Raw genomic sequence first — 110,042 nt, forward strand, 5'->3', positions numbered from 1 at the left:
TGAATATTGCCTTCTTCCAGAAACAGCTGCTGTCTTATTGCCTGCAGAGTGACGGGCAGAACTTGCAAATGTGCCAGCAAGGACAGATGATACAAAGGGCACTGGCTTTTTCCCTCAGAGGAAGTCAGGGAGCACAGAGGGCTGACTGCTGCGGGTGCTGGTAAACACAAGCGGTACAAGAGAGAAAACGTTAATGTACCACAGCAATGACAATGCAGGGGAGGGGGAGCTGGTCTGTTCCAAACCTCTGATACTCCCACGGTGAAAAAGGAGGGCTGGAACGGTTCCTGTTGCTGGGGAACATCGCTAAGGTCTCTCCATTCCTGCCAGCCACTGCTGGGACATGTAAAATTTGCACCACTAGCAAGGTAAAAATTGTTTTCTACAAAGACAGTGACTTCCTGGCAGCAATCTCCTGCCTGCCTTTTCTGGCACCTGCATCAGATAGCACAGGTAGGCTAGCAGGAGAGCTTCACACGTGCCCACATCTCAAGCATTTCTTACCACAATTGAAGTAAAAAAGAGATACTGAACTCTGTAGTGACCTGTACCTGTGACTCAAGGTCACGGTACACTGCTCTGAGCCATCCTGTAATGCCTGCCATGGCAGAACGGATGTGGGGTCCAAACAAATAGGAGAGGCTACTCAGATCCTCATCAGCTGACGTTTCTACTGCAGTTGCAGTATGGATACTTATTCGGGTTGCAGGAGTTAGACATGCATTCCTAAGAACCACATATGGAAACAGCAGCCATGTCATTCCCAGCATCACAAAGGGCCAAGAACATTGTGCCCTTTAACCAAGGTTTAATTTGCAATTTTGCCTGAGCGTGACAATGCGCCATATTATATACAATACACTGGGTAAAATAAAGGTGCCCATTATGACTTTTTTAGCAGTTTCTAAGACTGATGTCTGCTAAATCAGAATTCCATTCAAAATTAATTTGCACTTTTGAGGAATTCACCTCCGGTTCACTTTGACATAGGGGGATTACTAGAAAGAGGCTGAAACATTATATTGGGGCTGCCTAATCCATCTGCTTCAGCTTCTGGAAAGACAAAAGTAGTCTTTCTCTTTCCTCATGTATCTTTTCCCCAATATCTTTGTCTTCCTTTTACTTATTTGTTTATTTTTTACTTATTTATTTTCTTATTTGTTCCCTTCTTCTTACTCCCCTGGCCATGGGATGAAAGAAAATAATTAGGTGGGTGGTGTCTTCCTTTCTTTGTTATATCTTAATAGACACCATGAAATAGTGCCAAAAAATAAAATGGGGGAAAAAAAAGTCTAATTCATTCATCCGTCGTTCCCTCCGGTGCAGAGGGAAGGACACGGGCAGGTTCCCGGTGCTGCCCAGCAGGGCGGAATCAGGCTGGGGTTAGCGGGAACAGCTGGGTGCTGCGGTGAGGGTGGCGATGGAAGCGGCAGCACTGCGAGCACAAGCCCGGGGGCAAGGCCGGAGCGGAGGAGCGGAAAGGCAGGTGCGGGTCCCGCGGGGCTCGCCGGGCTCCGCCGCCCCCGGCCGGGCCGGTTCCCGGGACACGGCCCCAGGGGACACGGCCCGGCTATCCCGGGACACGGCACGGTTATCCCGGGACACGGCACGGCCCCACGGGACACGGCACGGCTAGCCCGGGACACGGCACGGCCCCACGGGACACGGCACGGCTAGCCCGGGACACGGCACGGCTATCCCGGGACACGGCACGGCTATCCCGGGACACGGCCCGGCTATCCCGGGACACGGCCCGGCTAGCCCGGGACACGGCACGGCCCCACGGGACACGGCCCGGCTATCCCGGGACACGGCCCCAGGGGACACGGCCCGGCTATCCCGGGACACGGCACGGCCATCCCGGGACACGGCACGGCCCAGGGGACACGGCACGGTTATCCCGGGACACGGCACGGCCAGCCCGGGACACGGCACGGTTATCCCGGGACACGGCACGGCCAGCCCGGGACACGGCATGGTTATCCCGGGACACGGCACGGCTATCCCGGGACACGGCACGGCCCAGGGGACACGGCACGGTTATCCCGGGACACGGCACGGCCAGCCCGGGACACGGCACGGCCAGCCCGGGACACGGCACGGTTATCCCGGGACACGGCACGGCCAGCCCGGGACACGGCACGGCCAGCCCGGGACACGGCACGGCTATCCCAGGACACGGCACGGCCAGCCCGGGACACGGCACGGTTATCCCGGGACACGGCACGGTTATCCCGGGACACGGCACGGCTATCCCGGGACACGGCACGGCCATCCCGGGACACGGCACGGTTATCCCGGGACACGGCACGGCCAGCCCGGGACACGGCACGGCCCAGGGGACACGGCACGGCCAGCCCGGGACACGGCACGGCCAGCCCGGGACACGGCACGGCTATCCCGGGACACGGCACGGCCAGCCCGGGACACGGCACGGCCAGCCCGGGACACGGCACGGGCCCGCAGCAGCAGCGCCCTAAGGCGCTCCGTCACAGCAGCTCACAGAGAAACCCAAACCACTTCCTGGTGCACAGAGGAAAATCCACATAAACTGATTCAGCCAAGGAGATGTAAAAAGTGCTAGTACCCAAATACCATCTTTCTACACAGGAATTATGGGTCATAGGAAGTGCTGTTAAAAATAGGATAGAGGAGCATGTCTGGCAGTAGAAGGAAGCATTCCACTCACCCAGACGAGCTGTGGGTTGTGGAAGCAGACCCTGCTCCCAGGTCCTACATAGGCTCACAGGGATACATTGTCTTGAAGTAAACTGGATTTCTCTCAGGGCAAACTACCCTAAGAAATAGCCTCCAACCACGAACCAGGGTTCCAGTTCCCCAGTTCTTACCAGTTGCAGGCCTTTGGCTGACACTGACAGCAATAAATGGTGGACTACAGCAACAATCTTACTCTTTGCCACCCCTAAATCAGTCTGGAAGTGCTGTTCCTCCTTTTTTGATATTGCCAGCTGAAAGCTCAGTTGCTTCTTATAAACGCAAAAGTTACAGAACTTTTAATCTTTGCATTAAGAAGCACTTGCTCACGTTAAAAAAATAAAAGGGGCTGTTTTTCTTTAGGAACACGTGCTCTATTTGTGTTCTCCTCTCTCATTCTTAAATTGAGGCCTGAAGCACCTATGGGTCAAGTGTAACAGGCAAGCAGAAGAAATTTTCCAGATGCTTTTTATACAAAGGGAACATCCAATCACCATTGTTTATGTTAAAGTGATTTTTTTCAAACCTTAAGGGGCAAGATAACATTCCTTCTGTAGGTGTGAAATACTTGAGAGAACGGAGAGACAGCAGCTGAGTATTTTTCAACTTGTATCACTGTATCAAAAAGTATTTCATGTAAGCAAAGTCATAATGAGGACCACCCAATGCTGCACTTGGCTATCAGATCAAGGATGGCAGAAAATTAGAAATGACTGATTAAACCACGCTAGGTAAGGTATTTCCCAGCAAAGTACGACAAATGAAAAATTACTGAGCACAAAGACAGTAACAATAGTGTTCGTTCAGGGCTTTGAAAAACATTCAAGAGAAGTGAAATCATTGATAGAGAAAATGCTTTAACAAACACAAAACATTTTAAATGAGGGCATGTAGCACTTATTTATGCAAAACCATGAAAGCAAGGATGATGCTGGCAGTAAAACAGGAATAGCTGAGGTTATTCTTTGCATAGCTATAAAAGACAATTTTTAAACAAGAGAATCCTTCATTAAAGGATTATTTGAGTAAACTTAAAACAGTCCTTATAGGGAATTTGTGAGAATGACATCTTAAGAATGTAATCGTGCAATAAATGACAACAAGTGAAAAAAGTTTTTTTTTATTTCTCAGTGTTTCTCCACTGTCAATACTGTCCTTTTGCTGCAACACGTTGCAAAAAAACTCTCTGCCTTTTCCATTTTAAACAGCTACAATATTTACAGGCTGTTTCCAGTAACACACGCAGACACATACACGCTCACAGACACGCAGGTACATATATCCCTATCCCTGGCAAGGTAACTGTTTGCTGGTAGAGGCAATATATATTTTCATTGTCCATTAAAAACCAAAGCCAACCTCTCATTTATGCTCTACTCCCCTCTCCATTTCCTAACCAGCAGCTATTGTCAAGCTTTCAGGGGCATCTGTGTAAGAAGTTACATATCCAGCTATTTGATTGCCATCTTTCAAAGTTGTGGCCTAAGTGTACTGGGCTTATCTATTCAAACTGTACATACCAGAAGTCATAAAAATTGCTCATATTCAAATGTTCATGACCAAGTGATGTAGGTATACTCCCAAAATCTTTTGGGGCAGCCATCTTAATCACCTTTTTAGAAATATGCATATCATGCTGGGGTGAAACAAGTCACATGCTTTACCTTCCACCAAGGTGTTATGTACCCACTTTTTTACTAAGGCACCAGGAATTACCTGTACAATTTCTGAAAGAGTCCAGCGCCACTGAATGTACTGCATTAGAATGTCAAACAGTAAGCCAGACAAGAAAAGAATAGATGCCTATATAATAGGTATAAAATTCCTTAATAAAATTAAGTACATAAAACCTGTGGTGGTGCAACCCCAAATCCAATATAAGTTGAATAGTATTGTTAATGGTAAGAAACACAATCTATCCAGCTCCATTTTGTGAATGGAGATCTGTAATTGAGAAAGGTCTTTAAAGTGGTGTCTTTGTTATCCACTCTCCTAGGTCGTATGGTGGTGTGCATTATCAGAGAAAGCTGAATCAATCATAAGGCATCTCTCCTCTTGCCCAAATCCAGACCAATTTTTATGGTCTCTTGCCAAAGGCATGGACCTATGCCACAAGTCTTCATCTGTCATCTCACCGGTCATCCAGGCTTCTCAGACAGTTCTTCAGTTCCCAAAGGCATTGAGGCCATGGGATGAGGAATGACTGATGATAACTGCACTCTTGACCAGAAAACTGACATCGTCACTCAGAAACATGCCCAGATGTCCCAGGCAAAGTGGCTGTAGGACCATTCAGCATACATGGAATTACCTCAAGAAATAATCATCACCATCATCTTCCCCAAACTCTGAAACTATTTCACACATACTGGACCATGAGAGAGATCCCCAGAATCCAGCACCAGTATCATCCACTGCAAGTAGCACAGAAGTCTGGCTGTCGTCACTGATGTCAAAGACAGTTTCAGGTTTTTGGTTTTTTTAATCAGAATATTTTAGAAATCTGAGAGAAAGAAAATAGATTGGGATCTACCTGGAAGCTACAACAGTAGGGCTTAACTGGAATGTTCTTATGGAAAGAGACTATTGTAATGCAAGGGGACAGAGGAAAAACAAACATCTGTAAGGGTTTTCATAAAAGTCTAGAAAGATCTAAAAAATTCTGCTCTATGGTAAGGTTCAATTTGGACTGTCAGGACTAACTTGAAAATACCCATCTTCTCCATCCTTGCAACTGCAGAAAAATATTACACATCAAGACAAAGACCAAGAAAAAAACGCCAAAAGATGAAATAATTTCCACCTAGAACAGAGGTTTCCACAGACAGGTGTACCCTGTGGGGAGGTATGCCCACATGGCCAAGAAGGCCAATGGCATCCTGGGCTGTGTGGCCAGCAGGACCAGGGCAGTGATTGTCCCCCTGTACTCAGCACTGGTGAGGTCACACCTGGAGTGCTGTGTCCTGTTCTGGGCCCCCCAATTTAGGAAGGACACCGAGATGCTCAAATGAATCCAGACAAGGGCAACGAGGCTGGTGAAGGGTAAATCCTGTAAGGAGGCTGAGGGAGCTGGGGTTGTGCAGCCTGGAGAAGAGGAGGTTCAGGGGAAACCTTCTCACTCTCCACAACTCCCTGAAAGGAGGGTGTAGCCAGGTGGGGATTGGTCCCTTCTCCCAGGTAACCAGTGACACGGTCTTAAGCTGTGCCAGGGAAATTTAAGCTGGACATTACAAAGAAATTCTTCACAAAAAGAGTGTCTGGGCATTGGAATGGGCTGCCCAGGGAGGTGGTGGAGTCACCACCCCTGGAGGTATTTAAGAAAAGACTGGATGTAGCACATCGTACCATGGTCTCGTAGTTGACAAGGTGCTGTTCAGTCACAGGTTGGACTCTATGATCTGAAGGGTCTTCTTCAACCTAGTTAATTCTGTGTGATTCTGAGTTAGAAGAAAACACACATTTTTGTAACTTGCACACTGGAAACCAAAGAAACTCGGTACAAACCAACATACAATCATATGAATCTTAATGAGCTTGGGAAAAACTAAAGAGCTAATTTTCCAAAGCTTTATGGAAGAGTGAGAGTTCAACTAGGTGGCTTCTGTTGAGCAGATCAGGAACAGGTATGAACACTATGCGAACGGCTTCACGACAGATGTTAGCCGAGTACCTGAAAGGAAGTGTTAACCTGTTAGCTGTCCACATTAAAATCTATCTCCTGAAAGCAGCACACCAAAAGCCTTATGTTTTATAAAAAAATAGAAATATTAATAAATTCTTTGCCTTTAAAAAAAGTCTCTATTTCCCTATCTGCTGTTTGCCAATCTAATTCCAGGCAGATACACATATGCACTAAAATTTCCACATTAACAAGCCATTAATTCCTATCACATCTTTTACCAGCAATGGACATTGTCCTTACCTTGCCCCGAAGAGAGTGAGAGATGAAGATTAATATACTGAAAGTTGTTTCAGTCAGCTTAAAAAAAACAACAAAGCAAAAAAGCCTAAACTATATATTTTGGTTTTCAGTCATTTGTTTACCTCAAGGCTTCAGTCCAAGGGAAAAAACAACAACCCTGTGCCTACAATGTCGAGTAGGGGCTTATTTTCAAATAAACTTCTCCCTTTTAAATGAAGCAATGTTCCTAAAGATACAGAAAACCTGGAAGGTTAATTAATTAAAGAGGTATTTACCTGAAGGGAAGGACATAGAATAAAACCTTAACTAAAAGGCCTTCAATTCAAGACTTACACATTTTCTTCATTCCTGATAGCAGTGTTACCAGACCGCTACAGAAGTTTCATCTACTGTACCACATTTTCACATATGCAGGAGATTAATTCAACCACTCCATAATGTGATACACGTGATAAATAATTTTGCTGCTCCATGTAGTTTCAAGGCTGGCAGATCTGTGCATTTATACCATGATTAAATGGGACTGTGTACGAATAAAGCGAAGGGTAACATGCAACTTTTAGATGCACAGCATTTCAAGGACAAGTTTGCATAGTCTATGATGCAAGCAAGGTCCCAGTATCCTTCACTGGGAACAGTAACTGGGATGGAGTAGCTACCAGGCACACAGACTTACCCTTTCATGGCTAGATGGCATATAGTGACGAGCTGGAATACCAGTGTTTCTTAGGTAGCTGTTTCCTCCTTTTTTTCTTATCCCATGTAATTTCACTCTCACATTAGGTACATAATGGACAATGTTTCTCTGATGTCAGAGAATTAATTATAATAACCTCTGTGGTACATCAGAAGTCTCTTCTAGTTACAACACATATAAAGAAAGTGGAGGTGACTGGGAAGAAGATGGCTGCTCCCAAAAGCTAGAACTGTAGGCAAATTCCCCACAGAGTCCTATATAATTACAGGTCAGAAACAGGAAACAATCACAACAGGTACATTTCTTTCTTACGGATTAAGAAAAGTGAGTCATAGGAACTGCAAGTCAAGAACAAACCAGTTTCCCTCTCACACTCCCATGATAGTTCTGAGTTACTTGTTTCCCTGAATACACACTTTTAAAAAAATACAATAAAACCTAGGATATGTAACACATGAATAATTCAACTTCACAGTTATAAATACTCAAATTACACTTACATAGAATATATAATCACAGAAAATAAAATTCAAGTCATAGAAAAGAATGAAGACTAAAGGGAAAGAAAAGGCAAGGTGGTAAAAGTGATACAAGTTCAGGGCTGTGCCTTCTATAAAAGATCATTAAAAGCAGAAGTCAAGTTTTGTTGGGTTCTTTTTTCATTTTGACTGGGGAGTTGTTGCTGTTTTTTCTTTTTAAATTGGATAGAATAAAAAACAACCTTCAAGCATCCATGAAGTAATCATTGACCTGCACCTCCCACTACAACACTAAAACCACCGTGTTTGCCAGAGAAGAGCCAATGAAACAACACAGCCAGCTCTGGGTGTAAAGAAGCAAAGAGCGCGTGGCTAGTGAAGGGAAGACAGATAGAAAGTCATATTGGGGCCCACTTTAAAGCTAGACGTGTTGTACAGGCTTGAGGTACCACTGCCACCACAGTAAAGTCTGATGTAGTACAGGGATACTCAGGTGCTTTTCTACACATTTGTTATTTTACCATTTATTGTGAAGAGGATGCAGCAAATGCACTTGTACGAAATACAGAACATAGAACCAAACCCATGGCACAGCCCTTACCATCAACATGTATATGGAGAGGGAGGGGATTAATCCCAAAGGCAATTTAAATAATGGTATTTTATATACTTATATTTATATATATAAATAAATGTTCTCAGCAATCTCAGGGTTGTTTTTAGTGCATTGCTGTAAAAAAATTAGTGCAGTTCTCATTAATGTTTAGCTCATAAGGAATAAGAATCTATACATCTGTTCAGTCTCTTCTTGCCACACCTGAAACCCTTACACTGTTTCACCAAACTGAAGGTTTGTAGTCAATGTCATTAAAATAAGGTGGATGAATTCCACGCACTCTGTGACAAGACATGGCAATTTTTGGCAAAACAATTAGAAAAATATGAGGTGCTCTGATCTTAGAACTGAAAAGTTTGTTGATTTAAAGCATTACGCAATGCATAACAAAATTTATAAACAAAAGATATGTCTCAACAAATCTATCCTTCATGCAAGTGTTTCTTCAGCAGCTAACAACTTAAAAAAATTTCTTACACTTGTTTATTTGGGGAAAGGGACTTAGACAAATCTGTGTTTCAAGTCCTTTCCTACAACCGGACCAAAGTTTTGTGTCCTGGGAGCTGCTTCTTCTGGACCCTTCTCTCTTCTGAACCATTGGAGAAGGGGAAGTTTCAGTCTAAAGAGATTTATACTTCAGCCCCAAGTTCAAGGACTCCAGTTTCAACAACAGCAACATATTTATCTTCAATTTGAACCAGCAGGATGGTTTTATCTATATGTGACCGACTACTTGGATCTCTGCTGCAAGGCACCCAGCGGTGAATCACCTGGGGGGGGGAAAAAAAAACAAAGTATAATAAACATAAGCTCCAGGGGGAGAGCTGTCATATCAAAGTTATGGCTGATAACTCAAGACCCTTGCAGGGCCAAAGAAGTAAAAATACAGGTGCTATACTGATTTAGTTGCCCATTTTTCAATGACAGCATACCCACAGATAAGCTGCACATTGAAGTCTTCCTGAAGATCTGCAGCTTAAAATTGCATTTAGGTCTTTTACAACCATGAGAGCAGCCAGTCTGATTTAGATTTGTGTAGGAACAAGCAACTTTACCCAAATTAGAATCAAACAGTTCATCCAAAGTGAGCAGCAACTGAAAAAAGTGCACACAGATTTGGGATGTTTTGATGCTCTATTTGTAATAATCTTAAAATACCTCAGTGATGTGCAGCACAGAACTGCTGTTTACCAGGAGTCACGTGTAAACTACTTGTCTCTTGCAAGTTAAAGCTCTTGCCCTGATTTTGTTACCTATGCACTGTGAATTCAATGTTGATCCTCTAAATCAAGTTATTCAAAGATAATATAAAATTAAAAATATTACAAAGAAGAAGGGGTTCAGAAACAGTGCTACAAATTATTGAACCATACTCCCTTGTATCTATAGAATTCAAGTAGTTTGATCTGCTAGTTCCAAGGATCCTGCCTGATACTGACTGCCAGAAGGTCCCTTTTTAATACCTTGTATGTCTCTACTCATCTGTCCCCTTAAAAACACACCCTTAACTTCTGGGTGCCCCAAAGGAACCGTAAGGATGCCTCATTAACATGGGTATAAGTATCATCAGTTTCACAGAAATCAAATTATCTCAACTTTTCCAATTGTGGTAAAAGAACCCTTAATTGAAGACAAAGTAAGTAAAACTAATTTTTACAAATTCCAGAGCAGTGAAGTTTTCAGGAGTCCCAAAGATATAAAGGGAAAAAAAAGTCAGAAAGCCACAGTCTTCCAAAATAAAATCCAAGAGATTCACTTAATCTTCATTATATACAGATTGCTATTTCTCGCTGTATGGAATACAGAGAAGACCAGGAATATCTTGTCCCCAGACACAATAAAACATTTTCCAATGAAGTCCCAAGTACAACACCCTTGCTGTCCAATTTAACACCGGTGCCTTTGAGATAGCTACAGGTGTCAATATCATGGCTCCTTGAAAACTGTGTATATGCAAAGAGTTGTACACAGATTAAAACTCATCACTGCCATATTGCCACTTTGCACATACTGCCATATTGTCCATTTTACCATCTCTTCTATCATGACTGGCATTTATTTGGTACATGCAAAATGATGTCATTAGGTAATCAGGAGGTGGTAAGAATCTCTTGGAGGAAAAGGCTTCTTCTACACCCCAGTACCATGCATCATAATGCTGGGCATGCCCTCTCAAAACCTGGAAAAAGTAGTTACATTCCAAAGAAAACTATTTCCTTGAAGAAACCTTATAATGTCTTTCTGCCTTATAGACACATTGCACTGCATACTTAGCAAGATAAAAAGCTAAGTTAGGAAAAATGTTTTTTTCTATGTAGCAGCAAAGTTTTAAACTACTGAGTACTGAACTTCATACTGAGAGCAGACATAAGGTAAACTGCTTAATGAGCAGCAACTCAGCAGGTGAGAATAATTTCTGCCTATTTGCAGAAAGGACCACAGGCACAGGATCACAGAGGGGAAACTGTCCTAAGAGCTTCATTGATACTAGTATGTTTAACCACAGGCAGCTGAAGCAGGCAGTTGAAACTATGTCATCAAGTTAAATCCTTTCCTCCTAATCACACACAGGATAATCTGGTGCTTTCCCCCCTTTCTTGTTATGCTACAAGATGCTCTTCTAAAAAAAACTGCTGATATGTTGTACCAAAAATAGATGAGAAACATTCAGAACAACAGCTTATTCTGACCTTTGAATCCTCTTGTTTTAATCTTTCCATAGCATCAATCACTGGACATGTCAGCATGCTGCAATTCAAAAACACTCACTAAAGCCTGAAAAAAATTGTCCAGTGATACCAGGGAAGAGGACATGTTTCAACATAACCCTTTACATTCACCATCTTTACCACATTCTTGATCTGCAACAGTATGTCTAAACCCAACATAACTGGGAACATTTGCAACAGTGTTCTACTCACAGGTGTTACCTACAACGTAACCCTTCTGTTCTAATCAAGCCTAGTAGATTCCTTCCATGAATCATTGTGTTTCCAGGGCCTTTTCTTCATGTAGATGCAACACCAAGGTAGATACAGCATACGCTGTTTTACTGGCATATTTTTACTCCTTACCTGAAGTTGGCACATATATCCACAATGAAGTGGACTTTCAAATGGCAAAATCTATCCCTAATAGCCATTTATAAATAATGCCTCCAAATGAGGTAAGCAAAGAAATTTCTTCCAAAATGATCTATTTCAAATTAAATTTGTATTGTATTGATGAACAAATGCAGACACAGTGTCAGTGACTCTTCCCTCTATCACTGAAAGATTACTGGAGCACCTTTACAGACATAAAGATCTTAAAAAAGAAAAAAAAAAAGTACGATTCACTAAAAATCAAAAAGCTTCAAAGACCACACTGGGTTTCTTACTCTTAAAAGGAGTCTAAATTGGGAGATAAGTTTTCTAGCCAATGAAGTGAATGTTTATAAACTGCAGATAGGGAAGAGACAGAATTTCAAGTCATGGGCTTTCACAAGTTTTAGTTAGAACAGATTTCCTTCTAAAGGAAACATCTATCATGTATCTATTATATAATGAAAAGACATCTAAAGACAATCTTATTTGGCTCTATTTTGATCAGAATAATTTAAAACCAAATACTGTTAATCTTTCAATTAAGGACTTGTTAGTAAATTGATCTTTATTTGTTCAGAGATTGAGTTTCAAGGAAGGAAAAATGAATGTTGGATGAATGACAGCAATGCCTGAGAGATCATGACAAGCTGAAAGAAGGCAAGGAAGGAGTGGCGTCTGACAATACTTGAAACATCATCCTGCATCTTTTGCACAGAGTTGCAGAAATAGTTCTCTGCCTCAAAGTAGGATTCTAGACCTGCTCTTCCAGCAACAGTGACTTTGAGGACAGCTGCTGATCTGACTTATCCCCTACATTGATCTTTGCACTGACACATAGGCAGAATGCCACAGAATCAAGACACTGCCTCCTTTAAGGTTAGCTTGTCAACTTCCAAGCAAAACTTACATGGCCTTCCATGCCTTCCTGAGGACTCCAGTCTTTCCAGCTGTTTCTTCCAGCTTTTAGCCGTATCACCTCATCTGGCCACTGCAGCTCTTTCCTTTTTGACACGTTGATCCCTTCCAGTACTTGACTGGGATCCATTAACTACAAGTAGGAATTGAGTTTTGACTGTTAGTTCAGCCAAAATTTAAACGAAACAGATAAACTGTAACCTTTTGCATCATTCCAGGTAATTGACTTCAATGCACTGAAATTGATTTCTGACCAATTTCAAGGTAGGAAACTTGAGGTCCAGGCTCTCCAGGCCCAAACAGCACTAAATTTGGAAATGATGCTGTGGTTTCAGACACAGCTGACAATATGCCAGTTCACTGAATCAACAGCTCTGGTTCCCTTCCCCACTTCTTTCAGTTATACTAGGTCATGGCAGGGTTGGGGAGCTGGCACAACAAAAGCATTGGTAGCACACAGTCTAGTAGCAGGGAAAAGTTAAGTGATGATGAGCTGTTAAAATCGGCTCATTCCTTCCTAGAGAATATCTTAAGAAACTTGGGGAATTCATTGTTAGGCAGAAGAAGTATTTATCTACTAGCATGGTTAGTTGAGACCCACCCTGTGTTTTGAAGTGAACTGGCCTTTCCACAGGGCAAGCAGGAGAAAACTCCTGAAAAATTCTTCCCTTTTAAGGACAGAGAGAACTTCATTATGTCCACTATCCAAGGGCACATATCCATTTTATCCTCCCCACACAGAGGATTAGTAAACAGCTTCATAAAAGGGCCCTTGCCTGCAAACAAAAGCTACAGACCTGAAAAATGAATTTAATTTTGCCCACTATGATGCAATTTACTAAGGATTACTCTCAACTGAGGTGGCAGCAGCAATGAAATCATGTTTATTATGATCTAACCTCTTAAATACACTTCCTGAGGTCTCCCACAAGTATAATGCCAAAGAATGTGTGTGGGGCTAATAAAAGCTAAGAAAGCAAGAATACACATTTCTGGATTTTCACAGAACAAGTAAGGCTGCCATGATTAACTTAATCAATAGTGAAATATTTGCTGCTCAGTAAACCCTGAAGTGGATATAACCAAAGAATAAATACATATGAAAGTGAAAGCAAGTATTTTTACACTTACTTTTGTAGAAAATCTACTCGGCTTCAAAGAAAAAAAGCTTTCTACCCTGCAAATGAAGCTGTTTAGCTTTACCTACTATAATGTATAAAAGGTTAAATAAATATAAAGTGGAACTGGGTTCCACTGACATTCTCAGAGCCGCACTACAGCAAAACAAAAACAATATAAACAAGGAACATGCAGGAAGGCTGCTTGTCCAGAAAACCTTTCCTTTACATTAATTCTCCAAACACAGCTGCACAGAAACTGTACATCAGATATTCCAGAATGTGTATTTGTAAGTAGCGATTTCAACAACACACAAAGGAACAACTAATAAAAGCATGTGGAAACACAAGTTGTTCTTCTAGACTATTCACCTGGATTCTGTAAATAACGTCATCCTTTTTGGCTTGCATTTGATTTGCAGGGCTTGCACTGCCACCTGACTGAGTTTCAGCTGCATTACTCCCTCCTTCTGTCCCTAGAAAGCCCACAAGGGCATGCTGTTTACAGGCTGGGATGCTTTGGCTGGAGCTGCTAGAAGAGGGCAGTCCATGCTGCACGCTGACCCCAGTCTGGCCAGTAGGTTCCATTTGGTTCACCATAGAGAGGCGGGACTGGATGGATGATGGGAGGTTACGAAGGGATATCTGACTGGTGGAAGAGCGCCGGCAAGGCACAAAGCCTGTGGTGGATGTGCGGAGAGATGAATGACGGCTGCCGTAGCAATAGGATGAATGGCTAGCTACTGAGGCACGGGCAGGGGAATGTCTGACAAGGCTGGACTGCACAGAGTGAGAGCTGTGACTGGTGCCTAAAAGTAAAAGATACAGAATCAGGAAAGTTCGATAAAGCCTCCCCCACACAATAGACTGCCAACACACAAATGTTTTAGTGCACAGATACACAAAAGTGATTGGTCTAACGAACATCATCTGAAACAGATGTTTTGCAGAAATCTCTGCTGCATCTCACATAGCAGAACATTTCAATACATTCCATTTATCTTATCTCAGAATTTCATATTCTGTTCAATTCACAATCTCTATCAGACAAGTATCTTTAAAAATGCTTCAGTCTTGCACTCTCTGCATTAACAATTCCTTACTTAATATCAGCACTTCAGTTCACCATTCTTAAGGCAGTAAGACAGGTACAGATGCCCATGTTTCAAAATACTGACTATTCTTTCTTAATATGCTTGATTGCACATTCAAAGTTTGTGTCAGAAAATTTGTTAGAACAAAAGCTCTTTTAAAAAAGTTGAAATTTAATACACTTAAAGTTAAAAACAGAAAATGCAGTTCATGCGTATTGGTGTAATTATTTTTCCTATACTAAATATTTGCAGATACCTCTCCTCAGCTGATAGATCTAATTATGTTCATTTGGCTACATACATCTGTATTTTCTTTGTGAGTAAAGGCAATGTTTGAAAGACTTTTTCTCAGCTTTAGTATTTTTCACCTCCTTAACTACAGATCACTATGGACGCTTGGGTAGATTCAGCTAGAATACTGTGCAAATAAGAACTTGTTTCATTGCACAAAAAAAAAATATAAACATCCCCCAAAGAACGATGAGTTTAGCATTTGCAAACAATGCAACAGAAATGAAAAGATCCAGTCTGTTATAAAAAGCCTGTTATAAAAAGTTATTTAATCTATTTTGTCAGCACAACTACACCCTTATTTATCAGATCTGTTTGTGAACCTTGTATTGCATAAAACTGTACTGTAGTCGAAGAAGAATCCAACAGCTCTTAACACAAAATCACGTCACATTTGTTTGCTTTTTCTTTTAACTTAGGCCAAAGAGCTGAAAGGCCTGCTCTGGCTATAGAGCTGAACTTGTATGAAGCTGTTTCCTTGTTTTAACTTTACCCAGTGTGGAGGGATGAGTTGGTGGATGAGCTGCAGGAAAAGTTGTGGGATGAGCTGCAACAGGAGGGTGCTGTACTGCTCCAGGTCCCTGCCCTGTAGTTGCAGTCCCTCCTCCTTGGGACATGCTGCTCTGTGACTCATTGATAGTTGCATTGTTACTTGTGCAAGAAGCTCCACCTCCAGCATCTGAATCTTCAATATTTCCACCACTATTGCAGCCAGCTCCACAGCCTTTCCTTAGTCTGGAAACATAATGCAAGTGATACATTAAGGCACACCTCCTAATCATTAGGATTCTAAGAAGTGCTTCATGACAAGCTTTACTCAGCACAATCCACAGCACTTTCTAAAATCAGTTAAAACTTGACTTTATTTTCTCAGAATATGCTTTGCAAATATAAACACTGCTTTCTACGAGATTGCAATTTTCTTCATGACAGCTTCATTCAGTAACAGTTATTTATGACAAGTCAAATGCTCATATAAATTAGCTTTTTTAAAATTATGCCACCTCTGAAGTACAGTGAAGTGATAAAATTCCAACTCAAATGCTCATAGAACATCCTAGCTATTTTGGAAGAGTTCAGTAAAACTCATGCTACTTAACACAGTAGTCATATGTAACTGTTACGCTGCAAAAGCTTTGTCGACACAGACAAACAAGGAAAGAATGTTGGCTGTATTTTAAACGTATTTAGTTTCTGTTGTGTTCAGTAATGCACTCACAGTAGTTTGAAGCACATACTGAACATTCAGACAGTAGGATTTGTAGTAGCCACCATTTTCCAGTACACATAACCATATAGTTTTTTCATCACATTGTTTACACTAATAAACAAAATACTTCAAAAAATTAGTTTACACTAATAAACTTCAATACTTCAAACAGACACAAAAACCACAGCACATTTCTTCCTCGCTTCAATTCCTACTTTTTTTCTTTTCTGTCACACTCGAGTACACTGAGCACTCCTTTCCAATTTTTTTTTTTTTTTGTCCCAGGACCAGAATCCTGAAGCATAAACACCTTGGATTCAAATACTTGTTGGGTGTCATGCTTTCACCTGTTATTCTATTAAGTTGGACACGCTGATGGCAATAGGAGACAAACACCACAGACTGCGGTAAATGTGGTATTTTTGGCACTCTGGGTGAAGCAGCATGTTCTGTTCTGATATGCTATAGAAATCTAAGATAAACACAACTATCAGAACAGCTACAGGACTGTTCATACCATGGCACCAACCCCTGGAACTACTAAGAATTGCACATTAAGAAATGCACATTTCTGAATGCCACACAGCTGCCACTGTTGCTTTTGGAGCCACATTAATTGAGGGCCAGAAGTGCAATGAAAGTTCTCAGAGCCTATAAAACACAGCACAGCAAGAGTTTGTACTGGATTACCCAGGAGTCACATGGAGAAATTATTGTTTATTGTATCATTCCAGTTACTTGTTCTGGCACTAACATACAGCATTATATAACATATAAGCATCTGTGAGATTTTGAACAGCTAAAGCTTGCATAACTACATTTGAGCCTGCTCTAAAACATGAATATAGGCACTTTCATGCTAAATATCTGTCAGACAGGAACCCTACCAAACAGTCCTGATTCTGTAAAGATGGCATTATAGACTGCAGAAGCCATCATACTGAAAAACAGTACAGAAATTTCATTGTCTCTCAATATCAGACCTAACATTAGATCTGAAGTTGTAGTTCCTGCATCTAGACTTTGTCCTCTTTCGCCTGAGCTCTCATTTACATAGTTTGTGGTCTATTACTCAGCCTCGAAGATTAAACCCTGTACCAAAGCAGTTGTCATATGTTACTGATGTGCCTGAAGTAAAAGTCAAGATTTATTTTGATGTGACTCAATATTATAAATTACACTGTGCATGACTAATTAATGGAATATGAGAGCATGAACACATACTAATGAGAACCCATTTCCTCAGCTCACCTGTGCCATGTAGACACTATGAAGTTTCTGATGTTTCCTAAGCTGATGGCTCCCCCAAGAATGTCTTTTAGCTGTTCGTGACTATCTGAATAGGAAGTAGTCAAAGGAGAGACATAGATTGGGTATCCAATTGGCTGGTCACAAGAGGAGTTGATCATGTTCCTCAGAGCTTGTTTAGCGTTTTGGATACTTCCTCGTTCTGGATTACGATTACGCAGGAAGACAAGCTCCTGCTGTTGTCCTGCCCACAGGCCACGTACACACTCCTTATTGACCTGCAAAAGCCAGAAGAGAGGCTGTGTCAGAAAGTGAAGCAACGAGAGCAAGTGGTGATTTGTGTTATACCAAAGCCTTTGTACGCACATACAGGATTGCACTACAGAACTGCCAGCATTCATATGCAGTTCTTTTACAGGCTGAACTTAGGGACTTTTACAGGCTGCAATAGTGAGGATAAACAAATCTAAGAATGAGATGAGAAATAACATTTTAAGTGAGAAGGAACTGATTTTCTGATACAATACTTGCACTGTTTGAGATGAACCAGCCTGATTAATAGCAAACCAGTAAATATTTCAGTTGAGGCAGCAGTTTGGTATAGTTATTAAAATACACCCCAACTTGCTGTCACATTGTAAAATGTACACAAAGCTCACCTTAATGACCCTGAAACTGAGATAGCGCTTATTGAGCATAATGATTTTATATTCATTGGTGCCATCATCCATCACGTGACGCAGAGCAAGAAGGGACGGAGAATTGGAAAGAACTGCGCTCCTCCAAGCAGGGTCCCCTTCGTGTGCTATAACTAGATTTTCTTCATGAGTTGTTATAGCTTCATAAAGGACAGAAGGATCATCATATTCATCCGGAGAAGTGAAGTGATCCTGTTTCAAATAATACATGTTCAATAAGGTATGATTAATATTTCAGATGTAACTACATACAAAAATAGAACATCTCACACCTCAGACTTTTGAAATGATCAGTGCATTACACAAAGTTAGCTATCAAAAGTATCAAACATCTACTTTAGAACACTGTTAAAGACGACTTTTTACAACAGATTGGTTCTGTTTGTTGGTGTTTACTTCTTTTTTAACTTAAAACCAAAATTATTAGTAGGACCTGCCTATCACTGATTCAAGTACATTTCTAGGTGAATTTTACACTAGAGATTCATATCTATACTGTTGGCAGAAGCTTTTTAGTTTTACCTTCTCTTCTTATAAGCTTCCAATTATAAAACACACTTAAAGCACTGATTATTCACTGAGACTGTACTATATGAAAATAGTAATAAGAAAAAAACCAATATTCACTATTAAAATGTTCACATTAATACTTGATGACAAACTTTTCAAGCATCAGATACTATCAAGACACATTACAGCCAGTCAGATAAAAACACAAAACCTGCAAATTCAATTCAGTATTGGGTAACATTACTTTCAGGTTAAAAAAGGATTGTGATTAACAGCTCAATTTCCACACTGACTGAAGCCTATGTACATGCACTACAATAAAATCAGCTTTCATAGACTAACAGAATAATGTTCAGAACTTTCATTTTTTCATAGTTAGTGTGATCTGTTTTTTTCTCACTTTTCATTCTCTGACTTCAATCAAACACATTCTGCACAATAACCCTCTGAGAACACTCAGAGTGCTGTTCAAGTGGTACTTCTGCTGGTTTCAACAATGATTTGGTAATTACTCTGCTTTGCTACATGTACTCCTAACACACACATTCTCCTAAATTCAGAGAGTTTGTGTTACATGAGTGAGTTAATTCAATCACTGCTAGTTTTGGGGGACTCCAGACTGCAATGAAGGCAAAAAAAAAATGAAACTTTAATAGTAATTTTTAAACTGCAACTAGGATTTGTTTACTTATTATGATTTTCAAGCAATATATCTTTCCTGAGTACCAACATTTCTCCTCCCTTATAGAGTGCTTATCACTAAGTACATGTTTTCTTGTACTTGCTGAGTTAATACATGTGCTGGACAGGATTTGAGACCCTTCATCTTCACCTGCACTTCACTACAAAGACAAACTCTAATTTCAGCTTATGGAAAAGCAACCTTCTCATTCTCACCTGAAACCTGTGATTACAATACTTCAAAGTAAAAAGAACAAGAAAAGCAACTCCCACTGGAGGAGAGGACTATGCAGCTTTGAATGCATAACCTTTTAAACCAATTACATATGTGTAGGGAGGGAAAAGAGAGGGAAAATATCAGAGAAGATGTTCATAAGGGAAATCTCTAGTAGGTATGAAATAGGGCTTGACATGTTCTCTGATCTACAGTTAATGTAATTTTCAAGCTCTGAGCATAAACAGCATTCCCTGTTCCTCTGTATCACCTTCCACAAAAGCTGTAATAAATCAAAGGACAAGACATGATACTCCCTCGTTTTCAGCTGTCAATTTCTATCACAGTCCTTTTATTCTCATCCTCTTTTTCCTTTCTCCCAGCCACTAATTTTTAAAAGAACAAATGTACAGAAGTAAAAAATTGGACACATCTTTCTGTGTCATCTCTCACTTGATGTAGCTTCAGTGACATCCGTATTCCAGGGACCACTACTTTCCTCAGTAATTCCATGTCAGCAAAGATCCATTCATCTCTAATTGAAGATATACGGAAGTCACCCTTAAATAGGGCATGCAGACCATACAAGAAAGATTCCAGGTTACTGTTGAGGGGGAAAAATATGAAAACAACCCAAATATTAACAGAAGTACAAACATATCCACAGTTATCACTGAAAAGAAACTACTGAGCTGCACAGAAAGGCACACAATTCCTCTCTATCAAGGTAAGCTACAGGATAAGACAGGGAAAAGATGTGTGTGTAAGAAAATTTGATACATCAGATGTCTACCTGCACTGAACAGGTAACGAACAAACTACACATGCAACAAATTATTTACATGGACTAATGCAAACAAATATAAGGAGTGCCTGATTTCATTCTGAAGACTTTTAAAGGCAAAACTTTTCAGGGTATGTAACACAACAGACCAGTTAAAGAGGGTATGCAACTTCAGTTGTCCATGATTTAGTACAAAATAAAAATCTTGTCAAATTTTCATGCTTAAAAGGCACTGTTTTCAATTACTAAGCTAACTTAAGAGTGAAAAACCAAATATGCTCTGATGACTCTTGCAACTCTATGTAACAACCTTCAAGATGCAATTGGCTGGTACTTAGAAGAATTACTCAACAGTTGCACTGAAATTGAAGTAGAACAGGTTTTATAGTCAGCATCCAGCTGACCAATAGCTTCCACATCCAATTATGCTTCTTTTTAAAAACATCACTTTGTCGTTTCCTGAATGTTATAGCTATATTTTTTACACTTGCTTTCTAAAATTGAGGCTGTCAGTCTGCAAGAAAGTTGCCATATGATAACAGAATTGAACTAAAGATTTTTATAAAACACAACTGCTTCCCACAGAGCCAGGTAAACTGTGAAACTTACTACAATGGTCTCATCTAACATCCACCAAGACATATCAGTTTTTCATTTTAAGAAATTTTCCTCTTGTTCCCCTTACTTCCATAAAGGACATCTAGCTGGCAGGAAATGAAGCTTACTTTTAGAACTCACTCAGTTCTAAACTGGTTAAAACCAATCCTTACCCGTACCAGAACTCCCATCTTGAATTAGTTCAATAAAACAGTATGTTTAGCTGCAAGTTCTCCCCCATTTGCTTTTCTTTACATACATTTCACTGGCTGTTGTAATGAAGACAAGTTACACAGCAAATCTGCCCAGTTTAAGGAAAGATGGTGTTAATTATCTTTTTCTTCTATGAAAAGATACTCATCTAAAACTAATCTAAGAACTCAGAGGGATTTTGAAGATAGAAAGCTTACAGCAGCGTTTTATTACCTAGACATATGATGTGAAGCTGTTCCCAATGCTCTCCGCCCCAGAACACACAGTCCATAACACAATGTCACTAGGGGTGAGTCTTTACTTGAATCCAGTGGCTTGTAATAACAAAAGAAAAAATAATAGGTGAATGGATTAAAGAAATGGTTACTGAAAAAGAAGATTCTGCCAGGAGGAGTAAAAAGACCCAAACACAGCAGTTTCAAGTGTGTGTATGTACCTACCACAGCAGTCACTCCTAAAAAAAGCAATTCTTATTCAAAGTCTGAGCAAGAGTTTTACAAGTACCTAAAAATACTTGCAAAGGTAAACACACATGATTTGCAATAAGACAAATTTTAAGCTAAATAGATGCATGCTACATTCCCTATGGTGTGTATCTTGCAGGCACACTGCTGATTTGCTAATTATGGGGTTTAGACAAAAGTATTTTCAATGAATATAGTGGATTATCACTGGTTAGGAATATGCAAGCCTGATTTACCTGACAACTTCCCTGGTCTATGGCTTCAGTCAAGGGGTTAGTTAACAGAGACAAGCCCTCAGCTCAAAGCCGAAGTTCAAAAGTATAGCTAGGGTATATAATGCCCTAGCAAATGGCATCATTCAATTAAGTGATTAAACCTGATTTTCAATACATGTACAAAGTATTTCATGTTCATTTCTTGGAAGGAAATAATTTTCTTTGGATTTTGTTGGTCCTTTGATCACAGGACACTAAGTCTTACCCCTGTTAAAATGGGCTTTAACTGATCTTTTACCTCCAAAGCGAAACCGAACCCTTAAGTCTTGGATCCCTCAAACACAAATTCCAATTTAGTGTCCCTTTAATCTCAATCACTTTCTCCTTATTTTCAAACACTAATTTGACACAGTTATTTGTTATAAACAGTAAAATGTCAAGGCATTCATCTACAAACATACTAATGCTCCTATTCAAAAGGTGGAATGATTGTGAAAAGAAGAGAAGGTTGAATAATGTATGACTGTTTTCACAAGCCAAGAATTCCAATGGTCCAAAGGAATGATGTAATGTGAACACTGAGAAAGAAGTGAGTCTGATAAGCTGGAAACAGTATCTTGGGTTTCAGGGATTTTTGTTTTGATGTTTAAGTTAGGGGTGATTTGTGAATACTGATATCTAAGTACAAAACATCAATTCTGCAGACATACCCTTCTGCATGTAGATAAATGTCTAAGATTCAACTGGTTGATTTGAGCTGGCAAAAAAAATTCATTAATGAATTGGTTAAACAATACACTACTTACAGAATCTATTAAATTTACACGTCAAAAAAAAAATCTGCATTAAACCTATCTGTAAGTCAAACCAACAGGAAAAAAAAAGTGACAGCATCCTAGAATAGTGAAGGGCTTTCCTCACATACTTACCTTCTCTCTTCGAGAGCAGCAATATTCTATCCAGTTCAAATATATCATACAGAAGCTCTCTCGTGAGATCCCTGCCAGACGGTGGTCATAATCCTCATCAATATTGGGGTTAAATGTTGGGTCTACATCCACATAATTGCGGTCTGTGCACAGCCGCAGTCCTTCCTGCATTGTCTCGTTAGCTAGCCATTCCTCTAGCTTGGGAGATGTTGTGACATAATAGATGATTCCCTGAAACAGTAGCAGTTAAAAATATGAGTCAACATTGCAATTAAAAAAATCCCGGGCAGCAATGTCAATTGTTTCAACTTATTTGCATTATTTTTGCGAAAATTAATGAAAATTACACACATCGTTTTATACAGCTCACAGGTACAACAGATTTGCACAGAAAACACTAAATAGGTGGTGTATAGGAGTGTTTTTCAAAGTCTGTCAGGATTTCTGAGGCCTACACTGAAGGAGTAAGGAAAGGAAAAAAAGGATGGGATATGATCCTCACTGTAATTTTTGTGGAAAAGAAATACATTAAATTTTTTATTTCGTTAACATGGAGGGTTAGATACTAAATTTCTAAAGAACTCTAAATTAAAAAGAAAACAAAACACGAAACAGTTTAAGACACCTGTGCTAGGAAACACAACTTGTGTGCATGTGTGAGTAAGTATCTTGGAAATATTTTAACCTGAGAATTTTCAGCTCTCAGAAAGAGGGTAGTTTATGAAAGATCTCAATTAGTACAATGATTATCCAGAAGGACCTGAGGCCTACAGTCATCTTAAAACTGGAGGAGAGGGCTTGTTTCTCTTTTAAGAACCAAAGATGGGTTTGGACAGCTTATGAAGACCAAAGCAGCTCAGCTTTCTCTAAAGAAACAAACTACCCAACTTTCCATTTACAACAGAGCTACTGTATCTGGGTAACAGTTTTAAAGTTTTTATTCCAGCTTCAGCTAGGAGGTGCCCTCTCTCTGATATGGAGTGCAGGGTCATTGTCCTGCTCATGCATCAGAGTACTGAGTCACCATCAGTACAAGGAACTCCTTCCTCCTCTTGTACATCTGTAATTATCACCTCATCCTATGATCCTCATGTGAGAGACAGTATGAGCTCAAGACTCTGAGCAGTTCCCAGGTGCAGCCCAGCTGGCCTCCCCCCACAGGCTGCACTGAGCCAAGCCACACCTTCACGTAGTAAGTGGTGAGAATTTTCCGGAGATCAAAGACTTGAAGCATGGAAGCTGCACTGTTGTCAGTGATGCTGTAACCCTCCAGAACATACTTTGTTACAAGCACTTCCCATGCCAGCCAACGCTGCCCAAAGGCAGCATTAAAGGAAAGCATGTGAGGAAGGTGGCCTGGTTCACAGCAACAAAACCCTTCATCTTCCTCTACACCTTCAGTGATGGCCTCTACTTCTCGTTGCTGACAGTAAGTTCCTTAGGAGAAAGCAGAGAAAAGAAGAAAGAATTGAATGCTTTATACGATTGGTTTAATGTAAACTTGTGTTTGGAAGACTAAAATTCAACCTATTTCCGATTAAATTATTTTAACACTAAGTGAACTATCTGCCAACAAACACCAAAGATTTAGATATCTTAATTTATCACTCTAGGACCCCATTTTAGTTACGTTTCTCTAAAAAGTAGCCATGTTGCAACTAAAATGGAAAGAGGGACTTAGCATCAAGTGACAGGAGCATTGAGACTCCCTGAAGCCCATTTTCAAAGCAAGTTATTAATACGATAAAACTGAAAATAATTTCAGTTTCCAAAGCAGAAGCCTACTTTTTAGCGCAGGCAGCTAGGGACATCTAAACACTCACCTCTGAATTCAAGCCCCCTCAGCTGGAAGGTGACCAAGCCATTTCCTATCTCTATAAGGTGTACTAGTGCATTGAGGTAGTCAGAGGCTAGGATGAAGCAGTCCCCAGTACTGTAGTTTCCCCAGCGACCCAACAACAAATCTCCACATAAGCTGTGCTGAAGGGAACGGGTTAAATGCTCATAGAAGATAGAATTCAGGTTGTTATCATCTGAACCTGCAGGAAGATTGGATTTAGATTATCTGAAACTGCAGAAAAACATCAAGCTTAAATGTCAATTATTACTTCACATTGAATCCTATCTTTTTCTTGACCACAATGCTGTTTCAAGGTCATACTCTACCCTCCACTCCCCCTTTTTTAGGGGACAACTATTCCAAAGGAATGTCAAGTGACATTTGTATTTTGAACCAAATTTTTTCTTCGTCACTCCTCCATTTTCCACATTATTCCTTCAGTTCCACTCATGCATCTCCCATCAACTTATTCAAGATAATGAAGTGCAAAAGCAAATGAGCACAGACATATCTTAGTGATGTCTGTTGTACTGGTCATTACCTTGATATTGAGATACCCTCACTGTTTAAATTATTCAAGAATAAAAAAGCAAAACACTTTAATGCCTGCTACTTTTATATATAAAAAGTAAAGCAATAACACAAACCTAAGAGTGAAATCAAAAAACTTATGGGAGAGCTTAAAGAATAAAGCAAGAGATGATGGAAGAAAAACTAACAGTAGACAAAGCAACAGAAATGTTGGGCATGGTTAGACGAGATTAGAGGGAAAACTGATCATGAATCCTATAAAAATTCAACGACAGCCATTCACATTTGAAAAAAAAAAAAAAAGCCACAATAAAAAAAAATCACCCCTGAAAAAAAAAAGAAAGAAACCCACCAACCCACATCCCAAATGCCCCCCTCCCCCTCAACAAAAGTAACCCTCAAAAACTCCAAACCAACTACCAAAATCCAGCTAGGAGAGCTACCTGGATTCCGATCCAGCTGTGAAGCCAGTCTAGTATTTGAATGATCCACACGTTTTGTGCTGAAAATAATAAAGCATAATTAATACAAAATATATTACTGTAAGAATGTCTAAGGAAAGAAACTACTAATAAAGTGTTAAATATTCTGAGTGAAATAGTTTCTAAAAGTTTTTTTTTAAATAATTTTAGATGCATATTTGCTGCTCTTCTCATATGTAAAAATATTTTTATGTATGATTAGCATTTTAATGCCTAATAAAGTTTGTCCACAGTAAATAGCCATAGAATAATCTTGCACTTTAGATAAAAGTGCATATATTTTCTTAGGTATCATAAAAGCTTAGCTTTAGACCAGTTAAATCAGCACAGCTAACAATTCAACAGACTTTAGTGAAAGATTAATTTTTAGACAGTTCTTTCATTGTCTGAAATTACAACCATAATGCTTTCATCTAAGATTTGGAACAGTGCATTTAAATTGTTGTAATGTTAGATGGGAAATAAGAAATACCAGAAATATCCATTCAACTTGCCCTATGCAGTTTATATAATATTTTATTGATCTGACACACTACCAGCAATAGGGAGTTTGCCAGAAAGAAAACAAGCAAGAAACAAAGAAAACAAAAAGAAACTAATCAGACTTGAAGATTCTACTACTGATCCCACCTTGAACAAAAAACACATACTTTGAAAGTTTTTTGTATTAAGTTTAGCCAGTTTTGCTGTGAGCAAAACAGTAACTAACACAGGTAAAATACAGCTATGGAATGTTCCCCAAAATCTTTTTATACATAAACTCTCTTTTTGATTAAAATTGCACTTCACAATACCATAAATTCCATGTTTAAAAACACCAGTGTGGCCATACCTCTAAGTAGAAATTACTTAAGCAGCTGAAGCAAATGATCCTAGTGTAAAAAACAGCTGCTACAGTATTTCAGAAACAAGTTCAGTGAAAACTTTCAGTGCTTTATACTAGTTTTCTGAGGGAAAAAATAGCAGAAATTTTCAAGTTAAAAAAAAAAAAAACAAACAAACAAAACCCCCAAACCAACACTTCAGACGTATCTATTCTATTAAAAACAATTTTTTTTCAACTTGGTTATTTCACCTACTTGTAGTCTCTTTCCCAGAATTTGACAGGCCTGGCATATGAAGTGATGAATATTGCACTTCCCAGAAAAGGATTCAGTGGAGTAGAGAAGAAAGCTGACACAGCTGCTTGGACAAACAACATGGCAGAATCTGTAGGATAAGAGAATTAAGGAAAGCAAAGCAACAACTTTTTTCTTTTTTTAGCCTCTGTGATCATGTTCAGTACAGACAGCAACACCAACAAAGGGCCAAACAAGATCTCTATGAATTTCTATGCAGCAAAGTTGTTTGCAGTACTTCCAGCAATAAGAGGATTCTTTTTGTTTTTAAAAACAAATAGATGGAAATCCAGCACTAAACACAACAGTCATTCCCAAAAATTCTGTTGAAAATACTAACTCAATACTCCATTCAAAACAGCCTAGAGAAGTTTAAAATGCAAAACTCAAGGACTAAAATTATTATTAGTGATTCCTGTAAAAGGGAATGACCAGCAAAAGAAAAGCTGTGTGATTTTCAGAATTACTTCTGGTCCATGCTTCTTTTAAGTCAGGATGCTATCTCTGCTATTACCATATAATTCATAGCATTGTAACAAGGCAGAAAGTGTGCACAGCTTCTTTGTAAATACTCACTAGACAAACCTGTTCTTTCAGCAGTTTTAGCCCATAACATAGAATCCACTATAAAGCAGTACTCAGAAGTTATAAATACACCACCTCAGGAGAAAGTTTGCATTTCCAAAGGATACGTGGCACAGCAAAGGGCTGGGCAAAAGCATGGAAGGCAGACCCCCATGTGATCTGCCAGGGAGCAATGTAGGTATATACAAATCTCAATTTATAAAAGAGTTCCCAAAGCTACAGGGGAAAAAAAAAGAGAAAAACAATTCAGTATTTTGGCTAACAATCAACATGTTTTGCATCCTGAGGCATTTGCTGGTCATCCTAGAGCTCTTACTGATTTACCAGAAGCTTTGAGACTTGGAGAAAGAATGTAATCGTAAAAGCAAGTAACGTGAGACACACCTCATTGTACTATGTACAAACTCAGGAGATGTTGAGAGAGTTACATATGGTTTCTCAAGCCAACAAATGTTTTGGGAAGGAGAAGTCTTAGTTGTCTTATAGCATATCTAATACAGTACAAAAGACTGAGAATATGCAAGACTACGTATCAGAGAGGATTATCCGTTTTCCCCTTTGGATAAACTGAAACACCTAAAAACAGAGTTAAAAGTTACCTTGCTGAAGAGTATGGACATGAAGAAGAGATCTAGCAGCATGGTCTCAGTAAAACTTTTGTAATCAAAAGTAAAGAAGAGCACTGTGAAAATAACAGTGACATACTGGCACGTTGGGCTACTGAATGATGAACGCAGTAACTTCAAGCCAGCTATTGTGATCATTAAAGCACCCAACCTGTGTAAGGAAGCCACAAGAGAGTCATTACCTGTTACCTGAAAGGGGTTTAAAGACCACTTAAGTTGTGCTGTCATGCAATACCAATCTCTTCAAACTTTGAATTGTGTTTGCTTCTGGAATTTGGGGCATTGAGGGGGTGTGGAGGGGTGTGTGTTAATGATTTGTTGGTTTTTTAAAGACAACTTCAGATTTCTTTTTAAAAAGGTTACTGTCTAAATCTTTTCATCAGTACTCTCAAGCCAATCAATGTTCAAGAATTATCATTATTTTTAAGTGTCACTAAAAAAGAAATAAAAAAAATTAGAAGATGAAATATCCTTGTAGTCTGAAGACAAACCTGGTCTTTAATTTAGGCTATGAATACTAAAATGCGAAAACACTAGATTAATCATCAAGAGGATGTTAATGAACACTGGATTATCATTTCCTGCATGACTACAGTGCTCTAATTTCTGTTGAGGGAACTGCAATTTTTTTAGACATAGCAACTGATATATCACAGGGTTTTTAAAAAATGAAATTAAAGTAACATAATGGCAATATTCCCCTCAAAGATCTCACAGTGACTGTGATAATGACCCCAAAGCAATAATTTACTAGATGCAGGAACTAAAATTAAGAAAGCAAAAAAAGCCAGACACTACCCCACAAAATTAATCTAACAACCTGCCCCCTAAAATATTTTCTGCTTCATTTCAATACTTGTACTCTCTTTTGCTCTAAACAAATTGAACTTCAGATCCAAAAAAGACATCTGGTTACTGTTTCTTGGAGGCAAAAAATTCAGGGCCTATTACTGAGCTATCATTTGCTGAGACAGTCAGATACCCTGCTCAAGGGATTATAACTCAGTTTAAGAAGCAGTGTGCAATTCCGTCTGGGTATGGATTATGCTTAGGGGCTAGGAAGCCTAGGGAATTCCTTGACAAGAGAAGAAAGCTACAGAGGGGCAGCACACTGGCACACCAACTCAAGGAACAAGTCTGAAATTTACACCTGATAAAATATCAGAATATATCAAGAGTATCTTGAACTTGCCATCTGGAAAATCATATTAAGACTTTGTAGCTCAACAAGCAAACTTATCACACTTCTAGGTAATTCTGCAACATGTCATCTTCACAGTATATGCTAGGAGTTGAATGATTTACCTTTGTGGAAGTGTCTAGTTCAACAGTGTAATACTCCAATCAGTTTAAATCAGCTTTATACAGGCTTTCAAATGAAGAAAAGCTTTATTTATTCATTGCCTTACTCTTAAGACAATACCATTAAGGTGTTCTGTCTTCCCATTGACACCAGAAGTCACTATTTAATTTTCCACCAGAGCACACATACTCAAGATTACCTAATAGTAATTAAGATTACTCTCATACTCATACTCAAGATTACTTAATAGTAAATTACTTTTATACTTACTCAGTATCCAGTTTCTTTGGACTAGCAATATTCTTAGCGCTGCTACTAAGCTCATTGAGGACTATAAGTGGATAGATAACATTCTTCTCTACAAAAAGGAGCCAAATGTGAAGTTTCTCAAACCACATAACATGGGCAGCATCTGTCAAGATTTATTAAGAAGAAGAAATCAGATGGCACTGTCAAATCAAAAATCTCTGGTTACAAAACAAAGTTTGTTCATCCAATTAACTTGGATTAACCATTTTCTCACAATGGACTTTTGTAGTTTTATTTAACCAAAATCAAGAAAAGCTCCTGTCAGTAACCCCAGTAGTTTTTACTCTGTTCACATAGCAACAGAAAAGTTTGCAAGCTACTTGCTTACTGTACACAGAAGGAAACAAACTGAGTTCCACCTCTTCAATAATTTAAATATTGCTATTGATGAAGCTGTTTGAAATGATGCATTTTCTCACACAAAAGGATGCTTTTCAACCATACTCAATCTGAAGGACTCCTGGTTTACCACTCTACAATACAGAAGAGCCTATGTAACCTACCAACACAAATGTCTGTCACTTGAGCAACTTCTTTTCATCTTCTACAAAAATTGTAATGTGTGCTTCAAATTAATGTAAATTAAGATAAAAAAACTTCTGCAATATAGGCTAGAAGATTTAATGTCAAAGGTTATGGTAAACATTGATGAATATAGAAAGGGCACCAACTGTAGTTTTTCTAGTTTTACAGATTAAAGACTTAAGGCATACAGTTACACTTTACACTTCTTCCAGATAACATCTGACATTGTACTACAATTGCTGTTCATATTTATCCATCTTTACATGCAAGCACTGGGAAAAAAAAATCCCACAGGTTAGACATCAATGAAAAGACCACATTGAATGGATGCTACAAAGGCAGAAAGTTTGCAAATTAATTCTGATAATCCTCTGCTCCTGAAAGCAGCAGAATGTTTTCTTGTTTTAACAACCATTTGAAAAGAAAAATCAAAACAGATTCAGTTGTTTCCAAGGCAGTTCAGACAGGAATTTCTTAAGCCTGCTTAACAATAAAAACATTCCAACAGTGAAGTCCCCACAATCTATCACACCATTTACCCATTCTGGAAAACTGATAAGCAGTATAACTTCATTTTTCTGCATCTCTGGGCAAAGATTCCATGAAAACATAGGTTGCAAGCACAAGCTGCCAGTACATAGCTATACAGATCATGCTGTAAGACCGGTCCTTTGGTGTCTTCATCCAGCAGTTGACCCCTTGCACTATTTTCTATTGTTAAACATGTCAAATCAGTACCAGAATGAAGTCTCCATCAGCATTCACCACAACTAATCCTCTCAAACATCTGAAAATTTAGCAATGTTCAAGAAGTACATGGTGAAACACACTCGATCACTATGAAAAATTCTTGAGGCAATCATAAGCCTAAACTTTACCACTTAAGATTTTGAAGACTATGTTTTAATGGAACTGCTCTGAGATAATGTTAACACTTGTATTACCATCATCAGTTAAGAGACACATAAAATATCATGGAAACAAAGCATGAGGAACTGAGAAGCAAATACATTAATAGATCAGATATAATTAAATCCTCCAGTGGTGAGAATAGTAAAGAGATTAAGTATATCAATAGGTAACACAAGCAGGTCAACAACAACAGCCAATACTTACTCCGGACTTCAAACTGATGGTATTCCTTGGTTTTCAGCAGTGGGTGAGAAAAGCAATGCCAAGGAAGCTGCTTTCGGAGTTGAGGCAGAACATAATGGGTCACAAAGCCTACCGTACCCACCAATGCATAGAGAACATAACTTAAAATAGGCTAGAAAGAAGAATTAAAGAAATTAAGATTTGTGTTTTACAAACAAAATAAAATATTACTTTGTATTTTCCAGTGTAAGAGCAGGTGATCCTGCAATACTAATGCATTTCTTCATGAGAAACTGAACTACCAATTTTAAGATAAAACAAGAAACTCTGGGAGGAAAAAAACGCTTCATATCTATCAAATTTTCACTAAGTTGAAATGTACTTTCAAGTAAAAATAGTACACCAATCTTCTTTCACAGTCCATTGCTTCCGTATGCATTTCATTTTATAAAGGTATTATTCTCTAAAGGCTGAACCCAATTTACCATTCCATCTGCTGGATAAAAGGAGGCATAAGCATAAGCAAAAACAAATCATTAATTTCATATTCACTTGGGAAAGTAAGAAGCCTCCCACAAGACCAATCCCTTCCACAGAAGTCACAGAACACTGCAAAGTTAACATGGGATGATGCTTGGATTTCACAATGCTTTCCATTAAAATTTTCTCTAAATTTCTGCATAAGTCCAGATAATTGCAAAACTAGGATTACATTATCTTGCCATAAGCTCTTTGTGAATTCCGTGAAGCCCAAGCCTATAGAAATACACAGCTGGTGAAGAGCATATAGCCAAATCTCTCAAGGGTGGGAGAAAGCAACATTCAGGTGGAGTGCCAAAATCCAGCCATACAATAATAGAAGAGATATTTTCCTCACAAAACACAAGTACACATGATTAAGTAATCCTGAAGACAACTAGTTACCCAAATGCATATGCTTTTTTAAATTAGTTTCTTACTTTAACTTTAGGCAGTAGCAGGAAAGTAAAATCCTTCTAAAATACATGGCAGAAATTTTAATTTGCCTTACATAAGGCTATTCATAAGCTAGCCAATGGCTCCATAATAAGAATATCAAAATAAGAAACTCAGTAACTGTAGCTCTTGAGGGAACTGCTTTACTTAAATTCAAGCACAGGATCTAGTCCCATGCCATTACCATCAAGAGTCACATATAGACATGAAAAGTATCCAACGCAGTAGCACTAGCTAGACTGACAAGTCAAAAACTTGAAATTTAAATGATCTTTGAAGTTCTGTAAAGTCCAGTAAAGGGATACTGCCCTATAGTATGGTCTACAAAGAGCCATGCCAGCATGGAACTGCTGAATCAAGGCTCAGCCCCTCAAACTTTAATCGCTAAACATTTTAAACTTTTTTTTAAAGTTTCATATTTCCTTATTTCAAAATAATCCTGACACTATTTAATTGAGATAGAGAACTTGAAAGAGGGCATTTTGTGTCAGAGGCTAAAATAGAAGTCTCGAACATAAGAAGAAACTAGGAAAGAGCTAGGGAAGATGATCTTCTGAGCACATAAAAGTGTCATGTCACTCAGTCATGTACTTGTCACACTACATGTTTAAAGACCATCTTTATATCACACCAGAGTATTTTCATACAGAAAGCAAATTGAAAACATGAAGTAACACCTTACCTGTAAAACTGTAAATACTGTACTGACATGAATTGCAAAATAGAGGACACCAATGACTATACACACAATCAGGTCAGACTGCAATCGTTCACTCTGTGGAGACAAAATAAAATAATTTTAGAAAATACCAGCTTTGGTTGACCTCTTAGAATCATTAAAGTTGGAAAATATCCCCAAGGTAGAGTCCAAACTTTTACACATTCCTTTATATAAAAATACAGTAACACTGAAACTGATTAAAGATTTAAATTATGCCAGTTTTAACTACTTCCACTGAAGTTTTTAAAAATTTCACAAGACAAATCTTACAGCTAAAGAGCATCAGTTCAACTAAGTGAAAGGGAAAGACACATACTTATACCAAATAACTCTCTAATCCTTGACTGTGAGGCGGTGTAAGGATCCCTTTAAAGAATCGATGAAGAAACAACCAAATTTCCCCTTTATAATCTAGAATTTGTTTAAACTGCAAGGCAATTAAGTGTCCTGGAAGAGTGCTGCCTGGTGAAACAACCAGGCTCTTTGACCCTTTTCTGCCTTCTTTGCAGAAGGGTAAAAGACAGCTTTGGAATGACCCCAAGGAACGAGTCTGAACTTTCCATTACTCCTAAAAAAATGAAAATAAGCTGTTGATTACAAGCAACTCCCCCGCCCCCAAACTAGTAATGCCAGACTCAGCCACAAGGGGGCAATGCGTACTTAGGGCCGTTGCAACTCGAAGCCTCAAGTTTAGGCTTGCTCCCACCCTGCAAAAACAGCACCAGTATTTACAGCCCAGAAAATCGTTAAAGTATTATCTGCTCCAAAATTGGCCATATAATTACAAACGGCAATTAGTGCTGCAAAGCCTTAACTTCAGGGCTATAACTTAGTTTATTTTAAATCAGTTGTCTTGATTTTAAAAACCACTGTAAGAAAGACTATGAAAATCTCCAGCTCCCCTGCCACCTTGGAGACTAACACCACATTTTGAGAGCTAAAGAGGAGTTTGCACCTCCCATGATCGCTGCCTCCTGCTAAATGTTAAAAGAATTGCAGTTTCTCTGTTCTAAATATTTATTTGCAATTTCTACACACTGCACCTCATCATGCTTTTAACTGCTGCATTATGAAAAACCCAGATATACAGTTCAGCCTACAGTTGAGCCCTACACAAAACAAAACGAATATTCAACCTTTTGTACAAACTAAACATACTAAAGCATCTTAAGTCTCTTCTTGCTACATTGTGTGAAAAATAATGTTTAAATATTACTACTTCCATAAATATTTAGATCAATTTGTACTAAAAATTCAAAGTAGTGTTAAATGTAGCAGGTTACATCTGCTTCCAAAGAAAGCAAAGAGCAAAATAACTTAGACCACCCAAGCAAGCCACAAAGACCTCCAAAATACTTTGCATCATTTTTATTTTCCACTTCTGGAACAAGAACAAAGCTCTTCCTCACAGAAAAACTGAGTTAATATAGTTTTATTAGTATTTTTAGTTAATATTAGTATTTATAGTTAATATATAGCTAATATAGTTTTGCCACCATTAAGTCTTTCCCACTAACTTGTGCACAAATGCAAGCATCATCTATTATTATCCATGAACTAAAAGAAGATCCTCAGTGATACTTCACTGAATCCACACTAGGGAATTCCAACTCTCTCTGCTTTTAAATAACTTCAAATTGCAATAGGAGCATTATATTCCTCAGTGTAGCACATGAGCTCAGCTGCAGATTGAAAGGAAATGCTAAGTGATATCCATTCTAACTAGAATCATGCTAAGTGAAAAGTGTGAGCTAAGCAAGATCCAGACATGCTATATAAACCAACACAAAGCAAATGCTTAAATGGAATTTTAAAAAACATAATAAAAATCCTACTTACCACAGAATTTCTAAGCTTCTCAGGTAAAGGATCTTTTACTTCAGACAGAGGATCCTCAGGGTTTTTGTCTTCAGAATTAGGAAAAAATTTTGATTGCACTAAAGAGCTTAAAAGAAAGACCAAAAAAAAAACCCACTGAAAAGCATGTATTATTCTATTATTCTATGTGGTTTTATAATAACAAGGTCAGAAAGTCAGTTCTATTACATATTGATCACAAAAAATTAATTTTGTCACATCATTGCTTTCACATAGCTGAGCAAACTTACAGAGATCTCAACTTGATAAAAGAATTAGTTCTCTGTTGTACAGAATGGTGACTATTAAAGAGCAGTAGACAGATGTTCAAACTACAGTTTCTCTAGTAGCAGCACAGGAGTAATTGAACAAAAACTGAATTTTAAGCGAAATTTAGCCATCATGAAACAAAACCTGAACTCATAAATAACTAAGCGGAAATGTGCAAAATTTAGAAGTTGTCTATTTGTCAATGCCATTTAAAAAAACATGCATTCTTTGGTTTCATTCAACAGAAACAACTAAAGAAATCTATTGTAACATGATGAATTAACAAATTAGCCATGCTGACCCAACTTCTAAATTCTTAGCAGCTCTTGCTGATAGTAAAGCCCCAAAACCTTACACTTAAGCTTTTAGAAGCCCGTGTGCAATGTTTCTAGTCATAACCAGCTGCCTGGCAACTTCTCAGTGTATTTTTTTTTCACAACAGCTGATATAGTGCAGAAATATTATTTCATGTTATGTACAGCAAGATCACTACAGAATGAGCCCCAACTCCTCAAAGGAAATTACATATTGCAATGTATTACAATGCTTAACTGTGCCACATCTGGCTAAACAGGTGAAATTGCAGGTCAAGCATGAACATCCAGATCTTAGTTTTTTGAAAGAACAAAAGAACAAGTATCTAGGGAAAAGGACCTCATATCAACTGAACTAAGTAATTGGACAAGGTCTAGTGATCAATCCAAAGATAAGAAATTTCCTCCCAGGTAAACATGCGTGAATCATTAATTTTGCTGTTCACAGAAGAGGTCCTTCACTATCTACCCCAGGCCCCTAGTTATCAAATTAATCCAACATTATGGCTACATTTAAATCCAAGCTCAAGCTCTGCCGAACCTAGGTATGTGGCTGAGCTATTATAAAATATAACTAATACTGGCTATTCTAAGGGAGGTGTTTCTTCTATTGGAACTATTTTGTTTTACATGTATCATTATTAACTGTATCAAACACCCTCAGCATCAGATCTCTACTCCAACTCAGAATAACATGAATACCTATTTTCCCATGCTAGATGATTTAGCATAACTCAGCATAATTATCTGAACAAGTGTTTGGAGCACACATTCAATGTAAGAATACATCAACAAATGAAGTTCAAGAAGTCTCCCTGTGGGCCTCAGCTTAAACCAGTGCCTCGAGCACCTCTTTAAGCACAGAAAGGGTACATGTTACTCCCAACAAACCCACCAGCAGAAAGATGGCACCTGACTGACATTTTGGAGAACATCAGCAGGCAGCAAAATTAGATTCTGGCATGTAAGTGATTTACCAGAAGACACAAAAACAGTCATTGTTAGAGAAGGAACTAGATGCAAAACATAAGAATGTCTAACTCTTGAACCAAGAAAATACTATTTTTGATTAATGCTGGTGAGTACAAGTTCAAACAATAGTAAGTAGTAACATTATTCGTAATTTTTCCTTGCAACTTCCTTCTTCATTGTGGAAGAGATCCAAACTGAGTCACTTACAAAAGTACAGAAGGGTCACTGCTTTGTCTGCTGAGATGATACGATATTGCCACTAACAAACCACAAAATATGGAGAAGAGAACTGGAATATGCTGCCCATCCCAGGAATCCTGGAGACAGAAACAAAAGGTTTATAAAAATGAGACAAAGCACACACCACTTACCTGACATATAAGAATTATGTGTATCACAGAGACTGGAAAAATTAACTATAATTCCACAAAAATAAGCCAAGTAATTTTGTACAAAAGTATTATTCCATCTTTACCTATGTCTAACTATAGATCAGAAACTTTACCACAGTGTTCAACCCTCAAGTCTACACCATCTTAATCATTAAACAGACATAATTTCTCATAACCCTTAGGAAGCATTTCCTTCATTTCTTAAGACCACAGGCTCTTAAAAGCTGTATTTAGTCACTTCTTAATTTTGAATGTTACATGTATTTTGACTCAAGATTTATTTTTTCGAATGTGCTGAATGCAGATTAAACAGTGACTTTGTGTTTTCATGACCTGTACTGGATCTGCAAAGATAAAACAGTTATTCTTTGCTAAAGCTTGTTTGGCTTAAATGGGTGTGTTTACAAAAGGCTAATGAGACAAGTGTAGAAATTCACAGAAAGCTAATGATGTCCTGCAGGTGACAGCATCATGGGAGTAACTCCTCTAGGAACTTTCTGCTCTCTGTGATAAAGTGGAAAAGCCAGTCAACTCTGAGTTGGACCAACACATACTACAATTCATTGTAAACTGAGCATATTTGATTATTGACACACACCTGAAATGAATAAACAGAACCAGCATCACATTCCATACTGTTCTCAAATACTTCAAGCAAGAAAAACAGGGTATGTGTGGGCTGTGTGTGTCCCTTTGCCAGTAAACTCTAACTCTCCCCTTCAGATAGGCACACATCTTCACTTTGACACTACAAACTATTTATTAGTTTCTTCTCAAATAAATATTAATTAGAAAATACTCTTTCACTTTTGCAGCACCAGAAAAAAATATTTACACATGTGCCATTTTAAGAGGTTAACATACAAATACATGCTGACTCTGCTAGAAATAAGTAATTTGCATGATATTTTCAAGAATTGATGTAGAACGGAACTGATGGTAAATGCCATGTGTTTTCAACCAAAAAAAAAGCCTGTTAGAGCAGGCACAAATCACACACCTTTCAAAAGCAAAAAAATCTGTTTTTCTCCTGCATTGCATCTCCTCTATTGACATCACAGCTGAGCCAGTATAAAATCCTAGTACATCAAGCTAGTATTTCAGATTCAGTAATTGCATACTTTAGTTACTTAATACAGAAGGAAGCAGAGAACAAACACCAAGACATTAATATTTACTGTGCATAAAATTTTTCTCACCTTCAGGGCACCATAACACAGTCCATACAATAATGCTACTGCCACAATACTACAGATAAAACTGTAAAGTGCTGCAAGCAGGCTTGTGGTAGCTGAATATCATAGAGATGAAAAGAAAAAAAAACAAAACATTGTTATCTTCTTAAATCAGAATACAAAATACTTCAGTTTAAGGTATCAGCTCCCCAGTTTCATCTGATGGAAAAAAAAAAAGGCAATTCAAAACAGAGCAGCTACCTCTGTTTTCCCCTACAAGTGATTTTTATCAAGAGCATTTTATGTGGCTTTTATAATCTCCTTAGTTATTGAACAGCTTTACCATGGGAACAGTTAACTGCAATAGAAACCAGCTGAAGAAAGTGACAGACTTACTACAACAGTAATCAGAAGACTTTTAGGCTTTTTAAAAATACAATTAAGCATTATGTGTTTAGAGGGTAGGAATGAAAACAGTGTAACCATTAATTTTTTAAACTAACATACTGATCTTGGCTCTCCACATCTCATACTTTTGCTGCTGACACAAAACACATCACTCACCATTGCCACCAAAGACATGAATGTCCAGCTGTTCACAGAGATACATCACAAACGTATTCACCTGAGGCAGGAGACCAATGAAGAATACTATAGGGAAACATAGTGTAAACACTACAGGGAAAAAAAAAAAAAAAGTAGATAAAGTGGTGAATATGAAAAAAACAGCATGGTAAGATATTTTTCAGTTTAACTTCCAGGGTATCACACACCCCATTTTAACTCTACATCACTGAAGTATTCCTATTAAAAATTTCTAAGGAAAACACACATTTTGTAGATTTCTACCTCAGTGACTCAGAATTGACTGAATACAGAGGTCATACAAATCAATAGTACTTTCCTTTTAATTGCTGTAGACATGGACACAGGCCAATTCAGGCTTTCCATTTTTATTTAGCAAAGATCAGCCAGAAGTGTTTACAGATTAGACTTGTAAGTTTTCACTCATTTTAAGTGAGGCTTATCCAAGCCTAACTGCCTGTCTGGAGTTCCAGAAGCAACCCAACACCAGCCACTCTGACGTAAGGGAGGTCAAGCACTCCACCTTCTAGGTTTTTTGCTACTAATAACATCTGACAATTCTACTCATTTTCCCACACCACTTCTAAAAGTTCTGATTCTAAATGACTGGGTTTTGTTTGGTTGGTTAGGATTTTGTTAAAAAAGAACAGACAGCTGTATGAATCATGAAAACACCTGGAAATTACAGGATTTCAGAATGCAAAGATAAATGAATGCTATCTAATTTCTATACAGAAAATGGTATGTCTCAACCTGTACGTATCATTGACTTTCTGTCTTAATAAAAGATGCAGAAATATCTTCTACACACATTCAGATATAGTAGTTCAGATCTAATTCACATGCAACAGTATATTTTAAGTTCTAAGTTCTGAAGGCTAGAAAGATCGAATAACAAAAATAACCCTAGCAGACAAAATCTGGCAGTTTAGGGAGGATTTTCTATCATCTTATTGACTTGTAGCTTCAGTGACCAAAAGAAGAGAGACTTGAAAGTATCTTCAAACACCACAAGTCTCATTTTTTTTAATTTTATATGCACAGTGGTTGGACACTAAAGGACATCACATTAGAAATATCTACAGTGAGATAGATAAGGAGAATCTGATTTTTTTTTTCCCCAACTCCACAGTAATGCTAAACAACAATATCATTTAAAAATATGCAGGTTGCAAGCCTGGGAAAAACATGCAATTCTGTATTTTTGACTGACACTAATTAGGAAACAAAGGACTACAGACCAGCTGTTCAATACCTGGAGAAAACCCTTTTTCAAAATTCTCAAGTCAAACCTCTATTTCAAATCATTACTCAAGGAAGCTGACATGGAAGGCAAATACAGTGCTCTTCCACTGACAACTTAAAAACTTGTTTCCCAAAAGTCTGCAAGTCAAACTATCTTGGGCCCAATGGAAACAAAATTACTACACAGATGGTGAGAGGGGGAATACACAATTTTTAAAGAGTAGACCAGCAACAAGCCACTATTTATGATACTTTTACAGTGCATAACATCATTGTTTTCTAACACTGATGAACTAGGTGAAAAGATAAGGTAATTATTATAAGTGTGGAGTAGATTTAGAGCAATTCATCAAGTGTAGTAGGTGGGACACAAAGCATTTATGCTAATCCTCATTTATCTGTTGGCAAGGAGACAACATTTGCATTATCTAAACACAAAGTTTGCCTTGCCCTGCACCTGTGCTCTTCCAGTACTTTTGCCTGGGAACAGGAAAAAAGGCAGCTGAGATTTTTACCTAACAATATTGGAAGAACTGTCAAGAAATATGAACATCATATGCTGCTGCAAGATACCTCAGAAGAACAGTAAAAAGTAAAGTTCAAAGCCCACTTAGAACTCTTGAACTAAGCACCTTGAAAAGCTAATCCCAAGATGGACATGGCCTGGTGAAAATGCCACCACATCTTTTTAAAACTGGTAAAGACTCACTCCTCAGTACTTTTAGAAAGTAGCTCACTAGGCACAGGAGGACACACCACCTACATGTACATTCATGTATTATCTTATGGGGATATGGGTATACATTACGGCAATGACTCCACAAGGTAGAAAAGGGAAGAAAATACTTCCAAAACTGACAGAGCATCATGAAGAGAAATTAAGCTAGTTTTGTATCATGAATGAGTCAAAAGTATCTTCTATCTTCTTTTTTTTAGTACTGATACAGAATCAAGTATGCTAGTACATAAAGAGAACCAAAGAATTTGTTCATAAAGCACCTGTGAAAATATCTGGACAATTTCTGTTCATAAATATGCAGCTTAGACATTTTCCCTCTGGGCATTTAAATTTAAATACAGAATTATTAGCATAAAGTTGAAGGAGAAAGCAGTATGAGGCATAAAATACAGGATGTTCCTAATATCAAGTAATAAAAATTAACACCCAAAATGTTTGAGTCAGTAATTGTTATTAATCAATACAATTTTTAAAAAACCACACAAGTTTTCATTTTTCTTGGACAGAAAAATGGTCTGGGGGCACACAGACCTAACATTTAACTGCTGTAGTATTCCACATACAGGTATTTTGACACAACTGAAGAGCAACTGCATTCAGTCTAGATGAATTCTTACAGATTTGCTTACCCCACCTGAAGCAGTGATCGACAAAAGATCACCCAAATAACTTCGCTCCATTAAAGCAATGCACAAAGCTACCATGATAAGATAGTCCTCAAATGTTTATGACTCTCTCTCTTTTCTCTGGGCTCTGTTTGAGACTACAGGGCTGTTATTCTTTTCGTAACAGGGGAAAGCATTGTTACTTTGGGTTTTACATTGTTTGTTTTTTGCATTAGATTAAGGGGGGTAATGGAGTTAAATGTCATCAGTATTCTGAATGCACTGTGCTGTTCAGAAAACAATGGGATTACCTCAAAATGTAAGTACAGCTCAGAAATTGTATTTCTGGTATTGTTGATAGGCCTGTTCTGTAAAGAGGTGCATTAAATAAGATTTAACCTGTGTATAACGTTTTTTTAAAATTGTATCTGTACTGTTCTGCCAGATTGCTAAATACAAACAACCTGAGAGAACTCCTACTCATTTGCCACAATATGCCACACCTTCAGAGAGTGTGAAACGGTCAAAATCAAAACGCATATACAGATCCAAGTTAAATAAGAAAATTCAGGAATAAGGGCTAAGATATTGGATAATAAAAAATTTTAATAGTAGAAGGCATCTCTGCCATTTGTTCCAGCAAAGCTACAGAAGGGGAGAATGTTCCCATAAAGTTCTACTGTTAAAAAGCAATCAATTCAAATCCGTGAAAAAAGCCACTCACCTATAACTAAGTCCCTGGCTGAGAGCAGCAGCAATGGGTTGGTGAAAGCCATTCCATACAACCTGAATCTTGTTGTAGATATGTTTCTGCTGCCATAATCCAACAGCCAAATCAGACCACAACATAAACAGAAATATACAGGCCTACTATAGGCTATGATACGATTGTGACCCTGTTTAAAAATAAACCACAAAAACACCAACATTTGTTCATTATTAGTGGATGAAGTAACTTTTACTTTTCTGCTACAGATAGCTTCAGAACCAAAATTCATCACTGGTTATCGACTAATATACTGTCACCTCACCATATCCTAAAGTTTTCTTCATAAAATCTTTAATACATTGCCTTGCAGTAACACCAATCTGTGCTTTTTGTGGCTTTGATAAAACAAAAACACAACAGCTCAATTAAGTTAGACTATGCTATATATACCCTTAGTTTCAGCTATATTTTATGCTATGTTGAACTACTAAATGCTAGAGAAGCTCTGACTAGGCTTTGTAAGCAACTGAGAACAAACCAATTTTAAGGAAAAAGGGATTAAAGTTTATTACTCAGATACTGCTTCTGCTGGATGGGGGGGACAACTTCTATTGGTGTTTATCAAAACACAACTTCTAACACAAAATTAATGACTTGCTGCAGAGGAATAATGCTTTTATACATCTTATCTAGAACATAAAGGTAATATTTTGTCTCAGCAATCTGGTAGATGCACAACAGAATATAAACATATTGTGCAATACTAGAACATTAACATTTCCATGGTCAAACATTAAAGCTCACTAGAGCATTGCAAACTCAACTTATTAGAGTGAAAAAATAAAGCAGTGCACACTAGGACAACTGAATGATCTGCAAGACTGAAACAGAACATCAAAGCTGTGTCAGTTCATACCAGCAAAGCAAATGACAACATTAAGAATGCTTCTCACTGTAATTGTTAGAATAATAAAGGTTCATCAAAAAGCTTATCATGACATGGCTCCCCAGCAAAAGCTAGGCTCAGAAGAGGAGGACATGATTTGCTAAATACAAAGAGTATGGCAGGGGAGAAACAGTATCAGTTCCCTTGTCACACACTAGGACAACTACAAGCCTTTTGTGCTTTATAAGAAGGAACATAGGAAAATTGCCAGAAAAATCAAACCATAATGATTAATTCTCTGTGGGAGTTCTGCATCTGCAGGGTTAATACAGTGGCACATGCCCATGACTTACATGTCGAGGGGAAGAAGAATCTGGCTGAACGCTCTGAAAGCAAAATGAAGAGGGAAGTTACCCAACCTATAGATAAGTGTGTTTACCTCCCTACACACACCTTTTTGGTTGAAGTCCTTTTAACAACATCTACAATTAATTTTCCAGTTGTCAAACCACATTACAGACTTAAATAGCATAAACCATGAAATCTATTTAGAGTAGATAAATCTGTTTAAAGAGTATCTGTCTATAACCAGAATTCTAAAAGCATCCCCAACCCCCTTATTTTCAGGACTTTTACTGCTTTTCAACAGTATTAGGAACTTTAATTTTAAATCTAATTTCCATCCTAATAGTAAAATCATAAAAAATAATCAATAGTTCTTGGATTACAATAAAACCTTAGTCTAACAAAAATAATCTGATTAAAAATATGTTTAGATGTAATTACCTCATATGAATGCTTTGAGGTGTAGACACTAAAAAAAAATTAAAACCCAAACCAATAAAACTTCAAGTTTAGCCTGTAGTCAGTTTTCAACGAGTAAGAATGTGCTCCTCTTTATGAAACCAAAAAAAATGCATGAGAACAATAAAGGATTGTTTAACAAGCATAGGCTTAACCATTCTAGTGAAGTGACCTTGCATTACTATCTATCAAACTTTCCATGAGGCCAAGTTTATTCATTTCTTTATAAATGATAAGCATGCACGTTTTTCCTTAAAGCTCTAACCTACAACACCCAACTGGATTTTTATCTATTGTTTGCAGAAAGTAAAGAGAAATTAAAATACCTTCAACAGTGAGTACTGGCAACTGGCTATTACCAGGCAGAACTGGAAGACCCAAATATCCTTGAAAAAGCCCTCTATAAGAAGTACAGAGCCCAGAAATGCAACTAGAATAGCTAGGATGACAGCTAATACATTTTCAAGGATCTCACGATTCCTGTTTTAAAGGGAGAGAAAAAAAAAGAAAAAAAGGAGTTAAAGGAGTTCTAGGCATAGTTAAAGCTAACTAAGCCTAGAAAAAGCTGCAAAAGAGCAGTTAGGGTCAAAAATTAACAAGGGTTATGCTACTGGTAGCAAAGTAATTAAGAATAGATTTGAACTTGCATAGTCTGCCAGCATACTGTCCTTTAGCAAAGCTAGGAGCTACCAGGATTTCAATGACAGCTGAAAGTAGTTAGTATCTTATGGCATTTTACTTTAAAAAGTAGAAGATAACTTCAGTAGATAATTTTAGAAATAATTCAAATGTTCCACCAGGAGCACAGTCCATAACATAAGCCTATATTCAAAGCCTATCCAAGATGATTATGAGCCTATGAGAAACACAATTTACCTGTGTAAATAATCTGTCATTCACAATTTCCTAATGAAGAAACTAAAAATACTCTCGCTTGAGTAAGATATTCAAGTGGAATACAGATAATTCACTATGATACGGCCAGTGCCTTGGAACAGAATTATGAATACTCTTCCCTGGACAGAATCATGATTATCTTGTTTATTTCAAGGAGGTTCATTACTAAAATTTAAATACTCTACATGTTTCAAAAGCTGGTAACTGGAGATCGCCTTAATTTTATTCCTCTTGGTAAATGTAGCAGGGACAAGAAATCACAGTATTAAATGACTCTTGAAAAAAATGTTTTGAAACAGCAAGCAAATTCTTCCTATTTACCAAAACACTAAGTGCGTGTCAGGTTGTAGACTCTTTGAATTAATTTTCCTTCCAATCCAATGCCTAGCATTAAAGATTGGCATTAATCTTTCTATTTCACCATTCAAATATGGTACTGCCCCACTCAGGTAAAGTGAAGGTTGGTTGCCTTTTTCCATTTTTTGACTGCTAGAGAAAAAAAGGAGAGTACTCCCATTACTTTAGAAAAACTACATTCAGTATTATTCTTTCATTTTTCAGAGTACAGTAAATAAGTACCATTCTCTAAGGATAGTTTTATCATCTTTATTATAGTTTAGTAAATGTTTTCATCTTTGCTTTCTGACATCTGGTAATGTACGAGGATCTCACCTATCAAATAAAGCCAGAAGAGTTAATCTATCAAAATTGATGCTAATCCAAAGTTTAGGCAGGATCCAAAAGCGATAGTACTGCTTGACTTTTTGAGCTGCTTCCTCTTGAGGTTGCATGTGGTCCTGAAGGTCAGGGCTCAGGTCAATATCTTGCTGCTCAAGCAGATCTGTATCCATTGTTAGCAGCCTGTTCAACCTGATCTGAGGAAGAGAAAGCTAAAAGAAAGTTAGTATTAACAAAAGCTTGCTTATATGAAATCACTGTATTATACTGAAAATTACTTTAAAGAAAATTGCCAGAACTCTTTAGTTTCACTTTTGAAGAATTACATGTTAAGCATTGTCACAGGCTCCTACTTACTTTTTCTGTCCTTAGTGCACATGAATAGGACTAGCATACATAGTTTGCATACAACACAACTATGTCATTTCAGCATATGCCTTACTTCAAATGAATGTGTCTTCTAAGCACATTATCCCATTTACTCTGAAAACTTCAAATTTGAAGACTAGTAAACTGATACATGGACAACACACCACAAGAATAATCCAATTATGAATTTAAATAAATTACAACACATTTCTTATAGTGAGCTAATCTGCATGCAAATCCATGCTGAATGGTTCTTTTTGCATGACAAAGCAACATACTCGTGCACCAGTGGTCAAATTCAAACTCACTGAATCCAGAATACACTCAGAAATGAACCAAAAGAAAAGCTCTGCCCTAAACAGTCAAGTACTTTTTATGACTATACTTATATTTATGATACAAGTATTACTTATTCTGTAGTTTGTTTAGCATTCTCATGAAAATCACAGTAATACTAACAACCATGAAAGACAATTAAGAAGAGTACTCAATGCTAATAAGATACTATAGTACATGTGTATTGTCTAATCCAGTTTCTAAATTTCATTAACAGGCCAAGAAGCACCTTGATATACTGGCCTTTATACTTAGGCAATATAATTGTTAAGATGTCCTTTAATGAAAAAGCTTCACAAATGTGTAGTGCAAAGAGCAAAATTTCAATATTCATGCCACCTTCAAGTGTCAAAACGACAGGTTTAGTGTTTGGAGGGGCTTTTTTCCTACAATTACCTAAGTTTCAACAAACAGTCATCTAAGTTTCTAACATTCAATTTCTTGATTTATATGATGTTTTCCATCACTCCTTAAATCGTCAGTGTACTTAACTATGCTTAGGCAGCTTTTCCTTCCTAGAAAAATACTTATGAAAAAACAAGCAGGAACACTTCCTTTCTAAAGGCATTTCAAAAATACAAACCATACTATTAAAGGTAAGCTGTGTTAGAAAACAGGTCCCTTTTTGACCATTTTAAAAAAACTTAATTTCTTAAAAGGTAGAATCAGCATAACATGCATGACACTAATAATAAATTTCAGTGGAAATTTCCATTTAGGTGCATGGGCTGTGCTTTTACAGTCACAAATTTGCCTTAAAACAGAATCATTCCCTCCAATGGGACTACATTGGCAAACCAAAAGAAAAGAAGTAATGCAGCCTCTTTTCTAAAGGCTACATGTTGAAGGGGAACTGTGGAAAGCAAAGTTCCTCTAGCACTCACCAAGTTTAAAAAGCACATTCTTGATGAAAAGCATGGTCAGGCAAATGGAGGTCTCTTACTCCCCTGCCAAATCCTGAAGCTGTATTTCATTTTCCCCTCTTGATTAGGCCATTAGGTACTTCAACATACTTTTCTCTGATTTTCCATCTTATGAATCATGACCATTTGCACTGTTTTCATAACATATGACTTCAGAATCAAGAGTGCAGGTATGACTGGACTTGACAATAATACAGAAGCTTTGAGATCATAAAACTAAGGAATTAGAAAGCTATTTGCAGTATGAAACAGTGTAAGCTGCCCTGTTTTATCAGTCACTCCCTGCATATAAGTTGAAATTTTTTACAGCAGACTCCAATGACAGATTTCTAAATTCCTTTCAGGGAAATTATTCAAGTAAAATTTCTTTTGGTCACAACACAGTATTTAGTCTTTCTGCTGCCTGCTAACCTCAGTAATGCATGGAGGAAAACTCCAAATTACACATTATCTCTGGAAACTTTTACAAGGTATCTTAGAACATTCAATTTCTGTGTTTTTAAATCGCTAGGTTTTAGATCAGAGGAAACCAATTAGGTTTTAAAGTGCTATGCAAAAAGATTAATTTCTATTACATATGAAGACACTACAATACTAAATATTTTCTCTTCATTAATCCAGACAAAATTCTTTCATATGAACAGAGAACTATCACACAGAATGATTAATCAGTGCTACAAAGTTGGATAGTCTTCTGATTCTTTGCATGCTTTAAAAATAAGTAAGAAAAACTTACTAGATCATGTGGATAAAAGCGAACTGAGGTAGAACTCGATACGTGAGAGTCCGTGTCACTATAAGAACAGGGAAAATACTTCAGATTATAAACTACATTTTATTTCAACAGGTTGCTCTAACATTCTAATGTCCCAAATTAATTTTGATACCTTGTGAATTTTATGTAAGTATCCTTAAGTTTTCCCTTCAGTCACTTATTAGAAATGCAAGTAGCCACGTAGTCTCATGTATTGTGGTACATTCCACAGCTATAGTAAGCCAAAAGACTCTTGAATCTTACCCTTAATAACATTTTCTCAACACCCAGTCCCTAAATTGTTGAAAAAGAACTTCAATGATAGCCATTATTTCACTTGAAAAAACAAAAATATTTTATAAGCTGTTAGATACTGGTTTGTAAACATACATCACATCTCCAAAGAAGTGCAGAGGCCGCTAGGTGTCCACATGCAGTTTCTCTTAACTCTATAGTGTTTTTACCGAGATACCAAAACTGCCAAAAATATTACATACTTAATACAAGTAAAGTGAGCTACTTAAACTGCTTTTGACAAACTTAACTGTTATTTAAAGTTAAACCTCTGGTAAGAAGAGCAAAATTACTTGGCAATTTCCATTCATTAGAGACGAAGAGAAATTTCTCTTACTGTATGAGAGTCCATATCCAACCATTGCTTTTTCCCCCAATTTTGGATAGCTTTTGGATGTTTGTTTTCCATGTAAATCACATGGTTGTAAGACTTGTATCAAATTTATGCAACTTTCCTTCAGTTCCTTGCCTTAAGATAAAAACATTCTTTGTTATCAATTTTACTTCACTGAAACTCAAGTATTCTCTACAGCCAAGATCTGATTATCTGAAGTGGCCAGTTTGTTCCTTCCATTAGCACATACAACTTCAGAACAGCAGCCATCAGCAAAGCCATTGCATCTGGAACATGCAAGCAGCAGAGGCAGGGATTGGCAGCTTTGTGGAAGGAATGCAGAACTTTTTGTCAAAGTTCAAGTCTACAAAAGGCACTTGCATACTCTCACAAGAAAGATTTCAAGATGGGACGTTTTATATTCATTACTCCATAATTCCAAGTGCTACACCTACATGTGGTAGGAATTACAGCATTCAGCACGGCGCAATAGCTGAGCAGAGCAATTCTACATAGTGAAGTAGATTTGGGGCAGGTGGGAAGCCACAGGAGGTTTTGGGTTGATTTTCTTTCTTCTACCTCCTATCCCTTCAGAGAAAGGAAGGACATCTTTCCCATAGTAGATGAACTTCCCAGTATGTAGCTGGCTATTTCAGCTGCAAGTCAAATTTTAATCTCAGGCATGTTAACACTTCCATGGTACTGTTTGATGTCATCTATGAACTTGAGAATAAATTTATCAGTTTACAATGGCTTCACAATTGGAAGTTCAATAGCCATTATGGTCAACAGCCACTTACTTTCTCAAAATTGGGTTACATTCTTTAACAAAGACCTTCTATAAGCCAACAAAAAATGCATTCGTCAAGTTCTCAGTTTGGAAGTGTACTGCTTAAGCTAATAGTAGTCTTTATATTCTGAGATAATAGTTAACTTAATGTCATCTTCTAGTAAAAATCACTTGGGTCACAAAAGTATAAGTATATGGTTAAGGTATTGTATTGGGCTTTTTAGTCATCCATACTAAATAACCTTTTAAAATTAAAATAAAATATTGGGTTGCAGTAAGACAAGAATCATCACTCTTGACTGGCCTTCACACACACCAGATGTTGGATGCTCTTCTTGCAGCTGGCTCAAAGTTCACAAGTGACATGTCGCAGCCCCCTGTCTCGTAGAGCGTAGAACTGAACTTACCTATTAAAGAAAAGTTCAAAACCAGGTCAAAATTTCCTCATGTTTCATCCCATTGGCAGCAACTTCTATTCATTAACTTACTACAGAGATCAATTCAGATATATATATTTACATCAGTGTCAAAATATAAAATGTGATTACACATGAATGCGTCACCAGTGCAGAGATTAGCTACAGAGTTGTCTTTTGTACCATTTTACGTAACATTTACACTGTAATTGCAGTCCCAAATTAAAGAGTTTGTATTTACAAGATGCCACCATTAACATAAGAGGACAGCATAAGCCCTTTTTTCCCCTTGGAGAATAACCACATGAAAAACTTGCAGTGACCAGCTTCATCTCTTCCCCACCCCCAACAGAACCATCAGTAAATGATTCACTATCAACATTTAAGAACAGTAACTACAACAGAGATAACCCAAGTATCCTGAAAAAAATTATTTTCAGAAGTCCATGTCTATTTGAAAAGAAACACGAAGACTGAAAGAAGTGGCTAGAGATGCTTCATAAGTTAACTCAGAAAACTCAAAAAAGGAACATAAAACAGATTTATTCTACAAGCTAGAAACAAATGCTTCAGTGTAACAAAGGACTGCAAACTAACTTCTTAGATAAACCATTTGGACTTACTTCCAAAATACAAAACTTTGAAAAATGGCCAAAGATTATAGCTTAACTACATTACTCTCAATCTTTTCAATCTTTCACCCTCCTCCCAGCATTGGCCTGATCAGAGAGATCAGCATTGCAATTTTCCCTGAAGGCCAGGTTCAATATATTTCATCTTCAAATGCAGGGAACCCGGTTTTGAAACTGATCTCATGTGAAATAATCTGCCAGCTTCTCCATCTCTTCTAGCTTAAAACCCCCTTCTTAAGTTATGATGCAAAACACGCAATATTCCCAAGATCAAGATTATATAAACATAAGAAAAAATCCTACTCTGGAGCATGTGAAAAAAAACCTGTATACACCTCTCAGCTGTATGTCTTGCAGCTTTTCCTTCTGCTGATACAAGATACCAAGCAGACCTCCCAGAAATACCTAACAAGATGAGAGCTTCCAATCTTTCCCACTTCTGTGAGAATGCAACCTGCTTCTAACACCATGGATTTTGAATATTTTTTTTAACACAATATAATCCTGCTCCAGCTTCTCTTCAGATCCACAGACAATTAAGTTTGATTCAGAAACATCTGAATCTTAGCAGGTTAAATCCCTCAAACTAGATGCTTAAAACCAGTGAAACAAAGCAAAAAATACTGGTACATTGAAAATATCTTCATAAAGCTTTCTACTCTCAGAAGGAGCACTTCAGATGAACCAGGCAAATACCATAGATGTGCTCAGAGCTATCATTGTGACAAGACAGTCCCCTTCAGAGCTCAGGAGGCACGAACAGCATGCGCTGGAGCTCAGTAAAGCAGCAGCCCTCCTCGATTCAATTACATCTGCCACAGACGTAAGGACAAAGCTCACTTGTTAGGGCTTTTTCCTCAATGGATAAGATTTTAACAAAGTCCTTTAGCTGATTATCTTTTGGTTTTTCAATGCAGGGTGTAGTGCACAGTTGACACTGAAGCTTCCAATTTAAGCTAGTAGGTAACATTGGAATCTTCCCACAATTAATAAAAAACATTGGTTACAAAGGTTTATTTCTTAACTACATCAATAAAGAAGTTTCAAGAGCAAACATGGAGATACTGGACAATACAAATACACTTCAGGTTCTATTCAGGGCAAAAATGTGCATAAATTATTATGAATAAATCTCCTGGGCAACCAGCCATTAAAAAAAATAAAAAAAGTTTGGGTTAAATTCTTTATAGTTTTGCATTACTGAATAGAGATACTGGAAATCAAACTTTTTAACTCTTAATGAAATTCTAGTCACAGAAGTTAGAATATACTACTTGGACATGTAATTTCCCCTTCCCTTGAGCTGAGAAAACACATCAAATATTTATTTCAGAAGTTTACTGAACTATTATACTCTCTCATATCTACAGTTCCCCTGTCACCCAACTTATGAATGCGTTTTGATAGTAAATCTATCAAAATTTACTGCATTTATATTGCTCCTCTAAGTACTGCACTGAGATATAACGAACCTGATTAATACAGGTAGCAAACAAACAGAACACTTAATTCCCATGGTTTATACACAAACTACAAAAAGGACTCAGGATATGTCAGCCTTGCAATTTACCCACCTACTTAAATACACTTCCTACTGAAAGTTAGTTCCCTGGCAAGCAAAGCACAGCTTCACATTAAACCAAAATCTTTTTCTGCCCCCTTTTATTGTTTTTCCTTTCCCATTTTTGATTTAGTTTGGTTTTGTTGTTCTGTTGGGTTTTTTGGTTGGTTGATTTTTAAAAAAAGATTTTTCAGAAAAGCCTCAACTCATTCAGTAGAAAAGCTGACTGGACTGTTCATTGCTATTGGTGACACAAACTCCAAAGTGTGACTGGAGATAGTATGTCTGTACTACAAAATCCTTAAGTTTTCAATTCTGTGAGATAAGAACAACTTCCTCACAACACACAAATTCTAACAAAGAATTTCAATACTTAAGATTCAATACATATGGATATACCCAGCATTTTTATTTACTCTAGTGACTCTCTCCTACTCCTGTCTCCCACAGCATTCTCCTGGGATACTCGGAACAGCATCACATTAAATAAGCCTAGGAATGTATTTTCTCTCTCTGAAGCCTGTAGCTTTATCAAGTTGTGAGCAAATGGGAGACACCAAAGATTATTGCAAATTATTATACAGAAAGTGCAAATCAAGAAATAGCACATTTGCCAACTCAACAAAAATGTCTAACTTCCCTGGACACAAAAAAGACATGTACGTTCTTAGCAAATTAAAGTCACCCAAAAATATTCAATTTGGACCAGGTTACAATAACGAACAAAGACACTGTGATACTCAAGCACACAAATCCAAAACACATCTTCATTCTGGCATGGAGAGGAAAGACAAATATGTGTTCTTTGAAGCAAAAGACCAAAATTCCTCATCATCACATACAGACACAACCATGTAACAGTTCACACTGTAAAAACTCATATTCCCACAGTTAAGGGCATCAACAGGCAACAGCAACAGGCTGACAAGCTTACACAGACAAATCCTGGAAGACTTAAATGGCTCAGGATCTAACTAGAATGGTGCTCTGATGGTTCCCTCAGCTAAGTTATCTTCAGTTTGCTTCCCAGTTTAACATCTAATAAATACTACTTTTTTATTTCACACCTCTCTGACTACTTCACATGCAAAGTCTTACAGATATGTTGAAATTACATCATCATTCAATCAATATATATGTATCTTCTGCTTCAGTTGATATGTTTTAAATCCTAGTTAGCAAAACCAAAGTAATCAGAATTTGACTATTTGGTAGACTGCTAGGAGCTTTATTTGCAAAGTTCAAAATTCTACTGTTAGCTATGGTATGAAGACGTATGTATTTTTAGTTAGAACACTTCAAAGTAGTTCATTTTTTGTTCCAATATCAAGTTTGTCAAGAGCAACTTACCTATTAGACCAAATTCCAGACTACAACATAGATATTTTCCACAGGAATAAGGGGAAGTGAATATTTATTTTCTACATGGACCTTTGCACATGCTCCTACATCCATCCCAAATAAATTACAACAATTTAATTATCAAAAGATACTGTGTAACTCTTCTAAATTAGTTTTAATCAAATAAGTAACCAGGGTATACATTTATCTTTACATAAAAGTTTTGATATTCAAAACCATTCAGCTGCCTTCATAAATTAAAATACTTGAAACTGAAAGATTATTGCTTGTTACAACCAGAAGTCCACCATAGCACCACAATTATCTTGTAAAGCTCTAGATGAGCAGTTCTCTTCAAGTACAGAAGCAATTAAAAAAATACAATAATCTAGCTAAGGACAAGAGTTTGTTATTTTACCCGAGCTTCAGACACTGGGCATCTGTTCTACTAACTCAGTACCTGGATTCCTAACTATTTCACAAATTCTAATTGAATTTAATCTTCACTGCAAGGGCTGAAAAACCCCACTTACCTGTCTAAAGAATCAGATATTAGTGAGAACAAAAAGCATCAATACTGCCACACTCCACTCTAAAAACTCTCATTCATTTAAGTCACAGCACATGTTTTGCTGCTTTTGAGATTTGTATTATATCAATCCTGCCTATAATCATGGCATTTCGTTTGCTACATTTCCTTTCTGTCCTGCATTCCTTCTATGATTTAATTCATGTTTAATGCTCCATTATCAAGCTCCTTTTCCATCCTTTCAAGTTCACCCCCCTCTTCAACCTTCCAACAATATAACTGTTAAAAATCTTCCTCCTTTGAACCTGGAAGACTGAAGATAATGCCTCAAAGCATCTCTTGCCTTATTCCCGGGGCAATCCCCAGTTAAACATAACTGTATCATCACCAGACCAGGTGCGGGACAGGTATAATACAGTGAGCCTCATCCTACGTAAAATAAGTCACCACAATCAAATACACAGACAAGAAACTTTAAAGCAAACAAAACCAAAAATTGCGTGTCTTGTTAAGTGCTACAACTTGATATCAGCATGAAAAGAAAAAAATGTAGAAGCAGATAGTGCACTGGTAAAGGAAAACATGAGCCCTGTAAGTGAGGGCTTTTAAAGTAAATGAATACGAGCCCTGCCTGCCTTTCCAAGAGGATTTGAATTAAGGAAATTAACTCTTATATGCACTGAACAGATACATATAACCCCATCTATGTTTGATATTTTGAGTTGGTGAAAATAAGTTTTTTTTTCCATATATTTCCCTAGCCACTATTTTCAAGATTTTTTTTTTTTTTTTTTTTCCACCATGGGCAGTCACAATGATTTCCACAGCAAAAATGGTCATATCTCCTTCATTGCTTTGATTTTTATTCTGATGCTGATCAAGAAAAAAACAAACTACTACCTTCTCCCAACCCAAACCACAGAGAATCTAAAGTAACATGGTCATATTTCACAGTAAGGTATCTTGGGATAACCTAGCAAAACCAAGAGCCTTAGACTCAATGGAAAGAGAAAAATAGTCTTAGTTCATCCCCAACTGAGGGTTTAAAAAAAAAAAAAACCAACAAAAATACCCCAAACAAACTAACCATGTACCACTTGAAAGATACTTGAAAGATACTCTCTTGTCAGGCCTGGTTAAGCAATCTCTCACACAAAAGCATGCACCATTTTGCCAACTATTTTGCTCTTAAACAATAGCACCTGTTCCACAAAACCTGCTACACAAATTGAAAAATTTGATTTTCCTAAAATAACCCAAGAAGATTCTGCCTGTAATAGCTCCTTTCTCTCAAAGTATTTGAAACTAGATGCTCAGAGTCTCAAAATTGGAAACAAATCCCTATTATACATCAGGTTTCTATCTAGCAAATCCTAGAAGTTTTGTGCCTCCCAAAGACAACATGGTGTCCCATATACTGTAAACACAGTACAGGAAAAGTTACAGAAAAACTGATTCATATGAATATCTGAAGACTCTAACGTACAAAAAATGCAATGAATATGACTTTTTCGAGAGCCTGAATGCCATGCTGAATTTTATCTACGATCTACTTTGATTTCTGCTAGAGCAAATAATATAAGCTCTTAAATAACATAGAACTAGACTGCATATTAAATGACAAATTCTACAGAATTCAGCTGTGTTATTTCGGGTAAGATGAACCAAATCCTTCAAATAAATAATGGCAGCCTCAAGAATACAGCTCAACATTAACTTTGGTCAGATATAACCTGTATAGCAGTTTCAGAGTTATATTTGAAATATATTTTTTCCAAGTAAGAGTCCAAATTAAATAAAGAAAATGGGTTTTGTGTTACAAGCTTTTATAGTTGAGAGAAACATAAAAGCACTGAAATTGAAATAATAACACTTGTATCTAGAAAAAAGTAAAGCAACAGAATCTACAACAAAAATTATTAAATAACTAGATCATGTGAATTTTTTACATCTGTAGTTTAGTCTTATAAAACATCTCAGAGTAGGTCAAGGTAGCTGTCAGTTTTGCTTATATTCCATTTTTCCTTATACCGCAGCTAGACGATGCAGAAGAATGAAGACTCAGTCAAACTCACATTTAAAGGGTTACCACAGACTGGCAACTCACTGAATCTTCCCCTCTAGTGAGGTAAGACAACTCATTTATCTTTTAGTACTGGTTTACAGAAAAATCTGAAACAAATGTTTTGTCAGTGTTCTGATCAAACTTGTACTTTCAGGTTATTGCAGCCAACAGCTGCTCAAAATTCCATCACTAATAATTGTCAGCGCTCAAGATGCCCATTTTAATAATTCAAGGAAGAGTTATATATTAATAATGAAGTCATAAGTAATTAGGGCCGTATATAGATAGCTGCAAAGATCCCTGACAGGAATTTTTCCAAACCTGCCCTCTGCACTATGTGGCAGATCAGTCATTTATTATGACCATGTTAACTTCTTCCTAGCAATTTTATTAGCTGCACAGGAGTTAATTAAGAACTTAATAATCAGGAATATTACATAAAATGGACCATGAAGAATGAAAAGCTCTGGAAAATGATGACGTTTGACATACCAAAGAGTCCAGATTTACTTCCAATACAAAGCTCCTAAATTAAGGTGTACATTAAAAGCAAAGCATTCATTTATGTAAGTATTTCTTTTTTGAACAACAGGTAAACAACTAATCTAAAAAAGGTAAGATCAAGAATTCCTAGGAGCCATAACAAATTGGTTTTTTTCAAGAACCAGAAGATGCCCAAAGTCTGCTCAACTGCCTGCAGGACCATAGGAAAGATTTATTACTTGTGTTACATTGTTTAAATCAAGAAAGTTCTCACATCATCATTACTTGCATCTATGCCTCCATATTTCCCATCATTCATTTGTTACAGAAAGTGCCTGGAAATGTGATTGAAAAAGGCAACAAATGGATGAGCAATATGGCCTTCCTAGAAACACAGCTACAAGATTAAGAAACAAAGCTCAGGTTAGCTGATTTGCACTGCATATTGCATTTCCAATAAATCTGCTGTATTAAAACTTCCATGTCACCAAGGTTACATAAGGCCTGCATACCAAGTTCATCGTGCAAACTGCTACCGCCTACAGCAGATGCAGTGGCATGTGATGCTTCTAAGTGGACACTCCCATTTCTCACCAGCAAGGAGGCGCTAGCGCCGGGCACAGCTGCCTGGGAAGGGGGGCGGGACTGCACTCTGACCTGGGAGGAGCACTGCTGGCCTTGCTGACCATCTTGAAGGCTACGAGAAAACACGCATTGGGCATACATTACCAGGAAGAAGTGAAAAAGAGCCAGAAGTGAAGTAAAACAAGATTTTTCAGTTTAAAGAGGAAAACTTTTTTTTTTTTTAAGTGTATAGTAGCATTAAGCAGCCAACAGTTAGGGTTAAAGTAACCCCTAAATTTTGTGTAACAGTGTTTAGGCCCTAGTTACATCAGTAATCTAGAGATACTGTTCCTGCCAACTTCTTAGAAGTAGTACTGCTTTCAAAGATCTCCCCACGTCGTCCAACAGGTATATTCTTCTGAGTCTTAATTTGTAGGTGCAAAAGCAAATTACTGATGCTTAGTTTAAATACAGACTAACCAGAGGTATCACCTATATTTACACTGACTATTCCAGTCTTCTCACAATAGCTGGGGTTCTTTTTGCTTATTCAAGTATGACCTGATCAGCTGTTTAGGGCTTTTTTGTTAGTCACAGAGACATTACCCTTCTTATTATTAATCCACACTAACTAGGAAACATCTTTAGGCTTTGTTGATAGCCATATAATATCACAGACCTTGTAGATAACTGAAGTAATACATTTGGATTCAGAATTACTTCAAACATACTAAGACTCTCTATAGAAAGTTATTAATTGGCAAAAGTTGATTCTGAAGCTACTTTGAAGATACAGAAAAAACTTTATTACTCACCAAAACACAGGTTTTAAAAGTCAACCTGGCTTTCAGAGAAATTTGTATATTTATAGGCATGAGTAGATAATGTTTCAAAAATGTTAATTCTCCTCTTCACAAACTTCCAATGCAAAATTACTTTATAAAGCTATTTACCAAAGTTAAGATTTTTTAAACAGCTTGTTTAATATTAGGTATGACAGTGTCAGAGTACATGATGCTTACAGCTGATATCGTACCATCTTTGCAAGAGCAGTTTTATCCTTTATTTTGTGTATTTAAAGAAGTTACATTGTACAGTCATTAGCTGAGGCATTATCTTAGGTAAAAGATTTTCTATTTTAAAGACTGAAAAACAGCTTAAACACTGTTTTGAAAAACAATATGTATCACCTGTTGCTTTTAACATTTCAATGTTTACAGCATGATGCTGGAGTTGGCAAATGAGGCAACTAAAAAAACAAGATCTTACTAAGAGTTGAAGGGTTATATCTGATGTACTTGCTTTTAACAGTATTTTCTACATCATCTACTTTTCAGTTCTTTTGTTAGAGCATCACTGGAAAACAAAATATGGATATAAGAATAGGTGTTAAGAAAAGCTCATGCAAACTAATGCAGACATGCACACAGCTCAGGAAGAAAAGAACTGCAATTCATTATTTATTGTGTTCTAACATTTTAATCTGAGATTTAAATTCAGTATTTTGCTGCAGTATACAAGGTTTTCCGTGAGCTATGCAGCAACAAAAGCCCTAGGGAAGGTCACAGATGTGCCAACCTTCACTGTCTTCCTTAAGCAACACCAATCCAACTACCAGTAACCAAGAGGTTATTACACAGCTGCCACAACTAAAAAGTCCCACCAAAATATCCATGGCAACCAATTGTAGAATATGCAAAAAATATGTTTATTCTCTGCCTCATTATTATAAGAATAAAATTCTGCTTCATACATTCACTTACACACATGCATACACCATTGACTACATGGGATGCCAATGAACACTCATTTTTTAAGTGCCCAAAACACTACTGACATTTAGACAGGACAAAAGCAGGGGTGGACGGTGTTTTATGGTGCATTTTGGGTTTGCTTTTTAGGTTACCAGGCATAATAATCTTGTGTCTAATTTAGCATCAAACCAGCAGAATTTGCTAGACCAGGTTGGACTTTCCTACCACTGCCAAAGACACACATATATAATGTCATAATGCCACTGTCTATTTATGAAATATTTCAGAGAGGAAGTGAAAAGTAATTGCAATCATAGATAGAAAACTGTAAATGATATCAGGTTTAACTCAACAGGTCCTAGGGAACATTCCCCCAACATCCTGTTTTAGGACAGAGTTACAAAATTAGAGATTAAAGTTTTCCTGGCAAGAGTAAGAAACACATAACATCAGGGCAACTAAAGATTAGTAAATCTAATATTCTTAGAAGTTTAATATCTGAAGTCATAGATTAGCAATATCAGAACCTAGACCAGGGCAACTCACCAACAGCATACAGGAGTGATTTCAGTACAATTATAGTGATATTTTGAAAACTTCTCAGTGGTGACTGGCTAAAAATGTCTCTACATTTCATCACATTTGCTCCTTAGGCATGATTTCTTTAAAATCTTTCTTAAGGGTTTCCTTCTTCCAGTAAAACAGAATTTACATTAAAATTAAGATACCCGTAAAGGAAAGGGGGTTTTTAGACTGTTCACCTAGAAATTAAAATACTAATACACATTTTTTTCAGATACATTCTACAGTTGATAGCTCAAATTGAATCTGTGTCAGACAAATATGAAACACTTAGCTGTTTGGTTAGACTACGGCAATATAACTCCACTCCAAGGGACAGTCATTTAGCATCATGAAAAGTACTTCGAGTAAATTAACCTCAGTAAGTATTCAATTCTGAATACATTTATATTATAAAGTATTTTTGATAATGTATGTCATTATGTTAGAGAAGTAAAGCGAGCCGTTTTGGTTGTTTTTTCTAATTTAGAACAGAACAAATTTAGATAACAAAGATGCTTAGAGGAAATCCAAGGCTAGAATATTTAATCTGCTTTTTTACCCTTGAACATCTTGCCTGATTCAAGAGTTACTCCCACTTCACAAAGTGAAATTCATGATGCACAAAGTTCATGAAGTTACTTCAAAGTCTGTCACTGAAGTCAAGCTTAAGCCATGGGAACCTTAATGACTGCACTAGCGTGTGGAAATGCGGCAGCTGTCAACCAGTTTAAAACAGAGTCCTTTACTTTCCTTACTTTATACCTACATGAAAGAAAACACTGTTTTCTAACTAATACACAGTTAAGAAGCTTTCATTAGTCTGCACAACCTCTTATGCTGCAATACACAAAGCTGCACTACCCTCCTTTATTTAAAAAAAAAAAAAAAAAAACGGAAAACAAAAACAGAGGCAAGTGAAGGCAATCAGGTAAAGCAAAAGTGATCTGAACGAATGCGAAGTTTTATCATCCTTCACTATGAAACAAAGCACTAGCTTCAAGTTTAACACTCTATGTTCAGCAAGACCAAAAGCTTAAAAAAGAAAAACCTGAAATTACATAATTGCTACTTCATACCGCACTAGACACTAAAAACACACCTAACTAGTTTCAGTCCTTGATATGACAGGTGTCAGTCCCTCGTCTGTTAGATTTCTAGGTACCATTCTTGCACTCCCCCTGCCTGAGGAAAATTTGCAAACATAAGTCTTCAAATATTTTAGTGGTGTGACAAAGATGACAATTCCTCTGCCATTCTCGACTGTAAAGTATTTTCTTTTTATTTGTTCAGTTTCTACAGCTTTTCCTAGTTAAAAAAATTACATAAATATTCCCAAAACACAAAAACAGTTTAACATACAAAGGATGGTCATTGAGAATATATAACATATGCAGTTACTCCTACGTATTTATCATGTAACTGAAGGAAGAATTACTTCAATACTGACAGGGGACTGTTCCTTCTACAGGCCATGTTCTCCTCACAGATTCTCAAATACCATAAGGAACCAAGAAACTGAAAGACTTAAAACACAAGTCTAAAAACTTATTGTGGCTGCTGTTTCTACTGTTCAGGCTGATAGATCAAACTGAACTGCTGCATGTAAATCACTAGGCTCAGCATTGAAAACAAAGTGGCTAGTTTTCAACTAGCTGGGGGACTCCTGAGATAGATGTATACAGTACATTTTAAACATTGCCAAGGCATGCAAAGTGCCACACAATTAGATTTAATACTAAGCAATACTGGGCATATTACTCCATTATTTCTCTTTTGCTGTAAAAAGCTGCATGATCTTCATAAAGGTTTACCTGTATTTTATATTTGTAGCCTATGTATGTATTAGCTCTTTATAAATGTCTGTCATTTTGCTTATCTCCCACAGTCTACAAATGTGATCACAGTACTAGTCCCTAATACTTACATTCTTCAGGAAAAGAAAACCAAAATGGGGAGTGCTGATACTATTTTCTTGGGTTTCTCTTGTTTATTGGAAGTAAAAGTTTCTAAAATTTTTGATAAAAACCACTGAGGCTAAGTTTGTTAGCAGTAGTTAATTTTTATATCAATCTGAAAACAGCTGCAACGTGTTAGAGACTGACTATCCTGTCCATTTTTAAAATAGTGCCACATATACATGCACAATTCAACAAGCCCACAGTGACATGCAGTGACAGCTCAAGGTTATGGTGGGGAAAGAAGTAAAAAGTGCTTTTCTGGCAACACTGGTGGGTGTGGGGAAGTGGTCTGCTGCATGCATGCTAAATATGGTGGAACATTTAGATACCCTACCTGAGGGGTGATCCGATGAGCAATGTAGGAGGGGTAGGGTTACTCCCTGCATTGTGCCGGCGTCGTACTGCCTGACGCCTAAATGTGCTGCGTTCACGGCGAAATGTGACAGTCTCCTCGCTGGCTTGTGCTGCTGCATCAAGACAGACTTCAGGTCAAATAAGAACCCATCCTAGTTACGTACACAGTAACTTAAGTCTCCTTTCTTCCCTCTGACCCTCCCCAAGTTAATGAACTTGACTCACAACAGAAGTAGCTTATGCCCTGACTGTTCAAACAGGCTGCCTCAACACAGGATCACAACACACAATTATTAGCAAAAATCTTTGTGGCCGGGGGAGTGTTCTTGAATATACAGCTTACTTTTTTTTACCCCACAGATCCAAACAGCCAGGTTGCAAAAGAAGTTGGATATCCCAAATCTTTTCCATTTACACATGGCAGGAAGAGACATCTGATCTCACCCTTTATCTCATTGAACAAATAATTAAGTAGCCTGAAGGACAACCTAGCAAAGTTGTCTACCACTTCTCACCATAGTCTTCTCAATTTTATAACTTCTGCCAAATAGGTAGGGTTGATGTTAACCTCATCACAACTCTTTCAGGGGACAAGTAAGAATAGCTTTTTTTTTTTCCTCTCAAGCATCAAGGGATACATGTTGTTCCTTCTAGACTTGTTACAATATAATTTACAGAGGTAGGAGATTGAGAATAAGTGAGAGAGTAACTTCTTTTTAAGGACCAATGGTTTTGTTATTTCAACTCCCCAAATAAAAGGGTTGGCTCATTTATAAAGCAACACTGTAAAAAACAGTTTGTATGTACTCAAGGGATTAAAATATTCATCCACACATTATGCCCCAAAATCCACCTGGGGTCCCTAAACTCTACAGTCTGAACAGTTTCAGATTTGGACTGCTTCATGGTGTGTCTATCATCTGAGAAATCTTCCTCCTGAGCCAAGCGAGCTCCTAGCCAATTTGAATGCAGAGCACTAAAGAGCTCAAATGAATGGGCCACAGAGAAAATAGTTTTGGCAGGCAAGTAGAGGACAAAAAAAAAAATTAAAAAAAAATGACATTAAGTCAGTGCAAGAGTGTCATAATCTTGACAGGGAAGTCACAACTTTGTGGCCAAGAAGCCTGTTACTAGAGTGAAAAAAAACAAGAACTGTGTCAAACAGAAAAAACAAACACCTCCTCTCTCCCCCCACAAAAAAAACCCCACAGAGAACAATGGCAGGAATACTACAGGCAGAGCAGCCCATATGCACTTCAGCACACCTGAAGTTACAACACTGCTGCCATTAAGCTTTCAACACTTACAGCAAAGATTCTAATGCTTGTCTACAGGGAACAGCAACCTATTGCAACCTACTACGGTTGTGTACTACTGCCATAGCTCAAGCAATAAAGGCTGAAACAAGAGTGTCATTCACTCATGAACCACGGGTTATCAAATGAATTCTGTAGCTGAAGCTTCAATTTATAGTTTGATTTAAAAAAAAACAAGCTACATAAAGAGATATACTTTAACACCAACATTCAAGCTACATGCTTGGTAATTTCATTACCAAAACTACAGAAGGGCAACCCTAATTCAGTTCTTTCCTGTACTTTCAGGAAAACCAGGAATTTGCTTGTTCTCTCCTCATCCCTCCACAAGTGTTTTTACAACTTTAAGCATCAACAGATTATACTACCTTTTCAGGGTATTTCAGCAGGAATTCAGTAAGCTTCTCCTGTGGTTCAATATACAGCTTTATTTTAATACACTGCCTAGCTTCTTTAAGCATTTCTTTGCAGCTCTCATACTTGAAGAACAAAGCAAGTGAACCACTAAACAAGACAGACTGAATCCTGACACACGAGGATACTAAAAACTTAAACTGTTTAAAAACAGTTAAAAACTGTTTAAAAAAAACCTACCCATTAATTTTGGACGACAATTTCTAAAGCTCATTTTTTTCTAGGATAGACATCAGCATAAAATAATTCATATTTACAACATAGTTTCCACTGAGTTCAGATGCAAAAGCAATTCTGGTAATCAGACCATGTATTTAAACACTATGAAATAAGGAACAGTGACTAGTCTTAACTGAAATGCAAATATCTGAATTACCATTAAGATGGTAAACATCAACACTGCTTCCTAATTACTACTTGCAACTACATAGCAAAAGCAGAATTCAAGCGCAATTTTTTAGGGCAGCATACTTAACACTGACAGATATCTGTTTTTCTTTAGCAAATCTCATCTTCTTCAGTAACTGAAGTAGAGACTATGAAAACATGATGGGTCCTCCCTATATAGCTCAAATTTATCAATAAAGCAAGTCTTGTGAACTAACAGAGGCCTGTCCTGTGAGCAAACTAGATATACAAGCATGCTTGAAGATAACAAAGAAAATTTTAAAAACTAGTATGTACCTGGGGATTCAATTCAAAGCTGTACAGGCAAACAGCTTTGGAATTTTCTAGTCTTATTATTTCATTTTAACTTTTAAAAGCAGATTTTGGTGTAGCTTTCTACCTGTTTTACCACAAGAGTATTGGTTTATCATCTTGAAACTTTTGTTCAATTCACATATTTTATACACATTCCTCCTGAACGCAGGTGGTGACATTCAGGGTCACTAAACAAGACTACAAGTTCTTTTGAAAAGGCTGCAGGGCTTTTCAGACCAACAAGCTCTAAGTCTGCTAACATTACACAACATTGACGAGAAAGTACATGTAGAAAACATGACTAAAGTAGTTAAAAAAAAAAAGCTAGCTGAACAGAGAGGATTACGATAAAATGTGGAAATCCAAACTGGGAAAAATTTGTTTTTGGATGTGAAGGAACACTAGGGTGGTTGTGGTTTGGTTTTGTTTATTGTATTAGCCCCTTGGGTTTTGCTCAGTCTTGGGGAGGGCTTTTTGGTGAGTTTTTGTGTTTAATATAATTTCAGAAGACAAGCAATTTAAAATATATACATACCAGTATGGAAAGCTCTTTATGTTATTTTGTATTATTTGTGTTTCTACTTGCCTTTAATGAGAAGGAACAGTGCAACTGCTTGTGAGTTCACCAGCAGGAAGTAAGACAAAGTTCCTAACTTACCCTCTACCATGATCTGAAAACAGTTTTATCATGTTTCAGTATAAATAAGCTTTCTGTAATGTTTATGATGTCACATACACTTCTCCAATAGTGCTACTTACAACAACTTATCCTAGTCTCCAGAAACGCAAGATCCAACATCTACAGTCATGTATAAAATCCAGATGTAACAGGCAGAGATAACACAGGTAATACTTCTACAGTTCCTGCTTGCTTCAGTTTAACCAGGAGAGGAAGACAAGCTTTTCAACTTATAGAATGTTTGTTAAAAGGTGCTCTTTTTTTATTCTGTACTTCTATGCTGAATCACTATACTTAATATCAAGAAATTCAAGTATTTCCTCTGCGTGTTGTCATATTAATGTGAGTCCCCAGCATTATTTATTCTCAAGAACACAAAATCATATTTGAAGTTCAACGTGCAAATTACAAACCTACCCCCAGAGACCAATAAAATAAGGAGTAGATACCTAGTGACAACCTTGCAGCACTTAACCCCTCACATGCCTATTCCCAAATACAATGTAACCATTTTCAAAGAAATAATGACACTTGTATCTGTTAATGAATATGTGTTTGCATGCACAGTTGCATTAAAATTAACTTGTTTAACACTTCTGATTAGAAAAAGAGCCAAATTAGCAGTTACATGCTTAAAACATCATGAGGACATCATTTTGTCATCAGACACTTGGAATGATATTTTACATTGAACCTTTTTATGCTCACCTCTATAGTTTTATTAAGTTTTAAGCAGAACTGAAGACTCACAGTTTTACACTACAACTATACAACTGTTGTGTAAGACATCTAGTTTTAAGAAACAAAGTGCAAATATTTTCCTCTGAACAAGAACATTTATATAAAAATAAGCCAAAACATCTCCCTGCACCTATTTAATGCTTCCTTTAACCAAAACTTAGAAGATCGAAGCTTAAGAAGCACAACATGAAAAAGCAGAACTGTCAAAATTTTATTGCATCAGTAAGACTGTTTCATTTTGCTACAAACAAATGCTAAATCCAGTGCCTTAGATAAATTCTGAAACACAGAAAAATTCTTCATAAGAAGATTCCTGGAGAGATGTGGTATGAAACTAATGCAAAGGTGAAGTATCCATGTGGAAAACCATAAAGTTCTTAGGATAAAAACTGCAATCAGTCTAACTAGAAAGCAAGCAAGAAAAACCTACCACAGCAGAAAGTCTCCCACATTCTTCTCAGGAAAAAAGGAAAAAAAAAAACACAGCCAAAAACCCCAACACCATTCCCCCCACCCCTTAAAGCCTAGATGGTTTTGAAAATTAGTCAGGTTAAAGCATGGTTAAAGGTGCACACGGACCCTGAGCAATGCTTGGACATGCCCTTTCTCACCCCATCAAATGGGAAACTGATCTATTTTAAATCACTAATTACTAAGCCTACACATTCTCAGCAAGAGCTGGAATGAATAGTTTATAGCTCATGTACTCATATAAGCAATGAAATCTGCAAATGTAAATAAGCAATTAAATTCTTTGAAGACAGAATGTACTTTGCCAAACCAAACAGCTGAAATGTTGCTCCTCTGTATTGGACATCTATATCTCATTTGTGTTTGAAACCTGAGAGCTACTTCACATGCATTTATGAGTTAGCAGTACCATTCTCCTCACAGCTGAGGCATTTATAGTTTATTTCCACATGCCCTAACACTATATTAAAAACCATACTTGAAAGCTACCTGAGTAGAAAGAAGCAGTCTGTTCAGTCCGTACCTTCGGTATGCAGTTGTTAATCACCATACAATTATGCACCTTAATAAAACCAGCAGCTGCAGGAATTACTTCTACTTCTCTGATAAAAAAAAAAACCCTCAAAATATTGGCTCAGTGTATTATAACTTACTGTGGATATTTAATAAAAAATATCACTAGTGACTGTTTCTGAAGAAAAAGAAAGAGATGTGGGCATCAAAGGAGAAATAATGAAGAACAGAGTGGTATCTCCAAGTTAGAAACTTTTGCTAAAAAATAGTGCAGAAGAAAAGAACACACAGTTCAGGAAAGAAAGTAAAGCCCAAGACTTTAATGTTATGGTTGTATTTATAAAAAAGGAAAAAAGTAAGTCTGAAACTAGCCTGAAGAAATATTTACAATTATGTGAAAACAGTCACTACAACAACCTGAAAAGCAAAAGACAATCAAGGAGGAAAAAGCAGAACAATAAAACCATCTGGTTTGAATTCTGAACCAAACATTTTTGGTTCAAACAGACCAGCCTGACAGTAAAATTTTTATACTAAGGCCAAAGTCTTATTCTACTTCACTGTACTTCCTACTTGAATTATTCCACTTTTAAAAACGTTAGACTGTTCACACAGACCTCTTGAATATAATACTGATGTACTTCAGGTCAAAGACCTAAAGCTAAATCCCATCTGATCCCCTGCCCAATACAGACCCTATATCCCAGGGTTTGGGTACCAATACCTAGTATTATGTTATGTAGCTGACAAATGTTCATAATTGACATTAATGAAATTAGTTCTGACTTTGTGTTTAGATTTATACACCCTAAGGAAAAGATGCTGTAAATCTCCAGAACAAGCATTTCCAGCATATGTGGCATACTGTATTAGCGTATCATACACAGCAAGTTACGGTTGCACTACACAGCCTTAACTAAAACACCAAACGTTAATTAGTGGCCAACTTCAATACAGGAATGAGTTTTATCTCACAGCTACATTATGCAGCAATGTGAGCAATTCCATCACAGCTGATAACAGTTTTTAGAACTTCCTTGCTTATTTGCATACCAATAAACCCAGGTAAATCTACAAGCCAGCATGAAGATGCAGCTTAATTTTTATCTAATACCAAAAATTCCTATTCAACTCCTGTTTGAGATGAATACTTAGCAAATACATGAATACATGTCAACAAAATGGAACCAATCTTCCCAAATCAAGCAAAAGTCATCTAATGAAAGCCTCTGTATTATCCATAAATACCAGAAAGGGGACAAAACACAGGATTGAGTCCCCACAAAATGTACTGAAATTTTACTTTACTAGGAAGTGGTTAACAATTAATAGATGCTAGACTCATTCCGAGTGTTATTTCACTGGTAAGTTCCAAAACTGTAGAAATTCCCCAGCAGCTTTATGTATCATTCCTAACACTACCTACATCTTTAAGTGTTTAAAGGTAGCAATCTGACTTCTATACTGAGATGACAAGATAACCAGCATCAGAGGGAATTCTGTAAAACTCAACCTTCACACACAAAAGCTGTGACAGTACAATAAGATGTTTATGAGCCCTTTCTACTGCTGATCTGCTTACCTGGGTCCAGTTACAGCGGGGTTCTGCTGAATACACGAATAGAGACAGCCAACATACATGCCACCCAATCACAGGAACCTTACACATTTTTCAGTTTCTACCATTTCTAAACTCCAACTTCTCATGCAAAACTGTTTGGTTTAGTAGTTTGAGCATGAACTGGCGGACACAGAAAACAAAATCAGAAGCCCCATCTTATGTCATAATATTCATTGTATCTGCTGGAAAATGTAGCAAAAACTAATCAGAAGCATGGAACAGCTTTGCAAAACAGGCAAATCAAGTCATGACATAGACCGTGTGCAACAACAGCACAGTAGGAAAAAAGTAATATACTGCTAGCAGCTGCCATGACCATTGGCTGAGTAACAGAGAACTGAATTGTAATAATTGCAGGCAGACACACTAAGCATGTATGTACAAATACACACAGACTGAAGAGCTGAACAGGTTTCCATGTGTCATATGAAACAAGAGTAATCCAAACTCACAAAGCACTATTTTGCCTGCCTATAGAGAGGTAATGCAGACCTCAAAATACAGAAAACAGTATGAGCTGTTACTTCAATATTGATATGCAACGCACAGAAGGGAAAATGCATCACACTACATGCAGTTTTATCTACAAAAGGGTATGTATCTCACAAACTCAAAGTAAATAAACCTTAAATTGCAGCAAGCTGTAAACAGAGAAGCAACTTAAAGGGCACACCTTTTACAGTAATTATAGAACTGGAGAGAACACTTGACTTTTCAGGCCAGCTCAAGTTTTCCAAAACATCACTGTGTTATATACAGCATTATGGTGGTTCTTTAAATGGTTACAAACAGCAAATCAGAAACAGCACACATCTGACAGAAACCAGGCACAAGACAGTGCAAAGGGGTTATTTCCAGAATAACACTAGACAGAGGAGCAACTTCAAGTAAGCCATGACTTATCAATTCACTAGCTACTTTTGGATTCTGAATAGTTGAACAGGGATAACTACTGTAAGACATCTTCCATTTTCTTGTTATACATTGACCACATACACTTAATTTCTGCATTTTCAGATGCTGTTTCTCTACATTTTAATGAATTGCAACTTCTATTCAAATGCACATACTATCTCACAGCAAGTGAGTCATTCACCACTTCCTGGCATAATAGTATAGAAATGAAACTACTAAGCTGTATCTGCAAAAGTGAAATATGCACAAGTTTGTACAACATCCTGCTTAGGGGAAGATTAGTAAAGGCCATATCCATTACAAAATACATTTTAGCAGCTACACAAACAAGAATGTACTTCTAGTCTCTACAGACTGAAGGATAAAATGATGTTATAATTACTGATTTAAGTCATATGTAAAAACAGGAACTGAAAGCTTCTGACTGCAAAAGAGGTGGAATTAAAATCAGTCTTTTAGTTATCCTTTATGCATCTTTTAATTATTTGTTTCAGGAAGTTATCATAAGCAATTACAGACATTTAAAAATATTTGTATAAAATCACAAATTAATCCTTTCAGCAGGAGGCTGGACCAGACTACCTCTAAAAATCACATCCAACCAACATCCTCTGATCTTATGAAAATCCAAACCAAGTTTGTTCTGTAAATCACCTGCAACAAGTAAATAAAATAATTTCTTATTTTTCTCCAAAAAATACTATACATGTATACGCACAACATGTATTTATATCACACATGTATGTCTTTTAAAACCTCCCAAAAGGTGAGGATATCTCCATAATAAGAAATACTGGCCATAAAGCACTTAGATTCTAAAGAGTTAAAACATTTTCTCTCATTACTATTAGTCATGGGTAAGCCTAAAGAAGAAAGCCACAATTAAAGATACAGATGTTACAAAACTTGTAATATAAGCTATAAATTTTGGAGGAAAACCCCCAACAAACCCACACAAGAGAAAAACCACTAAAGGACACTATGAAAGAATTAGTCAGATTGATCATGAACAGATAAATGCAATGTAATTACTGCCTTGGTGCTAGACAAGACTGAATAAATATTTAAGTAGTGCTAAAGGAAAGCAAGTCATAATTTTGTTCTGCTTTAAAAAAAGAAAAAAAAAAAGCAGAATGACATTCATTTCTTACAATCATAAATCAAATACTTCCTTATCTCTTGGTAGGAAGAAACAATACACAGCTAGTGTTATTAACCATATCATGTCACAAGATCTGGAGAACTTGATTTCAGGTTGCTTCTTAAAGACAGCCTGCAACCCATAGAGAAGAACTTGGCTACTTGCCACTTATTAAAAATACTAACATATTTAAAATGACCATCACGTAAAATTTTAAACTGGAAATGGATCAGGCCAGCAAGAATGACAGCAAGCTAAGCTGCTTTCTTTCCTGCTTAAGCTGCTAGAGATTCATACCTTTAAGATTGCTTTGAAATGTGTTGAGTGAAATGGTGGGGAAGACAAACCTTTTCGAAAGAGCAATCAAAATATTTCATAATATTCAGCATCTGTCTTCCATTAATTCTTTCAGACTACTGACAAGTAGTAAGCATATATAAAGTCTGACATGTTCTGAAAGGTAAGGTATGTTAATCCTCCTTTGCACATAAAGGGAGAATCTTAACAGGTTTAAGCAGTAATAACACAATGAAAACAAAATTAAATCAAATTTAGTGCTAAGGAAAGCACATACTCAAAATGGTAAATACATAAAGGAGACCTTTTATTAGTCAAATTACTCTCAGTAGACATAAAGAGCTGTCACTTTAACAGGGCCTTTGGAAGAAAGTGTGTTGTTTAGCTCGTAGAGTTAGTACTGGAAGAGCAACCTGGACTCTTTTATTAAAGCTACTGCAAAAATCTGTAAATAGGAATAATAGAAAAAGTAAAAAAAAGAACAAACCTGCATACATCAGTAAAGTGAATGCATATAAGGTCTGAACTAACTGTAAACCAGTCAAATTGGATCAATAATCAATACACAGCTGAATTTCAGTGTGGCACACTTTCTTTCCCTCCCTAGAGATTAATTGTCCTGATTTATGCAGTTCTGTTGTTGATACTGGGGGACACACCACAAAAAAATTCCACAAAAAAACCCCAAATAAAACCAAAACAAATCCCCACTATTGGTAAAACATATCTCACTATGAGCTGGAAACCTCTTTTCAAGATGAACCACTATATTTTGTTTAGGCAGTCTACATAATACAAACAGTCAAATTTGCTATAGTTTGTTAAAAATACCTGTTTTGATCTAAAATACAATTTTATGAAGTGTTTGTCCACCTAGATGTAAAGATCTAGATTATCTGGCAGGTATTGGCCTCTGAATATTCCAGAAGTCAGACTGAGTTAATTAGCAATCCCATATTGTTCTGAAAATATATTTTAAGGACACTTATCTACCTTGACACAAAAAGCCTTCCAGTTAAGGCAGTCAATATAATTAACCAAGAAAAGAAACAAACATTATAACAAGCAAAAAAAACTTTAAAAATTAAGAGCTCCAAATTTTGTTTTAAATGCCACTATTAATTTGTATTAATAACAGCTACTCCAGGTAGCTTATTGTTCACATTACACCAAGCAAAACAATAGTTAGGGAAAATAAAAGGAAACTACATTCCTCTCCAGTGCTGGAAGGTTATTGTGTTCACATAATGAAGACAAAAAAGCCCCCAAAACCCAAAGTAAACAACACTGTCTAGCCAGCAATGGCAAGGCTAAGCAAAAATCAATTCCCTAGGAGAATTCAGCTTAGTAACTAGACCATTGTAAGAATCCACAATTAAAACAGCATGGTAAGGGTTTGGGACTGGTTTTATTTCTTGTTACCACCTCAAGCCATGCCAGAGAGGCTGCAGTAGCTCATATTGCTCAGTACAATGGAGCAGGTTTGATTTGAGCACAAATAATAGCTTTAAGATACAGCTCTAATTAATGAAGACCGCTGGTAACAAACCCCTAAAACCTCTGCTTATAGATTTTGTAAAAGCTGTTTGGATTTGACACCCATTTCAGTAGATCTTCCAAGAGATTATGATGGAAACACTTTTTCAGTTTTACAGGGCAAGAGTGAAGAAATAGGGAGGATGCTTAAGTATAGTTTTAATTTAAGTCATAGATACTAGACTCATTAACAAAATACAACAAGGTACTTCTGGTAGGTCATTTACTTACCTCCACTTGCTGATTCTTGCTCTTCCCCTTCAGGAAATGTAGCCTGGCTTGGTAAGCTATTCCTAGAACGAGTGACTGACTCTAAGTGTGAAGCCCTTCCCAACAGAGATAGCTCATCTAGCACCTCTCCTTCTTTGGCTTCCAAATCAGATTTTGAAGTGGTTAACTGTTTTATGTTACCTGGTGCCATTAAACTATTTGGGTCATTTAAACAAGCTACAGTACCACTGTCCAGGCTTAACACTCTGGCACGATTCTTGGCACTGTTTGTGCTAGAAGTCCGTCGTGTAGATCTTTTTTTGCTAATTCCTTCAGAGCTTACGTGGGTTTTGTGAGCATTTTCAGAGTCCGTGCCCCCACGGTCTTTAGAAATGTATTTGGTCTTTAAAGCACTGTATTTTCCCTCAGGAGACTGGCATGAATGGGAGGTGGTGCTGGAAGAGCTATCACTGCTGAACTGGTGAGCTGACTGCATGCTTGATGTCCTGCTCAAGTCACTTTGATCACTGGAGTCCTCATCGTGACAAAACACAGCACTGTGAGGTTTAGTACCAGATACACCTCGGAAGGAAACATATTCCCTGTGCCGACTTGAATCAAAACTACTAGCCCGCTTTTTTCCTGTCCTTCTCCGGCTGGACTTGTGAGTAGAGGCTGTTCGATGTATTAAACTAGAAGATTTTGGTCGAACATCTCCTTCTTTTTGTTTTCCACTAGTTTCTTTAGAAGCTCTTGAATCTACTAACACAGCTATTTTCTCACTCTGCTCATCTCTTTGTTCAGCAGCCTTCCCATGCGGCCTGTCAGCTTGTGTAGTCAATTCATTGGCATGCGGGTTCTTATTGGCCTCTTCTGAAGCAGAGGCACCAAGACCTTTCTGGCTGTGCATCTCATCAGACACATTAGAACCCTTTACCTCTTGAACACCACCCAGAGGACTCACTTCCACAGCAGTCCTTTCGCTACTAGTCCTTTTGTCAGTAGTAGAACTACTGTCGTCCTCTGAGTCAACACCACAGTCTTTTTTCTTACCATCCTTTTTCTCTTCTCTAGGAGACTCCTCCTCGTGCTCTGACAATACACTTTCTATATGTGTTGAGCTAGTATGTTCACTTTTATAGCTACTGATGGTGCTGTTGGTGTCACGATCAGTCCCGCTGCAGTAGCTTTCTGTTGAACCACTGCTTCTAGTACTCAGGCTTCTCAGACTGTCCATACTTTTGTCTGCTTTCAAGGATTTGCTCTTCCCACTCTTAGTCAATGGTTGAGGGCTGCTACTTTTCAGAATATCATCTAATTGAAAAACTCCTGAAATGCAAGAGTTCTCACCCAAAGACTCTCGGGATCCAGAAGGGGGCTTGGAAGCTTCTAACTCACTGACAGGATCTAGTCCTCTTTTTTGCTGATAGAGGGGGAAGTCATTTAGTGAAGCATCTGGAAAAGCAACAGCAGAGCTAGAAGTCCTTGGTACACCTCGTGGTCTATGATCCTTCCTATAGGAGTGAGAATGCAGAGTTACCAGCGAAGCTACTTCTGTGTCACATGCACTGTTTTTAGACTGGTCCACAAGCTGGTTGTTCGAGAGGCACACTTTGTCACTGCTGTCCCTTGGCAAATCCTGTCCAGAGGACAATGAAGGTTGGATGGAGACAAACGAGTCGTTTGACACCAGACGAAACAGCTTCCGATCAGATGCCAAATCTGTATAAGTACATATTTAAAAATATTCATGTAGAATGTTCAAGTAAGTTATACAACTTGCTTTAAATCTGTTAGTTTATATCGGACAAAGTAAATGAACTAAAAAATCCAATTGCAAGTACTATGAATTCATCAAATATTTTATAACATCTGGGAAAACCTGACAGGTTTTTTTTTTAAATAGAAAAAGAAATCAACAATATCAGCTTATCCCTAGCAAATAATATGACAAGGTAATTCTGACAAGTCCCCAACCTCCTCTATTGCTTATGTGTCTCAGACTTAGTATTTTTACATATCTCAAAGTTTCTTAATTATAAAACAGTACCCTGCCTTTTGTTTTGGTTCCCACATGCAGTAAACAAACTTTAAAGCTATTAGTGAAAACACAGTAAACCCCATTAACACTGAAGTCACCAAACACCCAACAAAAATCACCTTTCCTACCCAAGTAAGTTCACAGTTAGCAAGGATGCAGTCACTGTCACAGGTCTTTTTGTACTATAATGAAACTCCCTATGAAGTCACTGAGTTTTACTACCTCTAAAAAAACACAAAAACAAAAGAGGTGGTTTTTGCTGTTCAAGCAAATCCTGAGGATTTACTGTTAGCACTTGGTTAAAACAATCATTCCTGTTACCCATCACAGGCAGTCTCCCGGGAGTGTCCATCTGCAGGCAGTACTAAAAGTCAGTTTTCCCGTTTGCTTTTGTCACTAAAAATAGAAGATCTGGAGGCCAAGTTAAGTTACGTTTCTACAGTTGCTAAATTTCTGTACAGTATATTTGAACACGTGCAACTTAAGAGACTTCACAGTCTCTTTATTCAGCTTTATTTATACATCATTCAGCTGAAAGTAGCAGAACGCTGTGGCCTATTACAACAGCATGGCCACCTGTGATGCTCCTTTTCAAACACACTTTCTGTATAGAATCACACAGTAGTGATTGAATCATCCATCTAATGGCTCTGATCACCCATTAGTGATTAGACTGGCAAAATGAAAGGTGGTGTTCTCAGAGCTGACTTCCTCCTAATCACCAGGTACTTGAAAATCAGCAAACAAATATTTCCCTTTGGTTTTATGCTCTGTTTTAGTCTGAGCAGCTATTTTCCTGGCAATGAAGCTAAATGAAAAATTGTCCTGTTTTGTTTCAGAACACAAGCTAACAGTTTCCTCACAGATTAGAAAAAAACTTTGAAAAAAAAATAATTCACCAAGCTGATAACCTGTATCTTGGAAGCAGTCTATAGCTCTAAGAACATAGAGCTCTGTATGGTGTTATTTACTTTTTGAAAAAGCCTGCCACATTTAGATTTGTCTGTACTTGTAAGGAAAGCAAATTAGTCTACAATGAAGTCCATTATTTCCAGGCCACCTGTAGTCTAAGAGACACAGTCTACAGAAATGTTAAGTTACCTATCCCTATCTTTCAGCAGTAAGGTGACAGTAAATATTTATTACCTGATGGAAGAAGTCAGAACAAGGAACACACAGTCAAAGAATAAAGTCATCAGCAATCAAATTACACTTCTCAGAAGCCTGAGTAATTAAGGAAGGAAACAGGGAACCCCAAGATAGACTCCAAGAAAGGGTATCAACAAACTGCATGAATTTATTTAGCATATTAAGCAAAGGGTCTCTGGTAACAAAATACCATGTTTAAATATGGAGAAGAAATTTTACCTTGTTCTTCACTCCCTTCTTTACATAGGCTAGAACTCTGGCCAAGACTCAAACTGATATCATCAGAGGTCTTGGCCGTGTCAGTATCACCTGCAAATTTTAAGAAATAAGAGTATTAGTGCTCAAAGTATTAACACATACATCTACAATCTCAATTGTCATGAAAGACTGTTGCTTGTATTTCTTCATCTATAGGTAATTAACAATTACATAACCATAATAACACGAGATTTCTTTTAAGTAAAAGTATTGTCTACTCTTTGTTTCATCTTCCACAGAACTCAATGGCAAAAGATTTTTTTTCCACTTCAAGGCATATCTATTGGAATATTTCTTTTTGCATGGTTCTCTATAAAAAAAAAAGGGTAGACTAAGAAAATACTTGTAATGATCAGAAAAGCAAGGGAAAAAATAATTAAGTCAAGGTGGCAAAAATTTGCATACGATTTTTGTTTCAGCCTTATTGGCTGGATAAATTTGCAAGAAAATACTCATACTATGCAAAATTGTTATCTTTTCATCTTAGAGGCGTTCACAAGGGCTGAAAAATACTTTAGCTAGATGTCAAGCAATGAGAAGCAATGAAGTCATTGATATACAATACCAGAAGGGTAATTGGTTGCACTGAACTCAAAACAGTAAGAAGTCTACCGCAACCAACCCTTTGGCTTTGCATTTTGTAGGCAAAGGGAAAATCTGTCATTACATGGGAAGTAGAATACAGCCCCAGAATACACCCTCCTCATGTTTTGGTCATATAATCTGCATGTCCAAATAAGACTTCCCCTAACTAGTAAATGCTGTATTTTGCTAAAAAAAAAAACAAAAACCACCAAACAAAAACTGTGGAAACAACGCAGTAAGCAATAGTGACTTGAAGTGTTTCTGCAAGGTAATTTAGGTAGCTAAAAATCTCACCTTTGATGGTTGCTGCTGTTCCCAGACGAGATAACCCAGATCCAACCTAGAAAGAGGTAATAATGTAAAAAGCTGTACTCTTTCACAAAATAAACAATTGTTATTTCCTATTACTACTACACATGCATTTGCCTATACACGTAGAAGAGGTCTTTAAAGGCACAAAAGCATCCAGCAGCACAGTGCTTAAAATTCTGACTATTTCCACTGCAAAGAGATGAAAAGTCATGTATGTAATTAAGCATCCAACTACATCACAACACTATTCCATTCAAAAGTCAGCGCTCGTGGAGACTTTACTATGCTGATTTTAAAAAGTTTCTAACCTAGGAATTCTCCTTACTTAATGTGGCAAGAAAGTACAAGTGCAGTGCTACGCTAATAACTGCTGTTGTAAAACTGAACATTTAATGCAGCGATCTTGGTTGTCTAAAATGCTTAAAGAAAACACAATCTTAGTACAAAACTTAACTGTTCAACAAGTGTCTTGCTGTCTGTAAACACCAAGCTAAATCCAAAAACTGCTCCCATGTGAAAAGATACATATTTTTCCAGTTAATTTCACATTCAATGGCAAACCAGAAAGCATGGTACCTGCTCAAGCAAAAAAATTTCACTATCTAGGTTTGCAATCTACCCTTCCAAATATATCCTATAATGCACTGGAGATTACTTTGCAGACTTGCTAAAGAGAATTTGGTGTTTCCTTCAATGACATTTTCAATACAGCCTCTCAACTATAAATAGCATACAACAGTGTAAGCGTCGGATAATTAAACCACTCAAAAATGAGATAGAGGAAGAACACTCAAATGCAGAATCTGAATCTATAACACATAAACATGATGGCCATTTGACTGATACATATATACTTACTGGGATGGTGTTTTCCAAAAATTCCTAGTTACAATTCCTAGTATGCTCTGGGTGAAAGAGCATAGTTTTATTAGTTATTTTCTGTAAGCACAGCAATTTCAGGTAACCTGAAGATACGTGCAGATCCTATTGAGCCACAGCACAGAGGAACAATGGCTTTACGTGTAATGTGAAAAAGCAGCTAGGAGTTTGCTTAAAACAATTTCTTCGCAATTGTCACACACACTTTTAGTTACTCATTTTGTCATGCTTCAACATTTTTCCATTCAATAATATGTTTTCCTGAATGCTGTCACTGAACACAAATGCATCATCACAGAAAAGTTACTTCACAGAGAAAAACTGAACAGAACTCAGATGCTTACTGTTCATGTTCCCTTTTGATGCTGCACATTCAACCACAGGGGACCAGCGAATACTAATTTTATTAGGACAAATACATTCTAAACACTGTCTTTCACAGTAGCTTGAACTTCTTCACATGATTTAATATTATAACTCTTATGTTTGGAACATATTTTTTTCCAAAGACCAGTCAAAGAACTAGTCTGGGCATCATGTTTCTATCTTCCTACACGGACCATCACTTCCTATTCCTTTGAACATCAGCAAATGCCTTCTTTCTTAAACGAAGAAAAATCTCTTAGGAGTATCTAGACTGCATAACTGAGCATGATTCAGATAAAACACCAACATTAGTATACCACTGCACTTCATCACCTACTGCTTGCTCAGAGCTAATTAGAAGAACCTGATATTGTAATACCATGCCGAGGACTTTCACGGCATTTGAAGACAGGTCCTGTGCCTTTACCATGATGCTGCACTCTTCATTATCAACATAACTGCATAGCCTAGGCAGTTAATCTACTTTTCCTCATCAAAGATTGATAAAAACTAGCCACAACTAGCTAAATGCCACAAGCCAAACAAAAGGAACAGCACATCCAACCCTATGGAATTTGAACACAAACCTAGTAGACATAATATGGAAACAGAGCAACTCCGCCAGTGAAATTCAAGGCAACTAGAGCATAATGAAGCTACATTAAAATGTAATAAAGCCATGTTCTTCACTTCCATCTGGCAGAAGTCCCTGTTTATTGCTTTCTTCCCAAGCCTGCTGAACAATCAAGAAAGTGAAGATTTTGCAGAGGACATGCAAATCATAAACAGTTTTACTTTTCCCGAAAGTTTATCTTTCTTTTTATTTTAGCAAATTAACTTTTTTGATCACAAAATCTGAACTATCAGGAATAATAACCTGCAGAAAGCAAATTACAAGAGATAATCAGCAGTGAATACATTCTAAGGTAAGTTAACAGAAGCCTCCTCCAATAGAGCATTGAAATTTACCAATTAAGCTTTAAATGGCAGAACAAACAGAAGTGAGGAAGACAAAGCCAGAACATAAGGATAAAGATACAACTTGAGCTATCTAATGGCTCACAGATACCCAAAGGAACAAGGGAATCCCACCACAGTGGATTCTTAGTACTTAGCTCACCATACTCTGAGTCATTTTGATTTTTTTAAATCAGAAGAAAGCTAGCTGAGCAAACAAGAATACTTTCTGATGGGACAGTAGGTTCCTTTTCAAAATCCAGCCATTTCTAATTTAAGTACAAGACGGGATGAGAGCTATGCTGCTGCTGCGGAGATGCAATGCCTTCCTAATAAAGCAGTTACACACAGAAAAGAAAATTGTTTAACCAAATACAAATACCAAAACACCCTGGAAAAGAATAGGAAGACATTGTCTACAGACTGCAAAGCTAGCAATACTAAAGCAGCAACTGCAGTAGCTTTAATTCTTACCTGGTTGTTTGGATCTATCCCAGCATAAGAATTGCGTGAACTACAGCCAACAGGGGGAGTTGCTTCTCGTATGAACTCTGACATCTCAATCCCTCCACCAGGGTCACTGAGAGAAACATTAAAAAAAACCCAACACACATTATCCCACAAGTTAAACAAAAGTTTGTCTATGTTGAGTGCATATTCCAAACAAGTTCTCCCTTCTCAAAAATCAAGGGCTCACATATATCCCAGTATATTGGATGAACACTGGCTGTTTGACTCAGGAAGCTCAGTCTGAGCCGGAGCGCTCTATACACGGTCATAGAAACTGCTGCCACAAGTCTGCTGTCACCAGCCAACACAAACTGTGACAACTTAGGTGCTTGTAAGGCATTCCAAAATGCTGACATATTAAATTACCCCTGTGTATATGTGCAGACATGTAACTTTTGGATCAGCTGTTCAACTATAACACTCAGAAATTCACCAATAGAAAAACATACTACATAGAACTCAGAGCATGGAAAGGTCTCCTGGTCTTTTCCTTAGATTGAATCTGGGAGCAAAAGCTAGGATGGCTAATGAAGAAAGCCATGTGTAAAAAAATCTGAATGGGCAGAGACATACAGGGCCATGGTGTCTCTCCCAGGGATGCAAATCACATCTTTCTACTCAAAAAGAACTTCCCTTCAGATATTTTACAGTCCCTACCAAGAAATATTTTGAGGTACAACATATATATCATTTCATCCTAGTGATTTCACCCTTTCAGGATTAGTAACTATTGGCTTGAAAGTATTTCCTAGAGCAAAATCATCAAACCGTAATTCAACAGAATTCAGCTTGTCAAAGGCAGATATACGAAACAAAAGCAAGTTGGATTCATCCATTAGGACAGTGGGGTCTGGAGTAAGCTGAGGACTAGAACACATGGGTCCAACCTAGCATTGATTGTTAATTGCAAAGAGGAAGCAGCTGAGGCACTCTTTTCTATTCCATTGTAGCTCTCTTCAAGCACCTTGATCCAGGAGACTTCGAACAGAAGTGCAGAGTAATTTGATACTGATCCTCTCTGCTTCTTCCCAAATACAAACAACAGCTTCCCAACAATCAAATTCCAGCATTTTGCTGAGCACTCCTCCAGCCAGACCAAATACACTAAAGACAAAGGCCCTCTGAAGGGGACAGAAATGGACAAAAGCACTGCTGGGCTTACTTAACAGATAATTTGTCTTATAGGAAAGTCTTACACAGTAAGAACAACACTTAATAGGGTTGCCTGCACAGAGCCAGGAATTCGAATCAATGAACCTTATAGGCCTCTTCCATCTCAGCATATTCTGTAATTCTAATGATTTTTGAAATATATGGACATCACTTGAGGATATTTTAAACAAATTGTCTGTAAACTAAAGGACTTGACACATGATTCATCCTGCAGCATGACATATCAAGCTGTTGTCATCTTGGAGAGGTGTAAAGGCACAACCTCAGGAAACACTCTAGAAAAGAAGCACATCATTTTTCTTAGATCAGAGGTGAACAAAAAAAACCAGACAGTTTGAAGTTAGGAATACATTCTTTTAGCAAAAATAAGTTAAAAGACAACCAGCCGCTAGTTAGCAGAACAACTATGATCCAACTCCAGCAAATTAAAAAAAGAAGTGAGAAGCCACCATTTTGCTACAGCTCAGCAATGAAACAGGCATACTCTTGGAGACAGCTGTTTACAGGGCCCTCTCTGGTCTAGTATTATCCATCACACTAAGGCAGGTAAGGAAAATGAATTTTAAAATATACGGCACCAGCTTCAGCCAAAGTATTCCTTCTGTAAGCATTTTAAGAATATATAAGGACATAGCATGAATTTAAAGATGAAACTGAAGAATTCTCACAATGTTTAAGTTCAGTATACATTATGATGACAACTGAAAATCTAACAGAGAATGCCTTTCACAAAAAGATGAAATTCCTTTCCTGTCTGAATAATTCATTGAGAAGCACTGCACGTGATTAAAGTACATGCTATGAAGTAGAAAAAACAACTCATTGCAAATAAGCTTTCATGCATAGAACCAGATAGTTAGCCAAAGAAGACAGCAATTTTGTCTAAAACTGAACCATCAGATATCAGCATAAGCAACAACAAAATCCATCACTGCCACTCTACTCACAGCTTCTATATTCTGTGATAGCACACACAAACCAACGGATGAACAAAAACTAGTAACAAGCATCAGCAAATAAGCAAATAAAGCCTGCAGGAAGAAGCAGGAAATACAGATTTCTAGGACTGACCATTCTATGCCTAAGTACCTGGACTTTAGCAACATCCAGAGTTCTTTACATTGAGGTACCTACTTGATGCCAGTGCTATGGCCATGCCTTCCTAATATGAAATTCTACAATCTGTTTCTTACTGTTTGCTGTCTTCATTCCTTAAAGCAAGTGTTACACTCTTCAGTTTGCAAACAAAATAACTGCAGTGAAGCTACTACACTAATCAAGAAGACTGAAAAAATTACACCCAGCAATGGAGATTGCAGTGAAAGAGGCACCCAAAGATGACACAAAGCAAATTAAAACTATTATTTCTAATTATTAGTAACTCTGAACTAAAGTTAGTATCTGCAGGTATGTCTTATCAGCATGTCAAAGACTAACCAAAAGTATGAAGAGGCTGTAAGTCTACATGAATTCAAGTTGAAAATCTGACTTAGGCTGATTGACTATAGAAATCTGACATCCAGACCAGAACTTCAAGAGGTAATCTGGAATAAGTTACTTTGATTTCTGCACAAAGCAGAGGAAGAATTTATTATTTTCCTTTGAAAATCATCATCTGTCCTTAATGTCCAATAAAAGAGTAAGGTAACTAGTCAGGAGGCTGTTCTCAAAATACTTAAGAACCACTGCAGGAACTGCAAATGCTATCAGAGCAGATTCAAGTATTGAGAGAAATTTTCTTCCAAACTGGAGTCACTAATGATGGCCAAAAATAAAAACTAACTAACTCCAAACTCAAGAACAGGTCTGTCAGCCACAGAAAACTGCAAGGAGAATAAATAGCAAAGGCAAGGCAACAGTTTTAGACATCACCTTTTTAAAATTTTATTTTTCTTGCTCATATTTAACTAGACTGTAAATACTTCAAAGATGCAACATTCTCCAGCTACTAGCTTTACTTGGTAGAAGTAAACATGAAATTTATGAAGCATCATTATTACAGGTCTCCCATGCTGATGAGGATAAGGAACAGCAGTGTCACCAGGTGAACACTTTATGATACTTCGAATCATAACAGCCACTGACAAGAAGCCATATTCATATATCCAAAATGAGGATTGACTTAAGCATTTTAAATTATTTATGTGGGTCCACTAATACCCAAAGATCATGCTTGTACTGCTTCTTCTGTTTTTCTACAAGACCAGAAGCATATATTCCCTCTACTTGCTTTCATGAAACCTCACACAAACATTACTATACTAACACCTGAAGTATGAAAACAGCAACTCACATTCCTTTCTCTAAATTAAGACTTTCTTTCAAAAACATTAACTAGAGAATTTCAGCTTTAGAAAGAGGACAGCAAAAAAAAATAACCAAGGCACTTCTAAAGGAACGGTAAATTGTTCTTTGCATAAACATGCCAAAGTTTCATGGAAAGTAACCCCCATCCACAAACAAAGGTTAACTGAATGAGCTTACAAATGATAAGCAAGCTTACAAATGATAGCACATAATTTGTTAGATACCTGGAAGCATCACTTTGAGGATAAAAATCTTCAGAAAAAAAAGCCCAGCAGTTCTTAGAAGTTAAACAGAATCCTGAACACAACCACTACTTAATCCTGCAAATGTACTAAGATTTGTATCTAAAGTGGTCTCTGTGAGTGCATATGTGGCAGAGTAAAAACTCTAGGATGGCTTTGCAAACTATACTATGTGTGTATTTATTTGGTATCACATGCTGTAGGCTAAGCTATCAAAACCAATATTCTGATTATGCAAATATTTAAGATAGTATCTCTGCTCAGATCTCCCCTATATCCACCTTGTATTAGGGAAGTAGAGCTTAAAAATCAGAAAACCCTACACACACACACACATTCTCTTTCCAGACAGGTTTGGGTTTTCATTAGTGTTCCAATTTAACTTACTAAGAGGGTTACAGCTCAATATTAAACACTCATTCTACATCCCATCTACTGTTTTGAATGCTACCCCAGAGTTCTTGTAAGCTTCCAGGCAAAGATTAGTATATACTGTACATCCCACTTACCAAAAAGTAACTCCGTAATTTCTGCATTGACCTTGTTCCCAGTTCTAGTTAAGAGACCTGAAAGTGGGAACAAGGATCATATAAAAGTTAATGAAACTTTAGTTGGCAAGCAGGACACACAGCATCAAACTAACCTCTACTTCTGAGCTCACAATACTTAATGAAGTACCTCGTCCCATGTCAACTGCTCCCTAGACAAAACAGAACTGAAACATCCAGAAATAATTCACAACACTAGTAGAAATTCCCTTACCAACTTTGGGCCCCTGTTTTGGAAGCAAAAGCTACCTGGCAAAAATACCCTACAAAAAGAAAAACCCCACCAAAAACCGCTCAGACTAAACACCTAAAGGTCACACCTAAAATATGCATTACCAAGGTTGCATGAGAAAGAACAGACCACTAGTTTACTTCCATGAATTTTATTAATCAGAGTAAGCATTAAGACACAATTAGGAAAGCAATCTGCCAAAATACCTCAGAGTACCATTTTAGTAAGGTATAGGGTGATCTAAACAGAGTCACAATTAAAATCAGCAGCCTCAGTTGCCAAACACATCATGGAAAAAGGGTCAGGTTTATAAAAGATTGATAGAAGTTACTGTGTATCAGCTTCAGAGGAATCTAAGACACCGTTTTTGCCAATACCTGAGCTGAGAGAAGACACACAAGAACCTAGGACATGAGAAGCTACCCCACATATACACGGGAAAGTCGTTTTACTTCTAGGCTTAGCATTTTAAAGGGCAGCAGTTTAACACTTCCTTTCTTTAAAAGCATCACAATAAACAGACTCAAGAGGCTTCTTTCAAGTACATTTCCTCAGTAAGACACACAACCTTTTAAGAGTCAGGACAGCATACCAAACACCTCACTTTGAAAACTACTCATGGCCACTAGTACCGGAAACTCAGAGACAAGAGATAGGTCATCTCTAAAAGCTAACAACTCAAGGTTGATTTATTTCATACAATTTAACTTTTAGATGGCCTCAATTATCTAAGGCAGGCACAGGCTTTGATACTAGAGCTCGTAACACATCCACAGTCTGATCAAACTGGTTAAGCTGGCCTTGCTGATGAGTCATCGTTTGCTCTTCATTCTCCAAACAGTCTGTCAGAGGAGAAAAACCTCTGGTGTTTTTTATATGCCGGCTACAAAGGAGATCTCTGGAAAGGAATTACCTCCTATTGACAGTACTTCAGAATCATTATCTTCATTACTGAGCAGAGCAATTCCAGAATTTCCAAATTCACAGATCAGCATTCTCCTTAAAAAGACTATGACTGGAGTCAAACATTGTATCTGACTCCTGTTTTTGCAACACTGAAATTGAAACCAAATGAGACACACCCCCAGTGATTAGAGAATTAGCATGTAGTATGTGGTCTCTGACAGCTGGACTTTTTATATTACATCTACTACTGAAATAAGATTACTTGTACTAATTATGTTCATTAAGCATTCAGTGACCTAATAGGCTCACATTTTCCATTATATTGTTTCCAGCATATTCAATATTGTTCTTGAATTCCTCTGGGAGAGGAACTAGGAAACTATTGTGAATCCATCATTTCAAACCTAATATATAAATAAATCTGCTTTTCAAGGCCAGACTTAAAATTGTCTTTCAGAACTACAGAAATCTGTATCTATATTCCTCAGTGTTTAATCTCAATCCCCATTCCAGTTACACAGCTGATGAAAACAGGACTGTTAGTCATTTGAAGCAGGATGCAAACATCAGCAGACAACTTACCTGGGCCCATTGCTGTCTTTCCTCTTGGCTGAAACATTGCTTTGTTCTGCTTTTGCACCTCTGTCCATATGCTCACTGGCATTCCTCTCCACAATTTCTCCCTCATCCAGTGCCCTGTGCAAACGGTAATTCACCATCTTCAAAACGATAAAGAGAGCTGCTATCACTGGGCAGTAGACAGCTACTATCATCATGGAAGAAGGAAGAGCCTTTCAAAAAAAGAGTAAGAAAAAGTTAATGAACACCAGGTTCAATATCCATAAGAACACTATCTAGATTTTAACAGTTTGTTTCATAAAGATGATCATTCTGAAAGCTACACCACCTACAGCCAGTCTTTGTGTGAAAAATGTTAAGTCTTGCAACACAAAACAGAAACAGTTGGGCTACCAAAGATACTAAATCACCACAGCATTGTGCTAAATAAACTTGTTTGACTGAAGCTTGAGAACCAAGTTCAACTCTCATTCTCTTCTTCCATGTTTCTGAAATGCAAGACTTAGACTAGGAAACTTAGAATTAGATGGGAAGATTTTAAGCACATGAAAAATCAACCAAGCATGGGGTGAGATCTTATTTCAGGGCTAGTACACAGCACCAAGTCCATTTCAGAAAAACTTGATACAAGTTTGACAGCATGGCTGGATAGGAGAAAACCTCCTTAGATACCAAACACTGGTGTTTTGACTTCGCTTGTCAGCTTCCAACAGCTACTGCTGCATGAAAAGACACTGATCAGTCACACAAGCCAAACTGTTTCCTACTTGCATACATAAAGAGGCTGCTTACATGTGTGACTCACACACTGCGCAGTAGAACGCAACCTGCAAGACCACAGGCAGCAAAGATTTGTGCTAGATCATTGTATGCCCATGGAAAGGTAGCCAATGCATGTTCTGAAGAAAATTTTTCATCTGCATGAAAAGCAGCCAGAAGCCACATAAAATAAAAAACCCTCAGTCCTGAATTCAACATTTGAAATTCCAGTCTAAGTTAAGAGTTGCCATGCAACTCCTCCAGAGGTAAATAAGGCTTTTAGAGATCAATCACTTCAGCAATAGATATTGATGAAGTCCAGCCTGACAGCCACTCAGAAGTGTTCAAAGTACTGGTTAAACTTCAGATTTCACTTCAGTGCTTTCATCCCTCTAAAACATACTTTATTTGTGTTTTTAAATTTTGCCATTACCCTAGACAGTGACTAAACAAAATGAGTATTGTCTCAGTATTCATCCAAAAACAGACAATTTCTTTTATGAAAACAACAGAAGTTTAGGTTCTGAAGTATTTCACTGCACCACTATCCTTTACCCTGCTCATGGTATAGTTTGAGATATACCTCCAAAATACAAAAATACATACAGACATATGACAATCAGAATTAAACATCTGATATCCAGTTTGAATTGTCTTTTTAGACCTCATGGCTGAAGGACAATTCCAGCTCATTTTCATACCTCCCTAGAGAGACCATGGGAAGAGAAGAGTCATCATTGATAAAAAAGTCCCAGGAATATCTTGCAGAGTCAAAACAATAATCAGAGAAGAAGACAGCGATGCCTCTCTAACCAGTGCATAGAAACATTGTGAGTCATTTAAAATTGATTGGCTGACAACATAGTGTAACATTATGCAATGTAACAATCTCCTACTTAAAATTATTCTCCTGAATTTAAGTAGCACAACCTAACCACAGTAGTCAGCCAAACAATTTTAAGGGACTTAACCTAGTCACATGTGCTGAAGAGAGAGGCCTCCTTTTCTTTTTCTCTACTCATTTTCCCCTTCTGACTCTTCAAGATGTCCCTAGAACTTTATCACCATGATGACTCTTCGTAACCTAGCAAGGTATTCCTCCAAAGCAAGTCAAGTCTGACAACCATCATCAACACCTACCTTTTCCTCCAAAACCAATTAAGTCAACACTGACTATAACATTTGAAGTAGGCAAGGCAAAGTAAGCTTAAATTTGCTAAGTTTCATTTTGCATGCTGATCTGCATAACACCATGATAAAGAGAGATTCACTCACCAGGCATCAACTAAGGAAGAAACCAAGCTACTTAAAACCAGCATCAATAAGCAAACGGGATCCACAATGATATGGCATCCCTACAATCCCTGAAGCCATGTTACAATAGCTTCCTCAAGCAATTAGGTGCTTCTACTTCCAAAAACTTTACAGTCAGTTCCCTGCAGGCAAGGGCCAGCCTGTTAACTTTGGAAAAACTCACGAGCTTCCTGTACCTGCTAGGCAGTCTGCACCAATCACATATGGTTTGAACCTTCCTCTCCTTTACAATACCCAGTGTTCAGAAGTCATTGCCAGAAGAGTCAGACTAAGGCCAGGTAACAAAAGCTACAGTTACTATTTAAAAAACATGCCTGTAACTTTTCTGTCTAAAGAGCTCATCAATTTTTCCCCTCTACTCTGTCAGCAGTGAGGTCATATTATATCCAGTTTATCTTTCAAAATTTACACATCCGGTTTTTCAAAGGAAAGCTTTAAGAGTAAACACGAGACAAAAGCCAAAACACCTCGTGTAGCTTGCAGCAAACCTAGCAAGGAATTCAAACTTTTTCATCACATCCTGTTTTCACAGGATTGCAGAAATTTTTTTAAAAAGCTAAGGTAACTGACTACCTTTCCTTCTTGATATTTGTAGTAGCTGCTCATCTCAGAATAGGGCATATATTCTGGAACGAGAAGGCATTTTAGCTAGCTTAGTCTGCCATATGAACACACTTGATGTCAACTATCATGCTGTGGTGCAGCACTGCTACCCATGGTACCGGCAATTTGTCTGCAGTAGAGCCTCAAGAGGAAACTTACTGCAGCCTAAAATAAATCATTTGCAACTTTTGTTTTACTTAGCCAAACTTAGAAGTACTCAACATAAATTTGGGGTCTTCTCCCCACAAAACAAAGTAAGTTAAAGTGAGATTACCATTTCCAACTGTGCTCAGCATTTTACCACATTCGAGGAGAGACATGTTTTTCACCAGCTTCCTAAGACCTAAGGCCTTCAAGACTGGAACACAAATCTAAGTCATATCAATTTCCCAATATATTACATCTTAGCAATATCAAAATAATTTCAAATACTAAAGCATTTAAAATGAGCCCAGCACACAAACTCTCAGGCTAGAGCTTGTCAGTAGTCACCAGTTGGCCACAAGGCTACAGCCTCAACAGCATTTCAGAGAACATGCCTTTTTACTGGCACACTTCTACTTGCTTGCATTAGCACCAAAAGAAAACATACTCCACAGCATTCATCACAACTGAAAATCTTGTACAATATAAAGTGCTACACAGAACAGTATAAAAACTGTGTACTTTTAATTATGTTCTGTTGAAAACTTCAGTTATCTAATGACTGAACAAACCCAACTATTAGATAAACTCCTACTCAAAATTATTTCCCTGAATCTTAAAGGGACGCTAAGTAATCCTGTCAAATATGGGGGGCAGAGGGAAGGGACACTGATTTTCTACCACCTTTTCCACAAGTTACTGTCCAAATTTGAATCTTTCAAGTCAACTTATTAAATGCAAGATATATATACAGACAAAGGTAAGATACAGGAATGCATAGGTAAGGAGGACTAATCTCTTCTGAAACACCTTGGCTGTTAAATTAGCTCACTTGTATCACAACACACCTTTTCTAAAGGAGTAGGTAGAACAAGGTTTAAGCACTCCTAGATTCCAATGGTCAAAATAGAAAAGAAAGTTCTTACCAGCAGTTACAGCACTAAAATATTTCTATTCAAATTACAGAAGGTCACTGTATCTTGAATGTTTCCAGTACACTGGAATGTGCCAGGAACCAGAGGAAACTTCATTGATCATAGACTGTACAACATCCGTATGAGGAAACTAACACTATATGGATCCTACCTAATCTGATTACCTAATTTCCTAGCTTTAGCTAGGCCCTACAGATATAACAAAAATTCCAGATTATTTTCAAAAAAGAAATGCATTGCTATGAGTATTTCCAACAGCTAAGTTTTCAAAAATCAAACCAGGCTGCAAATCCCTGCATGAAAGTGTTATCAACTACACATTAAGATGTCATCTTGTAAAAAGACTTAGAAGTACGTATGTTTTCAACCCAGTATTTTATAGAAATAATTTTACTAGAAAAAGGAAAGACCATGAAACAACAAACATAGTTTTGTCCCCAGCTCTCATTTATGGACAATCAGAGCCCTTAAGAACTGCCGTCATCTGGAAGAAAGTCCAGCTGCAAGTTATCTAGCTTTTGACTGAAATCTCAAAGCCTACAACCAAAACTTGAGTAGCCAAGAAACTAGAAGCATCTTAGAACAACATGGCATACATGGGATTGCTATCACAGATTGAATTTCAGTTACTTAAAATCTTAGTTTAAGAAACAGGACATATTTCAGAAACTTCAGTGGCAAAAACTTCCATGTGAAGCTACATTTATATGACCTACTTCTATAACTATGTATACAAGTCAGGAAATTAAATGAACTGTTGTCTAAACGAGCTCGACTTTGACAGACAAGTTCCGTAGGTACATATGAGCCCATCACCCCAAGCAAGGTACAGTCCTGGCTCCTCTTCAGTCACTGGCAGAATTCCACAAGTGCCAGAGCCAAGACTTCACCCCCTCATGCGCACGTGGTGGGGCTGAAACAGCATTCCGACTAGGGGAAGCACTTTGGCAGCCTCCTCTCTTTCCCCTCCCCCCTGCAACACTGATGCGTAACACTGGCCTCTGCATTCAGGGTATTTTTTTCAACTCTTACCACTAGATTTTACAAAGTGATTGGACAGCTTCCCCATAGAGAAAGCACACTTTCCTCTCCCAATTTCAATTCTGCACTAGAGTAAAAGCAGGGATCAGCTCATGCAACAGAAAGGCACATCAATAAACACAGTTGAGTCTGTTACTGAATACAAATACGCAAACAGGATAGATTTAACTAGTCTAGAAAGTAGAATTTTTGTACATGTACTGCCAAGCCACAAATCCAAGAACAGAGGTTCAAGCAGCTTCCCTAAAGCGGGCATATCTTGCTCCAGACCCCAGTTCCTTCATTATCTACACATCTATTTTTGCCCCATTTTCAACAAGAGCAGTTTAAGTGTATAAATACACAAGAAGAAGTATCCAGATTGGCAAAATAGGTACATTTAGGTATACATCTGTCATCTTCACACAGGTACAACATTCACTTGCATGCGCTTAAGCTCAGAAAGCAGATGAGGGACCAAGGACTAAAGGCTAGTCATTGAATTCTAATGCTAATTTTTTCAGTAGGTTTGTACCACACATTAAATCCATCAACCCTAACAGCACGGGCATACACACACAAAGGAACACACATATTTATGGTATCACTTGCTGACCACAACCATTACCAGATTCCATTCTGAAAATACCAGATTAACAAAACAAATGCACAGAAAAAAAGAGTAGTAATGTTGGGTGCACTAAACCAAGTCTTAAAGCAGTAAGTGCACCTAAATTCCCATACTGCATTCCTGTTGGATGCTAAATAACATCTGGGGGAAAAAAAGTGATTAGCCTACTGCTAAATGCATTCAGCCTTGAGAGTCAGCTGCAAGCAAAGTTCTTAGGGGATACTTCTGTCTTCGTTGCCATAAAACAACTTAGAAAAAACTAGTTATTGCTCATCCAATGCATAAAGCAATGCTATGATCTTGCAATTCTTTACATAGGAAAGTTTTATAAGTAACATAAAACCTGTCAGTAGTCTGTTTTTCTATATACCTTGATTTTTGAAACACACAGGGTTGTCTGCCAGCAACAAGTCACTTGAAGCTAGCTTAGAAACTCCCTCCTACACACCAGTGAGCCATGCTCAGAATTCAGATTACAATTACCTAAGACTTTTTAAGCAAGTTCTGCTTATTTATGTATGTCAAACAGCACTGCAACTCTTATTGCTTTTTATCTGAAAAAGAGCTTAAGAGATGCTAAAGAGCTAAGCTGACCAACACAGTTCTGCCTGTTTAGTTTATGTCTAGACAACACTTAAACTGTAGAGGGTGGAAAGAGGGAAAACAGCCAAATATGATTCAATCTCCTTTAACTTGTGACTAATCTCCCTACTTATTCTCAGGGAAGTTGGCACTTGTTGCATCTTTAACTTGTCCAGAGCCATGAAGCAAGAGAATTTCCCTGACCTCAACAAAACCCAAAGCAGCTTACTGCTGTCTGTCTTTTCCCTTTACACAGGAAAAAGTGCTTAAGCAACACTGAAGTTTTCCCCATTGTACAGGTAACTGAAGCTTACCTACTGCTTTAAGAGCAGCAGGAGAGTCAAATGTTGGTCCAGATTTACCATTTGTCAATAGACTATGTGTAATATAGATTAGTACCCTATCAAAAGTCTCCTGTACATGCAGGATACAGTTGTCCCCACAGGTGTATTCATCCTTCTCAGCAAGGCAGTACTAATTAAATAGACTGCTCTGTCAAAAAAGAAAAGCAGTACTTTTCGAAAAAAATTGTAAAGCTGTATTTGAAACCAAAAGGTGCCTCCTCTTCCCATATTCTGCAGAACTTTCAATAGATAGATTCATAGTTCTCATACAAAGTATCTGCTTAGTTAAGTTTTATCTAGCTGTTCTCATGTAACTTCATCTTAAATGCAATTTGTCTCAGCCTTTAGTTTCACTACCAGGAGCCCAGAAGTTTTCAAATAAAAAGCATTAGAGCTGCCTTTTCCAAGACACTGTAGTATGAATTAAAAACCAGAGTTGTAACCTCCTTTCCCACATTAGCTATTTCTTAGTATGAAGTGTCTCATACTGCAGCCCTACAAACTGCTTTTAAACAAAGCAAAGGCCTGACCTCAGAGCTCTCAACTTCTGCAACTGCACTTGCATATGATTTTATCTCCAACATTTCAATCACTAACTAAATTTTCACAAGGCAACTTCTACTTTACGTTGTCACAGCATCTGGCAATCTTGCAAATGATTTTCTACCTCATGCACAAAACTGGTCAAAACACACTATTATGATCACATTTCTCTACTGAAAAAAACAAAGTAAACTATTAGCATTTCATAAGTTAAACACAGCTTACACAGGGCAAAAAAATACTGGTCAACAGGAAACCGCCCCCTTTTCTTGTAACTAATCACACCTTCCTCTGTGTGTTCCCAAGTCCAAATGTCAAGAAAGTTTCCAGGTTTAAAGGTTAGTATTTTAACAGCTTCGATTGAATGTACAAAGATATATAGGACAGGAACTCTTGCAAACCAAGTACACTGAAATCTGGACACAAACAAAAAAAACCAGACTAACTTCTTGTCGCTAACACGCTATCCACATACACTGCCAGCCAGCACACCACGCTACATCCAAATAAAACTTCTAGGTTATGGAACCACATCCCTCCATCAGACTCAAAAGTCAGAAACTGATACTGCTGCCAGCCAGAAACACTGGTTAAATCTGACACCTCCTGTAGAAACTGCTTTTTACTGACCTACCAGATGATCAGCAGCGGAAGCTGCCAGAGGTATTTTCAATTTTGTAGGAAAGTAAACAGAAAAACGAAGGCAAAGTGCCAGCGCCTAGAGCCCCGCCGCGCCCCGAGAGCGCCCACCCAGAGATTCTCAGTAACGGGTGGGCGCTCCCGAAACGCCGCAGCCCCGACCGCGGGGCCCGGGCCCGCCCGCAGCGGAGCGGGGGCCCGGCCGCAGGGCCCGGGGCCGCTCGCGGGGCCGCGCCGCGGGCAGGGGGCGCGCGCGCGGCGGCCCCTCCCGGCCCTCCCCCCCACTCCGGGCCCCGCAAGGCCCGGCCGACCCCCGGCACAGGCCGGGGCTGCGCTCACCATGTACAGGGTGAAGGGGAAGCCGAGCAGGAAGAGCCACAGGTAGAGGTGCAGCGCGTTGACCCCCGCGCCCTGGTGCGGGTCCTGGTACCAGCCGCCGCTCAGCGCCGCCCACACGCCCTGGCGCAGGATCTGCAGCACCTGGGAGCCCATGGCGGCCCCGCTCCGCCGCGCCGGCCCCGCTCTATCCGCCCTGCGAGCCCGGGCAGAGCCGCGCACCGCCCGCGCTCCGCGACAGCCGCAACCGCCGCCGCCGCCGCCCCAGCAACGCCGCCGCCATCTTATGTCCGGGCCCGGGCCGCCCGCCCGCCCCCGCGCCGCCGACGGACCGGCGGCCCTTGCGGCAGGGGACGCGCGCCGCCGCCGCCGGGGGGCAGCGCTGCGCCTGCGCGCGGCCTGCCCGCAGCCCCGCCCCCGCCTGCCCGGCGCAGCGCCCCCTGGCGGACCGGGACGGCCCCGAGGGTAGGTCCCGCCTTCCACCCCCCAGCGGCCCGCGGGGGTCCCGCCTGCTGAGGGTGCTGTGAGACGTGGAGACACGCTCTTCAGAAATGGGACCTTCTTTGGAACAGTTACCGAATCAGTTCGGTTAGAAAACACTCTGAGATCATCGAATCCGAGCTACGACCACCGTATCAACCACACCATGGCATTATCACATCCAGTCTTTCTCTGAAGGCCTCCAGACACGGTGACTCCACCACTGCCCTGGGCGCCGCGTTCCAGTTCAATCGCCCTTTCTGTGAAGAAATTCTTCCTGATGCCCAACCTAAACCTAAATACTGCAGGAATTGGTGCAGATGCACTTCAGCTATCTCCAGGCTCACCTCTGAGGAGCCCAGTCTAAAGTCCTTTCCCCTTCAAACCTCCTTTCTTTCCCCCTCCCACGGCTGGACTCCTTGTAAGTGCTGCACCCTCGCCTTGCAGGAGGACAAGAAGACATTTGTCCAGCATACACTTTTAAGGCTCCAAACTTATAGCAAGATAATAACATCACTATTTTTGAGCCCCCCCATTTTCTCTCAAAGCAATGTTACCAAAACCCTGGCATCACAGGATTTGCTGTAGGCTGCAACACCTAAAAAGCCAGAACCATTACAGTTTATAGAGAGAAAACAATACAGGCCACGGGTGCACCACAAGTCTCTCACAGATTTAAATTTTGACTTCCACATTCACCTATCTATAGAGGTCAGCAGTTCTCATCAAGTGCCAGCTTTTCAAGCTTTCCCCTTAGACATGCACATCCCAAAAGCCACATGTTATTTAGAAAGGGACAGATTAGGGAAGGAATTTAGACAGTGCTCTCAAGAAGGGTTGAGAGGAATCCTTTTCCTACAAACACTATAGGGTCCAAAGATCATGAGGGGACTGGAACACCTCTCAAGGAAAGACTAAGGGAACTGGGCCTGTTCAGCCTCGAGAAGAGATGACTGAGAGGGGACTTCATCATTATCCATAAGTACCTGAAGGGAGAGTGTCAAAGAAAGGAGCCAGGCTTTTATCTGAGGTAGCAGGCAATAGAACAAGAAACAGCAGGCAGAAATGCACAGGAAGTTCCACTGGAACATGAGGAACAACTTCTTTCCTGTGCAGGTCACCACACACTGGAGCACATTGTCCAGAGAGGTTGCAGTGTCTCCCTGATACTCATGATAAATCTGGATGCAATCTTCTGCCATGTGCTCTAGGAGGTTCCTGATTGAGCATGGAGGAGGACCAGATGACCCACTGTGGGCATCTCTTCCAACCTGACCCATTCTGTGACTCTGGGTCTCCACTGCAGAAAATCTGCAGGAATGAAATAACCCAAGCACTCAGCCATGACTCATGATGAGCATGCATTTGGGCTGGTATTTTCAAGAGGCTGCATTAATTCCTCAGTCTCCGCTGTCTCCCTGACAGTTAGTGAGCCAATGGCAGCATTTGGCTATTCTTGGAAAACCAGAAGACAGAAGTTACTGACTCAAAGCAAATGTATTTCATCTATTTTTTGTTTCCCCAGTGAGAAAGTAGGGAGAAGGGATGAACACAAAGCCTCATCCACATTAGCTTTCTCCCCAGTATAAAAGAAATAAACCTTTTTTGGATAGTGCATTTTCAAATACAAATCTGGGAGCAGTATTTTATGAAAGAGCATTTTTTCACTCTGTCAAACAGGATTGAGATATTAAAGGAAATAAAGATGGGGGGAAGGGAAAGAACCAACAGTGAAAAACTACAGAGGATTATCATGGATGAGGAGGGGGGAAGTCCCTTTATCCTTCTGCATTAAAGCCAAGCATGATGAGCCTCACCAGTTATATTATGCTTAGAAAAAAATAAAACTGTTTCAACCACAATATTTGCCAAAATACTGTTAAAAACTAAAACTATAATACAGTTGTTGAAAGATGAATTTGTTAGATTGTGTTATCCATACATATACTTTGATTCAGTGATGATCAGGATTATGAAGCGTTAGATCTTTCAGCAGCTGTTGTATCAATGTTACATAAAAGCTGTTCACCTTCACAAAGGGAGGCAAGAGGGATAACATTAATTAATAACATGTCTGAAGGCTATGGTAAATGCTTTAGAAGCCTTTATGCTCCTGTTTAGGAGCCCTTGATCAAATTTGGACAGATTAGCCTCAGCATCCTAGTAATGATTCTTATTTAACAGTGCCCCTGTGTAAGAGGCTGAATGCTGTGGAAGCATCCAGCTGTTTCCCCAGCCCCACTCCTAGAAGTTGATGGACCAGTGGGCCAGTCATGTTATAAAGAGGGGTATTGGATGGGGGTGGGGAGGGATGGGGGTGTGGAAGTTAGAAGCAAAAAATAAACAGAGGAACCAAAATATCATATATATATATTTACATAAAATACAAATAAAATTACAGACTCAACTCTGATCCAAAACAGCATAACCTAGCTTCACACAGATAGCCCTGTCCAAGTGCACATCATCATGGGAGGATCTAGTCTGCATCCAGTAAAATAAGGAAGAGATTATCGCATACTTGAGAGGACAATTAAGAGTTCATTGTTTAGCTATTTAAATACAGACAGATTGAAAACATTAGGACACAAGAGGGGGAAATAATATTTTTGGAATCCATCCATGCCCAAAAGTAAAATTGATTTAAAGTCCAGTTGCAGGCATCGTTAACAAGGTAAGAAAAAAGAAATTATTAGCTTTCATGAGGGAACAAACAACTGACACCTCGATAGAAAGCAACAGCAGTAAATTCAATCTGTACATGCCAACGAATAAGGAGTTTATCGTCTGCACTGTACTTTATCCTTACAGTTTTTCTTCAGGATGGGTACAGGAAAAATAGTTTGGTCTAGGAAAAACAGCATGACAATTTATTAGATAAAATATTTAAGAGACTGAGCATTAAATCAAGTGATTTGAGACCAACCAACATATGATATTGCAAGAAGAGGAAGTTAATCAAAACAGTAATAAAGCACTGTAATTTGTCACAAAAATGCTTCAACACATTGCTATTTCTAAGAATAATACTGCGGCATTCTTTGCACCATTAGAAGTACATTAGTCTCTCATCCTCTCATTCAGGGAATGAGGTTCTACGCTTTCCCTCCAGACATCGTTCACAGAATACCCAAAATTATAATTTTTAAATTAATTATAAAGAGAATTACTTAGTTTTATGAGAACATAACTCATAATTAGGACAAGAGGTGAAACAGAAAGTTAAAAAGAATATTTTGCCTAAATTGGACAAAAACTTATTATGTCCAGAAAAAAAGCTTATGACTTTTGAAGTGTTTGTTACAGTAAATCATCACTGTATGATTCCAATCTGTGAGCAGCTAATAAAACAATCAGCAGAAAACAAGAAAAGCACTGATTTACACACTTTACAGTTATGAGGGGTAGCACTTCTCTCTGTGCTGGATAACGTATCTGTTCTCAGATGATGGCTGACAAACTAGGCCTTGGTTGCTCACTATCAACTTTTGTATGTCTTCCTATTGATCCCTTGACTTAGGATTTGTAGTTAGGCACCAGCATTTCAACCCCACTTTTTGCATCCTGCTGACACAGACTACTCTGTGAATTGCATGCAGTAACCAAAGCAATACATTTGCCTAAAAAAAAAAAAAAAAAATCTATTTTGTATATAACTGATCAGTCTAGGAGAAAAGTGCACCTATTTTTTGCTTTTCTGAAGAAACAACAGTAAAATGTATACTTGCTACCAAGGAACTAAATCTTTGTATAATTTTATATCTTGACTTTTTTTTCCCCTACCATTCCCTATAATTGCAACCACATTAGCAAATGTTTTATATTAATTTGAAACGTTGTCATGAAGAGCAGTGATGTGTTTTATTCTCTCACCTTATATGAGAATTAAAAAGGAAACTTATTTCTAAGGGTGAGAGAATGCAGAAAGTCATTCTACAATAATATTTGCTAACCTAATTTCACTGTAAGATAGCTAATTTTCTTATGAAGCTTGTCAGGAAGTTGTTCTAGGTTAACTTTTAATTACAGTAGAGTGGTTTTCAGCAACTACAGGCCTCTACTTGACATGTTGCCATGACATCAGCAGCAGACAGCAGCCTATCTGCTATTTGCACAGGTTTTAAACAAACTTCTAAGCATAAACCAGATCCTCTCACAAACCTCACTTCATTTCTAGAAGCCACACAAGATTGAGCCTTGCATATTAAGGGATTGCTGTGAAATTACTTCACAAAATCTAGCCCTATATATTATCCTGACTCCCAGCCAGAATACAGCCTTTAGAAACAACACAAAAAATATGCCTATTCTTTAGTGTTTTACTACAGGCCAGAAAGGGATTTACTAGCAGGAAGGTTCCATAACAGCAGACATCCTCTCTGTGTTGTACTAGCATAGACTGCAGACATCATATCCAGCAGCCCCAGCTTTATAGCAGGCTACTCTCCACACCTGCTTTATTGCAGAGAGCCACACCACCAATCACACTCCCAGATCCACCTGTGCTTTCAGGATATACCCTTCCCAGCATCTTGTAGGAAAGCCAAACTATTCCCTCTCAGTGTGGGAGAACATTGGTATAACCCCCACAATAGAAAAAGAGGAAAAAAGGTTTAGGTTTGGTTTGTTGGGGTTTTTAAAATGTCTTTTTCAACTATCACTGACTAATGCATCCCTTCATATTACCTTCCAGTGCTACTGAGGAGGAGATAAGTCACTGGGAGGAGGATGCTAATTACTCATCTGCAAACAGCTGAACTGTGGAGTCCACAGTCCCACTAATCCTGCCCTTGCAGGATTTATCTCAGCTGCCTGCTGTACCTTTTGAGCATGTAAGCTCTATTCATACACTGTCTGAGCCCTGTGGTTTTCTCAAGACAAAATAAGAAGACCAATGCGAGAGTCTTCCCAAACAAGAGCACTTACATAAGTTTCTTATTAACAGGGAGAGCTGAAAGGGAAAAACTGTTTAAAATAGATCCACACAGACAAAGAAGTCTCGTGACAGCTAATAAAAACAAATTCTTAGCAATGTGTTGATAACAGCTTTCTGTAAGTTGCCACTTGAACAGTAGTATCTTCCATTCCTTTTATTTCATGTTAGAATTTGTATTTATGCATCTTTCTGCTGTACACTTTTAACAGCTATGTAGGCCACAGTCTTCCTATCCTAACTTGTTGCAGCTGCTTCATCATGGTTGAAAAATCAATCAGAATGGCTTAATAGTCCCGTTGCTGGAGAAAGAGTGGAGTTCTGCATGTATTTTCCTCCTAAAAATAGCTGTTAGTGCTTCTTGCAAGAAAACTGTAAGGGCATTATGCACTTTTACATTACAGCACCTAATTGTGTGAATGTGTCCATACAGAAATCACAACAAGAAGCATCATCAATGTCCCAGTGACCGTGAGGTCTCTGAAAAAGAGGAATTTGCTAGCATTTCTGGTACATGAATTGCCTAAAAATGCCATGGAGATGAAACACAATAAACAAGGCTAAAATTAGACTATCCAAACACTCAGCTAACAGTATTTTAGCAGCATTTATACCACATTCTTTAAAGTACAGCACAGTGGTGCCTCTCTGTAAGAGATTTCTACCAAACAATGATTTGTGATGTCATTAGGATAAATTGCCATTTAAGATGTTTGTTTGCAGTTAAACTCCCTGTCTGAAGTACAAAGCTCCCATAGTAAGATAATGAGCCCCCAAGCCCTCAATTTTTCTCAGTTTAGAAAAATTTCATCTCTCTTATGGCTCTTCTTAGCCATTTTTCTAAGAAAGTTCAGCCTTTTGAATTGGTCAGTCCCTGCCTAGGAAAAAGTTCTGATTTAAATTACATTGTCAGAGGCAGAATTACAACATACATTAAATGCCTATCAATTTCAGGGTACTGAAAAGAGGCAAAAATATGAACTTTGAGGAGGAAATGTGGGCAGAGTTTGGACAATAGTGTTAAGATACCTGTCTTATCAACAGAGAGCTGTGGAAATCTGTGGAATAACTAGTGGCAGTGCAAGGTGGGAGTGTTGAAGTGAATATAAGTCACAATTTCATGCAATTGCATTTCTTACAAGGATTTGCTTGGGAAAATTAGTTAACAGGTCCTGCAAGTCTTAGCAGTTTCCCTAGAACTTTCTTGGATTTTAAATTCATTCTGAATAATTAGAAAAGTAACTTCATATTTCTGTCTGATTTCAACTCCTTTCCTAACTGTGTATGTAAGACTCCTCACTGAATACAGCCTTGTCTGAAGTGGAACATGGCAGTGACTGTGTGCTTTAGTAGGAGGTGTGAAGAATAATTTTGACATTCAAGACTATTGGAAACAGTATGTAATTCATTGCCTTGAGATGGAATGCGGCCATAGTTAACAACCTGAATTTGAGAAAAGAGCTGCAGAATCTCAGTTTTAAATCCCTTTTGGAAGGTAGCATCTCTACTCATACAGTGCTTCAGTGCCAATATAGGTCGGTCACAGAAGAAGCAGTGCTATTTTTTAAACAACCAAAGTTTAAATTCCCAGAGATGTTGCATGATTTATATTGGCAAGAAATCTCAGCTGCCTCACAAGATCTGCCCATTCCTGTACTCTTCTTTCTGTTCTCTGTAGGTCTCCCAGATAAATACTGAGCAGGTCAGACCTGTTTAGTGTAGAAGAACAGATGAAATCATACCCTGAGGTGTTGTGAATACTCTTTTTTGTATTTGCTTGAATTGGCAGTGCCTGGAGATATAGTTGACAGATTTCAGAATGTGAAAATTATTAATTGGGGGGGGGGGGGGTGGGGGGGGTGTGCCCTGAAATACTGCCACTTTATGGCAGATCTAAAATAACTTGTGTTCCAGCAATCCTTTAAAGAGGTATTTAGAAAGAAAACCCAGATGATCTACCCAGTGATTTACATTTGCTGTCATAGACAATTGTTTCTTCTTCCCTAGGCCATGTTTTCTCTAAGCACAAGCTGAAGAAGGCCATCATCTTAGTTGCATCGCTTCATGAACTAAATTAAATCGAGCATAAGTACAGCAGAATGATGGAAGCCTGAAGGAGGTGTGATGAGAACTTTCTTAGGGAGGACATATGGCCTCTAAAGAAAGGGTCTTTGGCAGCCAGCTGGAGATGGCACAAGTATTCATCGAGGAAACAGCAGCAGCAACAAAGGTCTTCTTCTTGTACTGGATGGATAGATTTGTTACAGCCATTCAAGGGGCAACTGGTTTTGGCCTACCTCAAAAAACAGCCTTCCAGGTTAAACTGATGTGGGAGGAAACTCTTAATGTAAAAGAAACCCATAGCTATAGAGAAACACCTGCACACTTCGACTTGTCTCTCCTTGCAGCCTCTGCCTTCAGCCAGCTCTCTGCTGTAACCCAATAAGGCAATCTCTGTGAATAAAGAGCACGTGTATGTGTATATATGGACCTGTGTGTTCATGCGTATGTGTAGATACACCACGGGTTTTGAGACAGCATAATTTTTCATGCAAATCTTTCAGCTGCATGACCTGATAGTCTTCAGCCTCTTCTCGCATCAGACTGGGTGTGGCTTCTTTTATCTATCTTTGTGTCCATGAGGTCTGACATCAGAATTCTTTGCCACACAAGTAAAGCCTGACGATACTCATCATGAGCAGTGTCACGATAGCACCAGATTGATTAGAGAACTTTGTGCAACCAAGAAAAGTGGACTTAGAAATAGATTAACTCTTCGCAACTCAAAGTTATCTGTTAAGTGGCACCGATACTAATGCATGTTGGATATATTTTTTTAATCTCGATGAAAGCAACCTGCAAAGAAGGTATCCTTAATTGCTTTGTACAGATGTTAGAACTGTTACAAAGAGAGTGATCTGCTCTGGGTCATGATGTAAATCACTGACAAATCCAGCACCTAGATCTCCCAAGTCCTGATCCATTAAACAGAGTCAGGTTTTACATGAACATATCATCTGCACAGTCACAGCTTCTGCAGTCAATGGTAGATTTTGACTGCAGAGGCAAAAGTGAGTTTTTTCTTTGTTCAGAGACAAGGCAGTGGGATGAAACTAAGGCTATTCTTTCCCCTATACCTATTAATCCCGTGAGAGTGTTTCCTAGCTCATATCAGGAGGAGATAATGACAGCACAGAAGTGGTGAAATTCATGGGCCAGAGAATTACAAGGGGATGAATTCCAGATCTCAGCCAGTCTAAACAGTTTTCTACAAACATTGCTCATTTGTCTATCCCTTCTGTGGAAAAACCCACAGGATACTCTCTGAGAAGGTGAAAGCCCCTGAAGTGTTTCTTCCTGATCTTTTGCTCAGAAATGAGGGAATTTACGCATCATGGAACAGCCTGTAAATCCCTCATGGCACATCCTTAGGAATTCTCAGGCAATCCAGAGAGCATTTCCCAACACTACTTACATGGGTGCCTTGTGCAGCTGCTGTGTTCTTCACTCCAAAACACTGTCCATATTAATAGCACTAGTCTTGGTGCATTCTTTATTAGTCTGCAGCATAGAAAGATATATTCAATCCTTTGGGAAATGTTTGATGGATTAAGTAATGAAAAATGATCAGGGAGAGAACTATTAAAAAACAAAGGAATTAGTTGTAGGTGAAGGATGCTGATGATAGCTGTATATTTCTCACCACATCAGCCAGGCAAACATATAACCTCCAGTTTTTCATTGGCCTTTCCAGAGCAGTGGTGACTGCAAAATGGTCTGGAAACACTTTTCTGGAGATAAACAATGGAAATGATCTAACATTAAAAATAACCCTAAAGGAAAAAAAAAAAAAAACCAACAAAAAAACCCACAAAAAACCACTTTGAAACAAAGGAAGGGTGGAGTAAGCAACCCTTTTGGAGAGACTTATACTCTGTTTTGTGCTGCTTGCAGAACCCAGAAATGCCAGTGAAGGTTGTGTCAGAAATCTGTAAGCCATATGGCTATAGCTGTTATGTACAGTGTTCTAAACGTTACAGAAATTAGGGATCATGTTACAAAATTTACAGCAGTTAAAATTAGTTTGGGAGTAATTTATCTTTTTGCCATTGTTTCAGCATGTGCTGTGACATGAAAAGAGGAAGTTTTGTTGCAAAAAATATTTTCACCACAAAAAGATATTTTGCAATAGAACAAGTGTTCCCAAGATTTAATTCACTATTGAGTGAGACATAAGTCATAGGAGAAACAGTTCACTGTGGTAACAACAGAATTAAGTACAGGTAGCTAAAGTAATTTGACTCTTGGACTGCATTTTGAATTTTTTCACAGTTATCTTGTAGCAATGCAACTAAATGCTTTCTTGTAAATGACATATTATGAAAATCAAGAAAAACATTTTAGAATATTTTTAAGTCAAAGCTTCAGGTGTAATTTTGAAAGCTCCACATTGAAAAGCATCTTTGTTCACAACTATTACATCTACTGACATCAGGAAAACTATGCATATCTCTGCTTTTCTTTTAATGCAGAAAGTGTCTAGGATCTGAATCTTACAAGTAAACAGTTCAGAACTTACAATTGTCCAGCTTTTCACTGGCCTCCCTTCTGCCTTACTTCTTAGAACTGATCTAAACAGCACCTACTTTCTCAAAAAGACTTCTCTATGACTGGCAGGCCTGGTAGGAGCTTCTGTCAGATGGTATTTTCACTAGCTAAATTCATCTCTTGGTTCTGTGTACCTTCATCATATCACAAACTTTGAGACAAGTGCTTAAATTGTCAGATTTGCTCATAAATACAACAGAGAAATTATGAGGGACTGAGTTTAACGGAGTGATGGATGAATATCAGCTCCAGGCTAGAAACGTTTAGAAGGAGGGGGACTGATGTCTCCAGAAAATCTATCAAATTCAATTAGCTAGAGTGACCTTCAAGGAAATTCAGTAGGAAGCGGCTGCACAGTCTGCATGTGTGGCCTTGTGTGGTCTTCAGGAAAAGTAGAGATTTCATTACTGAAATCTTGTCCTTTATCGTAACACCTCCTCTTTCCCCTGCCAGTGCGATAGCAATGTCCATTGTGTTTGTGACCCATCTTTCTTTCTAACACTCTCTATACAATATAATGGGTAGAAGTGAGCAGAGAGTTAGTCAGGCTTTGAATGTACAAACCTGAACACCTGTCACATTTTCTGAATCCATCAGTAGCAGAGCTGAGGAAAAAGTCTAGACGGAAGTCCTAGATGTTCATGTACAGTTACAATTGAACTAAGTCTATTCAAAGCTCAAGTGAAAGTTAGTTAACCTGGCTTACCTCCTGAAGAGTTTTTAAGAAAAAGAAACAAGGTTACATCCAAAATGCATGTGTTTCTTTCTTTCCTCTCACTCTTACATTACCCTTGAGATTTGTAATGACAGCCCTAAGATCCACAGAACGTTAAAAGGGATAAACTGGAGAACAGGAAAGAACTGAAATCAACCCCATTTTCTGAGCATAAAAGACCTTGTTTGAGGGTGAAGCTGGAGAAAAGTATGGTAAGACCATAAAAAGGGGGTCTTCCAAGGAAAAAATGTGTGTTTAGGGGAGCCTGTGGACCCAAATCTTCCAGACTACCTTGTGGACCTAGATGAGGCTGGTGGTGTTATTCATAATGAAATGAAGGTAAGGAGAGTCGATGCTTTTACTGAAGACAACTGTGATATGGTTTCTCGTTTATGCTAGGGAATTACTTGATGCAGTTCTATTTTCAGTGCTGTAACTCTGGCTAGGCTTACTGGTTGTGGGATGTAAGCAGGGCCTGGCAAGTTCCCTCCTGGATGGTGCTAACTTCACCAGATGAAGTGCTCATGAGCGGGATGACTCACACTACCTCATTTCTTCATTATTACGCAACTTGCTTTTTTTCCCACAGTAAGGTTTTCTTCCACATTTTTTTCTCAGCTTTTTTTTTTTTTTTTTTTTTTTCCCCTTCACTGAAAGCGCCTGCCTTTATCATGATTTCACCCTGAAACAGGCAAGGGAATTCAGTAATGCAACCTGGCAGGGTGTCAAAAATCTATTTTCTCAAGAGGAACAGGAAAAAGGTAATAATGGTTCGAGGAACTGGAGAACAAATACGTCCTATGTAGACTACAATTGGTTCATCTAAGCGAACAAAAACAATGAGCTCTGAGCCCTGAGGAAACAGCGCAAGGCTCCAGCAGGGACAGAAATAGCCCGGACGAGAATCCCTTGGTTTTGAAGGCCGGAGCCGCTGCGGGGCGGGCGGGACCGCGGGCTCCCGGCGCCCCCCGCAGGGCTCCAGGGGCTCCACCGCCACCGCACCCCGCCAAATCTTAGGTCCTACCAGCAGTGGAGCAGGGAGAGTTATGGTCAAGCAATATATACGTGCAAAAATTCTGTCATTCGTACACTAACCATTCTTATTCTTACCGGCTCTTTTAGCAGCATTATTCGGAGGAGAAATACAACACCACGAGAAAGAAGAAGTCATGTGTCCTTCATAAGTTAGTTATGTTAAATGGTACCTTTTGGAAACTGCTCACGTACCAATTAGACTCAATGACACTGACCAGTCTGTAGCCTGGGACTTAATTGTCTAGCTTCACTCCATGAATCACATTTCCCTTGTCCTACAAAAACTTCATCTGTACAGTGAACTGTATCCTTGATTGTGGGCAGGACCAAGCCCACTAATTAAGCCCACCAATTTGAGAAAGAAAATAATGTAAAGAGATAACACAAGTTAATTCTGGGTTGTAAAGTCAGAGTTCTTGACATGGCTTCAACCCTGTGATGTGAAATCCCTGCTCAATGCATGTCTCTGGCTGTCTGTGGATCTGGTGCTGCCAGTACTGAGAGATAGCGTCACAATAAAAACATGATGTGTCTCTCTGCCCACACTCAACTAAAAGATCAAAACAGACTTAGGTCTTTCATGTAAGTATGAGGAAATCTCCTAGTTTTCTTATGAAATGTAGAATGGATACAGTATCATATCTGAGCTTAGTCACCAGGCAGAGAGTAGACACTCCTAGGGGAAATCAAGACAAAAAAATTTCCAGCACTCATCCGTTTATTAAAAGAGGCTTCTCTAAGTATGCTGAGGTTTTAAACTGGGATTGTAAATAAAAGGAAACAGCAGGGAAATGTCACCTGTTCTCTCAAGACAATGTGTCAAAAAACAATTACAATGAAGACTGAGAGAGAAGAAAGGGCTGCGGGTGGACCTTATTGCAGCCTTCTAGTACATAAAGGGGGCTCTAGGAGAGCTGTAGTGGGTCAATTGACTAGGGCAAATAGTGATAAGACAAGGGATAATAGCTTTAAACTGACAAAGGGTATGTCTAGATTAGATATGAGGAAGAAATTCTTTAGTGGTAATTGACTAGGAAGGTGGTAAGGGTGGTGAGACATGGAACAGATTGCACAGGGAAGCTGTGACTGCCCCCTCCCTGGAAGTGTTCAGCACCAGGTTGGATAGGGCCCTGAGTCATCTGGTCTAGTGAAAGATGTCCCTACCCTGGGGACAGGGGCATTGGAACAAGGCAGGGGAGTTGGAACAAAATGATCTTTAAAGTCTCTTCCAACCCAAGCCATTATATAATTCTATGATAATTACTACTGCACTAACCTAGTTGGTCTTATTTTAGATGAATTTTATTATTCTGAATAGTAACTTAACTCAGTAAATACAAATTAGGGGGGAAAAAAGACATCAGCCTCAATCGACAAAAGGATTGTGCTACTCCAGATGAAAAAGTTATCTATTCTATGTCCATAACTTTATAATGACAGATTTAGCAGAGTGATGATTTGGGTATGAGGCTATGATTTGCATATGAATGCTGTTATCTAATGGATGTTGTGTCTCCATATGTTTAGAAATGAAGTTTGCATCCATATGGTTTGAACTGAGATGCAGGATTCTTAGTTTTTTGTGTTGTCTTTCTGAAGATATTCAAGGGTGGCTTTGGTGATCTGAAAACTGACCCAAAGGCTTTGTTTGACAAACTCAAAACCTAAACAAAATACATTGTTTTCCTTCTTGGTTTTACTATTCCCAAACAAAATCTCATTTGCCCTCAAAAACAAGGGAGACTTTGTCGTTCCACGGGCAGAAGGCCTTGAATGGGAGACGAGGTGCCGGGGGCAGTGCAGAGTGCTTGGAGTGAGTGCTGCACCATATGCTGGCCATGACACTGCAGGGTAGTCTGCTGCTGCTTTATTTTTCACAGGAAACATGAAAACAAAGATCAAGGCTATCAACACCTATAAAGATTTCAGAAACCTGCAAAGTTTTCTGTAGTGTCTTTGCTGAACCCTGGTGAGAGCATTTGCATTGCACTAATCACAGTTCTGCAAATAAGTTAAATATTTGTTCCGCACATTTGCGAAACTGTGGCACAATGCTGCCAGTGTGGCAGCATAGCTCTGATATTCCCTTACAGGAGCAGCAACTCAGTCTATGACTAATCAAACAAGAGCTGTGTGTGTGGCTTGGATTTGAGGTAATACACAGTGTGCAAATGTTAATCATTACTAAGCTAAAGTTAACCATTACTTCTGTTAGGTGTGTAATCTTTTAGTACAGACAGAAATCTCACTTGAAAGTGTTCCTTTGTAATATTTTTCTTAGAGGGATGCAGATGTATGAATTATTCATGTTGCATGTGAAATTATGCTGTGACCTATAATAATAGCCATTGCTATATTTTGTTATGAAACCAGATCCATACTAAATTTAAAATCCAAGCCTGTCTGCTAAAATCTACTGCAAGCTTCCAGATTTTGGCCCAGAATTCTCACTCTTCAGTGTTTTTAGGCTTTTATTTTTCCAGGTCATCTGTTTTATGGAGAAAGAACATATAACCATCTGGGAGATTAGCATATATATTTTATGAAGCAGAGTAGAGCTCTCTCTTTACTGACTCAGATGCTGAAGACCCAGATTTGCAGCCTGCCTCCTAGCTAGCACAGCACAGTTCATAAAGCTTCTGTTGCCAGTGGCTTACCCCTCTCCCCCTCATCAAGAACAAACCTACACTAAAGTGATGTTGGCAGATCAGTACTGTTCTAAAGTGGGGGAAAAAAAGCCAGTCCAGCTTTACAGCCATGTAGAGAGGAAATTTTTAATGATAGAATAATCCATTTGTCAGTAAAGCTTACATTGTTTGAGTAGAAATTATCAGCAATTGATCAAACCTGGCTACTGGAGTGAGATTCATCTCCAGAGTGGCATATATGGCTATATCTGGGGATACAGGCATGGAACACATCTGTGGTATATCCTCTGAAATGTATAAAAGCCAAATGAGAATGCTGGGTTAATTTAATATGCAATATAAATTACCACAGGATGTAAAAGGAGTGAGCTTCAATAAGATGTGCCAAGGGGCATCTCCTTAATCTTTTATATTTTCTTACCGTGCTGGTAGAGATGTGCTGTCATGGTAGCTATAGTTGGAATTACAGTATGTTTCTAGTACTGTGGTGTAGTTCGACTGTGCCAGCAGTCTTTCCTTTTTTTTCTTGACATTTCGCTTCCTTTTGTTTTTTAATACCATTCTATTTTTTTTTTTTCCTTTACAGATCACAGATACTAGAAGCCTAGACTGCCAACATTTTGATATCCAGTGTAGATTTATAACTATGGATTGCCAAGTTTTAATAAGTTTTAGAGCTGAAAAGTCCAGTGGTAGTCTGCGCAAGCCTCTAGAAAACATAGGACAAAATCTGAGATCATAATCCTAGATTTGTATTAATAATGATACTGAATAAGCAGAATACTTTCCAATGCTTCTTAAAACAAAGACAGGGAATAGATTGGCCTTTTTGTTTACCCTCTAATAATTAGTTAGTACTTTTAAAATGTAGATGCAAAAATAAGCCTGAATTAAAAGCTTTGGCAAGTTCTCAGTTTGAAGAAAGTTTGAACTAAATTCAGGGTATCATCTGCATCTTCTTTTGAAACACGTTATAACAGAATCCATGACAAAACTTTAGAAAGTGAAGAGTGTGTATTCAAATACAGACTTTAAGAACTGGATCTGTTATGTCTAGAATCTAATTCCCATTATGCAGGTTTGCTGAATAATAATGGGAACAGATACTGTTCTCATCTATTATCTTATCTACATTTCTAATTTGAAAATGCATAAGAAGAAACTTTCAATATAGGATTTGGGCTATATGTTCATCTGAAAGGCATGCGCCATTTCAAAAATCTTTCTGTATTTTGCCAATGCTAAAATGTCATCTTTTAAAGACTGCATGCAGACAGTCTTTAACATTCTTTTCATCTACCTTTTTCCAGTTATTGGAATATGAATTTAGCATTTATTGACAGTTCTATTTACCTTGATGCTAAGAACAGCCTACCCAATCTGGCCAGATCTTTTTGTTCAAAAACCAGTCTCTGACATGTCTGGTAAGAGATGCCAAGAGAAGTCTGTGAGAGTGGGAAAATCCTATGATGGCTCTTCAGAGTATTTCCCTGGACACTCTCCCAGGTCACACCACTTCTGCAGAAATAAACATATAATCATGGGAAATAAAAAATAAAAAAATATAAAATAAAAAAAATTTAAAAACCCAAACAAGAACAAAAAAAGAAGAAGGTGTCTTTTAAAAGCAAAGCTGTGTACTTTGATATCAAGGCATTCCACAAGATGGCAGGATTCTGTCTTGGCAGGTCACTACAGCAGGCAACTAGAGCCTCTACAATAGCAATTTTTTTCCTATGATAGTTTTCACCATCAGTAATATAACTCTACTTTAAATCTATCAGAGCTCTATAGCAGTGATCAAAATAAGTGGCAAACAGCTGAAAGACTGGAAGTCTTTATTTTCTTATGTCTTACTCACATTTTTTAAATTACAGCATTTAAAGCACCAATTCACATAAAGCATAACAATTTCTCAATGTGTGACTTGAAGAAATATTTTCTTTTTCCTACATAAAATTAGAGAGAAAATTATTGCATGCAACTGCAGTTACTTTAACTAGGAACATTAACAGCAGTCCTTCATATTCCATCTCAGTCATCTATTATTTGAACTCTAAAAACCATGAATACAGCTATTTGTTACCCCTTGTCTTCATGATCAAGACAAGGTAACCTAAAGCTGGGATGCTGCTGAAAAGACAGGTGGCTGTCCCTTTTACCTGTGGTGCTTGTGCTGGTTTTAACATCTGTGTGTACAGTCCTAATGCAAGTCAGATGAATCTAAAAAGCTGATTGAAAGCTAGCTGCTTTTATTCAGAGGCTTAGCTTTCAGCTAGATAAATGAGCTGAAATGACTCCACAGCCACACAGTCACTACTGTTCCAATCAGGAAAGCAGGTCAAGCATGTGACAAGGGGCAGGAAAGTCCCTTTCAGCAACAGTAGTATTGGATAAGCTTACACTAATTGTGAAAACACACCCTTAAGTAACAAGGGAATAGTGGAGAGGATGCATCCTCAGTTCTGCCCTCACTGACAAGAGGCAATGGAGAGAGAGGAGGAAACCTAAATCTCAGTTCTTAGGCAAGTTCCATTAAAAGCTTGTGCTGGAGCGTGCCTAGATCTTGCATACGTCACAGTGAAATGTTAGTTCTGACCCCAACTATACATGTTTTGCTCTCTATCTGTAAAATAAGGGAACTAATATATCAGCTCTTTCTAGACCATGTTGGTTTGGTTTCTGTGAGAAATAAAGGCTCTGAAGTTTGGCGGGGGGAAGAGAGAAGACAGAATAATTGTAGTCCCCAGTAGGGTTCTCTGTAATATTTGTTATTAAGGTTCAGTTTTGAGTGGTGGTGTATTCCCAGAGAAAATTCAAGTAAATTCAAATATTTTACAAAGAATGATAAGGATTTTGAATGAACTCAGAGAATGTTATGTTTAAGATCTTCATCATTCTATTAAAAGCCTAAACCCTGGTGCTCCCTATAAAGATGCTACAGCATAATGCTAATGCAAGGATAAATAGACAAAACCGTGACTCACAAAATTCAAGAATTACTAGCAGCTACTCTGTACATAAACCAAATCAAATGCCTCACTAGGGGATGGAGATTTTTTTAAAAATCTCTCCATCTTGCAGAAGAATTGTGTAATTGCATTTACTAAACACTAAAGAGTAACTAAGCCCTACATTTTATATATTAGTGGGAAGACATCAGGTCAGGGTACTTGGGCTTCTCATTTGGCAACAGTGGTGATTGACAGTGGTGATGA

At 38.1% G+C, this 110,042-nt stretch overlaps 1 protein-coding gene across 18 annotated transcripts; it reads right to left on the minus strand.

Annotated features, from left to right (window-relative positions):
• Positions 1 to 8,321: 8,321 nt before the first annotated feature.
• Positions 8,322 to 92,607, minus strand: PCNX1 (pecanex 1). Of its 18 annotated transcripts, none has more exons than XM_086894083.1 (36): positions 92,409 to 92,607; positions 84,559 to 84,767; positions 78,533 to 78,638; positions 75,839 to 75,884; positions 74,921 to 75,010; positions 71,533 to 73,233; positions 60,936 to 61,065; positions 56,274 to 56,458; positions 49,051 to 49,141; positions 47,299 to 47,356; positions 44,929 to 45,131; positions 43,686 to 43,839; positions 42,909 to 42,941; positions 41,685 to 41,856; positions 38,351 to 38,461; positions 37,811 to 37,902; positions 36,427 to 36,536; positions 34,646 to 34,751; positions 32,768 to 32,860; positions 31,132 to 31,282; positions 29,452 to 29,593; positions 27,852 to 28,029; positions 27,360 to 27,468; positions 26,629 to 26,758; positions 25,511 to 25,569; positions 24,520 to 24,735; positions 23,880 to 24,133; positions 22,697 to 22,927; positions 21,302 to 21,402; positions 19,948 to 20,098; positions 18,051 to 18,281; positions 17,395 to 17,669; positions 15,427 to 15,668; positions 13,921 to 14,357; positions 12,423 to 12,563; positions 8,322 to 9,199 (listed from the first exon to the last, which is right to left on the minus strand). In XM_086894083.1, exons 1-36 carry the CDS (start codon positions 92,559 to 92,561, stop codon positions 9,059 to 9,061), a joined length of 7,032 nt encoding a protein of 2,343 aa, XP_086750209.1. In that variant the 5' UTR covers positions 92,562 to 92,607; the 3' UTR covers positions 8,322 to 9,058. The 18 variants fall into 18 exon arrangements, with proteins under 18 accessions (XP_086750209.1, XP_086750207.1, XP_086750208.1 ...); XM_086894081.1 differs by having other exon boundaries at positions 44,929 to 45,146; XM_086894082.1 differs by having other exon boundaries at positions 60,936 to 61,068.
• Between the last annotated feature and the right edge of the window lie 17,435 nt (positions 92,608 to 110,042).

This window comes from Cyanistes caeruleus, chromosome 6 (assembly GCF_971803275.1).
Source record: "Cyanistes caeruleus chromosome 6, bCyaCae1.hap1.1, whole genome shotgun sequence".
Taxonomy (NCBI): domain Eukaryota; kingdom Metazoa; phylum Chordata; class Aves; order Passeriformes; family Paridae; genus Cyanistes; species Cyanistes caeruleus.

Coding starts and splice junctions, on each gene's coding strand:
- PCNX1 (XM_086894080.1), bottom strand. CDS start 92,561: ATGGGCTCCCAGGTGCTGCAGATCCTGCGCCAGGGCGTGTGGGCGGCG. Junction 84,768..92,408: donor TCCCCTTCACCCTGTACATG/GTGAGCGCAGCC, acceptor TTTTTTTGAAAG/GCTCTTCCTTCTTCCATGAT. Junction 24,134..24,519: donor GAGGGGGCTTGAATTCAGAG/GTGAGTGTTTAG, acceptor CTTTCTCCTAAG/GAACTTACTGTCAGCAACGA.